The following is a 144,179-nucleotide window of genomic DNA, read 5'->3' on the forward strand; positions in this document are numbered from 1 at the left end:
TGGGTGGATACTTCATTCCTCCTTAGAATAGGGAACAAAATACCCATGGAAGGAGTTACAGAGATAAAGTTTGGAGCTAAGATGAAAAGATGGATTATCCAGAGACCACCCCACCTGGGGATCCATCCCATAATCAGCCACCAAACCCAGACACTATTGCATATGCCAGCAAGATTTTGCTGAAGGGACCCTGATATATCTGTCTCATATGAGGCTATGCCAGTGCCTGGCAAATACAGAAGTGGATGCTCACAGTCATCTATAAGATGGAACACAGGGCCCCCAATGGAGAAGCTAGAGAAAGCACACAAGGAGCTGAAGGGGTCTGCAACCCTATAGGTAGAACAACAATATTAACTAACCAGTACTCCGGAGCTCGTGTCTCTAGCTGCATATGTAGCAGAAGATGGCCTAGTCAGCCATCACTGGGAAGAGAGGCCCCTTGGTATTGCAAACTTTATATGCCCCAGTACAGGGGAATGCCAGGGCCAAGAAGCGGGAGTGGGTGGGTAGGGGAGCAGAGTGGAGGGAGGCTATACAGAACTTTCAGGATAGCATTTGAAATGGATATAAAGAAAATATCTAATAAAAATAATTTTAAAAAAGCTGCACTCTTTAAGGTGCCACCATAGAAAAGGACAAGTGGTTTAAATGTCCTCTAGCATGGTATCAACCACATGTCACCTTGTTAACAAATCTGAGGCCTCCCATATAATTCAGACATGAATTATTTATCATGCTTATGATACTTGTTACTCCCAACTGTTAATGAAAACATCAAGGGAATTAACAGTCAATGATATCAATTTTAGATTCGGAAATTGGTTCCAATGCTGAGAAGTAAATCTGTGTGTGCGTGTGCATGTGCGTGTGTGTGTGTGTGTGTGTGCATACGTGCAAGTATCCATGTGCTATCGTCTCCCCACCCCCAGTTTTTAGTTTCTCCAAGGCATTTCCGGTCAAACTTGTACATGGGAATAAGCTAAAGTTATCTCTGCTCCCCTGCTCTGATTCAGAGAGCATCAGATGAGTAAGGACAAAAAGAACGGAGCCATATTCCATGCTCTCAGGTGACCGTAGGTCTTCGGATGTAACTACTTGGGGGAAACAGAGTTTGAATGTATGAATAATAAATTTAACCAAAAAAGGGAAATTTATAGTGGATGCTGTTTGCACAAGTCTGTATATGTTTTTTCCTAATCATTACACTGCAGAGCTCACATTAGACGGAGAGACAAAATGGCATGATGGGTACCGTGCCTACTGCTTCCTGGTAACAGTCAGAGGGTAGGAGTTTGTCTGCTCCTCTGGTTTATTAGGCGTTTGCTGAGCGTCGCGTATGAAGGATCTTTTACAACCTTCTCTGATCTTTGCTGTTACGAAATGGCATTTCATTGAAAACAATCTTTGCTGCGTGATTTGGCAGGAGTCTGCTAGACTGCTTTATGAAAAATGACAGCTACTAGGAAAGTAATTAAAGATGTATTTTGCCCAAAGCAAAAGTATTTTTGGAATCAATACCAACCATCTTTAATTTCCCACTTCTTTCCACATCACTGTTCAATATGGGTTTGGGGGAGGGGTCTCAACTCTAGAGGACAGGAGTGAATGTCCCTTTCTGTTGTCATATCTTTTTGGTTCTCCACCAGTCATTGTGGGGTAAAGGAACCATGTGACCTCTCTCTGGCCAGTTGGCATCTCTGTTGGTTCTTCCCAGAGCTGTTGGACTCTTTGAAAAGTAGTGATGGAGTCAGTGGGAGTGGACTAGGTTTGGGGCAATACTTCTAGGTTTGGGTTAGAAACACAGAGACAGAATCCTCCATTTATGAAATTTTGAGCCCTCTGCCCTACATACTCTTTCTAGAAGCCATCTTTGGTGGTTGGTTGGACAGCCCCAGGAGGTCAAGTTTCATATCTATTCATAGACTTCCTTTGTGTGTGACACTGGATTGCCTGAGGACTTGGAGGCTACCTGAACCTCTGTCTCTGTCTTTGTCTCTGTCTCTCTGTATATCTCTCTGTCTCTGTCTCTGTCTCTGTCTCTCCTCTCCCTGCTGCCCGAGTCCCATTAGCCTTCCAGATGTCTTCATGGATGCCCCCTGCCTCCCTGCTACACCTTACAGCATCAGCTCCCTTCTCATGCTTGATGGTTCACACTCCTTCAAAATCATATATTTGGACAATTTTCTCACAAATTCACACTCATATTATAGTCTGGGACTTTGGATGAATAAACACTCATGGAGGTAGATGACACAGTCAGTAGTTTTCTCCTTTGCCCTTGGGTCTCTCACGAGAATCTCTAGCCTAGGGTTACCTGAGTCCAATTGGGATAGGATCTTTAAATATAAGGACAGGAGCTCGCCCCTCTTCTGGCCTCTCCCTAACTCTTCCTCCTTTTTTCTTTCTCTTTTCCTATTCTGTTTTGTTTTATTTATCAATCTTTAATATGTGTGGATGTTTTGGCTGCATGTTATCTTTGTGTACTACATACGTGTCTGGTGCCCAAAAAAGGCCAGTAAAAGACATTAGATGCCCAGGAATTTGAGTTATAGACAGTTATTGTGAGCTGTGGTGCTGGGAACTGAACCCAGGTCCTCTGGAAGAGCAGGCAGTACTTTTAATCTCTGAGCTATCTCTCCAGTCCATGATTGGTTTTAAAAACAAAAGAAATCAACAACAACAACAACAACAACCCCGAAGTTTTATGCATATGTGTATATACCATAACTATGCTGGAATCTTTTATGCATATGTGTATATACCATAACTATGCTGGAATCTGAAGAGGGTAAATCCCTTGGAACCAGAATTACAGATGGTTCTTCACTATGAGCTGCCTTGTGAATGCTTAGACTAAACCTAGGTCCTCTGTAATAGCAGCTAGTGCTCTTAACTTCAGAGCCATCTCTCCAGATCTTACTTTGCTTTTTTGCTGCATTTTCTTTAGTGTTAGGCTGGCCTGATTCTCCTGCCTAACCCTTCCACATTCTGGAATTACAAGTATGTACTGCCATGCTCAGGTGTTTTTAATTTTTATATTTTTCTGTATTAGAATTATGGACCTCCTCTCTTGGCATGATAGGGAAGCCTTGCAGGGACAGTGAACTCTACATAGCAGTCGGGAGCATTTTACCACCAGGGGAGTGAGGAAGTGATTGTTGCTTTGGGGACTGTGGTAGCTTTAAGACACTCAGCTTTGACATAGCACTGAGCCTTTACCAGGCCACAGGGGCCATGAGCTGGCCTGCCCTAGTAGGGACTTGATGGCAGTTCAAAACATGGATTCTTCTAACAAGGCCAGAGGTGTTCCTCCTGGAACTTCAGCAGGTGTCAGGTAGGAAAGAAAAAAATGGCCCCACTTGGCCTTTGCTTCTGCACAGTGAGAACAGCTTTTCATCTTCCTGTTTTGTTTCCATTGAAGTGTCTCCCCGTCCCCTTCCCCACACAACTATTAGATATATTATTATATAAATTTTGTACATTTTATACATTATATATACATTGTCTTAGCTAGGGTTTCCATTGCTGTGAACAGACACCATGACTAAGGTAACTCTTATAAAGACAACATTTAATTGGGGCTGGCTTACAGGTTCAGAGGTTCAGTCCATTATCATCAAGGTGGGAGCATGGCAGCATCCAGGCAGGCATGGTTGGGGAGGACCTTAGAGTTCTACATCTTCATCTGAAGGCCACTAGGAGAAGACTGACTTCCACATATCTAGGAAGGAGGAAGGTCTAAAAGCCTACCCTCACATTGACACTCTTCCTCCAACAAGGCCACACTTCCTAACAGAGTTATTCCCTGTGCCAAGCAAATTCAAACCACCGCATACATACCTGTGGTATAGCCAAGTGTTGCTTAATGATGGGAATGTTTTTGGAGGAATGGGTTGTTAGGCCATTTGGTCATTGAGAGAAGATCACAGAATGTATATCTGTAAGCTAACATGATTAGGGCATCATAAGGTAAAATAATTCATGGGACCATCCTCATAAATGCAGTCCAGAGACATCATTATGTAGTGCCTGACTGTGTGCTTGAGAGGGAGAGAGAGAGAGAGAGAGAGAGAGAGAGAGAGAGAGAGAGAGAGAGAGAGAGAGAGAGAGAGAGAGAGAGGATACCATATGTACACACAATTTACCGCTCATTTTTTTGTTGATAACCATTCCTACAGAGCAAATAATGTCTTGTGTCTTAACAATAAAGTGGGCCGACATTTCTCAAAGTCGTATGGACAGCTGTGCGGAGGACAAGATGTGTCCCTTGGCCCGATATTCACTATCTAGGTGTTGGGGATTTTCCTTGCTTCGGATCTTAACAAGGCATTAATTTTTCCCTCATTGATATGCATAGTCAGACATAGTTAATCTTTGGGACACTTGCTGGTCAGATGCCTGGGATAAGCCTGGATTAAGGGAATTCTGATTGCCCATCTTCCCAAAGTGCCAAACAGCTCAGGAATTCAGAGTTCAGGGGATGTGCTTGAGATCAGCAGGCTGCTCCTGGACATTACCCACAGCAATGCTGGCATGTCCAAAGGAGATTTTGATCCATGACAATACTAAGGGAGAGTATGGAGAAGTCATTGAGAAGATGGAGCCCCATATACTGGTCTTTATGCTAGGATGGTGTCTGAACCCAGCCCTACCAGGGCTCCTGCCTTTTGGCTGTGGTTTTATTGGTAGGTGTCAGGTGCGTGAAGCAGTTACTGTCCTTTCTGCATGTGGCAGTCCCTACTCTACTGGGATTTTCAGTTCTCAGCTAGATTAGAAAGGAGACGGAATTGAAATAATCACTGCTTGCCAGAAACTCTATTGTCAATCTTCCTCACTAGAATGTGAGCTTCAAGGAGTGTTTTAAAAATGCTAACGAATGTCTTCTGCTTTGTCAGGATCGCTCCAGAAGATAATCTGTGTGCCTGTCTGTCCTCAAGCCTTCCTTGTACCACTCAGGCTTCCCTCAGTATGCCAGCCCTTGGGCCCTTGGGTGGTCTAAGAAAAGCTTATAAAAGCAGTAGTTTTCCTTTTCCCAGTGTGTGCCCTGTTTTGAGTAGCATAGCTGAGCTCAGCTCCTCCACCAACTGATACATTAATGAAATTGCATGAGACTCAACCTCAACCCTTGTTCTCCAACGATGTCCCCTCCCATCCCAAACTACCCCATCTTCGCTCATATGCAGCATCAAGCATCAGCAAGACTGTCTATGTTTGAGTGGAGTGTGGTGGTTCTTGAGTTTGAGTCTAATGTCAGATCATAGGGATTGATTAAAAAGATGCTCTCACACTTTTGAGTCAAAGTGGAGACCTGCTGAGGTGTATTAGAGGGGTTGGTGGAAGCAGAGACTAAAGATAAGGACTGGGGCGGTGTCTCAATCAGTCAAGGGTTAGCTCTGCAATAATGAGGAATGGAGTTAGATCATCGCCAGAACTCTGAAGCTAGATCATTCCCAGAAAATCTGAGGATGGCAGTGCATGCTCATAATCCCAGTTTGGGGCTGTGATGACTCCTGGATTCTAGAGGCTCACTGGCCAACCGGCCATGCTCAATCAGTGATCTCCAGGCCAGTAAAACCCTGTCTCAAGAAACAAGGTTGTGCCACTTGGGATAAAGACTAGAGACTGACTTCTGGCTTTCACATTCAACTATACTCACATGTGTACCAGCACTTACACACACACACACACACACACACACACACACACACACACACACACATACACACACACACACACACATACAGAGAGAATGAGAGAGAGAGAGAGAGAGAGAGAGAGAGAGAGAGAAGAAAGAGAACAGAGAACTTGTATACAAGTGTCTTATCACAGGACTACAGTCCTATCCAGGGGTAGAAATGGGGATGATTGTAAATTTAAGGCCAGCCTAAGGCTATAGAGACTCTTAGAAATTGCTTTCCTTACATCCTAAGCTCTCTCTCTCTCTCATTTCCTTCCCTCTTCTCTCCTCCCTTCCACTAGCCCCTCCTCATTTTCTTCCCTCCCTTCTGCTCTCCTCTCCTCCTCTCCCACCCCTCCCTTCTTTCCCCCTTCCTCCTCTTTCCTCTTCTCTAATCCATCTTCCTTCTCTCTCCCTCCCTCTCTTCCTCCTTCTGCTTCCTCCTCTCCCCTCTTTCGTTTTCCTTCTGCTCTTTCTCCATTGTTCTTTACAGTAGACTAGGCTGTTGTCATTCCCTGCTTCCTCAGGCACATCCATATGTATCTCAGAGTTTTTACTCTAAAGGTTTTGAAATAGTGAAAAGCCCGTGACAGTCCCTACTGCCATGAGTACGGGAACTAATACAGCAATAGCCAACTAACCCTGGATGCAGCAATGCTAAAGAGCAGCAGGCACCATGCATGGAAAGAAGCAGTGTGGGTGCAAGACTGGGCCAAGGCATGAGCTGTGTGCTGTGTGCTGAGTGAGGCTATGTACTGTGCAGAGCTCCATTTGCCTGGTGCTTTATGTTAGAATAAATTAAAGACAAAGAGATGACTCTAGTCTCCTTAAACGCATGCCTGTTCGTGTCTTTGGGATGGTTATATGCAGTCCTGGAGGACAGCAGCAAGGCTATCCCAGAGGACACACTAAGGTGGAGAGGTTTCGAAGGGTGGGAAGAACAGGGGCCTTGGCAGTTTGGGTAACAAAAGAATCTTCTTGGGACATCAACATCCTGAAAGCACAAAAGTCCAGCTCATCTCCAGGTTCTCTTCCCATAGAATTTGTTGTCCTGTCCCTCAGAGGGTTATGACTATAAGCAACTATTTGTGCAACCTCAACCCTGAATAAATGGCTTTGCTGCGGAGGAGATGAAAGAGCCAATCTATCATTTTGACCATCGAGGTAAATAGTTGAGTGCAGGGGGTGGAGAAGCCCAGACAGGTTACTGTGGTGGAGAAGGACGCATCCTGCAGCCCAGGTTCCAAAGGCTAGACTTACCTTAGGGCTCTCTGCCTGGGGACATTTTTTTCTTGAGACCTTTCACTTTTAGAGCAAGGCTATGTCCGTTACTTTTCAATTGCTGTGACAAAACACTGTGACCAAAGTAACATATTCAAAATAGGGCTTAATTGGGCTTACTGTTGCAGAAGGTTAGAGCAAGGTATCAGGAACAAGTGAGCACATAGCCTCATCCTCGGATGCGGAGAGGCGTGATGGGAATAGTTCAAGTCTTTTGAAACCTCAAAACCAACCCCAGTGACCCACCTCCAAACAGTCCATTCTCATTCTTTCCTCCTTGGCCTGCTTCACCCTCCTGGCATCCAGAGAATGGAATAGGATGCTCTTAGCAAGGCAGGAGGTATTCTGGGGGGAAGGTTCCCAAGGCTAGCCTGAATGCTTAAGTGTATCTTTTTCTCCCAGCAGGATGGCACCATTGATAGATGCTGATAAGAACTGGGAATTCCTGTGGCTAGGGTAGACACCATGTCCATTACTAGTCTATGTTTGTGCCCTCCAAACACTCAGAAGGCTATGCACAACAGAGAATGCTAGGTATTCATGAACACGAAGAAACCCTCCTTCTTGGAACAAAGGCCTTGGGTCTTCTATGTCGACTCTTACCTCCAGGTTTCAGCCCTGCTTTGAGTTCTGTCCTGATTCCTTTCAGTGATGGCTACCATGTAGTGTGGAGGTGTGAACCAAATCGACGCTTTCTCCCAACTTACTTTTGGTCTTGGTATCTCATTATAATTATAGTAACCCCGACTATGACAAAGGGATGCAGATCTCAGGGAAGTTTGCACTTGGTGGTTGGCGTCATTTCAACGTGATATGGATAAGCTTTCCCTCGCCCTCTTTCCTGAGCTTCCTCAGTGTCTCTCTGTGCAAAATGCAGTCGTAATAAAGTCATGTGCACACGACCATAGGCGTGGTAGGCACATGATCTGTGCAAGGGGCCTAGTGCTCATAAAGATGTTTCATGTGTGATCTTTGGACATAATAAATAGGCCCGCACTTTGCTCGGGATGAATAAACATCTTGCTCTTCAATAGCCTTCCATCCTCTGAAGCCAGCTGCTAGCTCTTTGCCTCATTTTCTCCTCCTAATGAGAGGAAATCTAATGCCATCTCTGGGCTGGATATGGAGCTCTTCTCTGATGTGAGGAGGGAGAGAGGCTGTGTGGGAGGAGACTGGCTCCTGCCAAGCTGACCTTGCCTGATACTGCTGCTGGTATTGAACAAAGGTCCTGAGGCTTGGTGGGTTGCCACAGCTCTGGGAGATGCCCCCTCCCCTGACTTCTTGGTGCTGTGTAGCAGAGGTTGGGACTCCCCTCCTGGTCCTGCAGAGAAGACTCGGGTGTCTGACCCCAACTTGCCTCATGCTCAGCCAATCTCTCTCCAATTGTTTCATCAGCACTGGGACTGTCAGCTCAGTCCTGACAAGTGACAAGTCTCAGGCTCATGCTGACTAGATAATCAAAGTCTTGTCAGGGCTGTCAATACCCTGCAGATGGAGAGGACAAAGGAAGAGTTTCTACATAGCCCACTGCTGCACGCAGAGCCTGTGGAAGCCTCTTACTCCAGTCACCTGTTTTGTTCCTAAATGTCACTTGGGGCTGAACCCATGGGCTCAGCATCACAGACCCCCAAACGAACTAATATTAAATAGTGAAAATGCAAATTGTCTATTTTGCATGATATTACCTAGTCATTTTACACATAAAAGCATATATATATATATATATATATATATATATATATATATATATAAAGCCGTGACAAAAGATTTTTCTATTAAAATTATATTTTTAAAACATCTAGCTGGTTGTGATGGGACATGCCTACAATCCTCTTCATTCAGGGTGCCAAGGTAGGAGAAATGCCAGTTTGAGGCTAGCCTGGTATACACAGGGAGAGCCTCTCTCAAAACACAAGGCAAATAAAAATCTGAACTGGAAAATTCCTACACTGCATCTTTTAGCAATGCCAATGAAGAAGCCATTGACAGTGAGACGAGGTCTAAGCCATCAGAGAAGCACAACTTTCCCCTGCCCATACTTCTGGTGTCCCTTCCAGAGGATGCACGCCTGTGAGCAACCACCCTTCTATGAGAGTGGCAGCCAGTCATCTGTCTGCACTGGAGGCTCAACAGAGCCTGTCCCCACCTGCCCAATCTGTGAAGAAGAGCACTTGACACAGTACTCAGAATCCACGTCCCTGGGGAAGTCAAGGATGATGGTAAGAGCTGTTGTCTTCTCTTTTCTTCTTTGCACACCCCAGGCCAGCATCTACTCTTCACCTTCAAATCAAAGCCCAGCTGTCACCATGAAAGATCTCTTGTCCAGGGACTGTAAGGCAGTAAGCTATCTGCCTCTGTTACCAGGAGACCTCTCTCCCTTCCTTCCTACCCCTCCTCTGTTTTTTTCCCCTCTCCTTCCTCTCTTCCTGTAGGGGGCCATGTATGTATGCATGCACAAGGTCATGTGAATATGTGTGTAAGAAAGAATTGTGGGAGTGTGTGTGTATGTGTATGAGTGCATGTGTGTGTGTGTGCGTGTGGGCACATATGTGTATGAGTGAATGAGTGAGAGTATGTGTGGGAATGTGTGTGTATGAGTATGAGTGTGTGTGTATGTGTGTGTATGCAAGTGTGATGTTTAATGTGTGTGCATGTGTGCGTGTAAGTGTGTATGAGTATATGTGTATATGTGAGTGTGGTATGCAATGTATGTGTGTGTGTATCTGTGTGTGTGTGTAGTGGACATTGCTTAACGACAATAAGATGACTTGTAAGGGCTAGTCTGTCCCAGGAGACCTTTAACATCTAGCTGCCCTGCTGATGTTACATGATGTCTCTGAGGGGTGAGCATTGCAAACAGAAGCAAACATCTTTTGCTCAGACACACAATCTACTTTCTCTGTCACCTCAGCATCCTGTGACCTCGCCTCTTCTCCTCCACTCTGGCTCTGCATAGATACCTTTTGGTCTACACTGTATCCAAGTCTGGCCACTCAAGACCTTTGAACTTACTGTTGTGACTTCTTTCCCCTGTCTCCCTCTGCAGTCTCTGAAGTGTCTCTGCCCTTCTCCATCCAGGTTCCCACCAGCTCTGCTGACATATGGGCCTCCACTGGCCAATGTCACCCTCGCTCCTTCACCTCTTCAACCACACAGACTTGGATTTTCTTGATGATTATGACAATGCTCTTTTTCCTATTTTCTGCCTTGCTTGTTGTCCACCCTGCTTGACAGAGACAGACAAGTGCATGCCTGCAGGGAGCCTGGGTTTCTCCCTGTTGTTCTCTGTATTCGGGCAGTGCCTGGAGGATGGCAAATGCTGGAGGCACTGGAGCAGAAGACACCAACCATTCCTGCTCATCACACAACTTGCACGTAGCTCCTTGCTCCTGCTGGGAGCCAACAGCGTCTTGTCTTTATAAGATAGGGTAGAGCTTGTCTCTCTGTCTCTGAGGACTTCAGTCACCTCTGTTGCAGCCTAGTGCTTAATCCTCTAAGACAGTGGATGTCTTCAGTGCTCCCTGCTATATCTTCATTAAAAAACTCTAGGTAAGGAGCTTTCTGGGGAAGGACAGGTGCCTGTCACCACACAATGGCCATTGCCGACCATGTACCGCATCCTGAGTAGTTACCAATGTGAATAAGGCTAACACCTGGTTCTTGTGGCACCCAATTCAGCAAAAAAGATAAGAACAGGATTATGAGAGAGCACAATGCAGGTACAGGGGTCATAGCAAGAATGGATAGTGTGCCTCAGCCTGGAGCTGATCCTGGGCTGGTTGGATTTTTTTTTTTTTTTTTTTTTTTTTTTTTTTTGTCAACTTGATGTAAGCCTAGACTTATCTGGGAAGAGAGAATCTCAATTGAGAAAATGCTTCCATCATAATGACCTATAGGCAAGTCTCCATTAATGATTGGCATGGGTGGGTACAGATCACTGGGAGTGGTAACAACCCTGGGCAGGTGGGCCTGTGTTACACAAGAAAGCAAGCCAATAAGTAGCACTCCTCCATGGTTCCTGCTTTGTTCCTGCCTCCAATGTCCTGTTTTGAGCCTCTGCCCTGACTTCCCTCCTTGATGGCCTATGATCAGGATGTGTGAGCCTAAGAAACACTTTCTTCCCCAAGTTTTTTTTTTTTTTTTAAATCACAGCAACTGAACCAGATTAGGATAGAAGAAATGAAAAGGAAGTAAAAAATGTTTCTCCCTGGCCCTGGTGATGATAACCAAGCAGGTACTTGCAAAGGTGGTGTCTGGTGACTGATCAAACATAAGGAAGCTACTAGGGGCAAGAGCTTGGCTTGTCTGGTGTTAGATCTCATACAATGTACTCTTTCGGACTCTGGCAGTGGTGGATCCAAGAGCAGGTGACACCCTCAGGAGGTTATCTTTGTGGGCCATTTGAAAAGCAACATCTTTACCAGGTTATCTCTGTGAGCTACTTCTTCTGAGCCTTTAGAAGACTCTACCCTTCCCAGTTGCTTTGCCCTGTCCCAACAGACTCTTTAATCCCAACGCCAAAACAGACATGTCTTCTAGAAAGCCAGCTGTACCAGCAAGCACTTCTTCTGGCCCTGCTTTTATGATGCTATAGATGGTAGGAATTCTTACCGAACTGCATCTCCCCACTCCCTGGCTCCATCAACTCTCAGGCAGCCATATTTAGGAGGGAGTCACGGGGACAGGGGGGCGTGCGTGTGTGTGCAAGCCAATATTCCCCTGTCTAATTTATATTTTACATTCCTGTAAAACCATGCTTAGGGTATTTTGGTAATCTCTGCTGAGATTAAGTATAATGCTGTACATTTAATTGATATAAGTGGTTTCAATTCTCTTTAATATGACAAATCTCCAGTGTGAAATATTCTTAGTTAATGATCAACATAAAATAGAGTTCATTTTTAATATGAGTACAAGATTTGAATTAATTTGTAGCTAGAGCAGGGGTTATTAAATTGTGTGTTCACACAAGTACGCAGTTACACATGTGGCCATACATGTGGGGGACATGTGTGGTCATACATGAGGATTGGCACATTCATATGTACTTTGTATAAAAACACAAGGGGTGTGTTTCTTCTGGGCTGAGTCCAGTCTCCACCCTTCCTCTGTCCTCTGTCTTCTGCAAAGGTGTCTATTAGCATCCCATATGTCAAGAGCTGCCCACGCCCTTTCTGCAGATTCTTAGTCTATGGTGTAAATGGGGTTGCCTGGTGTCCTGGGTTGCCGGGCCTGAGTCCAGGAACAGGGTAGGTGACATATCAAAGCTGGACAGATGCTGTAAAAATTATGCCAAGGTCATCTGTTCCTCCCTACGTGGAGTCTGGCAGGCAGCAATTACTGGCTTGAAAATTAGCATATTGCCGTACATTATCAAAACCATATGATAGCTGACGTCATCCAGAGAGTTTCATGAGAGACTCAGTTTAAAGAAGTTCCTCCCAGGCCTGTCCAGGAGACGGCCTCCCAGGGCTGCCAATCAAAGCCAAGGCTGTTTGGTGCATGCCCTTGCTTCTGACATACACTGGCCTAGACAAAGGAGTATATTTCCCTAGGACATCTGAGGTAGCAAGAATTCGTGGGACACTGGGGCCTAGGTCTGTGTCAGTCACCTTCACCCATCTCAAGGAGGACACCGAAATCCAGCCACTGCTTCAACTACTTATCATCAGCAGTTGAGTAGCTATCTTACAACTGTTAAAGAGAAAGTGGAGTGGGGGTGTGGGGTGGGGGCCCGGAATGGGGGCCCGGGGAAGGGATGCAGGGTGGGGTCCCGGGGAGGGGGTATAGGGTAGGGGGTGCGAGGTAGGTGGCATAGGGTGCAGGGTGCATTGGGAATAAGTGTCAAAGAGAATTTGAATATGCTATAAACCATGTGTGGACTGGAGGCAGTGACATGCAGCAGCTATCCGTTCTGACTGGACTTTTGGTTCCCTTTGCAGCTGAGCCACATGGCGAAAGCTTGAGCTCTTTGTGATTCGAACCATTTTAGAAAAGCAGTCCCTCTTACAAGACCTCAAGTTAGCAGGCGCCTCCTTAACAATGATGGGCTTCGAATCCCACTAACAAAGAAGCCTCCCCGCCCCCTCCTGGAGACCAGGTTGGGGTACAGGAGACTGTGCACAGTCAAGTTCAATTTCTATTGGTTTATATGGCTGCAGAAAGAATCTTTAATCACATATACAATATTATTGGCAACGCTGTGCAATCAGAGGGCCGAATGCTTCGGTTTTTTAGATTTCCTTTTATATATCAAAATTGCTTTTCTTTCAAATTAGTGCATCCTATACATTTTCTTAAAAGAAAATTACTTATAGCTTCACTTCCCCCACTACCCTTTTGTTGGCTCACCATTCTCTTTAAAATCACCAGCTCACTGGGGGCTGCAGCCTTTCAAATGCTTTGCATACGGAATGAAAAGCTTGGGTGTATTCTGCTGTAATTTTTAAGAATGGCATAATTTTAATTAGAAATGTATAGATGGATAAAAATAATGCAGCTTCACGTTACTAATTAGGTATTTTATTACTCTTGGATTTAAAGAAGAAGTGAGCTGGCTTTTAACAAGGCACTGGGGATCCAGACAGGAGCTTCTACAAGGATCCCCAAGAAAAACCAGGTGTTGCAGGACCCACCTGGTACTGACTGAGGTATACTGGGGTGCTCTCTGGTAGGAAAGATTGGAGTTGAGAGAGAGAGAAAAAACCAAAACCAAAACCAAAACATAAGAAACACAAAAAACATTCCCAGCATGAAAAATGCGGAGACATCAGCCAAGAGCTGGGAAGTCTTTGAAATCTAGTATCAAGCGGCAAATACAGCAAACCCAGCCTTCCGTCTTAAGAGTCTCACCCCTCCACGAAGCAAGAATCCCAATAATGCCAGCCAAATGGAAGCTTTGTTTTTTTTCTTCCTCCTTAGCATTTCCAGATAAATAAATCCATAGCAAACTGTGTGGCACCTGCTGCATATTTCAAAAGTTCATCGTTTGGGCTTTAAGCAGAGATGCCTGTGATATGGGATGGCTGCCTTCAGGAAGCCAATCATCCTCTGGCTTTTGTTTGGGTAAGATGGCTTCCTCCAATTTGCTACAGAGGTGCAAAGCTGTAGCAGGGCTCCCCGACCCAGGATGCCTGAGGTGAAGCCAGTGTAATGTGTTGTGGCTGTAGCATTTGAGGGGTGCTTTTGATTGTTGTAACCCAAAGCTGTGGGCACAGGGTTTCCTCTGAGATGATGGTATGTTCTTTACTCTTGGCCTTTGGAGCCAAGGAACTCATGGAGAACAAAGTGGATTTGATAAAGTACTTTCACATGCTTGACACACAAAGCACACTGTTCAGATAAAAGAAGAGCTGATCTGGTCCTTTAGCCTGTAGTCTGCAAGGTCTGAGCATGGTCTCACCTGTAAGGACAGAGACTGCTTCTTACTTGCCCAGTGTCATCCATTTTATAGAGCTCAACGTTGAGTCTTCATAAGATACACTGTTGGATGATGAGTCCAACTATGTCCCAACTCCTTGCTGCTAACCCAGGACTTCATTAATTCTCTGCACCTAAAATGAGACATGCTTAAAGGAATTATGGGGTTAATGGAGACACTTCCAATATGTGAAACTTCTGCAGAGTAATGTCTTCCAAGAGAACAGAGTGGCTTCCCCCATTAGGGATGGTTTGAGGCCAGGAACCTCCAGGCTGTCACATCTAATTTTGCAGCCTACTAATCAGCACAGAACCCAGCAGCAGCCTGAGTCTGAGAAGCTAGCATCTGTTCTCAGCCCTGCCTTTGGAGCAGGAACATTGCCAAAGGCTCTAGAGAACTGCTTAGCTGGGTATAAAAGATGTTGTCAATAGGCCAAAGAAGTCCTGCTTGGGTTTGAATGAACTATTTCTTTAAGTGGGGCAGAAAAAATTTAATTGAATTACATCCCAAAAAATAATAATAAGCTCCTAGATTCTTTGAGAAAATGTAAATGAGTTGTGTCTTGTTAGAAGTATAAGTAGATATCTATTGCTTTAGTTTCTACCACCTATAACAAAATGCATGACCCCAGATCCAGCTCAGGTGGTAGTTTTTTAAAGCTTTCTTTCTTTTCTTTTCTTTTTTTTTTTTGAGACTATGCAAGGTAGATTAAACTTATTTCTAGGAACTTGGCATTTAGCCTATATTGTCAATATTTTAAAATTTTATTTTATGAGTGTAGATGTTTTGCCTGCATGTATATCTGTGTACCATGTGTGTGCAGTGCCCATAGAGGACTGAAGAGGAAATCAGATGCTTGTAATAATTCTAGTTAGAGTTGTGAGTTGCCAAGTGGATACTAGAAATTGAACTCTAATTCTCTAGAAGAGCAGTCAGTGCTCCTAACCACACTGAGCCATCTCTCCATCACTTCCTGGCAACATTTTAAATTCTTTTTATTTATTTCAATTTACCAGGAGCACAGTACTCAGAGAATGTCAGATGTCCAGTGGTTTCTCCTGGCATGCAGATTTACCTGGGTTCAGTGCCACAGTCAGCAAGAGTCAACTAACTCTCTCGTCATTTTCTCTAATTTTGGGTTGATGATTTTGTCAATGAGCTAACAAAAGTGAGTATTTATTGAATTTATTGAATGGTTAGGTCAGGACCCAGTGTAAAGAGCAGGGATTGGAAATCCAAAGTGCAAGGAATTGCTACTGCATGGATCATACATATCTTGGGCAAAACTATTTAACATGACAAAGAGCACACAAAGAGCACAGGGGTTTCTAAGCCCCCTCGACTCAGCTGCCTAGAGAAAGAGGAGAAAACCATCTGCAGGAACTTCAAAGAAGGTGAAACAGGCATGGTTGGGAGGGGCTTCAGAAACAGGATTGATTTCAAATTTCTGGTCCTTTCTTCCATCTATTTGTAAAATGTTTGATTCCGCAAGAACACAAGATGGAGGGTTTCTTGCTCTTATAAGCACAGCTGAGTACGGCTACAGACTTTTTATTTTCAATGAGATGCAAAAATGGACCAATGAAGGCTGCGTAACAAGTACTGCCTAGCTGAACTTCCAATTCTGCACACTACCCTAATATATTAGAATAGTCAAGTTTAGTAGCTACCATCTCGCAGAAGTCACTTTTGCTGAGGTATTAGTGGTTTGTTGAGTCAGTGGCCGTGGATGCCAGCCCAGCCTGTCATTACCTCTCCTCTAAGGAGATGTTGCCAGTCTACAGCAAAGCCTTTTCCCTGCTCTCTAGCACAAATGCACAAAGTCCTGGATAAGGTTGATGTTTGCTTTTAAATCCAAGCAAAAATATTTCAGATTATGAACTAGGCTGAAAGAGAAACATAGCTACTTTATTGATCTGAATCATGTCTGACATTTCTCCCATGGGCGATTATCCCTCATTCTTTCCAGCTGGGCTGATGGAGAAAAATGAAGTCTTCTTCCTATCTGAATTTATGTGTGGCCAAGTGGCTTTACTCATTAACACACCATGAATCCTCCTAGATCTCCTTGCTAGTGCCATTACACTCATGGAAATAGACACAGAGACGAAGTCTCCATCAGCCAGCATCCTCAGTGAGACCAGTAACAACATTGCTAATGACTGAGGAGTAAAACCAAGAAATATATTTCTGTTTTTCCCCCCTTCATTATTTTGGTTGTTTATTCGCTTTGCTTCTTGTGGTGGTTTGAATGAAAATGTTCCCCATAGACTCTGGGGTTCTAGTAGGTGGTCTCCAGTAGGTGTTGCTGTTTAGGAGGCGTGGCCTTATTGGAGGAAGTGCGTCACTAGAGGAGCTCCTGAGTGTTTAAAGACTTGAGCCATTTTGAGTTTGCTCTCTTTTTATGTGCTACATGCGATTCATGATGTGAGCCCTCAGTGTCTTATCTCAGCATACAGCACCTATGGCCTCTCGCCCCCTCTCCATAAGAGTAGACTTTAACCATCTGGAACCATAAACCTTTATAATCCATTTCTTCTACTAGTTGCTTGAGTCATGGTGTTTTATCACAGCAATAGAGGAGTAACTGATAGAGTGCTATAGTATATAATTTAGCCTAAAGTGACAGAAGTAAACTCTTAGTGACTGTCATGGGGCCACCTCCTGCCAATCATTTCTCTTTCTGTGTCTGAAAGCATTACTACTGTCTGCTACCCACTCCTCCCTGGAGGTACTCTCATTTACATGGCTCGCATTGAACTGTTGGTCATTTCAGACTCTCTGTTCCTCTGTCTTCCATGAAAACAGTGGTCTTTGGAAAAGGTATATGTGGATCAGATGAGAGAAGAAGTTTTATCATGTTACTAATAGCTCTACCCAATCCTGACAGTGAGGTCCTGAGACAACAGGTTCACTGGGGTCTTTCCTGGCTTTACTTATTGGTGAATTGACATCAGGTAGCGGCTCAGGAAATGAACGGTGTTCTAGCTAGAAGCTCTGTGCACACACCTCCTTCCCCAGCATTACCGTGGAGTCCTTGTCAGCCTCAGTCTTCTCTGCCCACCCTCCCTGGGAAGCTGTTAGCCTAGGTAAACACTCCCTGTCTCCACTGACTCATCCTCTCTACTTCAGGTTCAGTTCCTTTGCAAGGTAAATAACTATAAATATTAAAACATGTCAATAGTTTTATTAATAAATGACTTCTGCCTGTCTGAGAGACAGTGCACTCTGTGCCTTTGGTGGGCTTCTGGGCCATGCTTTCACACGTTTTGAACGGCTTGCCAATTATTAACAATTCTCCCCACAAGAGCATTTGCAAAACTCTCCTGATGGCACATGCATGTTTCTTTTTTTTCTAGTCCACTTGGTGTGATTGTCATATTGTTTTCCTCAAACTTCACTCTCATCTTCTGAAAGGAATTGTCTTATCACATTTTGCCAAGAAAACACGATCATGATTCTTAAGACTAAGTCTATTATCTAGATTGTGCATTCTGGAAGAAACAGAAAAAAGATCTAACTCGAGCTTGATTTCATCCTATCTAGCTTTAAATCTCATTTCAGAATAAGGGCTCCAAGGAATAGAATTTAAATCCTAGAGATTGCATTGTTTTCCTTTCCTAGGATTTCACGTGACAGATGAACCCCATACTATTAGGGCTGGTCTGTGTGGAGACAGGGAGTGTTTACCTAGGCTAGCAGCTTGCCAGGGATGATGAGCAACACGGAGCACTGCATGGAGCACTGCAGAGCAATCATCACAGAGATCTGACCCAAGCTGCCTTGGGACCATTCTGGGAACCATGCTGAGAGCCTTCTCTGTGACCTACAGTCACATTTTTGGACAAAAGAAACTGAAAATATTTAGTGTGCAAAATAATGGGTTTAATACGTGTGATGGCTATTCCTGAATGTCAACTTAAATGCACCTGGAATGAACTACAATCAGGAAATGGAGGGCACACGGGTGATCCAGATCTTAAGGCTGGAAGACACAGGTTTCTAACCCGGATCTTGACATGGAGATCTTGAGGATTAGTGGCCATGAAAAGCTTTGGCCCAGACAAAATAGTACACACCTTTAATCCCAGGAAACGGAGGCAAACAGATCTCTGAGTTCAAGGCTCATGTGGGACAAAGTCCCATATCCAGGTGTGGTGGTACACACCTTTCATCTCAGCCACACCTTCTGCTGGAGGCCTACTTCTGGACAATGGAAAAAGGCAGACCCACTCTTCTTCCCAGCTCACACTTACTTGCCAGCACATCTGTTGGAATCTACTTCTACAGAAGACCAGCGGAAACAACTAGTCTGGTGGGACTGAGCAACTGCTGGATTTTTGGACTTCCCATTCACAGCTGCCCACTGTTGGGTTAGTTGACTATAGACTGTCAGTCATTACAATAAATTCCCTTAATAGAGAGAGACATTCCATATGTTCTGTGACTCTAGAGAACCCTGACTAATGCAATAAGCATCTTTACACTTACATAAATTATTGTGTCTTGCTTATATTCACATGCCCACTCAGAGAGATAGATAGATAGATAGATAGATAGATAGATAGATAGATAGATAGAGATTAAAGAGATTAAATTTAAGTCTCACTTATAGAATACAGCACATATTTCTCCTCCTGTCCTGTTTTAAGCCGTGTGGTGATCCGAATGAGCATAGCCTCCATAGACTCATGTATTTGAATAACTAGTGCCTTGTTGGTGGAAATGTTTGGGAAGGATTAGGAGGTGTGGCCTTGTGGGAGGAGGTATGTCACTGGGGGCAGGCTTTGCGGTTTCAAAAGCTCATGCATGCCATTCTCAATTAGCTGTCTCTCTGCCTTCTGCTTGTGGATCAGATGTAAACTCTCAGCTACTACTCCAGCACCATGCCTGCCTGCCTGCTGCATTGCTCCCTGCCATGATGGTCATGGAACCATAAACACCATGTTAAATGTTGATTCTACCAGTTGCCTTGGTCAAAGTGTCTTATCTCAGCAATAGAAATGTAAGTAAGACAGACCCCTTCCTTCCCTCACTTAGTTCCCTGTTTATTTTCACAGCCTACATATTTGGCATATACATACTGCATGCATATATACAATCTAGACTCTGAATTTGAGCAGAAGCAAGTCATGTCTGTACTTGTAAGTCTGGCTTTGCTTAGCAGGATGATCCCCAGTGTCATCCATTACAAATACAAACTGCCAAATACAAAGTCACAAGCAAGAGGAGAAGAAATACAGTATAAGTGCAGACATCTTGCTTTCTGATTGTGTAAGTTTGCACAGAAATGGGTAGACAAATTGAAGCAGCAGCAGGAAGGAATGAAATATGAGGGAATCTCCCTTCCTCTCCCTTTCCCCCAGTCGCTTTCTCATCCTTCACATTCTTCCTTCTTATTCCTTCTTCTAGTTAAGAGATAACACATTCTGTGTGCTGCTCATTGGTCAAGCCTTGACATATTTGTCCCCCTTTCTGTGTTTCAAATTGGGATGGGGAGATCCGTGGCACATAGATGTTGTTGTTGTTGTTGTTTTTAACAAATCTCAAAAGTTCGATTTTACCCATGAGGACTCATTTTGGGAGCCAGATGCTGGGTCTTAAAAAAAAATTAAAAAGTGCCAGCTCAGAGAGGCACAGGAAGTACCCAGCTGACCTTCTTCCTCAACTGATGTCCCAGAAAGAATCCCTTCATCATGCTGTCTCAAAAAATCTTCACATTGAGTGTATGCCCTTCTACTTCCTGTGCATCTCTCTATCCATCCTGCCGACTCCGTTTTACAATATATATATATTTTTTCTTAATAATCCTATGTTCACTTCCTGCCAGCTGGTTGCTTACTCTGCCTCTCGACCTCTGGTTGACTTTATTTAATCCTGTTTTCAATATTCTTGCAGAAACTTCTTAGATTAAAGGTATATGTTAAGACTGAGCCACACCACAACTAAAAACAGGTTTTCCAGCAAGTAGCACAATCTCTGGATTCACAGTGTGATCAAATATCTTGTAACGCATAGTAGGTGCCATATAAATGTTTGCATGTTTAAGCAGTGATGCATACATTTCACCTGGAGTTATTTTTTTGAATAAGGAAACATGTTATGTGCCTTAGAAGAACTTAGGACATGTTAGTACATGTCAGCTGTGGCCAACGACTCTCATGGGAGGGCAACAGAGCATCTACACCCAGATCTGCTTCAATTTGACTCATAAACTAAAGGTAACAGGACTAGAGGCTCTCCCCCCTCCCTCCCTCCCTCCTTCCCACACTCCTAAGCTTTGATTATACCTGCTGACTCCCACTGTGCCTCTCATCCCCAACCTCCAGTTCATCTTTCACTCTGAGACAGGGTTTCACTAGGTTTCTCTGACTGGCTTTGAACCCATGGTTCATACAGGTAGTGAACACTTGTGATCTTCGGCCTCCTGGGTAGATGGGATTATAGTAGACCTGTGCCAGGAGGCCCAGCTAGAAAAGTGTTTCTCCAACAGGCTCTGAGCTTTGCAGCATCAACAGTGGGTGCTTTCTCTGGGATGTTTCTCCCCCCTCTCCCCCCACCCCCGTTATAAAAAGTGACCTTGCTTGCTGGCACTCTGGCCCAGGGACATACGGCAGGGAGGCTGGACCACCTTCTGGAGTGATAATGGTGACTTCAGGTGCAGGCGCAACAGAAATAGCACGACTTGCCCTGTGCCAGCTCTAACCATGGTCCCCAGGCTCCAGAGACTAAAACATAAATCGTCTTTAAACAATCGGGCCCTGCCTAGCTCCTGTTCCCATTTTTGAACAAATTTGTACATCCCATTCATTCTATGATCTTTCTATCTTTTTATTTATTTATTTATTTTAAAAAAGTGAATCTTGATAGTTCTTCTGAAGGGAGCTGGGACACTTTGGCCATTCATCACAAAATAATACAACATTCTGCCCATTTATTACAGTACACATTATGACTCCACTATTAACCATAAAAAGAACTTTCATTTCTCTAAAGTTTTCCTTTATCTTTACCAAACAGATACCCAATATGACTGAGAATTTAATGCCCTAAAGTTTAAGGCTGGTTTGTAAACACAGCCCCTGGTGGCGGCTATTGATCTTTCGCTATTTTAATGCATTTTTACTGACCGACATGTCCTGTTGTAAAGAATATTGCCTAAATTAGTTATCTGATTGGTTCTTTTGATTAATGATGGGCCTGTGCTTCATTACACATGACAACATGATCAGAATAATCACTGTGGCTCCACACGCCAGGCCTGGCATTTTTTTTTTATTCCTTCATTTTTAAAGTTCATTTATAAAATTATTTAATGTATACGTCCTAAGTTGTAATTTATTTACATGACACTTTTTTCGATGGGAACTGTTGTACTGTGTCACAAATGGCTAAGAAAACAAGGTAAACCAGATGTACAGATCAATGTCTCTTGGCTCAAGGGGAAAAAAAACATAATCAAGATTCAGGAGCTGACCTTGTACCAAAGTCCAACTTGTCACACAACAAACATTGAGAGACCTAACAAATCAGCAGGCGCGGCAGGGCGTTCTCTGCTGCAGTCGCTTCCCTCTGTCATCTTCCTCTGCCTGGAACTTTGAGCTTTCAGACTTTGACACTTCCTTCCTCCTCTACACCATATAGACCAGGTATTTTATCTCTTGGTTATACAATAGCCAATTAGCCTATGTTGATCCAGGCAGGCTCCTTGCCACTCCATACTAATTCTGCAGTCAGAAATTCTAAAACAGATGGGGAAACAGCATCTTTTTCCCCACTCTGAAAACAATGGCTTGTAGTAATTCTGGGGAAACAAAAAGTCCCAATTTAGTCTACGAAGCTATTGGTGATACCATGCCTCAGGATGCTGGCTTTAATTAAGGGTTGCCTTGATAGAACATTGACTGGATCGTCAATTTGCCATAGGCAAGTCTGCAACGCTTGGAGCCACTCAAAAAGATGGTGTGAAGGCAAATCTAGGCTGTTGACACTACTTGACAAGTATGTAAGAGATTACAACAAGTCTCTAGGTGTGTCTAAGCTGTGTTTGGAATGTGTGCCATTCCCTACAGGGTCATGTTTCAAGTACTTGTTCCTCTATTGGAGCACTGCTCTGGGAGTCTGTGGGGGCTCCTGGACCTGGACTCCCGGACATCATGAGCCACAACAAATTCTTCCTCCTACAAGTTGGTTTAATCAGGTATTTTGTTCACCACAACATAAAGTAATTAGTATCCTCTTTCAGTGTTTTGCCAGTAAGAATTAAAAGACTGTCAGCAAATGTGGGCGGTGCCATCATGGAAACTGAGGACTTGGAAGTCTGGAAAACCAAGAACTCGGGCATTGCCTTTCTCTGCTCCCTAGACACCACAATAAGGGCTACCCTACCACAGGGGGATGGACTAGCGACTCTGGAGCTGTGAATCAAAAGAAGCTCACCCACCCTTTTCATCATTTAGGCCAGGCATTTTGACTATAGAGTTGAATACAGTGACTGTGGATGGTTACCTCCCATGTCCCTGTCTCCCTCTCCTTGAGAATCCTCTAAGAGGGACTGAGGAGAAGCAGGGTTTCTTTTTTGTACGAGTCTGAATCCCTGTCACTTCCCAAATGTTTAGGGTCGAGGTCAGTGCATGTTTCGGGGATCAAGTGAGGGGCGCTGAGAGTCCATAGCAAAACTCAAAGTCAGACTCTGTAGCAGTCTTCACTGTGAGACTTTCTTGCTCGGAGACAACTGGGCAACGTTTCTAGAGACCTCTCCCCGAGAATGTACTACATGGTCAAAAGCCAGACAAGCCCAGACATGTTCTTCTTATTCTTCCTCCAATATGGTTGCCTCTGTCTCCTCCATTCCTTTCTGTTCTTCTGCTACCATCTCTCTTGAATTCTCTCCATTTCTTCTGGAAGAGGCCAGCCACCCGACTCTGGTTCCCTCCTGTCCTCATGGCTTTCTCTAGCATCCAGCTGCTGGAATATACAAGGCTACCTGTGCCCTGTGGGTTTCATATCAAGGAATGGCTCAAAATATAACCTTCCAGTTCAGCGTCTAACCCTGGCAAGATATCTGAATGATGTCAGAAGTGAGTAAGCAGAACCTCTTTTCACCTCTCTCCTCCTGGGCTACAGCCTGTTACAGGACACTGACGGAGCCTGACCACCACACAAAGCGGCCTTTGGCCAGTTCATTGTTGAGCAGAGTATGCCTGAAGCCTGCATGTTTGCACTGCATCAGAGAGGTTATGAACTGGAGAGATCCTTCCAGGGTGGTGGTCATGTTCCTTCCTCCAAACAGGCCTCTATTGTAGACTTCTCTGCCTTCTCAGCTCCTAAGGGATGAGTATTGAAAACCCCCCCTGCCCCCCAACAGAAAGCTCCTTTCTTATTTGGTGGCATCCAGTGCTCTCCCCCTCCTGGCTTCCTCTGATCCTTGTCAGTTTCTGGCACGATCAAATGCTATCATGTTTCAGAACACAAACAGACCCCTAGCACCCCTCCCAAGACATGAGAGCATTGACAGGTTCAGCCTCCTCTGTTCTGCCTAAACTTTAACCCCAGCAAAAGCACTTTAAAAGAAAACAATCAGATTTATATGATCTTTTCCAACTGGACCCTCGACCCTCAGACTTAATTGATGTAAACAATCCCTTCTATGCTCTGCATAACGATTTGCTTTCTCCTGATACTGAAGAGTCCCCTGGATGTCAGTTCACCCAGGACAATCATTTGCACAGCTGAGACACGAACTACACGTTTGTGAGCAGCCTGCACGCCAGCACCTGGCTTTGGGAGACTTTCTGGAGGAGAAGATAAACAAGGGAGTGGGATCGTGTTGCATATGCAAGTTCCATGTTCACAGGAGTAAATGACACCTGGTTCGCCCCACATAATCAGTCGGAATATTCACCAAGTTTGTGTTGGAATCGGAAGCAGCTCATACCTTGAGGCTGCCAAGCACATTTTTGCAGCTTTGCATTTGGACTAATGCGTGCCTCAGTCGCTTAGCATTTAGAGGCATATTTTTTTTTTACTGTAATAAAGCATGATGAGTCCGCTAAAGGGGTTCTCATTAGAACTGGAGGGAGGGCCGATCTACAGAGCACCTGGGTGGTGGTAGCACCTACTCTTCCATCCCCCTGCCCCCTATTCTCCCCTCTTCTTTTCTTCCCTGCGAAGGGACTCAGAGCTGGGTTTCTCACGGAGAAGCACACTGTTCTAACCATTCTTACTAATTTATCATTGAATGATTTGCCTTCACTCTCAAAATCCTACAAAATGATTTAGTCCCTCTATGTGATTTACTTGTATTTTAAAACTCCACACGATCCCATCGCGGCCACGGGGATGTAAATGTGTCTTCTCTCCCTCAGAACAAGCACAGCTAAAACAAATAAAATCAAAGATGCATATTCCTTTGCTCTGGCTTTGCAAGGCATACGTGATGGGAGGAAGGTAGCCGCCGCTCTGTTCTATTATTGACAACGGCAGAAGAAAAAAATTAGAAAACAAATCCCCCTTTAAATGAAATGAAGTAGAAAGGCCTCCCTCACTCAGAGGAAATACTAATTGGAACTACCTTGCTAATGCTAGCGAGTCACAGGAAGGAAACATTAAGTTATTATTTTTAATAATGTTTACAAGTACATCCAGCCATTTCCAGCTGGTGAAAGATGTCAGCCTTGGACAATCGTGGCAGACCTACTTTTCACCAAAGATGCCGCTCGTCGTCTCGCTGATAGCAATCATTAATTTTGTTTTTTAACCCAGTCCTCAAATGAAGACGGATGAGCTGGGGAGTTTTAAATGCAGCCTGCTTATGTTCAGAAAAAATGGCAGTGAAGGAACAGATCGTGCCATCTGAGCGGAGGCTGGTGACTGTCGGGAAAGAAAAGCAAACCAAGGAGTGAGCACTGGAGACAGCTCAGGGTAGTGCTGAGAGGGAGGGGGGCAAGTGAGGAGGCCCAAGTGTTCCGCTTGGGGTCTGAGTCACTCCTAATTGCTTTGGGGACTTAGTGATGTGATAGCGGTTAATTGCTCCCGATGGTTTGAGGATTGCCTTGGAATACTTGCTTCTTATGGATTTCTGCCTTGGGGTTGGAGATCAAAACGTCCTGTGGGGATTTACATCATTTGATTACATCATATACCATTCCAAAGAGATGAAGAAGAAGAAGAAGAAGAAGAAGAAGAAGAAGAAGAAGAAGAAGAAGAAGAAGAAGAAGAAGAGGAGGAGGAGGAGGAGGAGGAGGAGGAGGAGGAGGAGGAAGAAGAGAAGAAGAAGAACAACAACAACGACAACAACAACGACAACGACAACAACAAGGAGTGTTTCTCACATATGTAATTTTACCAAAGCTATATTTTACTCAAATACCAACTAACCTTTGCTTTATTGCTGGAGTCAAGGATTTTGATCTGACCTCACTGGAAGACATTGCAGGAAGGTTTCCAGCTACCCTCATCTGGAGGCTGCGCAGAGCACATCTGACCTGCCCTCGGAGAATATCTGAATTAGGTGAGGGTATTGACAAGTTTGGAGAAGGAGGAAGGAAGGGGCAGTCAGAGGAGTAACAAACAGCTGTACAGTCCGGGCTGCTCAAAATCTTCCTCCAGAAAAGTCAGGAGAACAGGGGTAAAGGCTCATGTCAACCTTAGCATGACTCTGAGTACCAATCAAGGACCTCTATCCAGCAAAGGGAGGGAAAACAACTGAGTCCGGGGGAGGAGAAAGAAAGCTAAAGGGACTTGAACTTGTCTTGCCCTGTCCTCTCCTCAGTTCTTCAAAGCACCAACCTCACAGACAGTGCAGGTGTGGAAAACACAAGGTTCACTAAAGCTCCCCACTCCTGAAAGTAGGTGAAATTTTCTCCAAAGCCCTGTTTATAAGGCATGTGGTTTTGAGTAGAAGCTCCCTCAGTGGGAAAGGTTTGTCCCTGGTCATTGTGGAAGGCAACACTTGGTGACTGGTGAATAATGCAGTGGTCTGAGGTAGCAATAAATAAATAAATAAATAAATAAATAAATAAATAAATAAAGTATTTGTGAAAGTGATATCCACAGAGGCTGTTGGAAGCCAGTGTTCTTAGATCACAGTCTAGGGCACGTTCAGGGTGGTATGGGTGTAGACTGAGTATGATAGTGTATGCATGCATGCCTTTAATCCCAGCATTCTAGAGGCAGAGGCCAATAGATGTCTGACTTCAAGGTCAGCCTAATCTAAATAGCAATTCCAGGAAAGCTGGGGCTACGCAGTGAGACCTTGTCTCAAAAACCCAAAGTAATAAAATAAAAGAAAGAAAAACCCCAGCATTTCTTAATGAGCATATAGATGACCTGCTACAGTGTTCAAAAATCCCTTAACATTCTACATAAGGTCCTAGAACAGGGAAATGGAATAAGAAAAAGAGGGGCCGTAAGATGGTACAAAAGTTAAGAACTCTTCTCTTACAGAAAACCAGGTGTGTTTCTCAGAAGCCCCATGGTGGATCACAGCCACCTGATACTCTAGTTCCAGGGGATCCAATGTCCTCTTCTGACCTCTGAGGGCACCTTCAGGAATGTGCTATTACTGTATATATCACGTAGAGGCAAACATACATACAAGCAAAATAAAGTTGAAATAAGAGAAAAATAACTAGAAGATATCCAGTTAAAAAGAAAAAGAATGTCCCTTGAGTTAAAATTTCCTAAAACTTTTCATGTATTGAAAATTTATTAGAATGAATAAATTCGGTATAGGCTTTTAAGGCTCATGTACAAAACCATTGTGTATTTCCACACATTTACACTGAACTAAGAAAAAGTAAAACCAGCAACATTTGTGTACAGAAGAAATAAGAGCTACTTTGAGTTCTTAGGATAATTTAGTAAACATCTGGAAGGCTTAATGAAAACTACAAAACGTGCTTAAAAAACAACCAAGGCCAATACAAACACATGGAAGATGATCATGGGTAGATATGACACCAGGCTAGGCCATACTTCTCTTGTAGAACTATGGCTTACTGTAGCTTCTATTCAAATCCAAATTGCCTTTGGCTGACGTTTTAAGCTGACCATATAATTCATATGTAAATGGAAGCAACCAGCACAAAGAGGTGACCCTGGAAAGAGAAGAATCAAGTTGGACTCTTCATATGCCACACTGCCGAAATTTACTAAATGCTCTAGTAGTCAATACAGTGTGGGAGAGGCAGAGGGTGGAGATGAACACACATGTCCATGTGATGGGGTCAAAAGAAATAAACACGTATTTACAATTCATAATCCACTCATTGTCAACAAAATTGCCAAGACGAGTCAAGAAAGAGAGTGGTGATTTCATCAGACTGAGCTGACTGCTTATCCACAGGCAGATAAACATCTTGGCCCTACCTCATACTATATACAAGATCTAATTCCAAAATGATGGTAGTCATGATGCTAGAGTTATAACGAATAAGGAAGCATACTGGATTAATTATCCACTAAGGGTTAACAAGTGGCAGTGGAAACAATAGGTATATCGGACGTTATCCACACTAGAACCTTCAAAAGACACCATAATGGAATGAAACTATGGGGCTGGAGGGATAACTCAGTGGTTACTAACACTTGCTGCTCTGGAATACCTGCTGCTCTTACAGAGACCCAGATTCTCTTCTCAGCACCCACATCAGGCAGCTCACACAAACACACACACACACACACACACACACGCACACACACACATTCACATATGAAAACAGAGATCATGCAACAACTTGCGTGCAACAGATAGTTATTATAGCTTAGATGCAAAAATAACCAAATATAAAGTAATAGAAAGATAAACCAAATACAGTATACCTACATACTGAAAGTACGAAAAAAATAATAATCCCAGGAAATAAAATAAGAATATAAAATCCAAAGATGGAACTCTGATTGAAATTATACTAATTAAAAGGAAGACAAATTCAAAAAGACTTGATTTGTATAATTTAATTTATATGAAATGCCCATAAGTGACAGCCATAAGGCCAGGAAGAGAATTCCGGCTTGGGAGGCTGCACTAAGAGGGTGAAGCATGAGAGCTAACAGGTAGATAAGTCATCGGCGGGCTGATAGAGTTGTTCCGAATAGGGATAACGAAGTCAGTCAGCCAGCGGGACCAAAGTCCACTTAAGCACACACCTAAAAAGGTGAAATTTTAAAGTGTGTGAGTTATAAATCAATAAAGCATTTATAAAATACCCTGGCTCTGAAGAAGGAAAGATTATCCTCAAATGATTCGCTTTTTATATCATCATCTGCTTTGGAGAAAGTTGAAAAACCTCCAGACATAGTATCTTTGGCATATCCACAAGAGTAAAGAAATCCCGAAAATTTCAAGGATTGGAGAAAAGTAAACACTTCTACATTGTTAGTGAGGATGCGAATCAGTGCAGCTGCTATGGAAATCAACACGGACATTACTCAGAAAAAAAAAATTATCCATAACAATGAGTAGATGTGACACCAGGTGGCCAGAGCAAGAAGCCGAGAGTTCACAGACTCAAACCCAGGCAGAATGCAGGGGAGTAAGTAAGAGGTGGGGGTGAGGCTCTAAATTCTCAGTACTTATACCCAGTGATGCCATTCCTCCAGCAAAGCTCCAACCCCTAATGGCTCCACCTCTTTTCCAGCCAGCACCACCAACCGGGGACCAGGTTCAAATACATGAGCCTCTGGGGCACATTTCTCACATTTCTCATTCACACTACTGTAATGGCAGAAGGATTATGCCACCAAACAGTAACACTGTCCCTTGCTTTCCATGACACTTTTACCATAGCCAAGCAATGGGCTCAGTCTAGATGTTCATCAACAGATGAATGGATCTCTCTCTCTCTCTCTCTCTCTCTCTCTCTCTCTCTCTCTCTCTCTCTCTCTCTCTCTCTCATCTCTATCTCTATACCTATACCTATATCTATATATTATTGTATTATTAACTTGATAGGACCTGAAATTATCTTGAAGCCAAGTCCTCCAGCACACCTGTGAGGGATTATCTGGTTTAGATAAAGAAACCTAGGCTTGTCCATGAGGGATTATCTTGATTAAGTTAAGTGAGGTGGGAAAAGTCAGCCTAATGGATGGTAGGACTATTCCCTAGATTTGGGTCCTGAATTATATAACAAGGGGAAGCAAACTAACATGAACATTCACTCAACTCTGTTTCCTGACTTTGGATTCAGTGTGACAGGTTGCTTCAATTCCCTGCTGCCGTGATCTCCCCACTATAACAGACTGCACTCTGGATCTGTGGGCTCAGATAAACCCTTTCTTCAGCTATTTATATGAAGTTATTTTATTACAGCCAAAGGAAGATTAACACACACACACACACAGAGAGAGAGAGAGAGAGAGAGAGAGAGAGAGAGAGAGAGGAGACAGAGAGACAGAGAGACATACATATATACATACACTCATACCCATTACTACCTCAGTAATTTTCAGACATAAAGAAGAATGAAATTATGTCATTTGCAGAAATGCGAGAGGAATGAAGGAGCAAATAAGCCAAAGCGAAACAAGAAACAGAATAAACCATACTCAGAAAGGCACGTACCACATACTTCCTTTAAGTGGAAACTGAAAGAATAGATGGTCTAAAAGTAGAAGAGAGACTTATTAGGGAACAGGAAGGTGGCAGGGGAGGGAAAATGAGAGAGGGGAGAGGTACAGGGGAGCGTGGGCATAATCCACACAAGATTTTTGCATGTATGACAATATCACAGTGAATTACTTTAACTTGTGCAATTAATAGATGTTGGTGAACTAAAAAGTAGAAAAATCTGTCTTTGTTAGCCTCATAAGATAGTGGTCTCTAGCTCAGCAAATTCTCTATCCCCTGAGCCTGCCACAAGGCCTGGAAAAGATGAAGACCGCAACAAATAACAGGTGAATATATTGGCTACCCAGCAAATGAATATACCTCTCAAAAGCCAATTTTGGAGTGGTGATGGTGGTGGTGGTGGTGATGATGATGATGATGATCATGATGACAAAGGCGATCATGGTGGTGGGTATTATTTCAGGATAGGCTGGCAAAATTAGCTTGAAGGAACTCTCCAAAGATAAATTCAAGAAATCACTTCTGCAATGGATAAATTGCTGGAATCAGTGTGCAGCTTCCCAAGGGGTCCACTTGTGAAGTTCAGCTGCTTCATGGTTGCCTGTGTAGGTTTTTAAGTGCTTGTTAATACTTTCCCAGCTGATATGTAGGACTTGGCAAAGAAGGTGAGTACACAAAGCAATTTTAAAGCTGTTCCCAAGTGGTACCTCTTCTGGATATTTATGCACGTGTCTTCCTTCCCTTAACATTTGCCTATGTATTTTGGAGGAGAAAGCTCATCTGAGGACCACGGTTAGTTTTTCTGCATCACTCACCTAACTTCCCTCTTGAAGGCTGGTGTGTAGTGATTTCCTCCCAGTTGATGCATTTCATCCTGTAGAAAATCTGGTTAAGATGCTGGTTATTCTAAAAAGAGGTAAAACATTTCATTCTCCCTGGAGCTTGTTAGGTTAAGACCCAGGGTGTTCTAAAGGGCAACTAATTAAAAGGAATGAAATAAACAACACAAAAGCTTCAGGAAGTTCCTGAAACTGACCAGTCGCACCAGGCCGATCACTTCCCAGGCTTTTATGAGCAATGAGGACTGCTAAGAGACAGTTTGAGACAGCTGAGCTGCCTGGAAAAGGTTCAGACCAGCTGAGCTGCAGAGAAGACATATTCTCAGACCTGTTGAGATACCTTCAAGATGTGCATTAACTCCAGGTCTTCAGGGTTCATGAGCTGTCACCCATGTTGAGCTAAGCTTTGGTAATGCAGCTACTTTCAAGCCATTTCTGCTCCATTCACCCACTGTCTTAGGGTTTCTTATTTCTATGATCCAACACCATGACCAAAAACAACTTGGGGAGCAGAGCATATATTTTGCTTCCACTTCCACGTTATAGCCCAGTCATGGAGGGAAGTCAGAGCAGGAACTCAAGTAGAGGCCATAAATGTGTGCTCTTTCCTGGCTTGCTCCCTATGGCTTGCTCAGCTGGCTTCCTTATAGAACTTGAAACCACCTGTCCAGGAGAGGCACTGCCACAGTAAGATCAACCCTCCCCATATCAACTGCCAATCTCAGTTGAGGTTTCCTCTTCTAGAGTGTCTCCAGCTTGTGTCAAGTTGTCATAAAACATAGCCAGCACACCCAAACTTCTGTAAATAACCTCAACAAAAGTCAATATTCGCCAAGTTGGACTTTCGGTCTGATGCTGGTTCCCTCCCTGGGGTCAGTTAATGTTTGTTCCTGTCTTCCCAGAAATGGTGTCAGATGACAGTTTCCAGGGAGAAGACCTCTGTGACTGACAGATTTCTAATGTGCCTTTCTCCTTTTCCCATCCCACTATTGTTTCAGAAATAGTGAAGAGGATACCTCGGCAGCTGCTTCTCTTTCCACAAAGGGCCCTTTTCCCCATACCCCTCACTTCAGAGTTGTGCCCCATTCCCCCATTGCCTTCTACCACATTGTCTTTCTTTTAGAAAAGAAGCAGATGACAAGAGAAATCAGTATCTGTGCCTGGCTGGAGGAAGGAAGCTTGTCAAGATATGCAGAGAGTTTTTACAGGAACACAGGTAATGGTTTGTATATGCTCTGCCCAGGGAGTGGCACTATTTGGAGGTGTGGCCCTGTTGAAGTAGGTGTGTCACTGTTGGCTTTAATACCCTAGTCTTAGCTGCCTGGAAGTCAGTATTTTGCTAGCAGCCTTCAGATGAAGATGTAGAACTCTCAGCTTCTCCTGTACCATGCCAGCCTGGATGCTGCCATGCTCCTGCCTTGATGATATTGGACTGAACCTCTGAACCTGTAAGCCAGCGCCAATTAAATGTTGTCCTTATAAGAGTTGTGTTGGTCATGGTGTCTGTTCACAGCAGTAAGCCCTAACTAATACAGTGGGGTAGCTGGGAAAAAGTGGTCTAAATGGGAAAGGAGATAAACTCTGCCCATTAATGTTTAGTGGATATGATATACTATTGTTTGACACTGTCTTTAGGGGTTTCTTTACATTCTCAGTGATGGGAACAGAACCAGAATGGGGGAAGTTGCTGGGGAGAAGGACTACAAAGGTTAAACAGGTTGAGTTGTCTGGCAGCTCCAAGAACAGGTGAGAAATATGGCCCCAGAGGGCAGTAAATTGAACCTTTTAGCAGGTTTATTGTTTTCTGTGGTTTTTGTTTAAGAAGACTTCCATTATATATCACCTTGAGTTTGGGTTTTTTTTTTTTTGGTTGTTGTTGTTTTCTTTTTTTTTTTTTTTTGCATAGCAGATTTATTCAACAGGTTTATTCTTTTACCAGGTCTCATAGTATTTCAGAACTTGTTATGTGGGGTCTTATTTATCAAGAGACTTTATGACTTGATCAGTTATGAATTTTAAAATGTTTTACTAATACCATAAGATGTGTTATGATTTATAGGCCTTGTGTTGATTTCATTAGGAGTTTTCTTTGGGAACTAAGACTCACTGGAGGTAGCTGAATGCAAGCAAATTGCCTGGCTTGTTTGTAATGAACAAACGTGGTACCTGTGGGATCCCTTTGAGGGGTATGGACATTTTTTTTTCTTTATTCATCTTATTCTGGCCCAGGATACAAGGGTGATTTCCATGAGCCTGGTTATCAGTGGGTCTAAATGTCAGAATAACATGTCACACTTCTCTTTCTCCTTAATGTGGCTAATTTTACCTACTGGTACAATCACAGCTACTTTAAAACGTTTTTATTTTTCATTGCTAGGGATCAAAGGCAGTGTATCACAAATGCCAGGCAAGTGCTCTGTGGTTGAGCTACACCCCAGCCTTGGTGAAGATTAATTCAGGTGTTTCATCATCTAGACATAGGTGAACCCCTGTGTTGGTCACCAGCAGCCTGTTGGCATCTGCAGCCTGCCTCACTCTAGGGTCCATGACGAGTTATTGAAAGCATTTGCTACAATCAGCATCTCTTCCTGATTTTCCACAATTTTCCCCCCAGGGTCACTGGACTTATACTTCATTCATTATAATTTCCTTGGGAAATACACACTCCTCACAATATCACCTGAGCAGACAGGTGAACTCCATCCCACCAGAGCACCACCTGGTCCAGTCACTTGCTTAAACTCTGTTGACAATGGTTCAGCATTCTAGTGGAAGTAAGCCTAGCCTTGAAGTGACTCCAAATGGGACACCTGTATTCTTCTCTTCTCTGGCGGGAGAAACCTGTGGTTTCTGGAGGTGAGCTTGGAAGTCAGTTCTCTCTGGTCCTGATTTGATAGACGACCATCCATACATTGAGATTTTTGATTCCTTGACTTGGAATGTTATGGCTTGAATATGAACTATCCTGGACGGGCTCACATTTTGAATACTGGATTCCAGCAAGTGTAACTCTTTTTGGGGGGTGAGTGATAGTAATTATAGGAGATGGGGCTAGCTGGAGGAAGGAAGTCGCTGGCGGGAGTGCCTCAGGTGTTATACCTGGTACTTGGGCCCTTGTCCTTTTGCTTCTCACTTGTCACCTGTGCAGACTTTGCCACATGGACTACCACTGTGAAGTTCTGTCTGGCCACAGGACCATAATCAACAGAACTAAGACTGTGAACTGGTATCGCTGTAACCATAAGCTAAAATAAAGTCACTGTTCCTTACATTGCTTTTGTCTGGTGTTTTGTTACAGAGATGAAAAGTCTAACTAATAACAGTAGCCAAACGTGTTGAACTGGCTCAGCTTCAAGGGTCCTGTGTTATATCCCAGACTGATGCTTTGGCTACTGACTCCAGGAACATCCTTTCTACTGGGGTCCACTCTGGCCCCTCCATTCTTCTGTTTGACATTTATTTATTTATTTATTTATTTATTTATTTATTTATTTATTTATGTTTAAGCAAGGAACTTGAGAGGAACCAATTCTAATCAATTGTGTGATGGGGCATATGGCTTTCTTGGGCTCATCCTTGCTTAGTGCTCTTGGCTTTGCTGTCCCCTCCTGTCTTTTGAGTCCCACAGTGAAGGCTGTGGTCCAGTCTACCCACAACTTCACCAGGTTAGTGAAGAAGCATGGCAAGGAGCTGTGCAGCCCTGTTTCCACATGCGACAGTCCTGTTCTGCAGTCCTTCTAACATTTCCCTCACAATGACTCTTGCACATTCTTGATAAATTTTCTGCCTATATGAATATGCAAATTTCATCATATCAATTATCCTGTTTAAATTCATTAGTAGTTTCCTATTTCTGTAAGTACAACATTAAAAAGCTTTTTACCTGGCCAGGTAGGTTCTGTATGGTCTAGCCTAGGTACTTACTTCATTACAAGGTCTTCTCTCCTGCCCCTGCCTGATTTCTGTCTCTCCTAACATTCTCTCCTTTAACTCTTCATCTTGCAGTCTCCCCTGAACTGTATGCAACTGTGTTTCCTCAAGCAAACTCCCTGTGTCCCCAAGACTGGGTACCACAGCCAGATATTGATAATAATCCTATATGTTCTCTTCAGAGTTGTTGCTGAATGTTCTATTCAAACAGTTGCCACTACCTGCATATTTCCTCCGTATTGATGGAGGGATGAATGGGTCGTGTTTAATTCACATCAGTGTTGTCTTAGTGGTACCAGGCAAGCATTTCTCAATGATTGAATGAGTGCATGGCCTTCCTGCTTAAATTTCAGGATCCAATCCTGCTTGGGTTGTGTCCTGACATTTTCATTTCTATGCACGGCATCTTCTCTAGGCCACTGGACTTAGGGATCAAATTCATGACTTTAGTCTCATAAGTACTACCCTAGAAAGCTTCAAGTTTTAGAAATACATAGAGAGACAGAGGGAGAGAGAGGAGGAAAGGGGAAGGAGGAGAGAGAAGAACGAAGAGGAGAGACCTGAGCATGTCCACTTAAGGAGCTCTTGCTTTCTCTACAGAGCCCTATGTGGTAGTAACATGAAAACCACCTTGTATGGTCCAATCAATGGTGATTCCTCACCTCTGTTCACAGTGTGCTTGGGCGTGAAGTTACCCTAATATGATTTCTAAGAGAGTGAATTTTTTCTGTCTATAGAGCAAAACTCCAAGGTGTCTAAACCAATGCTTCTCGGACTGTGATCTGCAAAATTCTGGGATTTCTAGAGATCCTTATAAGAAATACTTTTTTGTTTGTTTGTTTGTTTGTTTTTGTTTTTCGAGACAGTTTTTCTCTGTATATCCCTGGCTATCCTGGAACTCACTCTGTAGACCAGGCTGGCCTCGAACTCAGAAATCTACCTGCATCTGCCTCCTAAGTGCTGGGATTAAAGGCGTGCGCCACCACTGCCCGGCATGAGAAATTCTTGATGCTGACAAAACACAATGACGATTAACATTTCTGAAACCTCAGCATCCATCAAGGCAGTGACACCAGGAAAGACTAGAAAGCTTTTAATTCTTCATCACTACTTTCATAGCTAAAATTCTATGATAACGTTGATAAACTGGTAGCACTTGTGACTTTTTAAAATTTTTCAGCTCTTGATGCGTGCTTTTTGTGTGTTTTTTTTAATATATAAAAGAAAATAGGTGCAGATTGTTTCTGATGCCTGGCAACATATAGTGAGCATTTCAAGGAAAAACTAATGGGTAACAAAAATGATTCAATCTGTAAAATAGAAGCCATTGGTCTTCACAATGGAGCATTACTTTCATCTCATTGGTTGGTTATCTATTCGTTTAAATTTTATCTGTTTATTTTCATGTCTGTTGGATATATATATATATATATATATATATATGTATGTATGTATGTATAGTGGACCATGTGCATATGTGGTGCCCACAGAAGTCAGAAAAGGGTTTCAGAGTCTGTAGAACTGGAATGTTACAGGCAGCTATGAACTACCATAGAAACTGAACTCAGGTTCCCTGGAAGAGCTGCCAGTGCTCTTCACTGCTGAGCTGTCTCTCCAGCCTTTATTGTTCTCTTTTAATTAAAAAAAATCCTTATTACAAAATAACCTTTCAAATAAAATAACATGCAGCCCAGTTTAACCAGACTCAAACTCTATCCAACTCAATGAATGTCTAGACAGTTCGTATTAATGTTCAAAATGAAGCTATGAAGCTTCATATTAAAATTTACACTTTCAGCATCGCATGCTTTTATGCACTTGCCTACCACCAAACCCCCAAATACCCATGGCAGAGTTAGAACTGGAATAATAATTACCTTTGTATCCTCCTTCATGTCTCTTGTCCTTTGCCTGCATTCAGTCTTTCCACATGTAGGCTACTTATTTAGACAGGTGTTCATTGCAGACATTTAAAAACAAAATGAAACAAAACAAACAAACAAAAAACCAAACCAAACCAAAAAAAAAAAAAGAAAGAAAAACAGAAAGAAAAGTGTGAGGAGCCGCCCTCACATTTGCCATTACAAGATGGTGCCGACATCCTGTGTTCTAAGTAGTAAACAAATAATCTGTGCATGTGTCGGGGTAGTTTTTCACTCCATGTGCTCTGCCTTCCCCGTGGCGACAACTCAGTCGATGGGCTGCAGCCAATCAGGGAGCGACACGTCCGAGGCAGAGGACAATCCTCCATAAAAGGGACAGGGTTTTGCCATTCGCCCCTCTTCGCTCTCTGCCTCCTAAAGAAGTAAGCAATAAAGCTTTTGCCGCAGAAGATTCCGGTTGTCCTGAGCGTGTTCTTGCCGGTGGGGACAAGAAAGAAAAGAAAGCCAAAAGCCAAAACCAAAACAAAGTAGCTGATGCTTATCACCAAGGATGAAATTTAAGCTTTTGAGGAAAATTATATTTGTAAGAATAGTTATGTTTGACCCCTAAGTTTACCGTTATCCCCATATTTCAATACTATTCTGTTAGGGTCAGTAACAGTCAGGAAGGACAGTGTTCAGCACCGGAGAACAAGATGTCTTTAATCCGGGAAGAGCCAGATGATTCAATGAACCAATACTTTCTGAAGGATCGAAGCATTAAGCCTGCTCGGGGAACGAGAAGCTGAAAGAGTAAGAAAGATCAATGGATGGTGATTTAAGGCAAGACAAATGTTCCTTTGATGGGTTTTCAGATGCTACACTGTGCCTAATATTTAAACAGTTCTGACTTGGTGTGTTTCAGTGTAGTATCAAAAGAGAATATCCTTAATCCACTAAAGGAGTTATTAAAGTATCGCTTCATAGCCTATCTATGGCCTGAAGTCACATATTTTGGTATATTCCAACCATGCGACACATCACAATAGACTGAAAACAAAAGCAGATAAGAAAAGGCACCTCTCTTGAACTGAGCATGGTCCCGTAAGACTGTTGTTCCAGCCTTCAGTAGACAGAGGTTGGAGGTAGCGAGGGTTCGGGGGCATTCGCTGCTACACAGTGAGTTCTAGGCCAGCCTGAGTTACATGAGACCTTGTCTGAAAAACAAAAGCAAATGAAACAACAAAACCCAAACATATACCAGCTGTGTGTAGTGGATCAGCAACAGGAATATGATAAAGGACAGATATCATGTTAGTTTTCATACTTGAAAATAAAATTATTTTTCACAACTGCATGCCGTTTTTACTGGCTTGATTCATTTCAGACTAATGAATACAGGATTTTAAAATGCTTAATTTTAGTTTCTACTAAAAACTAATCGTCAGAGTTGTCAATTTGACAGGACCTATAATCAGGTAGGAGACAAACCTCCAGGCACACCCATGAGGATTACTTAGAATAGGTTAGCTTCTGGGCATGCCTATGAGAGATTGTCTTAAATAAGTCAACTGAGCTACCCTCGCAGAGGGCAAAACCATTCCCTAGGCTTGGTTCCTAAATTTCTTACAAAGATGGGCTCTAGCAGAGTACAAATATTCATTGCTTTCTTCTCTCTGGCTAGGGAGGAAATGGAGCAGTTGCTTCAGATTTCTTGTCTTTCCTACCATAATGGAATCTACCCTTAAACTCTGAGCTTATACAATTTCTCCCTTTCTCAAATTGTTTTGTCTGGGTTGTTTATCATGGCACAAGATAAGTCGATAGGATAGAGGGTGTATACAGATGAATACAATATGCAAAATAAGAGGTAGATGATATTGGATCAGAACCAATTCGCGGTCATATTTCTCTGACTGGTGATTGACTTAGCTGCAGGATAGCCACGGAATGAGGAAGGATGAAAGTAGGAAATTATTTTAAAGTCACTCAAAAGAAGGCCTAGGCTCTTTGCCTTGGGTGACTGTTGCTAGAATGGCAGGTGACATTAGGAAATGTGCCCATAAACAGAAGCAAGGAAGGTAATGACCAACTTTATTTCAGGTCCCATAGACAGCATTGAACTGTAGGACTGTCTCTGGGGCTGTCTTTCCACAGAGACTCTGTTCCTGAAAATGATGAGGCTGTTTCTTTGCTTGAGTGGGACTGCCCTTCACTGACAGCGGACAGTATTCCCAGGCAGGAATTTGTCTCCAAGCTTCAAACTTACAAAACGTGTCACTGATCGGAGACAGTGTCTTTCCCCCATTTTGACTTCTTTTAGTACAGAGCTCAGATTCATACCAGCCTCAAAGATCATTAGCAGGCGATGCCCACCTCGAGGTTTTATGCACGTAGTTCATATTTGGGTGGATGATTTCTTCTCCTCGTAGCCCTCCCTACCATCCAAAGCAGCAGAAAATAAATAGCCATATAAAAGAGGTGAATGTTGCAGACAACAAAAAAACAGCCAAGACTGCGCGGCACTTCCCCCAAAGACTCATTCCAGTCTATTAGTTGCATAATGCATGTTTTAAAAAAGAACCCGTTGTAAATACATATTTGTTTAGATGGACTGCACTACAACGGGAGAATCTCCTGGGGAGAGAGTATGTATTTTACAACCTGATCAAAAAAAAAAAAAATCTTGGGAAAGGTAAAGTAGAGATAAGCAGGGAGGTATCAGGACCTTCTGCACTAAAGCCAAAAGAGAGCTCACCTCTCTGCACTCCTGGTGACCCCCTGATCTCTGAGAAGTTTCTGGCAGCCTCCTCTCTCCTTGATGCCTAGAAGCCACTCAGGCTTCATGTGGAATCTAAGGAGAGATGAGAAGAATGGTCTTCAGGTACATGGGGGCTCCGGATCTTGTCCTTGACCACTCATCGGAGCTGGCTAGTAGTACAGGTGAATCTGGAGGTTTCACCTGTGAGACCACGAGCATGAAGTAAGCACCCCCAAATTGTGTGATTGCTTCCAAAGGATCCCATCAAACTCAAAGTCACTCAGGACCTGCCTTGGGATCAGAATGAGCCATTTCTTCCTCTAGTGCTCATTATCATAAATTAAAATACATCCCTACTGTGTTAACCAATGCCCAGAGAGACAGCATCAGCTTCCTCCTCGATAATTTTCAGAACGTCTCTCACCCAGGCCTGTAATGAGAAGGAGTCTGAGGTGGGAAGGTCACGAGTTCCAGGCTGGCCTAGGCTAAATAGTGAGACCCAAGACAATGGAACCAAGAACAGAAGAGTGAATCTTGGGGAGGGAAGCAGACACGGAAGGTGACTCGGAGTTGAATTTTCAGCTGTGTGAAGGACGAGGGAGCCCTCCTCGCCAACCTTTGCCTTCACATGTAAGCCGTTCCCTTCTGTGTTCTGCCAGCCTGCTTCTTTTCAGCTCTGGGGTGCACGCAGAGTGGAAGAGTAATTAATTACTTGGGTGATGATGGGCATTTCCCATGGTGCTGCATCAGAAGCAGCATGATGTCAATTTGTCCCCCTGGCTGGCAATGCTAAGGCCATCCACCTGGTGAAAGCAGTGGCTGCCCCCTCTTCTGTCCCCGTATCCTGAGCTGTTTGTAATGACTGTGTAAATATCTTCCTGAGGAGTTTTCCAGGCAGGGGTTTATTAGGATAATCTGTGAGTAGCTCAGTGATTCATTTACATTTGGAAAAATGGTAGATTTTCTTATTGGACCATTACTTTGCATGAAGATTAGCTGGTGTTGATACGTTACTAGGAATCTGACCTACAGACTGCAGTTCAATCTTCACTCAGTGTCCTGTAGACTGAAACCATTATTTTATCCACATTCGAAGTGTCTCTGGCTTGCCCAGGAGGACCTACTGAGTTTGCTCATCAGCATTTGATCCGGTCATGAGTTGGTCCCAGGTCAGCTCATCTTTTCTGGCACATGCATGGGATCAGCCACTTACTCAAGGGGTACCATTTCCTTTTAAAAATAAATGACTCCTACCAAATGGGGCCCAGGTTCAGGATATGCTGCACCCTACCTGAGGTACACGCTACTCAGGTCAGCAATGGTCAGAGCCAGTAGGTGGAAGAGTTCCCTTGAGATTCCTTCTGTCTTTAACAAAGTCTTCAGCGCCTCATAATTATCCCACATCTATTCTGGGACCATGGGGGGACATTTGTCACTTTTCCCCTTTCTACATGTGTGACCCCTTTCTCAGGGAGAATTCTGGTTCCTCCAAATGTTAATGTATGACCACACATTTGAATCTGGGCTCCAAGTTAATAGGTTTAAACAACCTCAATAGAAAACACTTAGAAAGACAAATTGATGTATACTGAGCATGCACAGACTTTACCCTTTGCCAATACTCCCTAAATAGTATAACAGCTACTTACCTAACAACTCTTGTTCTTGTTCTTCTTCTTGTTCTTCTTCTTGTTCTTCTTCTTGTTCTTGTTCTTCTTGTTCTTGTTCTTGTTCTTCTTGTTCTTGTTCTTGTTCTTGTTCTTCTTCTTCTTCTTCTTCTTCTTGTTCTTCTTGTTCTTCTTGTTCTTGTTCTTCTTGTTCTTCTTGTTCTTGTTCTTGTTCTTCTTCTTCTTCTTCTTCTTCTTCTTCTTCTTCTTCTTCTTCTTCTTCTTCTTCTTCTTCTTCTTCTTCTTTTTCTTCTTCTTTTTCAAAGTATGTTTATGTGTGCACCTGCATGATTTTTATGTGTATCACATGTGTGCAGGTGCCAATGGAAGCCAGGGCATCTCCTGGGGCAGAAGTTACAGATAATTGTGAGTCACCTGATATGGATGATGTGAATCAAACCCAGGTCTTCTACAAGAGCAGTATGATTCTTCAAATGAAAAATGTCCCCTGTAGACTTGCTTATTAGAATACTTGGTCTCTAGTTGGCAGTACTCTTGGGGGGAAGCTGGGGAACATTTAGACTTTGGAATGTTGCTGGGGGTGGGTGTGTCACTGGACGACTGGATTTGAGAGTTTATAACCTCACCCCATTTCTAGCTCACTCTCTTAGCTTCCTGTATGGGATTGAGATGTGATCTCTCAGCTTCCTGCTCCAGCCACCTGTTGTCATGCCTCCTTACCATGATAGACTCTACCTGGAGAACTGTAAGTCAATACAGACTTTCCTCCATAACTCATTCTTGTCCATGTTGTTTTATCATAGTCATAGTAAGCAATGTTAACCCACGAGCCATCTCTCCAGCACTTTACCTAACTTTTTTTCCCCATAGTAGGTAGCATAACCACCTGGAAATTATTTTTGTGGATATGAAAGGATGTGGGTAGATTACTTATAATGACCATGCCATGTGTGTGAATATAGGAGCAGCTGCAGATTCTGGAACTAAATCATCATGGATACCAAAGGGTGGGTATACTGTGTAGGCAGACAGCAATCTCAGTGCCAAGAATTACTAAAACCACAGCCAACACAGGCGTGCTAAGTAAATTCTAAGGAGCACTTGAAGTCATCTTGTGATCTTTGTAGCAGTTTTATTAGTATGCTTAAGCTAAAGCCAGTCATGGGGAAATATTAGAAAAATTAAGATGTGACTATGTTTTATAGGACAGCTGCCCTGCCTATGTGCGTTCTCTCTCTCTCTCTCTCTCTCTCTCTCTCTCTCTCTCTCTCTGTGTGTGTGTGTGTGTGTTTGTGTGTCCGTGTATATATGTATTTATCTGTCTGTATGTCTATCTTTCTGAGTAGGGAACTAGTCTCAGCCGTGTGATTGGGGGAAAATTCCACAGGAGAACCTTCTAGGATAAAAGAGTAAACATAAACATGGATCATATATTCTATAACACTGGTGCAATGATATTAAGCATCTTGGGTGTGATAATGGCTCTATGCTACTGGACACATTTATTTATGGGAGAAAACTTCAATTAGTAGGCATTTCTGAGTCATAAATAATGATTATTGTTTTTCTTATTTTCCTTTTAAAGACAGAGATGCTGAGGAAGGAAATATAACTTCAGGCTTATTAATGGCTCCTGGTAGGTACCTACTTCTGACGTCTGATCATTAGCTATCTGTTTCTTAATCTATATTCAGCTTAATGACTGAGATTTTCATTTCTAGAGCTCTGCCAACTTATTTCTTTTTGAAATACGCATTTCTACAGTCTTGTTTCATGCCTACTTCAGAAATTTAATTCTTTTCCTTTAAAAAATGCCTGAGTTATTAAAAAAAAATTTCCCCTAAAATGCTTACTGTGTAGAAAGGTCTTTCAAGCTGATGTTTCAGAGTCTCAGTCGGGCTCTAATTTACTTGCTTGCCCTTTTTATGGAGTCAGATTGCAGATCTGCTTCTTTCTTACCTGCTGGGAGATGTGTTTGATTTGGCCCATTCTCTCTGTGGGTATGTTCTGCTTTTGACCCAGTTACAGGGCCATTGTGGGTTGTTTAAATGAGAATGGTCACCATAGGCTCATATGTTTGAACGCTTAATACCAGTGTGGTGAACTGTTTGGGAAGGATTAGGAGGTGTGGTCTTGTTGGAGCAGGTGTGTCACTGGGGGTGGGCTCTGAGGTTTCAAAAGTCTATTCGAGGCCCAGTATCTCTCTCTGCCTGGTGTCTGCAGATCAGGACATAAGCTCTCAGCTTCTACTGCAGTCCCGTGCTCCCCACTATGATGATCATAGACTAGCTCTCTAAAACTATAAGCAAGCTTCAAGCAAGCTTTCTTATGTAAGCATTGCCTAGGTCATGGTGTCTTTTCAAGGCAGTAGAGTGGCAACTAAGACAGTCATAGAAGTAATTTGCTTCTTCATGCTAAAGATTAATATCATCCCAAAGAAAACTTAATTTTCTTATTTTCTGTGGTGTTTTAGTAGCTCTATATACTTTGATGTATCAGATTTTTTTTTTAAATTTGGGAAAGACATTATCTTATGTAGCCCAGGCTGGCCCAAAGTCATTATGCAGCTGACAGTAACCTTGAATTTTTGATCTTCCGGCTTTTGCAGCCTGAATGCTAGGGTTACAAGAATATGCTATCATGCCCGAGTTTTGTGGGTTTGGGAATGAACCTAGGACTTCATGCATATTAGTCATGGACCCTGCAAATAGGATACAGTCTCATCTTCCCAGGACACAGTTTATATTTATTTTGAGGCCCTCAAGTTGTAAGGATTCTCTGGGGCTTGGAAAATCAAACCCTCAATGGTTTTCAGCAGGGTTTTTAATTCTCAAGGAATCACAGGTGTACTAAAGTAACCAGCAAGCATCCTTTAACTGTGGCTGTTTCCCACCAAGCTGTGGCAGCCTCACTCACAGTCAGGAGCAAAGGCATGTTCTCCTGAAGTTGCCACGAAAGACATAAGGCAAGCAACACAGAACAACCACGGCAGAGTACAGAACACCTGGCTTGTTTATAATTATACCTGGATTTCAATGCACAAGGTCTTCTTTTCTGGTTCTAAGGCCTCCCAGTGTCACTTTCTTCTTAATTCACAGGTAGGATTGTTATGCAAATATCATGCTTGTAGGCAAGGCAGAAACTTGATGAGTGGGGCGTGGCCATCTTTCCAGCCTCAGTCACTCTTGGTCACTAAGGCAAATATTATCAGACCTCTGTATTTTTCAAACCAAAACAGGGTTTTGTGGGGGGTTTTTTCTTTCTTTTTTCTTTTTCTTTTACTTTTACTTTTTCTTTTTCTTTTTCTAGCTACGCAATTTCAGAATGTTGACAGCAAGAAAGAATTTGAAAATGGGAAAAAAAAAGACAATTTAAAGAATTTGGAAACGCCTTCCCCTCGAATCTAATATATTTATACTTTTGCTGTACCAGGTTGCTAATAGCACAATTCGCCAACAGCCTTTTGAAATTACTAATTCTCATAACGTTTGTGAGAAAGAAAACTGCTCTGTGAAATTACAGTAGATGCTTGCTTGTCTCTGTATTCATCTTTGTAACAGTTTATACGTTGTTCTGGGTCGTGTCATTTATACAAATTCTACATGCAAAATTGCAAAACTGCAAGTGGAGGCACTTTTCTCTCAGGCTATTTATTCCTCTAAGTATGGTGATGTCTTTGATCCTATAGGCAGGTTTTCTTTTAAGGGAAACCATTAAGAAAAATATAATCAAAAACAGACATCAGTGGACCCTCAAGTATTACTAATAGAATACTCACGGTCATCAGTGAATTGCCTACATTTAATTTCTTCTATTTCTTTTCTTCCTCTATTTCCCTCTTCCCAAAAGAATCCGCACTTTGCTAACTTTTGAGGGAGAGATGTAGCTTCATCCTAACCTGCCTCTTTGAGAGAAAGATGTGGTATGATTCTAAGCCATGATGGGTCTGCGTGGGCAATGTCTGAACATGTTTCCCCACAGAAGAAAGGACTGAAGAAGGAGAGACCAATAACTAGTATCTGAGATCAGGGAGCCTCTGGGAAGACATATATTCCGTGGAACCTCAGTGTTTGCTTTGATTGTGCTTGGCCTAGGCTCACCTTCCTGTCCTTTGCTTAAGGAGCTAGAAAAGGCAACAATAACATGAACAGCCTACCTATGTCACCACTGGGCCATTTCCACTTCTCTTGGGTCAACGAAGACTGAGAGACCAAGCCAGAGGTCCATTTGTCCTAACCAGTCCACATGAGGTGATGTCAACTTGCTGGCCTTTATCAGTGCCCAAGTCCAGCCAGCATCTGTGATCTACTTTGATCAGTCTGGTTTATGCCTAAGGGACTAGTGAAAGAAGTACACTTTTAGATGTGTTTGCAAGGGTGTTTCTAGGGAGGGTTAGGTAATAAGGAATTCTACCTAACCAATGGACTACCTAACCAAGCATCTGTGATCTACTTTGATCAGTCTGGTTTATGCCTAAGGGACTAGTGAAAGAAGTACATTTTTAGATGTGTTTGCAAGGGTGTTTCTAGGGAGGGTTAGGTAATAAGGAATTCTACCTAACCAATGGACTAGTTGTTTGATGGGTTTATACTGTAATGGTATTATTAAGCAGGATTAATTTCAAGGTGTGGGGTCTTAGAGGAAGTGACTAAGGGGGTATCTTAAAGAGATGGTGTCTTACCCTGGCCCTTCTTGTATTCCTTTCTGTCTGTTTCTTGTCTACCAAGCAGTGAAGAGCAGTCTCTGACATGGTTCTGTCAATGTGATGTTCCCATGATTTCCATAGGAACAAGCAACCACAGGCTGAGTCCTCTGAAACCATGAGGCAAGATCAAGCAAAGCCTTCTTCCTTACATTGTGTGTATCAGTGCATCTAGCTATGGCATCAGCCAGCTAAAAAGTGGTTCATGCCATGTCTGTCACATGTTGTCTCTCCTCATCACCCAGTGTCAGTTCATCAGGGAGAACCTCACATCATTTTCAGTTGCCCTGAGTTTCAGTGTGTGTTGGGATCTATCCAGCTTGGGGACTTCATAGTTCTCTTTATTGTAGGTGAATTTTTAATGACAGAATGCTCAGAGCCTTTCCATATGATTCCTGCAGACTCCATGGCCAGTGAGCTACAGGGTCCACAATGCTGTGAAAGTCCTGTTAGATGCTGTATGACTTCAGAGTATGGCTTCTTTAAAACAATTCTTTCACACTTGTTCTGTATACCCTCTATTCTGGCTTTTTTTAGAGCCTATGTGCCTCTCCATTGCTGTCTGTTCTTGTTACTCCATCATCCTTACAGTGCATTTGGAGTGATCATTCTAAAACAAAATCTTACCTTATCATTACCGAAGTTAGGTTAGAATAGTTGATATCTCTCCTTGCATAGAGAACAAAAGCCTATCTAGAGAGAACATCACTGAAGGGCCTTCACAACCTCTTCCTAACCTCACTCCCTCTTTCTGCTGGCATATTTTCCAGCACACTGTCAAAAACTGTTTGCTGTGTCCCAGGAAAATGCAGCATTTTGGATAGAAGGCTTTATTTAGTTAATGTGTAACAATTACTATGCACGCAACCGACAACTCTGCTTCAAAAATCCATAAAGCAAGCAGCCATGGAAGTGCATTATAAACATCTATAGGGATGTTCTTTAAGTCTTTCTCAAATTAAAAATTAAAAAAAACTTAACTTAAAATTTTTAACTGAAAAAAAAAACTTTGTTAGGTTGTATTTAATGGTGTTGGCTATTCTTGTATTGGACCTGAGTTTGGTACCTAGCTCTTACATCAAGAGATTCACAGCTGTTCACAGCTGTCTGTTATTCCAGCTCCTGAATGTCTGACACCTTCTTTAAGCCTCCAAGGACATGAACTGCACTGCAGTCATGTTCTTCTAAATACAAACACACAGAGTCTCTCTCTCTCTCTCTCTCTCTCTCTCTCTCTCTCTCTCTCTCTCTCTCAAATCTCTATATTTTCTAAATTTTAGAAAATCATTCTTAAATTGTCATCCATTATAGACCACTTCCAACTAAGTTGCACAAATATAAAAAATATTTTAATAGATATATCTTATATTCAAGGTCCCAGGAATGTACAGAGACCTTTCAAATTTGTTCTTCATTTTTCTTCTAATAAAAGAAGCAAAAAGGAAACAAAAAGAATATAATATCAGAAGTTTCGTGTACAAACAGAGAAAAGTCTCTAAATAAAGTCTAATCATGTTGAGTTTATCTTAGGGAAGAAACAGTATAAAGAAATCTAAAGAAACCTATTACTGTAATTAATATATTTTACAGAATAAAATAGAAATGCTGATTAAACATCAAGTGGGAATTAGATAAAATTAATCTCTCAATAATGGATTTTTAAATCCAAGTAAGTTATGAAAGGAAGAAAAATTCTTAATTCAATAAAAATACACAAAGACATTTAGATTTGTGATGTAAAGCCAGAAATACAGTACTATCCTCTTATCCTCTGGGCTGTGTCCCAAGACTACAGACGTGCCTTCAACTCAGATGCTTGCTATATGCTTTCCTTGCTCTGTACACAAAGGCTTATTTTATAAATTCGGCATATGAATGGTTGATACCAAATGCACAATAAAATAGAACAAAAATTATATGACTATTCTCCCTCTTTCTGTCTCTCTGTCTCTCTCTGTCGCTCTGTCTCTGTCTCTGTCTCTGTCTCTCTCTCACACATACACACACTACATTTTTGTGGAGCTAAAGTAATGACTCAGTAGTAGAGTACTTGCTTCCCTTTGCAGAGGACCCAAGTTTGGTTTCCAGCAGCCATGCTGTGTGGCTCACAGTCAACTGTTAACCCCAGCTAGGGGATTTGACATACCTGGCTATAACTCCAACTTCACAGGTTCTGGCATTCTCTTTTGGTCTTCATGGACACCGGGCATGCATGTGACTTGTATAAGTACATTCATATGTGCGTGCAGACAAATACGCAGACAAATAAAAGAAAAACAAATCTTTTTGAAAAATCTAGAAAGTCAATTCTAAAATCATATAGGAGAAAAACTGCAGAGAACACTGAGGTGGGAGGAATAATTTTTCTGTGGAAGTCTCACATTTTATTTAAAGGCATATCAGTTAAAACTGTGGGTCCCAAGAAAGCAATCAAGCCATAGACCAGGCTAAAGAGAGAAGTATAACTGTAGAAATAAGTTTAAGATAAAGAATTGAAGGGAACTAAAGGACAGGGATTGATCTCATCAGCTAGTGGTGAATGTATTTGGTTACTGGATTGGAATCCATAATATAAAACCATGAGGCTGATTGAAGAAAGCAGTGATAAAGACCACTAGGAGGAAAGAGCCTTGGGATGTAGAGAGTACTCTTAAATAAGATATGATGCCCAGAAGCTGTGAAGAATAGGTTGATATCTTTGACTATGCTGAAGCAAACACCAGGGCTGATGGAGAGGCCCAGCAGCTCTAGGCTTTTGCTTCCAAGCCTGATGACTTGAGTTTAGTTCCTTGGAGCCAAATGATAGAGGGGAAAGTAGTTTTTGAAAGTTATTCCATCCTCTCATTTCCACTTACATATCATGGTGCATGTATAGTCCATATTCTCTCACCCATCCCAGGAAGGAAGGAAGGAAGGAAGAAATAAATAAAAAAGTATAAATTTAAAATGAAGCAAACATAGTCATCTGAACAAAGACAAATGGAGAAATAGTTATTATATATATATTATATATACACCAAAAATTCTCATCTAGAATGTATGAGATATTCCTAAAAATCAGCAAAACAAACAAACAAACAAACAAAAAACCCTTTATAGATAAAGAAAATGATTTGACAATTCAGGAAATACAAATGTACATCTTTATGTACTTAAAACATCATTTTCTCCTATATCAGAACATTAAGTTAAAACAAGATTGTTTCTTTACATTGAATTTTAATTTAACTTTAGTTGTGTATGTGTGCATGGGTCCAGAAGGGGGCATCGTATCCTGTGGAGCTGGAGTTTCAGGCAGATCTAAATTGCTCTACCTGGGTGCTGAGAATACTTGGATCCTCTGGAAGAGCAGCATATATGCTTAACCTCTGAGCTATCTTTCCAGTCCCCAAATAATTTTTTTTTTAATGCTAAGATTTTAAATGACTGCCTGATAAATCCTGAGCAGGTGAGGGCATAGGAAAATATGTCATTTACCATGGGTGAGACATCAATTAGCCCTTCAAAATGGCAATTAGACAGAAGACCATGATAAAGCCATACCCTTTACAACTTAGAGCACACATATCTATAAACAAAGTCACTTCAGCTCTAGAAAGGATGATAGACTTCTGAAAGCTTCAAAGACTTATGTGCAAAACTGTATACCAGTCTTCTCCTCCAAAGATTTATTTGTATGCATGTATGTGCTTGTTGGTGTGCCCTTGAGGGGAAGTGTCTGATCCCTTGGAATAGGACTTACAAGCTGTGAGGCACCCTTTGTGGGTGCTGGGAACCAAACCCCAGTCCTCTGGAAGAGCAGGGATTCATCTGAACTGCTCGATCATCTCTGCAGTCTCTTGGCCACTGGTCTGTTTGTAATGATGAAAACATGAGAATCATTTTAGGTAGTAAGCTCCCAGAGATCACAGCACTCCTTACTGTGGAACACTAGGACACAGTACAGGAAGACCAACAGAGTCAACTAACCTAAACCCTTGGGGCTCTCAGAGTCTGAACCACCAACCAAAGAACACACATGGACTGAACCTAAGCCTCCCCACACATGTGCAGCTTGGTCTTCATGTGGGTCCTGCACACCTGGAGCAGGGGCAGTCCCAAAAGTTGTTGCCTGTTTGTGGATTATGTTCTTCTAGCTGGGCTGCCTTGTTTGGTCTCAGTGGGAAAGGAAGCACCTAGCCTCACAGTGACTTGAAGTGCCAGGGTTGGGGGATACATGGGAACGGGTGGGGGTGGGGGTGTCTGCCCACTCCGAGGAGAAGGGGAGGGGGTGGAAGGATTGTGGGAAGGGGTGACAGGAGGGGGCATTAAGAAGGATTAAAGTGAATAAGTAAAAAGTAAATTAAAGGAGAAGAAGGAGAAGAAGGAGAGGAAGAGGAAGAGGAAGAGGAAGAGGAAGAAGAAGAAGAAGAAGAAGAAGAAGAAGAAGAAGAAGAAGAAGAAGAAGAAGAAGAAGAAGAAGAAGAAGAAGAAGAAGAAGAAGAAGCAGCAGCAGCAGAGGGGGAGAAATCAAGAGATCATCTCACTTGTATGCTAATTTAATTTTGTTTAAGGACACATGGAAACAGGGTGATGAAAACTTACTGGGAAGATAGACCTCTGATGATTTTGTAGTACTCGTATATCTAACGAGAAGCAAGAGAACAGGGTTCTGTTTACACTTTGGTAGACAGGAAACACCTTAAGGACTTCTACCACTCTGTGCATTTCAGAGATATTTAAATTGTTTACTGTTTATGGTGACTTACCTTTGAAGTGAAATCTCAAGAACAAACATGTGTAATTTTATTTCCGAATCGAATGTCTTCCCATCTTCTCCAAATAAATATATTTCAATATGAGTTTGAAGGAACCCCTTTGACTGCACAGGGCACTGCATTTTTTCACCTACCTGGCTCACCTCACAACACCCCTGAGTCGGAATGAGAGAACTGTGAGAAGAAAGGCCAGAGCTTCTCAAGGACAAGTGGGTTTCTGTAGACTTGCAGAGTCACATAGGCTCATACAGACTCACAGGACACACCACACACGCACACACACACACATACACACACAGACAGACAGAGACAGAGAGAGACAGAAACAGAGACAGAGGGAAAGAGAGAGAGAGATCAAAGGTGGGAAACACAGAAAGACACTGTCATGGAAAACACTGGTTAATTCAAGACAAGAGGATATTTCCAAAAGTTGCACAGGAGTCTCTGGCTGGGAGCTCCTTGGTAGGCACAGGGAATCAAAGGCAGTTTGGAGCTGCACCCTAGGAAGCCTCTTGCTTCATAGGTTCCCTGTTCCATCCATAAGACCACTGGCCAAGCAGTCTGATGCAGCTGAAGGCCACTGGCTAGGCTTTGCACTTTATGTCCTAAAAAGTTCTAGAATGCAGCTGCTCTATTGAGCATGAAGGAGCACATCACGTTTTCTGAAAGTGTTAAGCACCATCTTTATACAAAAACCGAACTCTATGTCCCAGGTCTGATGCGTGAGCATTGGGTGATCTCAGAAACTTCAATAATGGTGTCGTGTCTTGGGACCTTGGCAACCTTGGTGGCCGTATCTTATGAAGAGCTTAGTCAAGAGAAGGAATGAGATCTTATTTCCAACCTCAGCACCTGTGTCAGTCAACTTTCCATCATGGTGACAAAATGTCCGAAGCAAACAACTTCTTAGGAGGAAAGATTTATCTGGACTTACTGTTCTCGAGATTTCAGTTCACGCTTGGTTGGTCTGTTGCTCTGGGGGCTGTGGTACATAGTTCATCATGGCTGGAGCTCACGACAGAGAAAGCTTATCATTTCATGGCAGCCAGGAAGCAAAGAGGAAGAGAGGGGCTGGGGGGATCCCCATCAAGGAGTCACTTCCAAAGACTTAACTTCCTGCTACTAGGCTCCACCTTCAAGAGGTTCTCTCACCTCCCAGGAGTATCACAAGCTGGTGACTAACCTTTCATCTTTAGATGTTTGGAGGCCATGTCTGACTCAAATAATAGAAGCTTCTGCTTCAGTATTCTTTCAGTTTTATTTTCCATCTATGGAGCCACAAGCCTCTTATCTCATATCTCATTATAAACATAATTATTCCTTGATATGCAGAAACCTCCTGCCAACATTCCTTAGTATGACATTTAGCAAAGAGAGTTGCCCTTGTGACCAGCTCCAGATAGCCATGCATGCATGAATCCTGCCTGTTGCTGGTGTTGCACATGAAGGGACAGATGGAAACTCCAAGACCAGAAATGCAATCTAGTTCTGCTACTCACAAAGGGCACTGAATGGTCATGAACTTCTTAAAAGAGTGGCATTCTCTGCATGGCTGGTGTTGAGATGATAAACAAGGTTAGGAGGTTCCCTCCCCCATGCTGGATAAATGACATCTCTTTCCATTACTATACCCAGGCCTGGAAGGACTATTTCCTTCCACAGAAATAGTCAAGGCTCTAGGAAGGAAGAACCCACCACAACCTGAGAAAGCACACCTTTTCTCCCAAGAGACATTGAAAGGAACGTCTCAAGGCAGAGACATGTTTCAACCCATTGAACTTCTCTCGCTAGAACTCTACTCTGGGACACAGCATCAGTGGCTTTTCTGTTACTGTGGTGAAATACCCAAGGCTGCATTCTTTAGAAGAAGCGGGGCTTACTAAATTGACAGTTTTGAAGACTGATCGTCCGAACAGCACAATTCTGGATGTAATGAAGACCTGTGAGCTGCATGATATCATGGCCAGAGTACTTGCAAGAGAAGCCGCATGGGCGGGGCATTGGGGTCCAGAAAGGAGAGTTCCATGATGATCTTATTAAAACATTTTACACCTTTATTTTGTGTGGGGTAGTTTTGGGTGGAGGGCGCATGCGCATATGTTTTCCATGACACATAGGGTGGTCGGAGGACATCATTTCAGAGTTAGGTTTGTCCTTCCATCATGTGGATTTTGGGGGGTCAGATTCAGATAACAAAGTTTGGTTGGCAGCAAGCACCTTTACCTGCCAAACCATCTCGCTGGCCTCTCCTGATTACCTTTATACCTTCCAAGGGCAGACCCACCATGACCTGTAACCGTCAACTAGGCACCAATTCTTAAAAGTCCCAACATCTTTTAATTTCCTCATATTGGAACCTAAGCTGTGTGTGTGTGCGTGTGTGCAGTTGTGTGTGTGTGTGAATATGTATAGTTGTGTGCATGTGATTCTATGTGTGTGCACACCACAGAAGGACATCTGGTGTCTCACCCTACCACACTACCACACTTTGCCTTATTCCCTTGAGACAGTCTCCGCCTGGTCCTGGAGCTAGGCTGCCAGCCAGCAAGCTCCAGAGATCTTCTAGTTTTTGGCACCCACAGTTACCTGATGAGCCATCTCCCTAACTCCCTTGAGGAACATACTTAAGTCGTAGCTAAACCCCATTAGCTGATCGTCTTCCAACAAACACCCCAGGACAATCTTTCCTTAGAACCTTTTTTCTTGTATCAGCTACTTTTCTGTTGCTACCACAACCCACTGGGACAATGAATTTACCTGGGCTTATGGCTCCAGAGGGAGTGTCCATAACGCTAGGAGACATGGCATGAAACGGGAATGGAGAGCTGAGATCACATCTTCAGCCATCAACATGAAGCAGAGAGTGAACTAGAAATAGGGTGAGGCTATACACTCAAAGCCCATCACGGGTGATGTCCTTCCTCCAGCGAAGCTGAACCTCCTGTAACCTCTCCAAACAGCACCACTAGCTAAGGATCAAAGGCATGAGCCTGTGGGGACACTTCTCATTCAAATGTCCTGTCCTGTTGAGAATGAGAGTTTTCATTTATAAGCTAGAAGCCACAGGGACTTGACCAATGTGTTCTGGTTTTTCCTCCCAAATTCCTAAGGAAAAAATAACAGCTGAAAAGTCCATTGTGTCCCCTGACGGATCTATGAGTCAGATGACCTCTCAAGTCTATCCACCCAGCCCATGCTCACAGTGGGGAACAACATGTCTCTGATTCTTCAATCATTAAAATCCTTAGAAGCCAAGGTGCCATCTATACACTTGGCTTCCTACACTGTAAGTGCTTTGTACAATTGATTGATTGATTGATTGATTGATGTTTGAAATATAGTGTGCATCCAACGTCAAGATCCTTACGGTGTGATTGTAGCATTCAAATTGTCACTTGTCTTTTCTAAGAATAAACGTCAGATGATGTAAAATGAATAGTGTTGGATTCATTTATTTTACTTTCCACAGACCTTCTGGCTGAAAGGCAGGCTCATAAAACATGTGTATGAGCTGGAAAACCTGGGGTCCTCGCAAGGATGGAAGGGAAAGTGGAATTTAACAACATCACATATCATATTCAGAGTCCAGGTACCAAGCTGCTGTGTGTCGGGGGCTGCGGTAATTAGAATTCTTTTGTGAGTCACTATTTCTTTGTCAGATAGGATTTTGAGACAGGAGAAAAAGCAAACGCTTTTCTTACTTATCAGAACTGACCACTAATTCCTAACCTGACCCACTGACCCACTTTCTCATTCATGAGAACTTTGAGCTCTGTGGAAAAAGCAAGAGGAGAGCTCTCTCTGTCTCTGTCTCTGTCTCTGTCTCTGTCTCATCTTTCTGCCTGTCTCTCTGTTTCTGTCTGTCTGTCTGTCTGTCTGTCTGTCTCTCCTTGGAAGTACCCTCAGAAGGATAGGTTTACAGCCAACACCTGTCTCCATCTTGGGAGGCTGGGATCTTATACTCCCAGCCTTGGCTTTCATAGGACCCCAGCCCATGGCACTTTGTGTCCCTCTAGCCGGTGTTTCCATGGTCCCTGCTCAACTCAACCACTAGCCCAGATAAATAGAGTCCTGCCTTGGTGGCATATAAGGGCTTCTTAGATTAATGGTGTTCTTGCTTTCCTTTTGGAAGCCCCAGAGGGAATATCTGCAGATTTAATTCCCAGTTAAAGGTGGAAGTGTGGGCTTGAATCTTGTATCAGGTATCGCTCCCTACCTGCTCAGCATCTTTAGAAAGGTCAACTCCGGGGAAGATTGGAGCATCAGATCTTCTCCCCAGTGCTGTGGAGAGACTTCTGACCTTTCCTTGGTCCTAATTCCTCCCCATCTCAAGGTTCTCCTCCTGACGTGTTTTTTTCAAGCACTATTTTTATTGAGGTATAATTAATCTTGAGTATACACACACACACACACACACACACAATCTAAATTTAAAAAGAGAATATTTAATTAAAAAATGGCATATTCCTCAAAACAACTAGGTAAAAACAACAAAGAAAGTCTGAGGAGCTGCTACATCCAAGAGTCTAAAGGACACTTAGTCGCCAGGCATGCTAGGCGGGTCCTGCCTAAAAACAAAGACATGAAGAAGGAAATTTGAATACAAGGTGGAGTTTTGTCCATGATGATGTACCTCATAGACTCAGTAACTGTAAAAGTGTGCTGTGCTAATTTAATATGGTAAAAGAAGGAGGTAGTGGACCTGAGACTCTATACTCTCGTTTTAGTGTCATCGTATGATTACAATTATTCTAACACAGGATGCCTGCTTTAACGAAGGGAAGTGTGACATGATGCCTGGTAACATCTCAGCCAAACTGGACCCTTAGGAAGCCTTTAGGTTGCATTCAGGGGCTGAAATGGCCAGGGCGAGGTCAGGAGAAGCTCGCCAAGATGGTCTTCCTTGGTAACCAAGGGTAACCAAGCAATGAGCTCATTACACACACATTTCAGGGATTGCTTGAAAAGCTAGAAATTAACCGGAGAAGATGACTCCATATGCTTGGTTTCTTTAACCTATTACATTCCAGACAGAATGAATGCCGGGCAGAAAGGAAGCCTAGAAGTAAGAAACTTGAGATCCCCAGGAAAGGAGGGGTGGCTGATATCCGGAGGATGCTGTAGCTCTCTAGAAATGAGCCACGCTGCTACAGAAGCTAGCCATTTGGAGCCCTCAATTTCCCAGCCAGTGTCAGGTAGATAGCTCAGATAGGCTTGGGTGGCCCCAGGCATCTGAACTATCCAATTTAATTTTATGCATTTGCGATACCAAAGAGGGTCACCCAGGTAGTTGCTCTTATTTATTGTCTTTGAATGTTGTGTTTGAATACCTCACTGACCACCAGAAATGAACAGGGTTTCATTTATTTACTTATCCGTTTGTTTATTAGTTCTTTCTCCTGTGAGTGTGTGTGTGTGTGTGTGTGTGTGTGTGCGCGCGCGCGCGCGCGTGTCTTCCCTTAGTTTCCTCCCTGATTTCTTCAATGTCTTCAGAACTGAGTCCCGGTTCTAACTCAGTGGAACAATCCCATGAATCCCTGCTGCTCAGGTCGCTCGAAGTGGACTTCTGAACTTCCGCCCTTCGTGCCTTTTCTTTCTTATTGACGTCTCAGCCCTTGAAACAAGGTCTTGGCTCCTTTCTCATTTCAGGATTTCTTTTTGGGTGTGCACGTTTCGGGAGGGAATGGGGGTGGGGGCTAGAACACCTGTCCGCTGATCGCCTGCCACTCCGCATCTGGGCCCCGGCTGACAGGCTTGTCTGCTTTGACTAATGATGTGATTGATGGACAAAATAAGGAAGAACATACAAAAAAACATTTCTGTCTGGGCTGGTGTGTCAGCAAGCCTTCATCAAGTGGCTGCTGAAGGTATATTTTGCCGCACGCCTCATTACACAGTAATGGCATTCCCAGGCAAAGCTGTTTCTTTTCATGACACAAGACAGCAGGCAGCTTTATGGGCGCTGGGCCCACCGAGCCCGGAGGAAGGAGAGGCACACTAAAGAGCGGTCATTTCTAAAAGTGCCTCAAGTTGCTTTTTTGTTGTCATGAATTTAATATGAATCAACACAATATGAAACGGGCATGAGGGATTTTAGTGACTAGTGATTTTTTAAGACTGCTGTCTAAACAGCCATCAAGGAAGAAAGGGGAAAGGGGGGGGGGACGACAAAATCACGATATTTTCTTCCTCCAAACCTGTTGCAAAAAAAGGAGTCATCTGTCAATTTTATTGCATTTAAAAAAGTACACAGAAGCATACAGTCCAAACAAATGTCTTCTTTCAGGCTAAACATGTGGGAAACGCCACATCGCTAATGCCAGAATCATCCCAGTCAGCAAACGGAGTATTCATAACCCCATTCCGACGGCCTGCCTGCTGTGGATGGGGTGACATTCATGAGAATTACAAATGTGGCCTCTTTGTGCGCATAACGATGATCTGAATGTCGGTTCTGGCTGGAACGTGAGGGGTACAGGGAACAAACAGCTTCACATAGCTAACAAGGTACCCACTAGCTTCAGTGCAGGGCTGCGGATGAAAGGGGCTCATGGCTAAATCTCAGAAGCAGGGAAGGCAAATGCTTAGCCTACTCCCCTCTTTCTTCTTTAGGGTACCCTCAGATTTGGTCATAAGTTCCTGCTTCAGATTTTGCAAAGGATTTTAGATTCCTCCATCTTTCTTTCTTTCTTTCTTTCTTTCTTTCTTTCTTTCTTTCTTTCTTTCTTTCTTTCTTTCCTTCTCTCTCTCTTTCCCCTTCTCCTTCTCCTTCTCCTCCTCCTTCTCCTCCTCCTTCTTCTCTTCTCCTTCTCTTCTCTTCTCTTCTCTTCTCTTCTCTTCTCTTCTCTTCTCTTCTCTTCTCTTCTTTCTCTCTCCCTCCCTCTCTCTCTCTCCCTCTCTCTCTCTCTCTCTCTCTGTCTGTCTGTCTCTGTCTTTCCCTCCCTCCCTGCCTCCATCCACTTCCTTCCTTTTTTCTTCTTTCTTTATCTCTCTCATTCTCTCTCTCTCTCTTTCTCTCTCTTCTTTCTTTCTTCTTTTCTTCTTTTCCTGTAGTAAATTTTCTTCACTAAGACATTTGACTACACGTGTTATACTCTTTCCCCTGCACACACATTGGACTGTTTCCAGAGAGAAATGCTTCAAATGAAGTTTCATTTGAAAAACGCTTTTTATTCCTTCCTGCTAACGGTGATGAGTCTTCAGCGGTAGATTGTCGAGAATAATATTCGATTTTAATGAGTTGTGATTAGGAATAAAAAGACTCTCTTCCCATAATAAATACTCGATAACAAATTAGAGGATGTATACAGGATCCTTATCTTTAGTTAAAAAATACGCAAATGCAAAATCTTGTTATGACAAATTTGAGAAAAATCTCCTCGTGTGTATTTTAATTGACTGTTTCGGGAGGCCAAATGATTGACATGTACGTCAATTTTGACACCATGGTGCACACGTTCATGCAAGCTGATGATGGAGAAGACAATAACCGTGTCAATGTGGTAATTAGTCCTCAAGTCCCTGGGGCTGGGGACAACCATGTAGCAGCTTAGAAAGATTCTAAAGGTGCTCAAAGCGAGGCAGCTTGTGACTTATCTGTACAGCAATGAGCTTACAAAGGGAACGAAGGAGGGTGGGCGGTTCTATTTTTCTTCCCTCCTCTTGTCCTCCTCCTGTTTCTTCTTTGAACAAAAGCAGACATTATTGACAGCCTTTGTTAATGTCCCACATCTGTTTGTTATTAGTTCTTAAATTTTGACATCAAGGCAAGTAGTTTTGGGTCAAAAGAGCCAGGGGACTATACCTCCCTGAGAGTTAATGCAGGGCCGAGTTGCTCTCAGAGCAGGAGAACACAGAGTGAGCTGGCCAGCACACACAGCTGCTAAGGTGATGGTAGGCTGGCAAGGGACCCTTGTGGAATCTGGAAGTAGGTGGTTCTCGTCAAGACACCCGGGTTTATCAGTGCAGGGTTTCCAGAGCTGGGCTCACCTTGGAAGGGAGGCATGGTGTCAGAGAGGGGTCAGCTGTGTCTCCTCATGTTCTGCAAGCCTTCTACCCTGCACTGGCTCCTTGGTCTGCAAGCCTAGAGGTACTCTCCTTGTGATTGACAACTTCAAACCTAAGCCATGTTTTATAGCTGTGCCTTCATCAGTGCTAGAATTGCTTTCTGAGGGACTAATCTCCATGCAACGTCGCCACTGTGCAAACAATGTAGAATGTTCTTATAAATACCCAGGAGGGGTAGGTCAGTTGCTGGGATGTAGACTCTTGATGGCATCAAGAGAAAAAGTGAACTCAGGGCCAGATGCCACACTGGCTCTAATGTGGTAGATTCTGTCACAGAAAACATACCAATGTAGGTAAAATAATGAGATGAAGTATAGCCTAGTCATATATTACCTTATCAGGCATTATACACTGTATATAATGATATGTGCTATGTCGCCGTTGTCATCAACACCATGTGATCACAAACACCAGGATGGTTACAGCATCACTGGGCAATAGGGACTTCCAGCTCCATTGTCATAGTAGAGATCATGAGTGTCTTTCATAGTAGACTGTGTCCATCATTGTCGACCAAAACACATGTGAGCTGTGACTCTAAGTTGATATAAATATTCCCTAGCTCTGCTTGGACCAAAAGCGTAACTCTGTAGAAGAGAATCTAAGTCATTCACTGTCAATCACTCATTGTTGAGGGGCAGAAAATCGTGAACCTCTCCCCACTCACAGAAGTATATAGATAACATACATCAGCGTGTATAGGTTAGTACTTTTTATAAGAGAACATGATGTTAAGCAGAGAGGGAGATGGGCGTTGGCCTGGGAGAGGTTAAGGGGAGGAGTTAGTTAAGGGGAGGAGTTAGTTAAGGGGAGGAGTTAGTTAAGGGGAGGAGTTAGTTAAGGGGAAGAGTTAGTTAAGGGGAGGAGTTAGTTAAGGGGAGGAGTTAGTTAAGGGGAGGAGTTAGTTAAGGGGAAGAGTTAGTTAAGGGGAGGAGTTAAGGGGGGAGTTGAGGATGAATGTAATCAAAATGCATTCTATGAAATTCTTAAAGAATGAAAATAAAAGAATTAATAACTAAATTAAATAAAATAAAGACCTAACAAAAGAATCTCAGAGGCTCCCAGGATCCTATTTATTTATTCTTGGCCAGACTGTGAGAACTGGTACTCTTTCAAAGTCCAGGAGCAGGTAATAGGTATAATATAGTTTCCCTATGTGGTGTCCTGTACCCCAGGGCTGCAATCTCTCCATTCTCCCAGAAGGTCGTTAGTCTCAGAGGCGATGGCTGTAAGACCCACTAAGGAGCCAAATCGTTTAGCAACGGAGATACTGTTCCTCAGCAGAAGGCTAGAGGCCAGGGGGAAGAAGCCTCCAGGTGGATGATGCTAAGCACAGGAAGAGAAAGGGAGAGACCCTCACCTCTGGTGATTTTCTTTAGTCCTCCGGGAAGCAGTCCCCGGGTCACAGGTGGCCCTATGTATTACAGCAGCCCACTACCCCTTCAAGTTTGTCTGTCTGTCTTGACTGATTTTTCACTCACAAAACTTAACATCTGTGAAGATGTCTCCTGCCTTTTGTTCTCTCAACTGCCAGGCACTGAGAAAAGCCTGACGGAAGCGTCACACTGGAAGCCAAGTTCCACCCAAAGCCCTGGTTCCTGGCACAAAGCTTAACTTATTTAGTTATCATGCCATTTCTGCTATTGTTTTCTTCTTCCTTCCTTCCTTCCTTCCTTCCTTCCTTCCTTCCTTCCTTCCTTCCTTCCTTCCTTCCTTTCTTTCTTTCTTTCTTTCTTTCTTTCTTTCTTTCTTTCTTTCTTTCTTTCTTTCTTTCTTTCTTTTTTCAAGACAGGGTTTCTCTGTATAGCCCTGGCTGTCCTGGAACTCTCTGTAAGCCAGGCTGGCCTTGAACTCAGAAATCTGCCTGCCTCTGCCTCCCAAGTGCTGGAATTAAAGGCGTGTGCCACCACTGCCTGACTTCTCATTTCTGCTATTTTTAATTGAATCAGTTGGCTTACTCAGTCTTGCAAAGATCCTTTTCAAGTCCATTTGGTCCACATGCCCAAAACATTAAAGATGATTTGTTTGTTTGTTTTTGTAGATAATTTTTATTTTTTAGAAGAGGTGTTCATTATGTAGTCCGGGCCAGCAGTGAAGTCCTTTTGTAGACCAGGCTATCCTTGAATTGGATAGCCTCCTGCCTTGGTCACCAATGCTAGGATCACAAGCCTGTGCTAGCACTCCTAGCAAGCAAGCATTTAGATGGGCTCGGAGTTTTTAAACCCACGGATGGCAGAGCAAAGGCAGCAGCATTGAGAGGCTGCACCTTGATCTGAGGGCAGGAGGTAGAGAGAGCACCACTAGAAATGGAAGAAGTCTTTCTGGAACCCCAGAGCCCATCCCAATGACACACCTCCTCTAAGGCCACACCCCCTGAACCTGACCAGCTATTCAAATAGGTGACCCTATGAGGTCATTCTCATTCAAATAGCCACAGCTTGCATTCTAAATACAGGTGGCTATGGGGGCCAGAGGGCCTTCAGAGGACTCTTCTACTCCCAGCAACCTGGCAACAGCAGGCTTCAGAGAGCTGTTCCCAAATCTTGACATTAGCCCACCTGTAGGGTAGGGTGACTGCAGAGGGAGGAGTAACATCCACTGGAAGCCACAGGTGGAGGGTTGTTAGGAAGGGGTTGAGGTGGGTTTAGAACTACTACATCTTGTCTGGGCAGTGAGTGGATGCAAGAAGTGAGTGAATCACAGACCTGAAGTCAAGGTAGACATTCACTTTCCACATCCTTCCTAATTACATGTTGCTTCAGTGGCTTCACTTCGTATAGATTCACGGGCATCAGCTCACGGTTTCCCCCACCTCCAATGCTTATTCCATTACTCCCTACAGTCTGGAACCTGTCAAAGGCCTGTGAGTCTGTCTGCACTTGGGCACAGCCCATGGAGGGAGGGCAGGGGTGGGTGGGCTTCCCTTTGCAGGAAATCAAACCTAAAACCTATCTCCTCACTTTGACTCCTCCCTTCCTCTCTGTCGTCCCTATCTCCTCCTTCTGAGGGACCCCCTTGAGAAGAAGTCTTGTATAACTTTTCAGATGTGTGAGATGGAACAGTTAGCTAGGCTCCGAGGAGACCAGTGTGAATCCCCTGGTTTGTGCCAAGATATAAACCTAAAGCCTGCCTGGATCAGACATGAGCCTTTGTCTCTCTCCGTGCTACGCTAGATGGCTGGTGGGTAGGTCTGAGTACCAGGAGCCCCCTTTCTGCTGCAGCTGTACACATCTGCTCTCCACCTTGGGAATCACCATTCTCGTGGCCGACGTCTTTGAACTTCGATGAGGTGTGTGAAACACCCCATCGACACATCCTATCAGATATCTTTTGAAATGAAAATCTCTTAGATCAGTTTCAACTCATTCCAAATGTCACAAGCACCCTCCAGGCTGAAAAACCAATCTTCCCTCCACCCTTGATTTGTTTGAAATGCGTTATGGGTCTATGGGCAGGAAAGCTGGCACGTGTGGAGCTGAGGATTTAGGGTAGGGATCAGTTCTTCTGGGGGGCTGTGCAGACTGGGCAGTACCTCCTGACGTGCAGTCGTTCACCATCCTCTGAGCTGCTTCACGATGAAGCCTAGGACTTTAGGCTTGATGTTGCCCCATCTTTTCTGTTTCTCCCAGTTCCTGTGCTGTTCAGAGACCAAGCCAAGTCTGCCCTTCTGCACCTCTTACACCATATTGTTATCACTTACCGATCCATGGGTAGTGTTGAGAAAAAGAGGGGTACTCTAGTGTATTCTCCTGCTCCTCCATTTCATACAGTTGCTCTCCTTACCCCCGTGTGTGTGTGTGTGTGTGTGTGTGTGCGCGCGCGTGCGCAGATTTATGCAGACACGCCCCCTGACCCTAGCTATGGTAGTATCAGCTTCATTGCAGGAAGATTTGGTTAATCGCCTGATATTGCTCCAAAGGAGCCTGAAATAAAACTGAAGCACAACAACGCACAAATCATGTCATATACATGACAAAAACAAACGCTATAAAAGGGGAGAAAAGAATTCGAGATACCGTGACTACTAACTTTTATCTATAAATATGACCAGGGCTCTTTTCTGACTCTATTTTGAAATGAAGAGCTATTGTAAAATGGAGAAAGGGAACTTAAAATAATAGGAATTTAAGGCCAAGTGTGTGTTATTAAAAGTTCGTGATGTTGAAGAGCCAAACTCCTATCCCACTACTGAGATTTAATATGTACTTCACACAAAAGTAAATCATGTAATATTTTCATGGCAGGCATAGAATTTTATGGCTTTTATGACTATCATGGAATTGGGATTCATATTTTATAGACAGCTCTAATAACATCAAGAAACTGCTCTGGGAAAAATGGGGGCTTAGAGGAAGACGAATGATCATTCAGCAGAAGCTAAAATCAAGCATAATTAAAGCCCAGAGGTAAAGATGTTTCTGTGGTCTACGGACTCCAGGCGGGCCTAGGTATTCAGCAGGGACCATGGAGTGAAGGGTCATTTTAACAAAATAAGACCCTTACCACCATGGATTATTCCTTCTTACAAATGTCCATCACCAGGGTGGGAGGACAAGCAGACTAGCCCATGCCAACCAGGAAATATCTTGGGAAGGATACTCCGAGGTTTGATGCCCTGCACGTCTCCGTATCTCCTCCTCGGGGAGCAGTCTCTGGTTTTTATAGGGAGCAGATGCAGCTGTAGAGGAAGACTCTTGGGACTTTCCACCTCGCTCACCCTTCCTTGTAGCAAACTACAGTCTCTGCAGCCAGAGCATCTGAGAAGTTAGGAGATAGATCGGAAGTCATCTCACAGCACCTATCCCTTACCGTGTGTGCTTTGCTGAGTTTAGCAAAGATTTCTATCCATGAGGGATGGAGCTGGTGGGCATGTTTCTGTTTTCCTCCTCAGGTACAAGGTTCCCTAGTGCTGTACCAGGTTGGTAACTACAGCCAGGACCATTCAGCCTTGGTGAGTTAAAGCTGAGATTTGATTCTTCATTTAATTCTCCTCCCTGTGCTTCAGAGTATACCATAGCACTCAATTTTGGCACAAGCTGACACACAGACTGTCCCTCCAAATGGCTCCTGTGTTCCTGTCATCCATCTCATGCCTCTTCCGCAATCACATGGTGACCCCAAGTCTCCTCAAACTCACCCCTCTCCTCCAGACACGATGTAAAGCATTGGGCAGTCCATTGATGACCTATGCATGACCACCCTGCATCCATTTACATCAGAGGTCATTTTCTGGCCATTCTCAGGATATACTCCAGACTGTCTGATGACAATGAGTTTTTTTCTAGGTATATCTTGTACTAACCTTGACCTAGCTCTCTTACCATGTGACCTTAGGCTGCTCCTTCTGAGCTCTGCCGGGTTACGTGTCAGGGGAAGGAAGACATCAAGTTTTCCTTCTCTGAAAAATTATGAGCACCGAAGTTTAGCAAAAAAAACCCCATGCTTCGTGTAAGTTGTAAAGTGCTGTGTGCAAGAGGAGCCCAAACACAATGCCTGGGTTAACAGCCCCTCCTCCCCAGTCACATGAACAGACAGTGAGATGGAAGCAGAGCTTCACCTGGCATTTCAGCCTCCCAACGCAGTGTGAAATGTGAGTCCCACGAGCTCTGCTCTGTATCGCTGAATGGTATTTTGAGGCAGTATTTCTGTTCTGTTCTCAGAACTGTCTGAGCCCTGCCTCTAACAGCCTTGGTAGAGAGATGCTCACACGGAAGAATCCCCTCTGAGGGGTTGACAGCAACGGTCCTTCTTCCCCAAGTTACATCTTGGTCCTGCTTCCCTTGTGGCATGCTGGTGAAGCCTGACCTCCCCATAACCCTGGTATGAGGCCGTGATGAATGGGAGGAAGCTCTCTCGGCAGAAATGGTACACAAAAGACAGAGATAGCCCATGTTCTCAGGGGTCCAAGGATTACTCATTCCTGTCAATCAGACCCCAGGAGAATAGAATCCTGGCTGGAACTAACTTAGGGTGAGCAGAGAGGGACTGTAGTCCCCCTGTCCTTGCGGGCAGAAACCCCTCTGGAGATCACACCCCTGGGCCTCTGCCTCTCCCAGTCTTGCTTCTTTAGTTTGCAATGTTGGGGATGGAACCTGGGTCTTGTCCACTTCCAGGCAAATGCTCTACCTCTGAGCCATCTCCTCCTAACCCTTGACTCTTTTTGTATGACAGAGCTGGCTGCAAATCCTGCCCTGAAGGTGGTGGCCCTTGAGAATCCTCTCCAAACTTCTCTTCAAAACCTTAAGGTAATTTCCATTCTCATCAAATGGCTTTGATAAAAATATTCAGCCACCGTCTCCTTTCCATTTGACTCTTAACTTGATAAGACATAATTTGCAATTGATTATTGCTCAGACATTCCTGGCACTGCATGGTGACCTGGTCATACATCTCACTCACTCTCTGCAAATTCAGAATGGGGGTGGAGGTGTTCTTTGACCTTTGACCTTTCTAAGGGGCAACTGTGAGGTCATTTGGGCTATTAAGAATCACGAGATCCTATTCTGCAGCTGACAAGGATGTACCTAGACGCATGAAGTCCTGAATTAACTTTTTTTTTCCTACTCTTGGTAAGACACAGGTATTTTTCAGAGTTGGAAAATGTCTTGAATGAATGAGCTTCGTATATATATGTTTTTAATGTGATTTTCCTGTATTTATTTGGGTGATCACAATTTATGCCAAGTGAAAAGGTTATGTGTCCTGGAAACTGAATTACCTCATTTATTTGTAGACATGATACAGTGCAGAACAGCAGAGGGCTCATCCTCTTTGCTCTGCCCCTGACCTCACCCTGAGCCTGGAGGTGGACATCTCACTGTCAGCCACCTCCTTGGGACCAAAGTAACCACTGCCTTCATAGGCAGGTTCTGAAACCAGTCAGTCTTTGGGGGCTAGTGTGGGTGTCCATTTCTCAATAGTTACCTCAATAGATGCTTTATTACTGTTGATGTTGTTTGAGACAGGATATCTCTATGTACCCAGGCTGCCCTCCAGCTCATGACTGTCCTGAGTCTGGGATTGATGGCTTGTAAGCTTGTGCAACCACCTATTTTCATAAGTAACATCCAGATGCAATCTCCTGTCCTTTCCCAGAAGCCATCCTGCCAGGCTTGGGCTCTGGTCTGTTCCTTTGGAGGGCTCAGCAGAGGTAGTACACCTTGGTTGTCTTTCCATTGCTACACTTCAACCTGAAGACATTTTTAATGGAGTTATTTCCTTCCGGCCTCTCACCAGCCCTGACAGGCCCACTGCATAAAAGAGGGAGGCAGGAGCCCAGAGGATAATGTCCTGGTTTGCTGGTGGCAGGGCCTGCTGAGTGTGGCATGGCCTGTACCGGTCACTTTCCAAGCCTGTGACTGGCCTGTTTACCTAGGACTTCTGGTTGACACTGAATCATCTTCCAGTCCAAGGAAAGGCTCTGCTGGAGGAGAAACAGCTCCGGAGATGCTTGGCTGAGGGTGGGATTTCCCCGTGCCCTCCAAGTCGTACTCTGTCCCTTCTTTGTGACCATGAATCCCATGAATCGGAGCTGTGCCAAGCCTCCATTTGATCGGCTGTTCTCAGGCTTGGCCCTTTTGGCTTGCCTCGCCATCACTTTCATATTACCCGGGAGTAATTGGATATTGGCAACCAATTATGGGATTTTTCACGTCAGCTTCATCAGTGCCTCTTAGACAACTGAGCCAGAGTCTCTTTTAGATGAAGATGAAAATTATAAAAATTTGCATTAATGTCCTTTGAGACATGAAAGCCCTGGACCTGATGGGATGAGAAAAAGGAGACAGTGGCTTGGCCCCTAGTTCCAGGGCGCCAGCCTCCTTGACGCCTGCTTACAGCTGACCCCCGGTATCCTCTGCCTCTCCTTTGCCTGTCCTTTGTTCCTATTAAAATGAAGGTGGCTCTGATTCTGGGGACTGAAGGGAACTTTCTGAAGTGACTACATAGATACATAGAAGACTATGGCTCCAAGGAAGATCTTACAGGCTGCAGAGGAAAGGAGGGGTGGGAACTGAGGGAGAAGGAAGAGTTAGGAGCTGAGGACACAGCTGGAGCCAACATTACCATACTGACCTTGCTGTCCCTAAATGAACCTTGGAGGTCACTACAGGTATTAACCACTTCCCTCCTCACTGGGACAAAACCAACAGAAGCAACTGGAGCAAGGAGGGGGTTATTTTGTTATTTTGGCTCGTGGCTTCAGGGGGACAGTCTGCCCTGGTGTGAAGTGAGGCTTCTCTGACAGTGAGTGTTTTCAGCCTGCCTTGTTCACGGTTTCAAGCCCAGGAAACTGTGAGTAAGACTGGTGGTGGCACCTGGTACTAACCCTTATGGTCTAAACCTAGTGGCCTACATCAGCCAGCTAGGTCCCTTGACTACCAGAACCTCCCAATACAACATAACGGGCTGGGGACCAAGTGCTCACCCACAGGGGCTTTTGCATCCAGACTGTACTGCTGCAGAGTTTCTCATGCCTTTGGCTTTATTGTTTCTCTTCTCTGGGGTGTTCTGTGTTCAGGAAAGGGTGTCAGCCTAGCAACAAAAGCCAGGAGTTATTAGACTGCTTGCTCCTCTCAGTGACACAGTCCCAAGACCTGCTCTTCATGGCCACTGAAAGGATGCCCCATGAGTGAGACTGGTCCAGCTTCTCACTGTGGCATCCTGTTCCTCTTTGAGTGACAATTTCTGGATGGACACAAGCCTTTAGCTCAGTTCCTTATCCAATCAACTAGTGTCTTCCCTGGATCAAGTTTACTTAGAAGTCCTTCCCATGCATGTCTCTGAGGGCTTAGTCTTGAGAAACCACAAGAAGGCAGCCCCAAATGCCAGGTGCGTGATATCCAAAACACGAGGCAGAAGTGGACAGACGGATTGTTCTGGACTCCATCTTCCTTGTTTATCAGCCTTGCAACCACAGGGCAGCTTCAGCTCTGAAGGATGTGGACACTGTGCCGATCTCCTGCCACAAGGCCTGTGAGCTCTGCTCTCTTGGAGCCCTCTGCACGAGCCCACCTGTGCCGGGTGGTGGTGGGCAATCTGATTGATCTGGCATGTCTGGGCTGAGGAGGGGAGTTGAACACTTCTCTCTGGGAGGGATTTTCAGCTCATTTCACAGATGAAATCAATCAGACCTAAACCTCATTCACAGTGGCCATGAGAAGCAAACCGGAACAGTAGGGGGTCAAACGGGAGACTTCCTTGCTCCCTGCCCGTCTGGCTCTACTTTGGCAGTGGGGGCCAGTGGTCCTTGGGCCGTGAGGAAGCATGGTTGCCTTCAAAGCAGGTGCTGCTGCGGAGACGGGTCCACTTGCCAGAGAAATCTGCACCAAACTGGCTCACTGAAGGAAGTCAGGCCTGGAAGATGGCTTCTCCAGCAAAGGCAGACCCTAAATCACGCTACTATAAATTTTCTTTGTCCTCTAGCTATTGTTTGGCTAACTGTGCGGACAAGAGAAAGGGCTCAAGAATGCCTAACAACGATGTATATAGGTTTCTTTTGCTTTCCTAGGGGACATGAGTGGTAAAAATCTGTACCAGGGATTGCATAGCTTTTTTTTGCTGGAGGCAGCTTTGATGAGTAGGCTAAAGCTGTTGACCTTTGAGTGGTAGGGGTGTCTCAGTTTGCTTTCTGATGCTGTAATAAATACCAGGGTCAAAAGCAACTTGGGAAGGAAAGGGTTTGTCTGGCTTCTACATCCCAGGTGCCAGTCTATCATGAAGGGAAGTCAGGGTAGACACCTGGAGGCAGGTGCTGAAGCAGAGACCGTGGAGGAACGCTGCTTACTGGCTTGCTGTCTGTGACTTGCTTAGTCCTCCTTATACAGCTTAGAACCACTTGCCAAAGGGTGGCACTGCCCACCGTGGGTAGGCCGGGCCTTCATCCCAGATGACTCTAGCCTGTGTCAACTTGACAAAAGATATTCAGCACAGAGATGGTTTCTCTGTCTTCCGGTCATCCTCCATAAGCAGACATTGGGATGTTAATGTTAGTCCTTTTCCAGGATGCTAGGGCTCAGCCCTGCAGAACGAAGATGGCGTAAACAACAAATGTAGGCCCTGTGTTGACAATTGCCTCTAGATCCCTGCCTCCTCTCTCAGCCGTAACCAGCCTAGAGCTCACATGGGTGGATGGCATCTCTTTCCCCACAGCTCTGTAACTCTGGGGCCCAGACTGAGAAGCTGATGTGAGAAATGGGTGTCCAAGGTCCCTGCTAACATGAAGAAGATGATCACCTACTTAGATTTGTTGACTGCAGGTTGGCAGGGGGGACCCCTGCCACCACTTCCGTACAAATTGGCTGCTCCTTATGGTTCCAGCTAGGCTAAATGGAAAGGCTTCTTCCACAAGGAAACAACAGTACGAGAGGCCAAAGTTAGTTTTCTTGAGAGAAGCAGGAAAATATCTTCAAGGTACAACTGGACCAGATGAAGTGCAGGTCACATGACCTAAGTCCAGCCAATCACAGTGAACAAATCTGTATGGGCAAAAGGGAAAATCTGCTTCTCCAGTTGCTGGGGAAGTTGCTTGCCTGAAGCTTCTGGCAGCTATCTTAGCACCATGAGGGAGAGGGAAGGGCTGCCTGAGAGCAGAGCCACCACAAAACAAGGAGAGGCAGAGATAGCAAGGGTGGGATGACATTGTTTAGAATCAGGATTCTGGCAGATTTAAGTGTAGACATGGTTCCTTCTTCCTTCCTTCCATCCTTCCGTCCTTCTGTCCTTCCCTCCTTCCTTTCTCCCTTCCTTCCCTCCCTCCCTCCCTCCTTTCTTTCTTTCTTTCTTTCTTTCTTTCTTTCTTTCTTTCTCTCTCTCTCTCTCTCTCTCTCTCTCTCTTTCTCTCTCTCTCTCTCTTTCTTTCTTTCTTTCTTTCTTCCATTCTCTCCTTTCTTTTTAAATAAACTTTATTATTAAAAATAACTTGCAAACAAATAAAAAACATCACACAAGAAAATCAACCTGACTTCAAATCTGTACAACCCATCGAAACAATACACACAGAGCACGCACACAGAACGGAAGTCAGGGAGTGCTGCGTTAACATTTTATACTTTAAACATGTCTTATGCACTTATCTATCACAAAAACCAAATGACCTACGGCCAGATTATAACTAGGTAATAGTCAGCTTCACATCCTCTTTCATAACCCCAGTCCAACATTAACTTCAGTGTCTCTTCACCCCCTGGTATTTAGCCCTTCTTCCTCCCTTTACACCATGTGGCTCTGTACTTACATATAGGTTTGTTTACACACGTGTTATTGGCCAAGTTCCTTATATAAGAGAGAACATGTGAATCTTTTTCTTTCTGAGACTGTACGCCCTCACTTAGTATTTGTACATTCTAAGTCCATCCTTTTTTTTTTTCTGTACAAGTTTAAGTTCATTTTTCTTTGGAACTGAATATTATCTCTATATAATATGTATGCATAGAGAATATGCACACACATACCAAATTATTTTCATTATCCATCTGTTGATGGGCAACTAGGTTGATTCATAAGAGCTTATAAACCTCTCTTTTGGTGTAAATCAATGTTAGTTCCTTTTCTCAATGCTGAGACAAGCTCCCTGGCAAAATCAACTTAAGGGAGGAAGTGTTGCCTGCAGACTGTGGTTTTAGGGGTTTAAATCTACCACAGAGATAAGGACACTGTGGCACAGTCTGTGGTGAGAGGTGTGGTTAGGAACAAATAACCTGGGAGGTGACAAGGAAGCAGAGACAGAGAGCAAAGCCAGGGCAGGCTCTAACCTTCAAAAGCCCACCCCTAGCAACACATTTCTGTCCCTGGGTCCCCCCTCCCACCCCAAGCACACAGCCATCTAGGGACCAAGTGCTCAAAACAGGAGACTGTGGTATATTTCATATTCAAACCATACAGGTAGCTGGCTTTTAAATATGCTTATCTTTGTAACTGACTTGGGGGCAGATATTAAAAGCTCAAAGGAAGCCCATGATATTGCAGATGTACCTTCAGGAAAATTCATCGAAGTCTGTCCACTCTAACATCATCTTCTTCTTCAATTCCTTTCAACCTTTGTCCTGAGTGCTAAGGAGACAAATCAGGTCTGTAGTTTAAGGAATTTAGAGGAGAGAGGAAAACACACCCTAGGAGGCACCTCCCAGCTAAGGTTTCAAATATATTGTTAAAGGAGTGCGTGCAAATGTACACATTAATTAATCCATGCTAATTGGATGTTGGAAGCAATATGGTGTGGGAACACCGAGAGGCAAGAGATTAATTCTGACTGAAGATACCTGGGAAGGATTCAGAAGAGGCGGGGGTATTGAGTGTAGGCTTTGTGAGAATGAAGGAATCAATGAATTAACACAGTGTCACGCATATTTATATTATCTATTATGTGCTCGAGTTCCCTGTACAACACTGGTAATGAAAAACAGAGAGGACCATAGACATAGGGACCGTGTCTTTTCTTGGCTTCCGATTCTCATCTAGTTGGGGAGATGATGTCTGCTGATAACTTATAATGGGGATGTCACCTAAGGAAGACTGCTTTGCATTTGGGCGTTGTGGTTTGAATGGGAATACCCCACATAGGCACTGGCATGGAAATGTGGCCTGGCTTAGGAGGAGTGCATCCCTACCAGTGAGACTTAAGGTTCCAAAGCCTACAGCCATTCGTTCTCAGTTCACGTTCTTTGCTTCTTGCTCACAGTTCAAGCTGTGGACACTCAGCTTCCCGTTGGGGTGGCATGCCGCCGCCATGGACTCTCATCCTCTGGAACTGTCAGCCCCAATATACCCCTCCTTCTATAAGACATCTTGATCATGGGGTCTTATTAAAGGAAACTGACTACCTGGCTTAATTAAAAAAAAAAAACAAGTTATAATTGCAGAGAGATGCAAGAGGGGAGTCAGAGAAGCAGGTTCTTCTAAGAATGAAGAAGAGCCTTAGGGGGTCTTTAGAACTGGCGAAACAAAGCACCACCTTCAGCCAAGAGCTCGTTCAGTGCGGAGGGAGGTGTGGGCTAAGGCCTGGAGAGGCTTTGACGTTGGGTTTGTGATGCTATGTGATATGTGATGGAAACCCACCGAAGGTTGTGACCATGACCATGGTGTGACTTCTGCTTTGAGAGGATGAATCTTACCAGAGGAGGAGGACTTACTAAGAGGAAGGACATGGTTTTGCCAGCAGTTCCAGGACTAGGGATTTGCCACAATGCCAGTCTTGCTTTTGACTGGTGGCAGCCAGCTCTCGAATGGTGGGTGGTGAATGGGGACAGCGCTTCTCAGTGTTTCTGGTCCCCTATCCTACAAGAGTAGAAAGGATTATTTTCTTCTATTTGAGATCACTCTGGAGAAGAATGCCCGTCTGGTCTAACTTGAGTCTCGAGTCTATCTGATAAGCAATAGGTATCAGGATGGATTGTTGTCGGAACTACCCTCAGCAAGTACCAGCAACTGGAGATGGAGGCAGTTTATTACCAGGGAAAAGGCATCCTTCCCTCTGAGTAACACATTCTGCTCTTTGCTAGGAGAGAGATTTTTATGTATCTGAATCCTCTCCGGTGTGAGTGTTTCATAGCCCTGGGCATGGCCTGGAGGGACCACCTGGGTCCTGAAGAAGGTTGTTAGAGGAAGAATAAAGAGAGACAGGGAGGTGTGGGGAAGGCCGCAATAGTGACCAAGAACATGAGGTATGCTGTAGCCTTGGCCATTCTCACACAACACCCAGGCTATGCCAAAGTTCCTGCCACTGCTGGAACTGGGCATCTGAGTTCCGCAGCAGTCCCTCTTTGGTTGGCTCGTTCAAAGCCTGAATGCCCTATTAATTCTGCCTTCTGCTCATAGCCTTCAGAACACCACTGACAGGTTGAGGATGGACTGACATACTCTTGCTCCTCTCTGTTCAATACTTTATAATATGACCGGGATGTTATCTATTCTGTTTACAATGTGCATGCTGGGGTTGGGGCAGGGAATTGAGATTAAACAGGCCAATGTCTATCTTATCCCCCACGAGGCAAGTGGCCGTGGAGAAAATAACACTGTTTAAGAAGTGGAAAATGTTTACTCACTTGGATCGCTGGGCTAAGAATCTTACCACACACCAGCTGGAATTATCCCCTCACTGTGAGGTAACAGCAATTAGACCTGCACCCCCAGCTCTGGTCCCGCAGCTGGGCTGACAGACACGTCAGATTAATACATCACCAGGTATGGAAGCGCAGTTAGAATTTGACTGAGGTACTTCTAGCCTGAGAAAGGGAACGATTTATCAATGCAAACTTAATAACATCTATTTGAATCTAACTAAAAATCAATATTTCATTACCAAATTGTTAGTGAGAATGAAGAAAAATTGCGGAAGTCGGGCAGTTTGGAGCTGGGGAAGCGTCAGGAGTTCAATGTGAAGACGGGATGATTCATGAGGCCATACCAGAGGAAGGGTGAGGGAGGACGAGTGGAGGAAACTCAGAGGGGGCCCCTCGCTCATGACCTTGGCCGTGAGGAGGGGGGGGGGGCACAAGAAAATGAGAGTGACTGTCAGTTCCCTTCAGGGATGGAGCCCTCCATAAATCACAGGAAGCCAGCCCTGGGAGAGAAGAGGAGGGCTGAGCTGGAGGAGGAGATGAGGGCTGGGCATGATGAGGAGGAAACAAATTAACTCTTTGCATTCTGGCAACAAAGTGCGTCTTGACTTTGGACCACATGAAACTCCACCAGAGCGGACTAGATGGATTCCTCGTGGACAGTTCTTGCTAAATCAGGAATCAAGTAGAAAGGGTGAGAAAGGCTGTTTCTAAGCCCATATAACTAAGTTCACACCTCTACTCCCATCAGAAACCAGTAATGGGTCTTTAGTGACTCAGATAAATCAGCTGTTTGGGAGATGAGATGCGGGAGAGGTTGGGACAAAGAGTTCAAAACTGCATTTGAACTGTATTGTAGACTCGGATTTGTCTTTGCTTTTACTGTAGGTCCAGTTCTTCCTTGTGTTTGGCTTCATGGGCCCGGCCATCCTCTGTTAGAGAAGGAATACGCTTGTGTCCTTCAGCAGGGACTAAAGGTGAATCACATGAGATGGGACTCCTCTCTGTAGGCACCCCATCAAATAACTTATGGCCTCTGCTTCTTGGTTCACCAAAGAGCAAGCAAGGTATGACTACTCACAGCTCTTTGGGTCAAGACTGCATTTAGGGAATAGAGAAAACCAATGTGTTTGGCCTTAGCGGCTTAAGTAGTAGCCACCATTTTAGAGTCACTTTCTTTAAAAAGTTAGGGTTTGTTTCTTGGTTCCAAAAGAAAATGTAATCTTTGAACAAAATGTGGGGGATGCATTTTTTTTAACTTAATCGTCTATCTGTAGCAACACTTGTCTACAAGGGAACTAAGGAGGGGTGAATGGACCAAAACCAGTATACAAAGGACAGGGGATTCTTCCACGTCAGCTCTTTTGTTATTTATTTATTTATTTATTTATTTATTTATTTATTTATTTATTTCACATTAGCTCCTGATGAGATTAAATGCACGCTAGTCTACTGCCATCCCAACTTCTGGAGCAAACTTAGCTGTGTACCCCACTCTTCTACCCAGACACTGCTGATGTTCCAGGCATATCAATTCCACTGGCCGTTCTTCTAAGCTGTCTCATGAATGTCCTCATTTACAGCCCTGGGAAGGATGTACTGTTAATTCCTAGGATTAACAATGTAACAGGAAAGGAGCCAGGATCACAAGAGTCAGGTGACTTGCTCCAGCTCACATAGGAAATGACATAACAACACTGAACCAGAACATCAGTTCATCCTGACGCTAATTGTCCTCCTGGCTCCATCTGCAAGGCTGTTATAGAGTCTGTTGGTTCTTCTGTAGCAGTAAGTACCCTTGCTGCATAGAGTCCTCCCTCGGTACTGTCCTGAGTCAGCACGCCTTTGTTATGTCAGCTGGCAGCCCAGGTGCTACCATAAGCTCACATTGTTGAAAGTCTACACTTAACTTGCTCCAAAATCACAGGGAACCAGGTTACAGATTGTTCTTGAAAGCCTTTAGAGTTTTGTTAATATTTTCCCCCATATATGCACTTTAGTCATGAGAAAGGGACAGAGAACAGAGAATTCAATCCCCGTGGGTACTATGGTGCCACTTTGGGTATACCTTAACAAATCAATCACCTGCTCACTTCAGAAGTCCCAAGAAATGTTCTGTTTAAAGTGTGTGTCCAGGGGCATTGAGCAGAAACGAACTTCCAGGACCTCTTCCCAAAGATCGACCATTGGGAAACTTTCCATGCTTGTGGCTGATGTCTCTGGGTTGTCTGCACTTGCATGCTTGACAGAGTCTGAGCATGTGAGTTGGTGCCATACCCACTAGTTAAGAGAAGCAGGTTGTTGTCACTGTGAGTCTTTTGCCCAAATCTCCAGGACCTAATACATTTTCAACATGGCAGTCGTTCCCTGTCTAGGCCTGTACAATGAGGCCAACATGGGGAGCCGCTTCCCCACAAGGAGCACTGCTATGGGGCGAGCACAGGGAAAGGTAACGACTGCTCTTGTTGCTGAGAACTGGCCCTGAGGTGCCCCTTGTGAAGATCAGCTGCAGAACTTTTATCTGCAATGGTGTCCCAGTTTGCTGGCTGTACACTATTTCACAGCGGACAAAAGGAGGTGCTGAAATAGACCTTAGTCACACACGCTATCTGCCATCTGTCTCATGTGTAAGATGGGCCACATTGATACCCAGGGGCTCTAATCAAAGCATGTGTATGAGGTCATATTGTATACCCCAAGGATCAGACTGCAGCTCATCAATGCTGGCCTGGGTGTTGAGGGAAGGGAGCTTAGGAGGAAACTTGACCTTGACCAGGCTATGAACACCTGTTTGTCAATGACACACTTTGTCACTCATCACTCACCCAGGGCCATCTGGGTTAAGTGCTTTCTGTTAGAAATTTTCATGGTTCCTGGATTTTTCCAAGACTGCAGAGAAAATTCTGAGTATGTGTCTGTGGGCCTGGGTGTCTAACTGCTGGTCAAATCGCAGCTTAGAATTCTCTAAATAAATACATAGACATGCTTGGGCAAGTTTAGTGCTTTGAGTATTGCAGAGGAAAAGAACACTTGAACTTGGAACTCACCCAGGGTTGTCATGACAAGAATTTCATGTGGAAGAAGATGACTTTCCTGTAACCACTTCATACATTGTGAAGTTATCAGGAATTAAAGCAAATAAACTACACAAAGGAAAGTTCTTATCCCAGTTCCTGGAACAAATGTGTGACCACGGTAGAATGGTAGAATGGTAGAATGGCCATAATCATTTCTTTATCTCTATCAAAATCCACACCTACAAATCATCATTTCTCCTATACTCATTACTTCAGTTCAGTTCATGTATATATATATATATATATATATATATATATATATATATATATATATGGCCCACACAACCAAAAGTACATACTTCAATGCCTCTCTTTGTGGTTTGTAATCTTTCCTTCCCAACAGCTCTCTTGTTTAAGAAGTGGCTTAGTTTCCAGTTACTATTCTTAGTGGCTGAGATAAGTCATCTTACAAAAGGGGAAGGTTTACTTGAGCTCACAGGGTTGGAGGTCCCAGCTGTGCTCCATTGGTCTCCCACTGATTTTGAACCACTTTAAGGCAACAACACATCATGGTGATGACATATATGGATTAAATTGCTTACCTCATTATGTGGAGTCAATGAATAGAGGAGGATGAAGTAGAGTCTCACAGTCACATTTGAGGTCATGTTTCCAATGACCTGAACACCTCCCACTAGGCCACACCTTTTAAATATCTCACCATCTCCTGAAAGTACATGGAGGGGACCAAGTTGTCAACACAGGAGGCTTAGGGGACACTACAATGAAACTAAAGCAGGAGGATCCCATAGCAGAATAGTTTGTAGTTATGTGAGAGAGGACAGTGTTTCTTCTCATAACATGACAAAAGGATCTCTGGTATGTTGTTCTATAAAATAAAGCAGGATATAAAGAGAAGAAGATAGTATATGTCCTGGTAATTGTTCTATTCCTATTACTAAGGATCTTTTAGAAGAAAGCATTTAACTGGGACCTCGCTTACAGTCTCACAGGGTTCATCCACAATCATCATGGCAGGAAGCATGGTGTCAGACAGGCACACCACTAAAGAAGAAGCAGAGTTTACAACTGATCTGCAGGATGGAGGCTAGGGCAGAGGCCTGCTTTGAGTATTTGAAATCTCAAAACTCTTTCTCAGTGACACATCATCAACACAGCCACACCTTCTAATCCTTCCCAAAACAGTTCTACCAATGAGGAACCAAACATTCAAATATATGTGCCCATGGTGACCGGTCTCATTCAAACTGCCACAGCATGTCATTATTAAAGAAAATGTGAGACCAGCTGTGCTAGCTAGCACATGCCTTTAGACCTGGCCCTGGAAGGGGAGACAGAGACAAGTGGATCTCTGTATGTTTGAGGCCAGCCTTGTCTACATAGTGAGATCCTGTCAAAACCAAACCAAACCAAACCAAACCAAACCAAACCAAATCAAACCTGGGTGCCAAATATATAGTGAAATGCTAAGTCCTAAGTGTAATAATAAGAAGAGGGAAGAAAAAGAGTGGAAGGGGGCAGATAAAAGAAAAATGTATGTACCTCAGTATACTTATGAAGAATTGGTTCTAGAATAGATGGATAGTTTAGATCACTATTGAATATTACTAATTCAAAGTTTAAAAAGAAACTGTTCATTGAAATCCAAGGTTAAAATAAAAAGATGTAACTAAATGTGAGCTGATCTGGGTGTATAACCCACAGAGAGAATTTACTTTTAGTGGATTTAAAACAGATTTTTCAAGTGGGTTATAATGTAAAAGCACGAACTACCTGCAGCTGTGCTGTGTGGTACCGTATTGTCAGTGACAACGTCATTCAGAAACTCCCTCTTACATCCACCCGAAATAGGAAGACACCCTGAAACAGCCATGTTAATGTCATTAGAAGATTACCAGCATGAGAAAAGAGAGGCAAATCAAAATTCAATCTAAACTAAAATTGAAAATGTCAATTTGAATTTGTGATGTATTTTCTCTTGAGGATTTAGGGGGGTGTTTTGTTTGTTGTTTGTTTGTTTGTTTGTTTTGTTTTGTTTTTAATGTGTTCATTCAAAGGGCTTGCCGGGAGACAATGGCCAACTTCCTCGTGCTGAGAATCCCTAGTGAATGACTGGTCTCTAAACGTCCTTTTCCACCACACGGAAGCTGGGCTTCCTGGAAACATGATGCAGGTCAGATACATGATAGGGACTTTACAATAGCTTATCACATTAGAAAGTTTTCAGAGATGATTGGCATGTTGGCAATAGAGTGTAAGAACCAACTCAAGTTGAGGGTGTGGCTCAGTGTTAGAGCACCTGCTCAGAATCTTCCAGTGAGGAGTTATGGGTAAGGCTCAGTGGCAGAGCACCTGCCTAGAATACACCAGTGAGGGACTGGGGGCATGGCTGAGTGGTAGAGCCCCTGCCTAGAATCCTCAAGTGATGGGCTGGGGGCATGGGTCAGTGGTAGATGGTATTCTGTACCTTTAGGATAATAGTGGCTAACCTGCTTCACAGTTAAATTTACATATGATCTAGCCTTTGTCTTGAGGTTGCTCATAAACTATAAGCCTGTGGGGAAGCCTAATAGGGAGGATATTAGTCATCCAGCCATGTTTGGCCAAAGTAAATATCTTCCTCTGCCTATTTCCAAGCCATTATCTATTGTGGAACATTGGGAAACCGAGGCAGTAAGTAAAGATCTACATGTCCTGTGACAGTATGAGCCTTACTTCTCAGACTTCTGTGGGCTACAGTTTGCCTGAGCTAATCCTGTCCTCTAAGGATTCATGCAAGTCAAGAAGAGAGGAGATAGACAGGGAACAAAGAAAGAAGAGGTATACTGGAGTGTGAAGGAGACCTGCCACTTGACTTGTCCCAACATATGTGTTTCTCTGAGTGACCTGACTCAGGAGTAGCCCCTCCTGAGTGTCCCACAGTCACAGAATGAATTGAAACTTTAGGGTATTCTTTCTTCTTTTTCATGTGTAAGCATGTGAGTATGTGTGTGTGCATGTGTCTGTAAGCCAAGGTTAAGGCTGGGAACCTCTTCCACCACTCTTCCTCCTTCTTTGAGCCAGGGTCTCTCAGTCAAATCCAGAACCTAGCATTGCAGTTAGTCTTGATAGCGAGCCTGCTCCTGGAATATCCCATCTGCCTTCTGATATTGGGATTACAGGAGAGATTTAGGGGATCCAGTGAACTCTGATTCAGATCCTCTCACTTATGTGGCAAGTGGTTTAACTGCTAAGTTATCCTCAGAGCTTGGGGGTTCTCTCTCTGCCTCCGTTTTTCTCTCCTTTTAAAGAATATTTTTGAGAAGTTGTATTGAGAATTTCATAATTCCTATAATGTTTTTATCAAAGCATCCCCAGTACTCTTCCCTTGTGATGGTTTGTATATTCTTGGTCCAGGGAGTGGCACTATTAGGAAGTGTAGCCTTGTTGGAGTAGGTGTGTCACTGTGCATGTGAGTTTAATACCCCTGTCCTAGCTGCCTGGAAGTCAGTATCTGCTAGCAGCCTTCAGATGAAGATGTAGAACTCTCAGCTCCTCCTCCACCATGCCTGTCTGGATGCTGCCATGCTCCTGCCTTGATGATAATGGATTGAACCTCTGAACCTGTAAGCCAGCCCCAGTTAAATGTTGTCCTTATAAGAGGTCCTTATAAGCCTTGGTCATGGTATCTGTTCACAGCAGGAAAACCCTAACACATCCCTTCATTTTTCCCATTAACCCCAGTGTTCCTTTCAACTGCATATGCTCTTTAGTTATTTTTATTTTATGTGTCTGAATGGTTTGCCTGCATGTATGTCTACAAGCGATTGTGCATGCAGTGTCCAATGGGGGTCAAAAGAGAGCATCTGATTCTCTAGAACTGTGAGCTAACAAGTGGGTAATGGGAAACAAACTTGCATCCTCTGCAAGAACTGCAAGTGTTCTAACTCACCAAGCCATCCCTCCATCCCCTGTGCTCTCTTCAAAACAAAACAAAACCCACTGAATCCCCTTAGAGATGCTTATGCATACGTGTGGGACCACCTGCTGGAGTGTGGGTAGCTTTTCAGGGGCTGCATCCCTGAAGAACACTGACTCTCTCCCTGTTAGCAGTCATCGACTGGGGATGGGAATTCATGAGTCCTTCTGAAGCCCATGCTGAGACTTTGGCTGGCTTGCTCTTATGTTTGTTTTGTGGATTCAGTCACAGATGATCTACATGTAATCCCCCTGTTATGATCGGCAAATATTGTTTGCTACAGATGTCCACTGCTTCTGGCTCTAACTGACAATCTTTCAGTCTTCCTCTTCCTTCTTCTATAATAATCTCTGAGTTTTGGTGGAAGGGATGTGATATGGGATTTTAAAGTTGGTGCAGGAGATACAACTCAGCCTCTTTTGCGTGTAGCTGGGGAGGTGAGTAGAGAGGAGTTTGCTTATGTAATGGGATGCTTGCGTGGGTAGTCTTGGTAATTCTGGCTCAGAAAGTTATCCTTGGAATAGGAGTTGAGCCTTGGGTACAGGTCAATGGTAGAGTGCTTGGCAAGCATGCAGGAGCCTCTGGCTTCCTTGCCAGTACTGGCAGAGGGGAGAGGACCGCTTAGATCTCTGCATCTACTGCATGAAAAGTTCTCACCCCACAGGGACACTTTAATCCAATTAAGGTCCCTGTAGCTCTTTGTCTTAGTGTCTGACTATAAGTTTATGTTGCTATATTTAGGGTAAGTGCAACTTAAAGTCTGGTCCTCTCCAAAGGGAAGTTCACAGCCTACTATAAGACTACTAAGAAGAAGGTCTACATGTAGCAGATTCCCAGATGGCTGGTATCGGCAGCTAATGCACTGCACATTGAGAAGAATCTAGTAGGATCATAGCAGGTGTGTGGAAGCAGTGGTGTGGTGAGTTTACAAGCAGCCACACACCCCGCACTACCTCCTGTAAGCTTTGTTTGTTCCCAGCCACCAGCTTAGCCAAGGACATCATTCTGTGGCTTGTGATGTGTACGATGGCTATGGTCTCCATTTCCTCTTGCTTGTGGGTTGTGGTTAAAACATTCCACAATGATCAATAAAGAGCTATGTGCGTGTTTGCTCCTTGGTTCTCAAGGACACACTTTTTAAACCTCACCTGTTTTTAGAGGAATCTCTGCTGGGAAATGGGAAATAAAATGCCCTAGCAACAGATGGGTTTTGCAGAGGTTTACCATGCCCTTGCTTACTGTAGCTAAATGTGGGGTCTGTTGTCACTGTGTAGTGGTGGCATCAGTCTGGATCCTAGATTCCCACTACAAAAGGTGTCCCATTGCCTTTTGCCTTTGGGATGGATCCCATGTCCAGAAATGGCTTAGAATAGAGACAACATATTGTATCCTTTTCCTTCACCTTAGTAGAACTCCTGGGCCTGAGAAACACTTTAAAGTTATATTTTGGCTCATTGTTCTGGAGGCTGAGAACAGGTGCTGAGAAGGTTTTATGTTGCTTCCACAGGATTTTGGAGAGAAAGCTCAGTTTCCTAAAGGTAACACGTTAATCTATTCATAAGGGATCCATCCCTAAAGCTCAAACACTTCTCAGCCCTACAGCCTGGGACAAAGCCTTGGCATGAGCTTTGATGGAGAACAACCCTGTTTTGCCTGTCATGTCAGGTAAGGTGGCAGTCGGAGCAATAGAGGGCCCTGTTCTTTCTCAGAACACAGGCCTACCTTTGAAGATGCAAAAAGCTGAACCGGGTGTCCGCAAACAAAACTTAGAAGTGTGGATCAGCTTGGAGACGTGGGTAGGGCAGAAGTTAGAGGCCAGCTCTTTTCTTGGAAGCAGAAGTGTGGGAAAGCTTGAGCCCACAGTCTGCTTGCTATGCAGACCTGGGTCCTTCATCTGTCCAGATTAGAGCCTACTGCCACTCATTGCTCAGACCACAGCAGAGTTTAAACAGTTCCCCTTCAGTCCACCTTCCAAATTCTCCCTTCCCAACCACTCAGGGTCAGCACTGAAATGACTTTGAATGTGATACTGTAGAGTTGGAGCTTGGTTTTACATAATAGAAGTGTAATAAGGGGGGAAAATCCATTGAGAAAGGAAATTAAGATCCAGGGAGCCTGTGCTTGGCAGCTTTTATCTTCTTTTTTGACCTCTGGTTAAAACAGGAATTTGCTGGGAAATGGGAAACTGAGGAGTCTTCCCTGTTTGTCTTCTTCTCTGGGACCTTTCCAGACAAGGAAAGGGATTTTGCTGACACGATGGTTCTTTTCTCTATCTTGCTGTATGTGAATCACAGTAACTCTCTTGGTGTCCGTTCCTTCTTACAACACTCACTGTCAAAGGTGTCACAGGTTGTCACGGGTCACTTCAATGTCCTCAAAGAGTGCACAACGGTTTTTGTTTTTATAAACAGGCCAAAGAATGAACAGCAGGCAGTGGTGGACTGAATGTTGTCTCTGCGTTGTATAGAACACATTGGGTTATTTAGAATACAGATGTGTGTGTGTGTGTGTGTGTGTGTGTGTATGTGTGTGTGTGTTTGTGTGTACAGAGTGGACCTATTTTGTGTTCAAAGAAGACCCCTGGGTATGAGGGAATCTCAGTACATTCTTGTCTTTCATTAAAGCTTTATGATCATCGGTGTGTATCTTGTACCAAATGTATCCAGAACTTTGTTTCTGACTAAAAGCTTCCTCTCTTAGCTGACTTAATTTGCTTTTATATTACAGAACCACAGGAGCTGTGATATCAAATTTCAGAATTATTTGCAAATTTCAGCCCATGCCTGATTTTTGCCTTCTTAAATCTGTGCAGTTAGGCAACAATATGAAAAAAAAGCCCCACTTAATCATGATGAGATTAAAGGATTTTTAAAAGGCGGTTTGCGGTCACATTTACATTCCCCGATAATTTCTTAATTTTCTCTTAAATCACCTTTCATCTTCATAAAATGAACTGTAAAAAAAAATCCTTCTGAATTCTATAATGTGCCAAGAAAAATGGGGGAGAAATTAAGGAGGCCCCTACCTTTTAATCATTTCGTTCATAAAGTACTTTAACTGCCCGCCAGGAAAAAGATGGAGGCTCTGGTGTCTGAGGTATTCTGTGCCATAAAGTCCCATAATAGAAACAGATGGTAGAATTGCCTTGGAAGTGGAAAAAAAAAGGAGTGTACACGCCGCTCACCCTAACATATGAAGAGATTCAGGGCTGACACATGAAGGGATGCGCTTGGCGTGGGGCCAGAGGAACACTCTCAGCAGCCAGTGCTCAAGCTGGGGACTGGGAGACCCACAATTTCAGGATCTGGAATGCCCAGGCTTCAGGATTTAGAACTCACTGGAAGCATTCTTCTGAGGCTCCTGTCCTATAGTAGATAGTGCTTTCTGGGTGTGTTGGGTGGTTGTGGGGACTCCAGTGACGAGCCCCTCCCGGCTTTTACAAATACTTCCTCAAAACGATAGCTGATGAGTGCCAGCTCATCTGGAGGCTCCTTATAAGTAAGGAGTGGCTTGTCACCTAGTCCAGCACTGTTGAACAAAAGGCAGGCTCCCACCCAGAGGCAACCTTGTGAAATGGCATTGCATAGGAGGGACACCAGACACCAGCTTAGCCTGTCTTCCTGGTTGGCCAGATAACCTAATGGTTTCAGAGATATCTCTCATGGATACTGGGTTTTCCAAAGTGAAATCTGATGTGAATTCCATATCGTACTCCAATAGCATCGATGCACACACCATCATTCCTTTGTATCTTGAAGCATGGAATTCATTTTCTTTTGTTTTAGTCTTTGGTGTTAGTCTAGTCTCCTGAATGGTGATTGGGTGTCAGGTGCTAGTTAATCAAATGCAAACTGTTACACAGTAATCATCGCAGACATGTCAAGTATTTACTGGGAAACTTGACCAATTCTGTAGACCCCAAGTTCAAGGAAGGACTCAAAAAACAGCTGAAGGAGATGAGTAAGACTTCATCAGGCAAAGGACCAGAGGGTGGTTTGGCATGCAAGTTTCCAGAAAACCCGAATCATTGACATGCAAAAGGATAGTTAGTGATTGCCACAGAAGGCATTTCACAGAAAGAGAAATCAGCACAGGCAAAGGCCCTGTGTGCATGTGTGTTGGAAGTATGGGGGTTTGGGGTTTTCGGGAAAATGCATTAAAAGAGATACCATTTGAACAGAGAAGACAGAAGGAAGCTGGATAGCAGATAAGGAGGAAGAGTCACATCAGGCAAACCCATAGAGATCACATCTGATGGCCCCCATATGGATTCTAAGAATAATTCAATAGTGATGTGATCACTGCCGTGTCAGGAACAGATTCTGTTACAAACAGGCCCCCAAATATAATGACATTCACATGGAAGTTTGTCACATAGACAAGTTCAGGTCTGGGAACTTGCTTTGATGTACTTATGTGAAGACCCAGGCTCCACCCACCTCCTTGCTCCATCATCCAATGGCATTATCTTCTCATTCTTTGCATCTTCTGGTGGTAAGGGATTGTATATCTAGAAGGCCCACCCAGTGTGCAAAGCTGTATGCAATGAGACATGTTCCAGATGCCCAGTTGTGCAAAGAATAGTTAGGAGTGCTTATCTGCATGGCACGTAAATATGAGAGCCCATGGCCTTCACCTTGGAGAGAGTCACACATCCCTTGGTAATACAGGCCTTGTTAAACATAGATGCTTTCTCTTCTCTCCCAGGATGCATGGTATCTTTTGATCATCCATCTCTACAGAGGTGCCAGCCAAATTCAGATCAGATGTGACAGGCTATTCCTTTCTCATAGGGCTCTCTACCTGATGCCAGGGTGGGAAGAGGGGACTTCAACTGGGGAATTGCATCCATCAGACTGTCCTGTGGGCATGTCTGTGCATTTTCTTGGTTAATGTGTGATGTTGGAGGAACCAGCCCACTGCGGGCAGTGCTACTCCTTAGGGAGGTAGACCAAGGCTGTGTAAAATAGCAGTTTGAGCAAGCCAAGGAAAGTAAGCCAGTGAACAGAGTTCCTCTGTGGTCTTTTCTTCCAGTCTTATGCCTGAATGCATAGGGATGAGATCTTCTAAGGCATCTTTAGAGTCCGGTTCCGCCTGGCTTTGTAGGGAATGGATAGGTTGAGTGTGTATGTGGCATGCACCTGCCAGTGAACATGACAGCAACAGAAATCTCAAGGAGAAAAGGAGGGTCTCCCAGAAAATAGGTTCCAACCTGCTTTGTGACAGGGATAAAAGGCTGACTATGTGTGGATGCTGACTCCAGAGAGCTGACTAGGAATGCCTGTACCTGCTGTGGGAGAAGGGAAAAGGGCAAGGCAGCTGGAATACCAATTTCTGCAAGCTTTTTCTGATGTGCCCTACCCCTGGACACTCTTTCCTGGAATCTCAAATCTTTTCTTCGACTGGGATTATAACTAGCTTCTAGTTGGACTCTCAGCTTCCACCAGGCTGTGGCAATCTCAATGTGGTCCTGGTCTTCCTGGAGATTCTTCCAGTTTGTCTCTACTTCCTGTCCTTGGGCTGTGCCTGGCTTCACCTCTACACTGTGAAAGTTGGAAAGTAGGCTGGATAGATGATCAGATGAAAGATCTTTGTAATCAGATGTAAGATCTTTGTCTTACTTAGGAAAAGGGACAACTAACTGGCCCAACTCATTTCCTGGGTGTGGGTATTTTTTTTTACTGAGAGCCCTTCCTTCTGGACCATTGCTAGCTCCCGAGAGCAGACCATGTATTGGACTCATCATTATTAGCTTCCTAGCTCAGGTCAGAGGGCTAAACATCCAGAAGTGAGGATGACCACGCCCATGGATAAACACTCCTCTGCCTGTGAAACAGCAGCAGCCTCTGCATACACAGAGAGGATGGATGCCTCTGGGGGCGGAGTCTCTCCAGTGGGCTAAGAGGTTCATTCCTTGTGGACCCTTTCATGTTCCAGTTATTTCTAGGGGTGCCAGACAAGAGTACCTGGAGGTTAATCTCCATTATGTTAATGCCCTTCTTACCTTCCTCCACGGACCCAGATTTCCCAAAGCCCCATTGAGGATTCACTAACTCACAGATTCCTTTGTCCTGTTTGTAGGGTCAAGGTTGGAGGCTGAGGGCCCGAGGGAGCAGAGCCGATGGGACTCTAGGACCCCAACATGCTCTCTCCTCACTGATTCCTAGGCCCCTGAGCAGATGTACCCCGCCCCCTGCAGCCCCAAGGGCTTCTGCTCTGTGTCTAGGGAAAGGAAAAGCCCGGCTGGTTGAATCCCAGTGAGAATGTTGCCGGCGTTGATTTGCGGTTTGACAGTCAAAAATAATCCAAGCATTGCTTTGCATGTGATTTATACAAGTGTCTTAATTGGCATCTTGATTATATGATTGCGTGAAGGGCTGTTTTCAAGGTGTGCCTCTAAATAGAAAAAAGAAGAAACATACAGCTGGGAAATGCGGGACCAGCCACTGAATCTCTGCTTTATCCCTGGATTTTAAAATTATTATTACTATTATTTTGAACCAAGCCAACACTACATTTTCCGGTTTCTGCCCCTCTGCTGGACCTTCAATGGCAAACATTTTCCCCCAAATTACATAAATCTTTCCTGCAGACATGCTGCTTGGTCTGCAGTTTCTCTACAGGACCCACTGCTGCTTTTTTTTCCCCCTCTGCCGAACAAACTCAGAGACGTGGTCTCTCCTAGCCTGATTACAGCTAATTATTTTAGAAATCCATTTTAAAGGCAAGTTATCTTAGCTTTATAGCTAACCCGACAGAGGAGATCTAAGGAAAAACCTGAAAATCATAAAGCGTTCCAGAACATTCTATTTTATGCAGTCCAGAATGTGACACATGGGGTCTTTAATAATTCACTGCTTGTTAACATTAAACAACTGTTAACATGCTCAAATAATTAGTTATGCTTGCTTGACATGTTTGCATCTTTAATAATTGATGCATTTATCTTAATTACTAACAGTATTATGGTCGTAATATGCATCTTTTTTCTATCTTAAAATTTTAACAAAAACTGACTTTTTGCCAAAAATGATTATGCTCTAAGTTTTAATTACTCATTGTAATTAAATTGCAAGCTGCAGTATTTTACTAAAATATCTTTTGCAAAAAAAAATATTTAATGGGAGAGAGGTGCTTTGCTGTTTATGCAGCCAAGTTAGTAAATGTTTCATGAGTTTGATATTACCCTTTCAGAGTGGATATAAAATAACATCGCGTTCAAGATATGAGTCAATTTAAAAGTCTACCATGACTGAGGGCGTCTCTATGATTTCTACCCAAAATTTCATCCCCTTCCCATTATCCACTAGGCTTGGGGGATCAGAAATGTCTCCTTCACAGACTAGGTGGCTCTGTTGTAGGATCTGGTCAGAAAAAAAAAGAGGGGTCATGGCCACACTCTCTATATCTCTTGGGCTAACCCTGTTGGAAGAAATGTTGAAGAATGGCACTGGGTGGCCTTTCGACTTGATCTCTCCTGCAGAAGACAAAGCTGCATCAAATGTTTGGAAGTGAGAGGAAGGTCAGCAAGATGGTTAGTTAGCTCCACAGGAAGCTTGGGAGACCAGAGGAAGCAAGCAATAGGGAAACTGAGGCACATACACACACACACACAAAGAACCCAGGTGTTTAGAAGGCATGTCTGGGGTCCTGAGGACCCCACCTGAGGGTCTTCTCTGTCATCTACAGGTGTCTCTTTTTGAGACTTGCCCAGCCACTGATCTTAGACGACATGTTGCCACCACAACAACCAGGGAAGGCCACACCTTGATACCACAGATTACCTAGGTGTGCCACTTGCTGGAGTGCTCAAGTGTTCTATATGGCTCTGCTCTCCCTGCCCTGGAGGACATCTATGCTGGGAGCACCAATCAGCACAAACTGCCAGAAGGAGCCTGGGTAGTCTACACTGACTGGTCAGCCATGGATGCATAGCCTTAAAAGTTTTTAAGATGCAGATCAGGCCATTGCTGGGATTTTAGGAAATACAAGCAGACAGAGGAAACTGGAGCACCAGGCACAGAGAAGTTGAGCCTGCTGGGGACCTAGGTCTCCTCCACAAGCTTGCTCATCTTAAACTCAGGAAATCCTGGTTTTTTGTCTTTTGTTGTTTTTCTTAATGAAGTTTCACCACCACCTGAAGAAGAAGAAGAAGAAGAAGAAGAAGAAGAAGAAGAAGAGAGAGAGAGAGAGAGAGAGAGAGAGAGAGAGAGAGAGAGAGAGAGAGAGAGAGAGAGAGAGAGAGGGCTAGAGTCTCTGATTCAGTGGTGCACAGGTTTAGTTAAGAGGCATTCAGTCGAAAGTACACAAAATAGCTGCATCTCCCCCTCAGTCAGAAACTGCATCGAGTGGAAGGAAGTGGAAGATGATGGCTCTCCTTCTCTGTAAGAACCCAGCAGATCCACACCCACACCTCCTTGCTGAATCTGCTGCCACCAGAAGGTGGGATAACAAAAATGGCCAGACTGGGCTCAAGCCTGTCACAGGCCTCGGTGGGCTTGATGACATGTCCTGTGTTTGCTCAGTCTGTCTCCTCCCCCGCCCCCAGCAGTCATTTTCTGAGCATATTCGTCAGGCGACACACACCGTTGAGCGCCCCAGGGATCAGGAGATGAATAGACATCAACTCTGACCTCAGAGAGTTTCAGAGCAGGGTGCCCGAGAGAGCCACATGGTCAGAGAAGAGAGCTAAGTGGAGAGCAAGAGCAACGGTTTAAGCTAACAAACGCCTGGCTCAGCACAATGCATCAGGCATCTCCCCTCTCCCCAGATCTACACACACACACACACACACACACACACACACACACACATGGTTAAGGTGTTGTTTAGGAAATGAAGCGCATAAAAAATACATTCTTCCCGTTAAACAGCTTAGTTAAAGACACCAGATATGCATTCGAGGGACTGCCTGTGTCTTTCCCTCACTCCAGGCAGAGATGCAGATGTCCCGTGGCTAGTTTAAAGGAGTATTTATGAAGAGTCATTTCAAAGCTTCTTGCTGGGCCTTTGCATAGCTTAAGAGAGTGGCCATTAAGATGTGTCTGTCAGATGAGAAAGCTTTTCACTCTAAGTAACAGAAAACCAGATTAACTGTGTCTTAAACATCAAGGGTGTTTATTGTTAAGATGTCTCCTCCAGCCTTGCCGTCAGCTCAGCCGTGGAACCAAGTTTTGGGGATTTTCCTCTTCTTCCCTCAGTAACTTGCTTGATTTCCATTTATACACATTTTGCCTCATGGTGGCAAAATGGCCATTGAAGCTCCCGGCGTTAAAGTTAAATCTGTCTTCTGAGCAGGAAGAAAGAAAAGGCATCCAGGTGCCCTGCTGACAAACTTTCCCTCTGTGATAGTCTTTTTTGTTTGTTTGTTTTCTTTCTTAAATTAGGAAATATCCTGTATAAGACATTTACTATCAACTCTCCCTTCTTAATACCTAACAGTTCAGAGCTAGACCCCTGACACTTCTATACTCGAGGGAGTTAGAAATCACTGCTGAGGGACAGAAAGAGGCTGGAGCTTGGGAAAGACTCCTGGTTGGCCAGGCAAAGATGCCTCCCATAGGAAGCACAGTGGCTTTCATTGCTGTGACAAAGTGACAACAAAAGCAACTTCAAAGGTAATAGTGCTGGTTAGATTAATTTTCTTTAGCACTTCCAGTTGCAATCAAGGCCAGTTTCACATTTTTGGGGGGTCTGTGGTGAGGCAGAGTATCATGGTGGAAGGCCACAGTGGAGAAGAACGCCATTTTCAGTGGTAGTAGGAAATTAACAGAAGCAGACCAGAGAAGAGATTGGCGTAAGATATTTTCTTTAAAGAGTTAGAGTCTGCCTCCCAAAGCCTCCACCAGCTTCCTGTCCTTCACGTATGAGGAAAGGAACTTCATGACCCAGTCACTTCCCAAGGTGCCCCCAGTCCCCCCAATCCCCTGCACTAAGCATTGCCTTGGGGACAAAGTCTTTACATATACTGTTCATGGACTTATCCAAACACAAGCAAGGCACATAGCCTTTTTCTGTAACTGGCAGGAAGGCTTGGGGGTGGTGATGGTGCAGGGTGACATCAAAAAGATGGATCAATGGAAAGTCACTGAATTGGGGGACAGATGAGTTATTCATTAACCGAAAAGAGCTTCTGTCCAAATTATGGAGCAGTTGGGCAAATATTTCTTTTTCTCCCTTCTATGCCAGGCTGAACTCTTTTGACTTGATTTTGGCGGGGCTTAGTTGCCTGGTGTGTGTGTGTGTGTGTGTGTGCGCGCGCGCGCGCGCGCGCGTGTAGGCATGCACGCAAAGATATGTCTCCTCCTGCCAGGTTTGTAAATGATTATGCTTCTCTGTGTGTGTATGAATTTATTCACAAGACAACCAGAAAAATAAACCCAAAACATTGTCGAGGACAGAAATCCTTCTCTATATCCCCGAGGGTCAGGATTTGAGTCCACGAAATGCACGAAGAGGAGAAAGATGAACAGAAGAGGTGAATCTCTAATGCTCACATGCCCACTTCACAAGAGAGCGAAGCAGTAGACTGCAGCAACAGAGAGAGACTAAGCAGAGGGTGACCGACCGGCGAAGCCTGGGACAGCTCTTTGCTGATGTTCAGGTATAAAACAACTCAACATGTCCTATGCAACCTCGTAGCTCAGCACTATGATCCCTCTGGCTTCTCAAACTGCCCCACCACTCCCAGAGATGAGGACAGCTCTCCTTTCCATTCTGCCCTCGTCCCAGGTCCTTAAGTACCTTCACACCTCCTCCTGGTCCTATCCTTTCCTGGGTTCATAGCTCTCTTCTGCTCTTTAGCCTCATGGAAAGAAAGAGTGAGCGCTTCTCACTGAACTCCAGCTCTCTGGACTCCTGCCGTTACCACTCATTCAACAATGTCTCAGCAGCCTGGAGCCAGGCTTCCTTTCCCAAGGGCTGGTCCCTGTGTGGCTGCCTGGGTAGATCTGTTCTTTTCATGTGTCAGTAAGTGTCTATGTAAGTGTACTAGTGACATAGAACAACATTATTTTGTCACAGGTCAAAAGAGACCAAAGACAGGTATGCAAACAGATGCTGGACCAGAGTACCAGGAGCTGAAGATTGGCCCTGCCAGCCCTAGGATGCGTGATCTAGGACAGAATTTTGAACCTTTCTGAGCATATATTTTCTCCTTCCTAAACTGGTATAACAATAGCTCTTAATGATGCTTCTGTACGGATTAAATGACAGTGTTAGCAGCACATACATTACTCTATTTCATACAAAGGATTTGAGCATCCTCAGATTTGGGTATCCACCAGGATTCTGGGGCCAATCCCCCACAGACACTGAGAGATGGTTGCAAATGATCAGCTCTTAGAAGAGGCTCTAAAAATTAATCCTCGTTAGAGAATTATTGTTTTCCTTTTCCGAGGATCTCTACCAGCATGGAGTGAGGACAGCCACTTTCTCTTTATAGAGAGTCACTTCATATCCCTTTTAAGCCAGGAATTCAGGGGCTTCCTCCAGAGCACTCCCCCATCCTGGTCATGTTGCTGCCATACCTCAGTTCTGCCTCTGATGTTGGCACTGCATAAGCTGGCTAAGGCTTGCTTCTGAGGGAGAAAGAGAAGAATGTAATTCCTGTGCAGGCTTCTTCCTCCTTGTCGCAGGTCTGTAACACAATATTAATTTTCTGGGGGTTTGCTATGTCCCCTTTTACCCCTCTATAGGAGGTCTCTGGCCCACATTTGGTCAAATCGTTCTCAAGTAATGGACACAGAAGCACTGTAAATTTATTTACAAGCTGTAAGCCTAGACTGGGCAGGTTCTGAGCTTTTCTTTTTTTTTCTTTTAAATATTTTTTATTAGGTATTTTCCTCATTTACATTTCCAATGCTATCCCAAAGGTCCCCCATACCTTCCCCCCCACTCCCCTACTCACCACTCCCACTTTTTGGCCCTGGCGTTCCCCTGTACTGGGGCATATAAAGTTTGCACGACCAATGGGCCTCTCTCCACTGATGGCTGATTAGGCCATCTTCAGATATATATGCAGCTAGAGACACGAGCTCCGGGGGGGTACTGGTTAGTTCATATTGTTGTTCCACCTATAGGGTTGCAGATCCCTTTAGCTCCTTGGGTACTTTCTCTAGCTCCTCCATTGGGGGCCCTGTGATTCATCCAATAGCTGACTGTGAGCATCCACTTCTGTGTTTGCTAGGCCCCGGCATTGTCTCACAAGAGACAGCTATATCTGGGTCCTTTAAGCAAAATCTTGTTAGTGTATTTCAAATCACAAGCCCTGTGTCACCCTGGTGCTCAAGCCCTCCCTGTAAGGGATGTGGGAGCATTCCTGGGCATGCTATACCCCAAAGGAACAGAGTAGGGTTGCGGCAGCCATTGGAGAAAAGTGCTCCCCAGAGGAGGTGCTAGCAGGGGCTAGTGAAGAGGGGTACCGAGCAGGAAATGAGTGGACGGAGTCACCAAAGAGGTTTGATGTTTCTATAGGCAGGAGGGAGGAAGAGGGCTCAGGGTCTGACAGAGGGTCTGGAGCCAGAGGGACACCAGGTTGCCTCCGTTTCCTGTGGCCCCTAGGTCTGCAGAGCATGGAGGGAGGCGGCCAGCAAGTGAAAGCAGAACCCCTTGTGCAGATGAGGTTTGCGCCCCTGCAGAGCACTTTTCCATGGATCTGTTTTTCTTTCCGACTTTATAGTTAATTTATTTATCTGACCACTCGGGAAAGGAAAGGAAGTACTGTTTTATGAGTCCAGGACAAAATAAAAAACAATAGCACATTTACGTGCCTTAATTTTTTCTGCTCACGGAGATTTATTTCTTTTTATTATGTTTGACAGCAGCCAACAAACAGCAAATACACCGCAGAGTGCAGCTCTCTCAGCACAAAATGGTTTGTATTCTCTGTGCTCGGGGTCAAGAGTTTTTAGTAGATACATCATTTGAGGCGTTCTGCGTTGATCCCACAGAGTAACACGCACCATCCTCCTGACGCAGATGAAGAGATGCAGCCAAACTATGGCTGGGGAGGGTGGCCCCACCATGAGGGTGTGGCTCCCCTTGGTAGGAGGAGGTATCAGAGAGTGTAATGGTGGTGGGCCCTTAGTGGAGGCGCTAGGATTTGAGTTAGTGAGATGTGTGTGCTTCGGGGCAAGTTGTATGCATGTTCACATGTGTGACACACTGGTGGGTCTCAGCGGCAAGGAGTTACATGGTGTAACTGTCTTTCCTAGCAGCTTCATGAGAAGTTATAGGCCTGTGGAATCCTTGTCCTAGGATGTTGTCCTCTGCAGAACCTGGACAAATAGTCTTCTCGGGTCTCTGGTTCAGCTGGAAGCAGCCAAAGTGTTACAGCTCTCAGAAGGGAAACCTGTACAGGACAGATAGCAGGGGTCCCAGGCCTTGAGCACTTCTGTGGCAGCGCCAATGCCAGCAACAGGCAGTGGTGGGCGGTGGTGGGCAGCAGTGGTGGCAGCAGTAGAGGTGGCAGGGTGTGAACTTGATCTGTCAGGCGGGTCCAAGGTCCAGCTATGAATGCTTCAGGAGAGAGAACTCTTCTTCAAAAGTGTTAGGGCTCAGTAAATAGCCAGATAATTCTCAGTGGGAAAAAATAATACCTGTGCACTTTATTCCATGTGGACAGGGGCTTTTCAAACATTGTGGGGTAGGGTGGGATCCAGGGATAGATGCTTCCCATTGGCTCAATTTCAGATGCTAGTGATGCTCCATTTGTATGGGGAAGGACTTCAGGTGTTTGCCCTATGTGGCTGATTGTCATGGTCCTCTCAGTGGGGTGTCATAGTTACATGTTTGGCAGGTGGTGGGCCCCACTCCTACCATTCTCAATTCTGAGATTCACAGGGTGTGAACTCACTCAACCTTACCATTTCTTCTGTCTGGTGGCACCCTGTGAATCTCAGAATTCCACCTGCCCCACATTAGGGTGATTCAAACACTAATTCTGGGAAGTGTACAACACTGTCAAACTAGGAAGGGTTCTGGCATTGTGGGAGTGGGCATTGGATGCACTGTTTATCTAAGATTAGTCAAGAAGACTCACAGATGCTCTACCTATATTCAGAATTTAAATCCTTCTTGTTCCGGTGCCTCTGGTAGCTCATACTTCTAGTCTCCCACCTTCAACTTCAGCTAGTTATTTGAGCCAGTTTCCAAAGCTTTCTTGGGGTGTGGGCGGGTGCCTTTCACTTTGTTTGGATGCATGGGAGTATTCTACTCGACACATACTCTCTTCACACAGCAAATGCTGTGCCACCAGGTAGGAGATGGGACAGGTGCCTCACGGACTGTCTGCTTAGAGTATACAGTGGAGAGCAGGCTGTAACCTTTGCAGGTTTTCACTGAAGGCTTGGGCACAGCACCAGGACACGTAGGTGCAGATGGGCAAATAGATATGGCTGTCCACAGTCGACAAGCATGGCCTCTGCCTTGCAAGATGTTCCAAGAGCTTTGTAGCCTTCCACCCCACCAGCATTCTGCCAGATGCCAGCTCTGTCCTCTTCTCCACGAGCTGTGATCCACTAGTGATGGTTAGTCCTTAAATGCTCAGTTCTTTGTTGGCATCCCCGTGTCTATAAAGGCTAGCATCTGAGAGCAATAAAGTCATTCAAGATCCTCTTCCCCCATCCATTCTGAACACTGATTTGCTTGCCTCCAGTGTGCCCTCGGCTCCTGACTACAGTGAACCCCGAATTTCCCAAGACCTTTGTAGGAATAATCTCATCCATGTATGTTATGTTCATGTCCCACAGGTGTGTGGACCTGGAAGACGACAGCTTTCTGCAAAGGCATTTTCAAATTTCCTTTCCTTTGAGGAGAGAAACTTCTGGAAACATTGTGAGCAAGTTATTCCAGTGTTCGTTTTCCCCCCACTTAAATCCTACCATCTGAATCTTATTCCGTGAAGCCTATAGCAACTGTATGGATGTAGTCAGGAATTCAATTTTATAATGACATTAGCAGACACAATATGCTCTGCAGTGGGCCTGGCTGGCCCTTGCAGTTGCAGAGACAAAGAGGGCACAGACTCATCCTACCAGGATGAATTACTCAGAGTATTAGAGACACGGGCATATCTTCACAGAGTCCTTTAACAGCTGTAGCAAATGACTAATGTTAGGACAGAAGTCCCAGAAGGGACAAGGAAATGGGAGGAGAGATTGCCCTGGGTGGGGAGGAAGTTATTTCGTACTTGTTGGGTTCTACTTTGGGGAAAAAATGGGGTGCCTGCACATCCCTGAAATGTTAGACACTAGATGTTTCCTGGGGTCTACAAGAGAAGGAAACAGGTTCTGGATACTTATTGTCCTATTTTTTTTTCATTTGAAAATAAAAACAGAGATATGGCCAGATCCTGGGAATATGACTCCTTTCTGTCCTGCCTCTGCCACTGGAAGTCCTGCATTAAAGGCTGCACCCTTGGAAGGCTCCAATAGGTTTTCCCCTTCCCCCAGATACTACCCTCCCAGTGACGGCAGAAAAACAGAGAAACCACCAGAGCCTCAGTGTAGCCCTGTCATATGTTCCAAGTCCCATATACATGGTGAGAACCAGAGACCTCCTGCGAGGATCTCTGAGCTATGTGTTATACTTGCTTAACACGGGTTCAGAAACTTCCCGATATGAGCCAGTATGTGCAGAGGGAGACGAGCTGTACAGCAATCTCTTCCCTAGCATTCTCTCTCTCTCTCTCTCTCTCTCTCTCTCTCTCTCTCTCTCTCTCTCTCTCTCTCTCTCTCTCTCTCTGTGGACTTTCCCTCTGGACCAGCGTGGTGTAGGGGGGCAGTGAGAAGACAAGCACCTAGGTGGAGACTGGTGCTGGGAACTCTATGTGCTTGGCTGTGGGAAACGAGTGGCCCCCAAGAGTGTGTGCTTCACAGGGAGCCTGCAGGTGACTTACAAGAGAAACATCATTTCCTCAGAGCTCTTAACCCCAGGCTCAGCCCCCATCCCTGGGATAGCATGATTCAGAAAGGATGCTGAGGACTGGGCTGATTCAGGCAGAGAGAATACACACACACACACACACACACACACAGAGAGAGAGAGAGAGAGAGAGAGAGAGAGAGAGAGACACTGAGCACAAGCGCTGGAGTCAATCTGCATGGCTGGCCCAAGCTGTCTACTGTCATTACTTGTAATTGAAGGCAAAATGCCACCCACAGGCTCATTCATTTGAAAACTCAGTCTTCAGCTAGTATAACTGATTTAGAAAGTTGTAGAATTATTAAAAGGTGGGACATGGCTGGTGGAAATGGATCACTTAGGGTGGGCGTGAAATGTGAGAGTTCTTTCCTCTTCTGGCCCAGGTCCCTCTCTGTCTTGATCCACAGAGATGGAAGCAATCTGTGTTATGCTCTTACGGCAACAACCAGAAGCCTCTCTGGCTTCCATGCCTTCCCCACCATGGCGGACTGTACCCCTCCAGAATCTGAGCCTAAATACACCCCCTTCCCTTGAGTTGCTTCTTTCAGATATTTTAGCACTTTTCCAAATCAACTAATAATAATAAAAATAAATATAATAATAATAATAAATATAATAATAAAAGTAATAATAAAATCACAGCCTCACCTCTTGATCTCAACACAGAAAGAGGAAGCACCAAGGCAGAGGAGTCAGGGCACATGGCTAAGGTAAGCTACAGCTCTTGTTACATGTCCCAATTTTTCCCAGGCAAAATAGTGCGGGGATAACTCACAGCAAAATAGTTAGGGTTGTGGGACATTCGGAAGCATCTTTAGGTACCCGTGGGACATTTTCAGTTAGGGCACACACAATAATATTTACCTAGTTGTCCTGAAGTACTTCATGGAAGCCCCAGATCTAGGTTAGGTACTCTTCATGAATCCCACACTTTCTACTGTATCCCATTTTCAAAGGCAGAGGGGGAAAGCCTAGCAGGAAGGGGTGATCCAAGTTCCTCCACCTTCCTGTGTGGCCCCAGTGTGAGGCCTTTGAGGCCAGTCAAACTGAAGCTCAGTCATAAGAACATGTTACCTGGGCTGGATCCGAGCTTTTCTGGGTCATATCAAAGAGGGTGTTCTACGTTCACACGTAAGAGCCCTTAGAAGAGTATACCACTTCTCTTTTCAAAAGGACATTCCAAGTTTCTGTGCTGCGGGGCTTCTGAGGACAGACTTTTAGGACCTGGTTCTGAGTCTGGTATTCATGAAGACTGAGACACTAAAGGTGTGCCTTTAATGGTCTCCACTAACTCATGGTCTTCCTTTATGCACTTAAAAAGAGAACCCTTCCTTCACTTGACACCTCCATTTATTCAGAATTAGCATGTAAAATCTTAAATTAGGCATTCCGCACTTGGGTTCTGACAGATCCATTACTTTTTATGCTGAGAGAGTTGAGTTAATTTTAAATTATTGAGGCCTAGCACCTGAGCGAAACGAACATCTTCAAACAGCCTGGGCATCTGTGGGCTTCACTAATGCAGAAACACAAACTGGATTAAAATCCATTTCTACTCCGCTGGCCAGATACATATATATGACAGACCCAGGGAGAGAAGTCTGGTGTGGCTGTTCATTTTGCCAGAGTGCTTCTGGGCTAGGAAGATTCCAGGCTGTGTACCCTAGCAGTAACTACGAGATCAACCTGTAGATATCACCTGCCTAATGGCCCAGCTGCAGAGTGGCTTTGTGCTTTGGAGGCTATATTTACTCTAGTCTCTGCCTACTACAGTGTGTGTCACCAAGACTGTGTCCCTAACAGCAGAGGTGTCTGGAACAGAGAAAGAAATGCACCATGATTAAAAGTGCTCCAGCTTCCATTCTTCCCTATGGCCTTTTCCCAGTCCCTGCTTCTTACTGGGTACTAGCCAGTTTGAGAAACGACTTCAGACACTGGCTTCCAGATCTGACCAGACTCCCTCTGCACTGTGCATGAACAATACCCTTAAAAGGTACTCACTACACTAGACCTCTAATTCTGTAAGCTTTCTATGTCCCTCATTACCACCTTGGAGTAGAGTGTCCCATGTCCCCCTTGTTAGATTGCTTTAAGATATGACATCAGTCAGTTATGCAAACAGAGTCAATTGAATGGGGATAGCTGCCTCTCATCTACAAGAATGATTCTAAGACAGCTAGGTTACTTCATGGCCAGCCAACAGATCACAGAGACCCCCACCCCCTCAGTGTGGCCCAGGCCCCAAGGACCCACGCTCTACAGGGATATCTATGTTCTCTGGGGAACCCCTCTTCTTGACAGTGACCCAAGATTTTCACAGGATTTATTTCTTCTCGACTACTGTCCACCTTTTCATCCCCAACACAGACTTCCAAGGCAGCCATATCTTCCAGGTGTCTGCCCACCCTGTCCATAATGCTATTTAGGGTGACAAATCTGATGAGTTAGTTTGGGGTTGGTGGATAATATCACTTAGATATGAATTGGTTTTGTTTTGTCTGCAAAAGTTTAAGTTGCTTCCCAAGCCAATGACAAATACATTGACTCTGCCAATCCAGCCCTTAATGTGCTGCATGAGAAGGCAATGAAGTATTGGGAGGCCCTGTACTATTTTAATCAGGACCCTTTGGGTCACAGCAGAGATGCCAGAGTTTGAGAAGGTGAGCTGTAGCTAGGTGTGATCTTCTACAGACTGTGGACATCTTAGAGAGGGACCGGAAGTATCTGCATTGGAGTCTGAGGGAGTCCAGTTTGGGGCCGTGGGAACAGTAAAGGCACGAAGGATTAGAACTGAGCAGACGGCAGGAAGTTTTGCTGAGCCTCCAGTAAGGCTAACTTGATAAGCTTACAAGTTGATCTTTGACTTTGACCTCAGTCCACTAGAAGGTGGCTTGGGGCAAGAAACAGCAGACAGCCTGGGAACTATAGGGTGCAGAACCTGAGGGATGAAGGGTCAGAAACTTTGAAAGGTATGACTTAGCTTTGCCTTGTTGCAAAACCCACAAGACTGGCTGGCTGATGCATCCTGCCAAAGACTTCAGTGGGTCTTTTCTCTTGACCTTGGCATTAGGAGAAACCCAAGTTTCCCATCAGATCCATCCCAGGCCAACCACAGCCCAGCAATCCAGCCCAGACTCCAGAGACCCATTGGTCTCCTTGGCTTCCCAGGCGGCCCAGCCACTCACATCCATCTGCTGGGAAACAGGCGGCGTGGCACTGAGGACTGTCGTGTTCCGTTTTAAAATGCCACAAATAACAGATTTATAGATTTTTCTAAATACATTATTTTAGCTTGACAGCATTAATCATTCATGCTTCCTTCTTTCATTTTTCTACCTGCAATGGATTATTGAAACAGAAAATAACAACGGGAAAGGCTAGCAGCAGTATCAAAATGTCAAGTTTGTACTTACAGTTGTATGGGCCCAGACAGGGTCAAGAGCCCCAATTATTTGTGTATGTACACAGTGGTACGACACGAAAGGTTATGTCACCTGCAGCTATTTTCTTGCAGATTTAAATAGGGCTGATATTCAGCTGTACTGTGAGCTGCTGACATGGAATAGAGAATTGTAAAATACTGCAAACTCCAGTGTCAGAACCTAAAATATGAATGGGGTGATTTCGAGGTCTTGCTGTGGGCAGCTCCACATGTCAGGGTACAAATCTGCTCAGCTACGTTGGGTAATTTCTGACCTGCTTTGTTGGTTGTTTCTTCACTTAAACATAAGGCAGGAGTAAAATCTCAGGACTGGGATTGGGGGTAAACATGGACCTGTGTCCTCTGCAAGATTGTAGGCAGAGCCCCAAAGAAGACACACCTAAGACAGACTGACCAACTAAGTATGGCCAAATCAATATTTGTGTGTGGATCTTCAAGAGTGTCATGAAGGTGCTTTTGTTGGTGACAGTCCATCAACTGAATACAGACGGCCTGCCCTGAATTTATTTTTGGATTGCTATTATTTAGAATAACTTTATTGTATGGAAAGGTCTGTGCAGTCTTCCATTTGGTCAATATGTATGGAACTGAATTTCTTTCTCATTTTTTTTCATCAATGAATCATAGCCCCGAGCTTTCTTCATAAATATTCGACAAGTTCCTACAGTCAAAATATGAACAACATGGTACCTAAGAATAGTAGAATATTCTGTAACCTCCATAACCAGACCAGCTGAGTTCTATATGATCTCCACTATCACTCTGTTCCAAACAGACCAATGAAGAAACTGAAGAATTGCCCAACTTTAAAGAAAACTAAACTGTCTGCTCTCTCTCTCTCTCTCTCTCTCTCTCTCTCTCTCTCTCTCTCTCTCTCTCTGTGTGTGTGTGTGTGTGTGTGTGTGTGTAGGGGACACCACCACTGAGATTGCTGCACTTCGAGTGTCATGGTTGCCCCTTCTGACCCCATCTCCAAGAGCGGCTGGCCTGGGTAGGTTCTATAGCAGTGGAGATGCATTAGCATGTATGCTGTTCCTGGTTTTCCTACTCTTTCAGACACTGGGATGCAACTAGCTAAATTAAGTCAAGGTTGTATAGGCAGAAGAGAAAGCTGATGCTGTCTGTTTCCAATTTCAATGTATTTTGACCTGCTACAGAAATGCTGTCTACAGAGACATAGAGAGAAGTTGGTCTTCAGCTCTCAGCCTACCCAAAGGCAGCATCTCATTTTCCATGTATATTGCTTCTGTTGTCAAATACCCCAAACTTCAGCCCAACCACGTCTTTCCAGTGCTTCAGGATAGTCTCGACATCCTTGCTAATTCTTTATCAGCTGTCTTCAGTGGCTTTCCTTTCCACTTCTAATCCATTCTCTTTCAATTGCAAAGACTTTCTCCCTTCCCTGGCCCTGCCCTGGCCTCACCTCCTGCAGGAATCCTCATCAAACAATGTCTCATAAATAAGTTAGAATCAATGGAAGAAACTGAGTGGACGGCTATGAATCTAGGTCCAAAGGAGAACTTACATCAGGGTGAGAAGCATGTGTGTAATCTCGAAGTAAGAAGGGGAAAAGATGGTTCTACATATCAGCTCTTGATAGAATGTACGGAAACTAAGGAGGGGGGTTATGGCATGGGCAGTGTAGGTGGGGATTAAAGATAGCATGCAAAATGAGAGGAGTCAGTCACAAAAGAACATATTGCATTATTTCCTTTACACATACCTTTGGTAGGCAAATCTATGGAGACAGAGAGTGGATGTCAAGGCTCAGGGACAGAAAAGAACGGAGAGTGACTACTCGGGAAGCTGAATTTTCTCTTAAGGGTGCAAGAAATATTCTGAAATTAGTGGTAATGGTTGCCCAACCCAGTGACTACACTTAGACCAAGTAAATCTCAAAGGGTGTATGGCCTGAAAATTATGTCCAAAGAAAGGATGGAGAAAAAAATAAAGAAATATTATGAACCAAGGACAGCAGGGTCTCAGGCAGCCCCTTCTCCTCTCTGTCACCTGTAGCCTTCCTTTTGTTGAATGGCTGTTTTCTTACTGGTTTCTCCATCCAAACATGAGCAAGTTTTCCCCAAGGCTACTGATATTATGGTGACTTGCACAAGAGATCAAGCACAATGAGACTGGGATTTCAGCCTTAATTGCAGACATACAGGAAAGATACTTATTGGACTAGTCCAAATTATATCTTGTTCCCACTTCTGAGGCACTCTACTGTCACTGGGTGTGACGGTTTATACATGCTTGCCCCAGGGAGTGGCACTATTAGAAGGTCTGGCCCTGTTGGAGTAGGTATGGCCTTGTTGGAGTAGGTGTGTCACTGTGCATGACTTTAAGACCCTCATCCTAGATGGCTGGAAGTCAGTATTCTGCTAGCAGATCTTCAGATGAAGATGTAGAACTCTCAGCTCCTCCCAAGCCATGCCTGCCTGGATGCTGCCATGTTTCCACCTTGATGATTATGGATTAAACCTCTGAACTTTTAAGCCAGCCCCAATGAAATTTTATCCTTATAAAAGTTGCCTTGGTCATGGTGTCTGTTCACAGCAGTAAAACCCTAACTAAGACACGGGGGAGGAAGATTAGAAGGCTAAACAATCCAGAGTCTTAAAATAATCATAAGGAATGAAAGGAGAAACGTCTTAGTGACTTAGTTACTTTTCTATTGCTATGATACAGCACCATGGCCAAAGGCAACTCATAGCAGAAAGGATTTGTTTATCCTTACAACTTGTAGGTCACAAGTCCATCACTGAGGGAAGTCACAACATCTAGACAGGAACCTGGAGGCAGGAATTGAAGCAGAGACTACGGAAGAATGCTTCTTACTGGGTTGCTGCCCATGGCTTGCTCATCCTGCATTCCTATTTATCCTAGGGCTTCCTGGCCAGGAATGGCACCATCTACAATAGGATGGACTCTTCCATTTACATCACTAAGTAAGAAAATGCTACAGACATTTTGTCTACAGGCAAAAAATACTCAGATGGCAGCACAATTTTGTCAATTATGTTTCCATCGTCTTAAATGACTCTACCTTGTGTTAAGTTGGCCTGAAACTCAACCAGGACAAGGGGCTTTTAGAAAAGGAATGGAGGAGGGTCTGACTGCTCCTGGACCACCTGCTACTGATCTTCCAAAGTGCAGGTGACATAGAGAAACCTGTTGTATAGGCAGAGAACTCTTGTCCTGGAAAGTTCTCTCATCATACTTTGAACTTGGCACTTCCTGAGTCTTTCTATGACTTCTTTGTTTCTACAGATCTTATCTTCTCGATTAATTAAACAATTTTAACATCTCTGAGTTATTGTCTTTCTTTTGTATTATATTTCTGACACCTCAGATAAGGCTGTAGAGCAGTGGTTCTCAACTTTCCTGATGCTGTGTCCCTTTAATATATTTTCTCATGTTGTGCTGACTCCCAGCCATAAAATTACTTTCATTGCTACTTCACAACTGTAATTTTACTGCTTTTATGAATTGTAAGCATCTTTGTTTCTGGTGGTCTTAGACATTCTATGTGAAAGGGTTATTTGACTCCCAAAGGGATTGTAACCCACATGTTGAGAGACACTGCTGTAGAGGCTGATAGGAGATTTATATAGGGTGGAGGTCCAGCAGGAGATGGACCCAGATTTTACAAACCCATATGGTATTGGTATTTGGATGGTGTCTTTTAAAAGGTACATGCAAAATTAACACTGGAAACAAATATTTACATAGACTAAGAAATTAAAAATTATGCAGTGTCAAAGATCAGAAAATATCACATACATCTCAAAAATCATATTTCATTAATAATTTTTTCATTAATCAGCATTCTGACATATTACTCTAGTTCATCTTTAAACTATCCTTTATTTGGTCTTCATTCTCTTTGATCAACAATTTCATAATTCTATCCTTTACAGTGGGAATGAAGATCCCTCCGCATGCATGCATACAACATGAAGATTCACACCCTGATGAATTTTCTGGGTGGTGGGTCACTACAGCTTTGAGACATACAAATGTGAATTCTTGTACTTTTTGATTTTCTTATTCTTCACTGAAAAAGGAAAAAGCAAGATGGATGTGTGTAACTGTATGAATGAATTTCATACTGACTGGGAATCCATCATACTATACTAGGCCTTCATCAATTTGTACATTTCTGATGGCAGAATGAAGTTTCACAGACTAGCATCTGGCTTCATATGTTTTAAACCCTTTTAACCCTCCACAGTTTTGTGACAGTGCCAATGGATCTATTTGTATTTCACCAGAAGTTCTGATCCTGTGCGAGTTCCTGAGCCTGCTGCATGTTTAGGCTAAGATTCAATAAGAAGCAGAAGTAGCCTGCCTGGCAGGAGTGTGGCCAAGAGGCAGATAGGAGTAATGGACATGCATAGAGTCCCTCCAAACCCCCACATTAGTTTATCTGCACTCTACTTCTCCAAACACTGCAGTCAGTTCAGCTCCAGCAAGGGAAAAGGCAGGTGCTCCCACCAGTAATCGATAGAACCTTAACTAACAGTCTTCAAAAACTCATGACCACAAGCTCACAGCTCTCAGGCCCATCTGAAGGATTGAAAGGAGTCTGTGGAAGGAAGGGGCCTGAATATTCAAGCTGCGTCAGCTTCAAGGAAAACGAGCACCTTTGTTGGGAGTCTAGGCACGTTGGGGCATTATGGAGCTGGTGCATACATCGGAAGGACTATAGTAGAGTCACTCTTACTATTGTCTTCTCAAATGGTACTGAAAGCTAGGGGTTGACATCAGACAGTTCTTGTCAAATTTCTTGAAACATGGTGTCTTACGTAATTACGGGAGAAGAGATCTAAGTCTGTCCAGTCATTACCCAACCCCTACCCAAACCTCAAGGCAACCATAGAAATTAGCCAACCAAATATTGGTTCAGTCTGCTGAGGATGGGCTAATTGAGAAGGGACATAGCTCTTGCTGTGAGGATCAAACAAGATGATGGATGTAAACATCTTTTACAAATAGAAAGTTGATTACCAGAAAGTCTAACAAAGGGTTCACAAGGTTGAGAGGCCTCCTTAGACTAACTTCCAAGGATCACTGTTTGCCTCTTTGGAAGGCACGAGTACCACCAAACAAACAGAAAGCAGTTGATTGAGAAGAACAAAGGGGACCTATTCTTTTGTGAGGAAGCTCGATTCCAGCCTTTACACAATGACATCACCATCACAGGTATATCTGCTGCAAACTCATATACATCTTGAATATCCCATTTAATAGCAGAAGCTAACACACTTGGATTTCATTTAAGGCTCACTTGAGGCCCCACCCTGACCAATCAGCTACCTTCTACTGCTCCAATTTTTTTTTATTTTGGCCAAGATTTTAAGTTATTTAGGGATGAGTTTGTAAGCAGACCACAGAGAAGCAACAAGTGTGCTACATGTGCACCTGCCTCCCGAGATGCCGTGGAGGCAGCTTCACACAGAAGCTGGCCTCAGGAAGAAGACATGCTTTCTGGTCATATAAGTGACAATTCCAGAGTCCAAGGTGAGACAATTCGAATACAAAGTATCCCGCACAGGCCTGGGTGTGGAAGGCTTAAAGATAAGCTGGTGTTGATAAGTGTATATCCTTAACCTCTTCCCAGGTGTCCCTCTCTGCTTTCTGACCAGCATGCGGTAGGATGCTCAGCCACACCACTGGCCCAGAGCTGTGGAAGCAGCCATTCATAAGGCAGACTAGTTCTTTCCTCTTTGTGTTTTTCTCCAGTACTTTTCATAGCAATAGATTGGACTAACAGGTGGCCGTGGGCTTAGGTGGATTTGGTAGCACAGGGGAAGCTAGAGCTCATTCTGTCTTCCACAGTCTCAATCTTTGTGGCAGGAATGAGGCAGCTTTTGGTTCTAGGTGTCCATCTTCTTGGTTTGAGTTCATAGGGAAGCAAGAGCCACCTGTCCTCGAGACAACTGATTTCAAATGTCAGCTCGCCACTACAGCGAAACAGCTGAGCGCTTAGCATTGAGACTCCGCTGAGGGATTTTCCACATAGGGTTGGGCTATCCTCAGGTCTAGCAGGTAGGAGTGATGTGCTCTCGATTGCCTTAATTGATGTGAGGAGACCCATCCTAAAAGTGGGCAGCACTCTCTGGTATCAGCACAGGTGTGAAGGTATGGAAGAAGAGAGAAAATTCTCTTTGCTTTCTTGGCTTTCCCTCTGGCTGCCAAGTTAATGTGCCTTGCTGCTGATGCTGATTTCTTCAGTGATACAAGAACCGGCATTCCTGAACTTTCAAGATGGACTGAGAGCCAGCTGCTCTCCTGGAACCCTTCAGGCCTTTGATGCCAGCCTGGGGCTGCTGAGGCCCAGCCTCCTGAGTTGAGCAATTACCTGGTTCTCAGCCTTTCAGGTGTGATAGAGATTCTGTTTCTCCAGAGGAAACAGAGTAATACAGTCCTCAAAAGCCACACCAAAGTTACCACTGTGACTTTTGACCTCTGATGAGATAATGCAACATTCTCGAATAAACCTGCCTCCAGCAAACTATAAAATTCGTCAGTTGGGACTGAGGCATGAACCGATGCCAACAGGAAGAGGAAGGCCACCCCCTCTTACAAGGCTTACAGTGGAAAAGGGAGATCTTCCAAAACCCTTACTCAGGGAAGGGAAACCCAGAGAACAACTGACCACACAACAGTGACTCTCCCCTCCCACTTCTTTGAAACAGTTCTTTCAGGACTTTGGTCCAGAAAGATGAGGCTCCACTGTCTATCAGAGATACATTTGACCTATATTGGAGGGAAGCAGGCTGAAAAATGGAAACATCACCCCAACACAGGTTTATCTTAACCAGTCAAGCACAACAATGATGCTGGCGCTGTACCCCTAACTCCTCGGTGTCTGTGTAGTAACATGAAATACATTAATCACAGACAGCTGTTAATTGTGACTCTTGAGAAAGGTGACATAAACAGATTCCTGCCAATTGAAAGTTTTAATTAGATTTATTAATTCCAGAATGCAGTGGAAACCGTGGTGAATATTGATTGTAATGGCCTCTATTTTAAATATAATTAATTCATGATCTGCATAATTGCTCATTACCTGTACCTTAATTATGGGGCATAAAACATTGTTTATCACTAACATAGTACTAATGGGAAGACAGGCTTTCCCCGATAACTTAGGATTCTTGATATTTTGTTGTCGTTGAAGAGAGCAACAAGACATTTCATTTTCTTCAGCAGCAGCAGAGAGGGAGAGAAAGCAGGAGCCTGTATCTCCAATGACAACCGGTATGCAGAGACAGCCTGATAAACACGGGGTCTCTATGATTCTCTCAAGACTATGTTCTCTGACAAGATAAAGTAAACGCTCTTCTGTAGGACTTTACAACCGCACAAGGCTAGAGCTACTGTCCAAGGAAACTGGAACAAACCGCGAGGATAAATACTCTGCGTTGGAGGCTGCTCGTGGGCCATGGGGGTATCCTAGCAGCATGACAATTTTCACATAATAACATGAAGAATTTCATGAGTTTTCTTCATCTTATTGCTAGTACCGGCACAATACATCTTTCTTAGGGGAAAAAAATTGGACAAATCTATGGAACTTTGTGTTTGTTTCTCATATCTCATAAATTCTAAAGATAGTTCGTGGGCTTATTACTGTTGGCATTCTTTTAAAAGCTCAAGCAAAAATCTGAAGATGATGTGTGTACGTGTGCATGTGTACATGTGTGTGCATATCTGTGTGTCTGGAGAGAGAGAGAGAGAGAGAGAGAGAGAGAGAGAGAGAGAGAGTTTCATGTTATCGAGATTTTACTGACTTTGGATTCTGGAGTCGTTTTTGTAACCCTCTCATAGAGACTATAATGAAAGATGAGGGAGGGCTGGTCTGTGGACATCTGCTCGGGTCTGTGCAGAGTCTAGCATGTCCAGTGGGGGCTGTGCACCTGTTTCATGGAGTCTGTGAATGTCGACTGTAATGACTGACTTCATCTGGCCATAGCAGCAAAGCAAAATTATGGGAGGGCCAGGGAAGCAGCAACCAGGACCGTCTTCCCTGGATGCTGCCTAGCTTCTGGGAGGACAGTTCTGGAGGAGACTTCATTCTCATGGGCATCTTTACAAAGTGGGGAAAACTTCAGAAACTATAAGTGAGCGTACGGATGTGTACGTGTGCTACTGTCTGTGTGTGTAAAGGCACTTGGCTATGTGTCTACGTACATGTGTACATGAATATGTGTGTGTGTGCTTGTGTATGTGTGTGTGCAAATGCAATTGACTGTGTGTATTTTTGTATGTGTGCAGTGCTTGTGTGTGTGTGTGTGTGTCTGTTGTGTCTCTGTCTGTCTGTCTGTCTGTCTGTCTGTTGTGTCTATGTCTGTCTGTGTGTGGAGGCCAGACATTGGCTTTGTGTTTCCTCTTCTGCTTGTCTCCACCTTAGTTTTGAAGATGAGGATTCACACTGAGCTTGGAGCTCTTCATCTAGGCCAGGTGGATGGTGTGCAAGCCCCTTACCCAGAATCTACTCATCTTGTCCATCTAGAGCTGGGGTAGCAGGCACATGCTGCCATGCCTGACGTTTACATTGTGCTGTGGATCCAACTCAAATCTTTGCATCTTTCTAGCCCCAGCATCTAATTAATGCATTAAAAATGCATGTTTTAAATTTTTTGAGGTAGGGTTTTGCTGTGTAGCCCAGGCTAGCCTTGAACTTAACATCTTCCTCCCTTAGCCCCAAGGGTGCGGGTTGAGTATGTGACCCACAGGTTACTCTTATTTTCTGTACTGGGGATGGAACTTTCAGCCTAGAATCCTAGGTCATCATTCTACTGCTGAGCTCCAGGCCCCGGCAATGCATTCAGATTCATACTTTCTGAGCTATGCATGTAATCTTTATGGTGGCTCTATGTGTCCTTCATCCTTAACCCAGCTGGCTACCAGCCAGTCCCTGATATTCTTGATGCATCACAAACATGATACGCCAAGTAATGCATAGTGCTATGCTATTTACCGGGAGCAAATGACTTATTTTATCTAAATGTTCAATTCTGTATGAAGTCTTATGATGCTGTGAAAACTGAAACAAACAAACAAAAAAAAAGAGGAGGAAGCAGACAATCATGAACAAGCATTTAAGAGTATGTCATGATCTCACCTGTGTATGTTCCCTCTGTCGCCAAGAAGCACACAAAGTGGATGTTCGTCTGTGACAAAAATCTACCACCGCCAAAAGCCAATAAAGTACAAGAAAATTCCTGGTAGATAAAACTTTCACACTCAAAGCAAGTATCCTTCGCTATTGATACTGATCCCAGAGGTGAGGGCATCTTGACCCTCTGTGATAGTGACTCTTCTGGATCATCTTCATCAGATTGACAGTCTCTGGTTGTATAGTTCTAGAAAGATTTCTGAATGTGGGAAGGAACCACCCGATGGGCTAGGGGATCTGGACTGAACAAGAAGGAAAAGAGAAGAAGCCAGCTGAGTCCCAGTATTCATCTCTCCACACGTGCTGACTGTAGATGCCATGTGCCTAGCCATGCCAAATTCCTGCTGCTGTGTCTTCCCCTGTATCCTCAGACCCCAAACCCAAACACTCTCCTCCCTCCCTCCCCTCCTTTCCTTCCCATCTTCCTTCTTTCCTTCCTTCCTTGAGTTGCTGCCAGGTATTTTGTTACTGTGGAGAAAAAAAACAAAACCAAGCTTAACATGGCCCCATCCCATGGGGGCGGAGTGCACCTTGCTGGGCTCCTCCAGAAAGTGTCCTTAGGTATGCAGAGCCTGGGTAGCATCAATGCAGACATTTCTCACTATTCTGAGGGTGGTGGGAAGTTTGATGCCCTAGTGTCAGTTGCTGCTAGACTGGTTTCTTAGGAGGACTGTGTTCTGGTCTTTCAGCTGGCTGCCTTCTACATTTGTCTTCATCTTTGTGGCTCTCTGATCCCTAATGTTCTTTCTACAGAGACATTGGCCATATTAAATCAGATCCAAACATGGCCCTATTTTAACTCCATTTCCTCTTTTGGTCATGTTTGAAGGGAGGTGGAGTCAAGAGCTCTACATACATACTGGGTGGAGAGGCTTACATCTGTCCTATACAAACAGTAACAGGAAAAAAAATTGTTCAGAAGGGAGAATACTGTTTCATGGGTTGTAAACCATTAAAAACATTTATAAAAAGCATCCATTCCGGAGACAAGCAAAATGGCTCGGCTAGTAAAGACATTTACTGTTGAGCCTGAAGACCTGAGTTCAATCCCAGGACCCTATCGGAGAGAAGAAGAGAAATGACTCCCAAAAGTGATCTAGTTGCCTTCTGACCTTCTGCACAGGCACTGTGGCCTACATGAGATAAAGAAAACAAATGCAATTGAAGTAAAATAATAATTCCACGTGTCTACCTAGACCCTATGCAAAGAACACATTTCCAGCAGAGGGTTTCATCTGAGGAGCAGAGTGGCCCCCGAACACATTTGGTAAAATCTGGAGGGTAGGTATGGCAGTTTGAATATTCTTGCCCCAGGGAGTGGCACTATTTGGAGCTGTGGCCTTGTTGGAGGAAGTGTGTCACTGTGGGGTGAGTTTTGAGAGAGCTTCCTTCCTAGCTGCCTGCAAGCCTGTCTTCCCCTAGGTGCCTTCAGAACAATAGGTAGGACTCTCAGCTCCTCCTGCACCATGCCTTCCTGGATGCTGCCATGCTCCTGCCTTGATAATAATGGACTGAACCTCTGAACCTGTAAGCCAGCCCCAATTAAACGTTGTCCTTATAAGACTTGCCTTGGTCATGGTGTCTGTTCACAGCAGGAAAACCCTAACTAAGACAAGTAGTAAATGGGATGGGTGAGGAAGTGGCAGGCAAGAAGATGCACACAGGGGTCCCCAGTGTTTGACAGACAGAGTCTCAGAGAGGAGAGGCAGGTCTTGCCACTTCAGGGTTATCAGAAGCTTTATCAGGAACCAAGTGCCTTTTCCTACAAGGCCCTATTCAGTCTGGTGACCCTTCTTCACCCTGAACCCTTTATAAAGATTGTCAGCCCAGTGATATTCTGAATTTCCCTTCCTGGCCTGATATGCGTGCTAGTCCTGTCTTGAGAAGCCCGCTGTCCTCCTTTTGGCATTGCTGAAGGTGCCTAAGTATGCTGCATGTACCTCAGGTGAGGTTCTCCAGGACTGAGGAGCAGGCTGAAGGGGTCCTGGGACAACCATCTCCTTCTCCGAGCAATTAAGCGGGCAGGAGTTGGTGTAGAGGGAACCCTCTCCAATGCCTCCACAGAGGCTCCACAGGTCCTCTGTGCTTTTTGGGGCCATCTGATCTGTGCCAGGTGGGAAGAAGGTAGGCAGCTGTGTTTCTTGGAAATGGGCAAAAGCAGGTAGACGCTGATTTCAGTGGAGCTGTGTACACACTCTGAGCTGAGAAATATAACTCCACTGGTGGTTATAGACTCTTGAATGAGGGTCATCTCCTAAGATCAGAGTAATGGATTTACACCTCAATTTACACTCAGGAAGTCAGTTTATCTCCCCAGCACCACTGATAAGCAAACACCTTAAGAGAAAGATATTTTTTTCTATGCTGAGAGGTGTCAGGTCAAAGCACCTGGCATAGACTGCTGGTATGTACTGGAGGCTCAGAAAGCCAATCCCTGCCTCCTGCCGAGGGGACGGCCACATCAGCCAGGTGGTCTTTGATAGACATTGAAACAAAGACGCAACCATCCCAGGACCACTGGATTTCTGAGTTCTATGGGATTCCTTGGGTCAAATGGGTTCTGTGGGAATCGTCCTGAGGGGCAATAGAGAAGGCAGTAAATATTCAGCGAATGAACCCTGCACTCCCTGTACACACAGTCTGCCCTGGTCACCTTCTCTTCCACCCAGTCACTGATTCTCATTGTTTCACACAGACTAAACACAGCTGTCGACATCTCTAAGCTTCCACTTCGTTCATAAAATGGGGCCAATGGCCAAGCGACTCTCCTACTAAGAGGAGGATCTGCACTGTAGCTGTGAGCAGTGGCTGAGATTCACATTGGGAAGAGAAGGGTTAAGGAGAGCAATGCCTCTGTGGGATGGTAGAGCATATGTGCAATCCCAGATCTCCAGAGGCTGACGCAGGAGGATCATGAGTTTGAAGCTAACCTGAGCTACAAGGCAAGATACCATTTCAAAATGAACCAGTCCATCGGTCAGTCAGTGGAGGGTAGCATAGGAAACTGCAGTAAGAGAGCTTAACTCACCAATAGGGATGCTTCGGGTTACCATTATCTGCCTGCACTTGAAGTAGCTGTCCAATTTTGTAAGCCAGGAAACAGGCTCAGGGAGTTGTCAAAATCATGGTGGGTGGGAATCCAGGTCCCAAAGTGTCTGAGGAAATCTGTGTTAGCCACACCAAGCAGTAACATCTGTCCATCTCTTGAAGGTTGTTGAATGAATAACAGTCCAGGCTTCATTTATTGTTAAAGCACTGCCCAGGAACACAATAGTATCTTCCATTCATATTTCCCAATTCCAAGACAGAGAGGGGATCTGGAAAATACGTCCAGATTTGGGAAACTGAGGCACAGAAAGGGAGGAACATAAGTCCAAGGCCATGAGACTGGCTACAGCTGAGCTAAGATTAGGTCTCAGCATTTCAACTGCCGAGTATCAACTTCTGAAGCAAATGGTTTCAAGGGCTGAGAAACAAGGGAGGGGACTGCATGATTATCAGTGAAATCGATCAACAAAGTCACCGTTTAATTAAAAAATATATCAAAACCTTTCTTGATAATGATCGACCTGCTACACTGGAGCAATTAAAGCCGTGATTTTATTTACTGAGTTACTGCCAACTCCGTTGATTTTTTTTCAATACCCCTGTGATAACTCAATTGGAAATATGTTGTGAGATGTAGTCATATGAAGCCCTTCCTTAAGATAACTTGTGTCACAGCCAACCAGGGAGTTCATGTGATGGGCCCACTGCATCTGCTAAGTCTCCTCTGTACCATTCAGGCTCCAATGGCTCTAGAGGGGCCTGTCAGGAGTTTTAGCTGGGGCCCATATTTGAACGGGTGAAGTGTGCATCCCCCATCTTCAACAGCTCTGAGGCTGCTGCACATTTGAGGTAATTAGGGATGGATGCTTTTTAGGGTTTAATATTAACTTTTGCAAATTAAACTTACATTGGAAAGTTTTTATTTTATTTTATTTTATTTTATTTTATTTTATTTTATTTTATTTTTGGACTGAGGTACATTGCTATGGGCATGAATGGTTTGTACCCTTCAAAATTAGGTTGAGATTTGAACACGCATTGTGGTGACATTCGGAAATGGAACATTTTGGGGGTGGCTAGGTTGTGGGGTTGGCCCCTAGCATGAGAGCGGTGCCTTTATAATAAGCTCCTTCTGTTCTTTCTCCTTAGGGTGACACAGAGAGAAGTCACCATCTATGAACCAGTAACCAGCCCTCACCAGATACTGAACCTGCTGGTGCAGTGATCTTAGGCTTTCCAGACTTGAAAACTGTGAGAGATAAATTTCTGTTGTTTATAAATCACACAGTTTGCGGTACTTTGTTATAGCAGCCCAGATGGACTAAGATGGCAACATCCCTCCCACTCCCACGTGCCACTTTGTGGATGATATTGAGGAGGAGCGAAAGCCGAGGATTCTCCAAGCAGACAAGCTTTTATGCTTGGGAGTCATGGTGGAGTACTTATAAACTCTGGCATAGAAACTCCCAAAGTCAGGGGAATGCTGGACTTTGAAAATCAGAAAGGCAAGCCTGCCTTTGTTGAACGCTCTCACGGACACACATGTCTCTTGTTATATGCCTAATATGCTCATATCCCAAGAAAGGATCCCACCATTAATTAAAATAGGGACATGTCACACATGTCACTTGCCTTTGTGGAGTACCATGCTCAAAGTCCTGGAATGTCAGGATCAATACATTAGCTTACTTCTTGGCTTTTCATTTTTCCAGTTTGCTTGACTGCAAAATGCTATCCTATGTCATTCCTCTATTAAAAAAAAAGCAAAAGCTGAACAACAACAACAACAACAACAAAAACTGTGCAGAACCCATTTGAAGAAGTTGTGCTGAACCAGGCAGAAACTGATTATTAATCAAAAGAGGCACAGGCAATAGAATGAACCATCTGCCAGGGGTCAAGAGACCTGGATTTTGGTCTAGACTCTTCCGTTAATTAGCTATGTGACTTTGGGGGAAATCCCATTCCTCTGGGCCTTGGTTTACTTGCCTGTAAAATGAGGGTCTCTAATTAGGTCATTCCTAAGGCCTCTTCTGGCTCTAATGTATGGTGTTTTCTGATTTGAGAGATTTATCTACTGGTGGGCTGTCTCTCTGTCCGTTAGCTGTCGTAGCTTAGGTTGGCAGTTGCAGGGTCTGTAAAGCACCTGGAATCTCTCCCAGAGAAGGCAAAGTGAGCTGCAGTCCCCCAAAGCCATCTGGACAGTACTGCCACCTGTGTGTTCCTGGACCACCGTAGGATGTTGGTTATGCCCCCCCCCACACCCCCCTCTTTTTCTTCCCTCTCCCTCTCTGCCTCTTTCAGAGACCCCCCTTTTCCTACACTGCCCTAAGATAAGAGTTTTTGGCTTTTTTGTTTTAAGATGATTCTCACGATGCATCTCAGGGTGCCTTCAAACTCACATCCTCCCTCCTCTATGTCCCAAGTGCTAAAGCCATTACCTGGATACTATTATCAGGTTTAAGAGTGCTTGGTGGGAAAAAAAGCCATTCCAAGTCTGTGACTATGATCCCACTCACCAGTATGTCAACAGGGCCACGTTCAGAAAGATCCTTCGTGGGACTCTCTCACTGGCTGGATAGTCATGGGAACCCCACTGGAAAAATGCCTAGAAGGTTGTAGGATTGAGATACCCAAGTAGAAATAAGGACAGTCTGAGTGGCATGTGTCTATGATGCATTGGTTGGGGAGGGGTGAATCTCTACATCTGTATAAGAGGACAGAAAATGAAGAGTCATATGACACCACAGGCCACAGAAGAAACTCTTGCCTGCCGATGTGTCAGGATGTCTCCATGGTCAAACAGGCAGTGGAGAGACACTGATGCTTTTTCAGGAACATGGTGAGCTGGGCAGTACCCATGGGCTTCACACATGGCCCTATAGTGCCGAGCTCCAGGTGAGCTCTAGCCACGTTCCAGCAGGTAGGACAGCAAAGACAGAGACACCCTTAAGGGCACATAAGGAAAAAGGAGTCAGGGGCCCTTAAAAGGGACCAGTGGAAGAGGGGACCCCAGTTCTCCAAGCTCAAGCAGGGAAACAGAAATATTCTCAGGGATATAGAGGCATGAGGAGGGCCCTGAAAACTCTCCTCAGAGCAGACAGTCTCTGCCTGCTCATTCTAGTGCATCAGTCTGTGCCTCAGGTCTGAGTAGAGATGGCATACTGTTACACAGTGTTGGTAATTCTGGGATCTCATGTGTGTGATGTCCTACTATGTGTGGTAGTGAATAGAAGGAGGAATGAGAGGCATAGGTAAGAAGTGGAACAGAGCCCTGGGGCAGAGCCTAGAGTAGTAGGTCATTTCCTTTCACTGTCATGAAGTAGGTGACTGAGGGAAGGCACTATTATGGTGGGAAGTATTTAAGTATTGACAAACATCTTACCTTAGCAGGAATACCACTGCATGACAACTCCAGAGATCAGAGGACCTCCAACTGTTCAGGAGTCCAGGGAATCATGCTACAGTAGACCTAAGACTCTAGAGAGCCTCATGGCTCTTATTGGAAGTGGAAGCTGGCCTACAAAGGCAGTCTGCACTTCCCTAAACTGAGCAAGAATTCTCCAGATTGGAAAAGACTAACTTAGATACCCCCATTCCAGTCTTCCTTTCTTTACTGTATATGTGGTTAACATATATCCCCTAGGATGTTAAAGGCCCTTATCCTGCTTTGTTGTTGTTGTTGCCGTTGTCATTGTCATTGTCGTTGTTGTTGTCGTTGTTGTTTTCCAACTTGACAAAATCCAGAGGTATCTGAGAAGAGGAGCACTATTTGAGAATATGCCCCATCAGACTGGTCTATAGGCCAGTCTGGGACATTTTCTTGATTAAGATCATTGTGGGAGGGTGCTATCTTTGGCAGCTTGCCCTGGGTGAGGAAAGCAGGCTGAACAAGCCATGAGGGACAAGCCAGTAAGCAGTGCCCCTCCATGGCTTCTGCTTTAGCTCCTGCCTCCAGGTTCCTATTTTGAGTTCTTGTCCTAGCTTTCCTTCATGATGAACTGTGATGAAATAAAAACCTCCCAGCTCCAAGATGCTTCTAGTCATGGTGTTTACAGTGGCTATAGAAAGCAAGCTAGGACAAGCCTGTGTGGGTCTGGTGGTGATAGTTGGTATGGTTACCAGGGTGTGAAATAGCAGACCTGGGTATCATAGAACAATCCCAAAACACCTTTGGAAGCTCTCTCTTCCCTCTCCCTCCCCCTCCCCTCCCCCTCCCCTCCCCCTCCCTTCCCCCTCCCCCTCCCCTCCCCCCTCCCCTCCCTCCCCTTCTCCCTCCCCCTCCCCCTCCCACTCCCACTCCCTCTCCCTCTCTCATTCCTCCCTGCCCTCCTGCCTTCCCTCCCTCTCCTTCCCTCTCTCATTTTGTGTTATGTTATAATGCCTTTGTTTCCTAACATTAGGAACTACAACCTAATCGGAAGAACAATAAAAAGAGTCTGTTGGCTGGTGTAATTAGGGGTCTGGACTGATGGGTTCCTGAGTTGGCTGCCATCTTTAGTTCCTCCCCACTTTGTTTCCAGTGTCCCAATTTCATCCAACAGTTATTGACATTGAAGGTTGCTAGAAAATACTGAGAAAATATGTCTTCCACATTGTTCCCCAAACCAAGGAAGGGGAGAGAGGAGAGAAATATGGAGTAGGAGGAAAGACACACACACACAGAGAGAGAGAGAGAGAGAGAGAGAGAGAGAGAGAGAGAGAGAGAGAGAGAGACAGAGAGACAGAGAGAGACAGAGAGAGACAGAGACAGAGAGAGACAGAGAGACAGAGACAGAGAGACAGAGAGAGAGAGACAGAGACACAGAGACAGAGACACAGAGACACAGAGAGACACAGAGACACAGAGACAGAAAATGTTAACAAGCATTCTCATGATCCCACAGGAGCTGCCCATTGCCAGACTTTGACCTCACGTTGAATCCTGCCAACCCATGCATCATTTCATACAACAGCACGGCTGGACCTTGTCTCTATCTATACATCAGCAGAGACTTTTCTGGCTGCATCTCCATTGGTTGCAAAGATTGGGGGAGATAATTCTCTCGTTCAGTAAACTTTGTGTCCTCCATCTGTCTGGCTAGCTACCTAGGAGCCACTGACTGCCAGATTGCCCCCAGTTTCCTTTTACCCAAAGCTCAGCTTTCAGTTCATCAAGGCTGGATCCTCTCAAATTTCCAGGTAGTTGGCTTAGCTCTGCCCATGACCAGAGGAACAAAACAAGAAGATGCCATGTATTTAGGCTTTCTCTTAGAGAGAGAGTTTCCCACAAAGCATCACTGGACCCCAGATCCCCAGCTCACTATGCGTTGTAAACAACCAGTTTCTCAGCCACTTACAATGTCAGTGGTATCACCTGTAGCCAAAGCAACCAAAGTTATTGTTATCATAAAAGATGGAGACTGTCAGTGATCCATGCAAAGCATTCAGCACTATTGCTGGAATACTGGGTTTCTTAAAAATGACTAGCTCGGCCTTCCTAGCAATGCCTCACAAGTTCATGGGGTCTGAATGTTCTCAGCAATCAGTGCTGGGAAGAGTTGGGAGCAGGGTTCTTCCTTCCATGATAATCTTGGGAGAGGCACTTTGCTCTGTCATCTTTGTAGAAAGACTCCCCAGTATACATTTCCCTGCCTGCAAAGAAACAGAAGCTGATAACCCACGTCTCAGGACCTATTTTTAGTGCTTTGCAAGTCAGATCTTCCCTCCATGCCTTCTGCAGTCCCTTAGGACTTTTAGATATACCATTTAAATATTTATAAACTGTTACAATTATTTATTAAAGGTTTATGTTGTTATTATATTTAGTGTGGTGTATTCATTTCTCCTTCCAAAAATAACAGGACTTTCCATTAAACGACATGTGTTAATGATGCAGTAAATTGTCTTTTAGAGCAATAGAGAAAGTTTCTCTCTCCTTTGACAATCCTAACTATACTTATTTAAAAGTAGGGGTCCTACTTCACTGGAGAATGCATTGCTCCTAATTCCACGAATGTGTTCCATGCAGACCTACCTAGGAAATTTTTAGTGCTTATGCAGAGATATGTTAACCTCAGAAATCATTGTCCAGTTGAAAGCAATAGATGCTTTTGGAGTTGGTAAATTCTGTCCAAGAGTGCTGCTTGGATGTGCCTCCAGATGAACACACGTGTAGCTTTTCAAGAGTGTCTCAGAATAGATCGTCTACCCTTCCTGCCTTCCCTCCTTTCTGCCCTCCTTCTTTCCTTTATTCCAATTTAACCCACTCTGTACTAATCTTGTGTTTGATCTTAAATACAAAGGAAACCACAAACAAACAAATAAAAAAACGATGAGAAATTCTACCTTGGAGAGTTGAGTAATGACAAAAACTTGCTCTTCCAGATCACCCAGCATCAGTTCATAACACCCACATCAGCAGCTCCTATAGAATCTAGAGTTCTAGCTCCGGTGGAACTAACAAACTCCTCTGAGGCCAACTGGCACATACACTCATGTGCATATCCCTGGACACACACACAGAGACATAGAGACAGAGACAGAGAGACACACACACACATAGAGATAGAGACAGAAAGATACACACACACACACACACACACACACAGACACATGCATGCACAGACATACACACACAGACACAGAGATACATGCATGCACAGACATACACACACAGAAACAGACACAGACAGACATATAGATACACACACACACACGCACACACACACACACACACACACTTTAAATCATTCTTAAAAATAAAAAGAAATTCTGCCCTGAAAAGTTTACAGGACCCAATTGAAGATGAAAATTAAGAAAAACAACAGCACGAGGTGAGCAGAAGCAATCTAAAGGAACACACAGAAAGCCACAGGAGCAAGGGAGACAGGTTCCTATTGCAGAAGACATGGTCTGTATACCCTGCAGGAGGCTAGATTTAGAGAAAGCCAGCTGGCTTTTTCTTGGGGTGAAGTGTCTCCTTCCTCACTAGGTTGTCACTCCACCAGTGTGTTTTCACTGTTCAAATCAGCTCAGCGCAGCTTCCACCTGGAGAGACGGTTTTCATAAGGACACATGGTCAACACTGCAGACATTTTGGGGTGTGACAAAAGAATAAGATGCCATTGGCATTTAGTGAACTGAGCAGCATGCTGTCAACCACCCTAAGATGGCCAGTATAACCCTGCAGCCCTGAGGGTCCATAGTGCCGAGACTGGTGTTGGGAGGGTCTCTGGGACTGTCAAGAAATCCTTGGAGGAAGCATTACAATGGCGAGTGCCTAAGATGTGGCCGATGGGTCTGGAGGTAGTGCCTTTTGAATGTTTATCTCAGTTTTTCTATGTTACTTAAGTTCTCAAAAGTGAACACAATTAATATTAACACAATCTTTTCTTCTCTTTGTTTTCAAGGTTATTTTTAATGCTGATTTATCTCCCCCCCCCAAGAAGTGTTGAAACTGAGAGATCAGAATTCTAGGTTAGACTCATCCATCAATCAATGCTATGATTTGGGGTAACCTATATCCTATCCTTTGTGGACTCATTTCTACTGTATGCCCTGGGAGGACTCAGGGAACTGGGACTTCCTGGTGTGTGTGTGTGTGTGCGTGTGTGTGTGCGTGTGTGTGTGTGTGACTCAGAGAAGCCCTTGGAATTGCCCACAGGGAAATAAAAGGCCAAAGAAATGCCGTGTTTCAAGGCTATCCATAAAGCAGGAGGAATTCAATAAATGCCTAATGGACCTGGACAGTATTGGTTGTCCTCTTGTTGCTGGCAGGTCCCAAGGCACCCAAGAGGCACCATGGGACTTTGTACCTTGTAGATGTATGCGTGCACCATGAAAGGAGAAAGCATGATGCCCCTGGTTATTCAGTCACTGAGGATTTAAAGCCATGGGTGGTCCCCAGAGTCTCTGTCGGTGGGTGGAAGCTGAGGGTTACACTCCCTCACCCTCTGCTGAAGCATGGAAACATGCTCACTGTAAAAGTCCTAAGAAAGACGTGCTAGGATTTCCAGCCACTGGCTGTCCTTCCTCTCTAATCATCAGATGGAAGAGCCGATCTCTTCCTTGGAATCTAGTTCCCTCCATTTGCTGCTGAGGGTCCCACTACATACTGCTATGGGCCCGCTTGTCACGTCCTGGAAGCAGAGGGTGTTTGCTCGGTAGCCCGAAGGAATCCATCTTCGGAAGTCAGCCATCTTCTTTTACTCTGCCTTTTAAAGTTCAGGACTCCACCTGCTTTATCTTAAAGGGATTGCTTGTAAAGGAGGCAGTCTGAAGGCCATATATAAATTCATAAATTTCTAGAATTTGGCTTAGAGGACCCAGAGGGGCTCCTGGAGGCACAGACCGATTTAAGACCTGCTTCAGTGCCCCAGAGAGTCAACTGGCTGCCAGTCCATTCTTCCCACTCAGAGAGTTGGGGCACCTACTACATAATTGAAGCATTAGTAACAGTTTCTTTCCCCCTTCTGCAGGCATTCCCAGAGGTCTGCCATTTGCTTTGCAGGAATGGTTGGCATTAAATACGCTGGGTGTCAGTACAGCAGTGAGGTGGTTAATTTTGACTGGATATTATGCTATATAACCACTTGGCATTTAACTTGAAAAATGGCTTTCTGCTTCACCTGTCAGCATACCAGTTCTCATCAAATAAGTGAGTGAGAAAAATTTTTAAATTTCAATTTCCTGATGCTATTAGACACTACTTCTTCCATACTTAAACAGTTTAGCAGGGCATGGACGGGTTTTGGTATGCACAGTGTGCTTTCCACCACATGCCATTACAATAGCTATTTTTTGTTTAAAGGGTAAAGAGATGCATGGATCTTTATCTCGAGGTTAGGAAAATGTATTGCAGGAACATGGCCAATCAGGCTCTGGATAACTTTGAACCATGGTGCCGTCCCAGCGCCCACCGTAGACGAGCAGAGATGTCAGAAGACGCTTAGAAATAAAGTAACTGCAGAGAGTAACCTTGCTCGGTACTTCAGGGGGAAATTGATCACTCATGTTAGCATTAATCTATTTTTACTGTTCCTTTGGTCAATTATAATTCAGTAAACCATGCCAGAGCCTTGCGTTCATGAACTCTCTCTATGTTTAAGATTAAAACCCCAGGCTCCTCTGCTTCGGTGAATTAGAGATCTCCCACGCTTCATAGTTCAAACAGCTTCGTTAGCGTCACCTCATTTTGTTTAGACATCCTTGAAATGAAAAGCCTGTAGAGAGATGACAGCGTTTGATTTCTGCATTGCGGAGCCACTTTCTAATAACTCCTCATTTATACACCTTGACCCAGATGGAAAATGTACGGGTCATTAAGTGGGTTCAGATGACTACATCATGGGGTGGTACCCAGGCCCCACAAGTCTGCCAGCTCACCTGCTTTCTTCTGCTTTCAATCCATCTATCCATTCGTCCATCCATCTATCCATCTATTTTTGAAATGACATTTAGCTATGAAGTTCAAGTTGAACTAACTCTGTAGCCCAGGCTGAATCTTATGATTCTCCTCCCTCAGCTTCCAGAGAGCTGGGAGATTCCAGGGGTGTGTCACCAATCATGGGCACGATCTGCTTCTCTACAGGAAATGACACTGAGCTGACCCTCTCACTTCTATCTTTGGCAGCAGTCGGCTCTGTAGAGAAGTTGTATGGCTGTCCTGGAGCCCCTGCAGCTCAAGCAGCCTGCGCTGCAGCCTGACCCTTTGCAGACAGAGTTGGTCCACTTTGTAATTTAATCTCCCAGACTTTGATTTTCTGATCTCTTTGTTCCTAGCTTTAACTTTTCTGTATACTTATGGAGATGCTTCTAGAAGGAATAAATCATTTAAGATGTTAGACACTTGGGATAATATTACATTCCTTTACTTTGTCTGTAAGGTGTGTGTGTGTGTGTGTGTGAGTGTATACAAGTGTGTGCATATATGTGTGTGTTTATATGCAAGTGTGTATAAACATGTGTGTGCATATGTGTGTGTATGTATTATGTATGTATTATATATGTATTATGTGTATATGTATGTATGTATGTATGAAGTCACTCCTGTTGTATAGACGAGAACACCCAAGCTGAGTGGTCTTACCTGACCTACGGAGGCCTGGAGCTGGAAAAGGAAACACAGACTCTATTTTATACAGGAGCTAGAGAGATTAACTAAGCCAGCAAATGCAACTGGAAGGGCTTCAGCACAGGGCAAATCTTCTTGTTGTCTGACTGTTCTCTATCCTTGTTTTGTTACTTCACGACCCTCCCATAAAAGCACCAGGTGACTAGCAACAAGGGACAAGGGATACCTACTGCTGTCAGCCCACACCAGCAACCCAGAGACCCGGCCGTCAGCCCGAGGGAGGCTATTTGTCTTCATCGGAAACATGAACCAGATTTCCCTGTAATGGGCTCCATATTTTGGCCAAGCCGCCTCAGATGTCTGGCCAATAGAAAAGCTGTGTCCTTCCTGCACAATTTCAGCCCTAAGAATCTGTGACTCTCACTCCCTGGAGGCCCAGAGAACAGGAGGAGGGCGGGCTTGAAATCAATAAATGGATTGCACACCTTCAGGGCCCTGCCATTTGTCATCTCTGACCTACACAGGCATTCTGGGATCAGACTAACCCGTGCTACGTGCGTTCCCACCATCTCTCTTATCCTCTACTCTGACCCTTCAAAATATTGCTTCAAGTTCTAGGAGGCTGGGTGGTAAGAGATGGGGTGGGAGGGAAACAGGGATCTAGCAGAAGATGGAGGGACAGAAAGCATCCTGAGAGCTCATGCCAGCTGAATGGCGCCAATGTCATCCTGGCACCCCTGACCTCAACTAGGAGCCTGACTCCCTCCCTTCACTGACTATAGTTCAGCCAAGAAAGTGGACTTCATATAGCCCTCTGTTCTTCCTAGAAAGCCAAAGAAGAGGAAAAGAAGCGGATTAACAGATATTCAGAGTGTGATCCCCAGTGAGATATGCAAACTCAGCAAGTGCTTCCTTAAAGCCATCCATCCATCCATCCATCCATCCATCCATCCATCCAAAATATATTTTTGAGTTACCCATGGTGTGTCCAGCTTCTGCTCTGAGGTACGCAGCATCCTCCAATCCTGCACCCAGGAAAAGGTTTCTAGTTGGAAAAATAAGTAGAGGTTAATAGGGGGCTGAAGTGTCGGGGACTCAAGGAGAATGTCTGTACCCCTAGAACTTGTGGGACACTAGGAAGAGGCATTACTTCAGGGGGTCCTAAAAGCTTGGACCATGGAAGAAGGGATTGCCTAGGGGCTGGGGAGCCAAATGACAGTGCAGGTCCCCTCAAACCCAGTTTCTTAGGGACACCACAGGAGGCTGTCAGGGCTCACCATCTAAAATTGGAGACTATGGCAAGGAGAGTGGGGAGAGTGGAGGACAAGCAAAAAGATCTAGCTAGGAAGAGAGTGCCCAGATGTCCCCAGAGGGGACTCTCAAGACAGTGGATGACCTTTGAGGCACCGTGGAGTTCATCAAGAATCTATCAGGAAGGGGCTGTCATTCCAGGACTGTCATTTGACAAACAAGGGTTGCCTCTCAGTGCCTGCTTCTGGAACACAAGACAATCAAGCTATCGGGAAGGAGCTACCAGTAGACTACACCATAAGGAGCCATTTTAAAACTCAGCAGAGCTTTAGCCAAACAGCATCACTGTGGTGGCTCTGGAGGGTTGTGTTCAGTAAGTTGTACTCAGTAGGACCAGCATGGCAGTCAGACACTAGAGACCCGAGGACTGAGAGAAGACACTGGGTAGCATACTAACACCAGTGTGTGAATGATGATTGCTGTGTATGAAAACACACACATAGGCTAACCAAGGGAATGCAATGGCCACTGCAGGCACAGACTCCACCTTGGGAGTGGAACTGGGCCATCCTGTGCCAGAAGGTCCATTGCCAACTCTTACTCTCCTTTCTCAGTTCTCATCCCCAGCCTGTCATTAAGAGAGCCCGACCATTGCTGATCGGTAAGTGCCCCTCGAGGTGCGTCCACCTGTGTCACAGGGCCCCACCCCTCGAGGTTGATCCCTCATGCTATACCTCCTGTTGGCTGTTGGGCACAAATGTCCGTCGTCCTTCATATCCTTCTTTAATCACGAGAGAGTAATTGCAGATATTTAAACACCCGAGTTTCCTGCAGGAATTTCTATACTGGGTTTTATAGGCCTTTTATAACAGAACAAATCACAGTTTGGATGAAATTCTGGGAATTCTCTTGCAGGATAATCGTGCCTAGATTGCCTCCCCACTGCTAGCTTAATGTGCCTGTCCAAGTTTGGGATTTACTAGGGAGCCAATTTGTTTTAAGAAATTAACAAAAGCACTACCTAAGTACCACATTGAACATAAAGTTGCTTTTGTTTTTTATTCATTTTGGCGAAAGGGGGAAAAAATCCCCCACATTCTACAACTCACAAAACAGCCCTTGAAAATCATTTTTATGAAATTGAATTTCTCTCCCCAAATGACTCCCCCATGCTGAAAGGGCCGCAGCGTGGCCTCCCCATAACCCCTTGCTCACATTTGTCTCTTCAGCAGTTTGGGTTCAAACTTTGCAGACTTTGGCTGGCACCAAGGGCTCCTGGAATCTTCCTTTTTCGTTTTTGTCAATTTTTATTTATTGGTAGTTTTGAAGAAACACGGGGAGTTGCTAAGATGACAGAATTCTCAGATGGGGAAAGCAATATGAACTGAGATTTAGACAAGAGAGGACTAAATTCCCCACAGCCTAACCCCACACGTACACAAATTAGGTTTTTCCTTTCTTCAGAATAGGGCCTGGAAATGCAGGAAGGAAAGACCATTCATTTGCAGCACTGGGTCCTTGGGAACCTCTTTGGAAAGAGCAACTGCAGCTATTTCCTCTGGGGGAACTCTGTCTCCCTTGCACTGCCCTCCTCTGTCTCTGCCACTTGGGAAAAAAATCTTGCCTAAAGTATAACATATTTCTTGCCTGTGTGTGGTGGCAAAACCACAAAGAGCTACAAACCGTGTCTCTATTAATCTCCCTTGTGGGGCAGCAGGCCTGCAGAGGTGTAATCTTTGCACCTAAGAGGGGAACCATGCCTGCCCCTGGTCTCCCTGTTGGATATGTGTGGACAGCATATCCCCACTGAGGTGTATGCAGGTGCTCTTAGGCTGAAAGGCTATAGGGGCAGGGAGGACCCAAGATGGTAATTTCCCAAAGGGTTTCAGAACTCCTTGTCATTTTTAGGTCTGATTATGGTGTATTGGATCTAGAGTCATTGTGGGGAACAAAGACCATTAGGACAGAGCAGAAAAATTTTTTCTGGCCTGAACCAAGGTAAACCACAAGGCTATGGAAGGAGCTGGAAGCCAGGGCCTCCTTTGAGTGGGCTGAGGTACAGGTACCTCAGAATGAGAGGGACCAGAATGTTCAGAGAACAATGTTTAGGTACCTGCTTGGTGGTTGTGGTGCTAGGCTCCTGTGGGTGGCAATTTAGTTGGACATTAACATCGCAATACAGGCGTATTATACGTTCTCAGGACATGCATGGCTTGACTCCCATCCTGGAAGCAAAGACACAAATATATTCTTAACCAAATGTCACTGCCCAATCCAGTCACCAGAATAAGAAAGACTGGGAGATAGCACTGTCTTGCTGTGTGTTCCAGGCCTAGGCCAAGTATCTCCTATATGTGCCAGGCTCCCGTAGTCTTTCTTCTTTGGTGTCTAGTCCTCCTTACACTAGGTATAATCCCTTTGTATATATTCTACTGTGTCTTCTGCTGTCCTGGGGGTCCCTGAAATGCCCACCTGCAAAGCAACTTCCCAAGGTGGGAGACCTGGACCAGCACGAACCCTGTAGGTCTTGGGAAAGATCATGTGTGTGCCAGACTCAGTGTCAGGTGCCATGCATCCAGTCCCAAAAGAATCATTTACAACCTAAGTGTCAGGGTCAGATGTCCCTGTGACCCTGATTCTGAGCTTCAGTCATATCTGCTCTGGTCCTGCCCTGGCTTGTGGGCCTCACCTCCCCAGGTGGTTAAGGCTCACTGCTTATGTGACAGCCTTCCCTCCTTTGGGCTTCTGCCTTAGAACTTAGAACTTTGCAGGCACTAGAATAATCGGAAGGAGGTGAACCAGGCAGCAGGACAGGGATGTTCTCTTTGTGGACATGCAGTTGGCTCCAGCTGATGCCTCTCACTGCAGGTATCAATCTCTCCCAGCTGCCTGCCTCCCGAGTGCCCTGTATTGGCCCAGTCTTGAACTGCAGTCTTTGAGCTTTGAGCTGCAGAGAGACCTAAGCATCCTCATTAACTTACAAGTGCAAGGCCAACCAACTAGAGAGAGTGCTGCTAACCCTTTTTTCACCCACACACTTTCCAGTATCTCAACAAGAAAGAACTGAACATCTACTGAGTACCAGTCATAGGTTAACAGGTGGGAGCACAGAAAAAAACAGAATATCTTTGTTCTCTTGGAGAGTATCTTGCTGGAGGTGACATAGTACCTAGGGGAAAAAAATAAAAGATCTCTTTAGATAGCAAGAGGGTCAGGTTGGAGACCAGGCAAGGTGACAGGAACCAGACAGCACTGTAATATAGCTGGAAGGAATCTCTTTGAGGAGGTAGCATTTGGGGGGGGGGTGTATCTGAAGCAAGGCCAGTGGCCAGGGTTAAAGCTAGGAGGTGGGACTGTGTGTGGCTAGAGTAGCTGGGGCCTGGGAAGAGCTTTTCCCTGGATGCTGGTAGGTGGGCATGAGTTAGGGCACAGCTGGGAGTCTTTGTCTCAAGGACCAAGCCTAGAGAAGCTGTGTGACCTAAGTCATATTTTCTATCCCCCACTGATCTGAGTTGGCCCATCCTATGGAAGCCATGCATTTGGTACACGTACTTGGGGCAACAGGGGTGCAGCCAACATTGTTTTCCCCAAGGATTACATTTTTAATTAACAGGTTTTATTTACCACAACCAAGTTCACTGACGTTCACACAGTCACCTTTAAGAACATTTTAAATTATCAGGTTTTACTCATCACAGGAAAATTTCCCTGGCAGAGTTGAGGGTGGGGGCTCCCTGGGAAGGCAGAAGGAAGGAAGAGAGAGCATTCCCACTCCCTATACGTGGACACCCTCGCCCCACAGCTTGCTATCTCCTTTCACAGTAGGATACACACACATAGCTGATGCCCCACAGGTTTCCTCTCTCTTTCCTGCTGTCTACAGGGTAAGGAACTACCACCCTTTCTGATGTGGCTTGCCAAAGCAGGGACTGATTTTCCTCTAGCCAATGCAATTGCACCTTGTGCCTCATGTGCAGCAAGAGGAAGGGTCCCTGGCTCTATTAATTCCACAGCACAGCCTTCACCGTCCCTCCAGTTGAAGTCCCTGCTGGAAAGTCTTGAAGGATCACTGGTTTTATTCACTGTCAATCTAACCATTCCTTTGGTAAAGAAGACCCTAGCATGGGCCAGGTCTGGAAGCAACAATCTCATAAATGGGATGTCTACCTTTGGCAGGGACAAAGACTCGCCCTGCCTTTCCTTGGCAAATGTGTATATTAAAAAATTTATCGAGTTCAGTTTAATATCCTTCAATTAATGGGGGATCTTTAAGACCTTTCTAAGTATAGAAATATTAAACACTGCTTCGGACACCACACAAATAAACAATATAAAAGTACCTTTGGTTGAGGCAGGAGAATGACCAATGAAGCCCATAGATGCCGTTTTGGTAACCCAGGTTCCTCGTGATGGTGATGACAAACCACATTGTGGCAATCAGAGTTCTAATGAGCCTCTAACTCACTTTCTACCTTTATCCCAAAGGTACAGAAAATAGCACTGATTTTTTTTTTTAAATATCAAGAAAACATCATTTGCTCTAAAATGTCCCTAAAAGCGGGTCTAAATTGCCAATAAAGGCTGAGTAATTGTATCAGCATGGATCAGAAAGCATTTCTCAGGCCCCATGAAAGAGTTTGCAGGGCTGAAGGGCTCCAGCCTGCTCTTCCCTGGCCCTCATAAAATCCTCCCACCCTTGGGTGGCAGAGAGAGGCAGGTTTTCAACACAATGCAAGCTCCCCATGAAAGTCAAGCGGCACCCCCCCACAATTCTAATTCGATAAGCATAATTTCTTAGCCGGGCGTGGTGGCGCACGCCTTTAATCCCAGCACTCGGGAGGCAGAGGCAGGCGGATTTCTGAGTTCGAGGCCAGCCTGGTCTACAAAGTGAGTGCCAGGACAGCCAGGGCTACACAGAGAAACCCTGTCTCGAAAAAACCAAAAAAAAAAAGCATAATTTCTTCTGAGAAGTCTCTCTTAAAAACTCAGGTTGAATCAAAGCAACCTGGTGGCTATTTGCTTTGGAGAAGTGCACCTTTCTCAGTATGGGTCCTTTCAGCCCTTGGGTCTGAGGCACTTAATTATTCTCCTCATGCAGCTTAACAAGGTGGGGGGCGCTAAGCTCTCTGCTGGTTCTGCTTCCTAACAGGACCAGACTCTCCTCTACCTTAGCTATAATCACTCGACTAGCAAACACACATACAGTATAAATATTTAAGAAAAAGTAAATTCCATTAAGCTGCGGTGTGATAGATGTAGTGGTAGGTGCTTATCTTTGAAATATTAAACTCTAGACATTTATATCCATACAAAAAAGAGTTTCCTGCCATTTGATGAGAATTATGTGCCTGGCACTAATAAAATATTAAACTCCAATTTAAAAGATAAGTATCTTATCTACTTTTTTCATAATAAAACATTTTACGATGCTCAGGGAGGCCAATATGCATTGGAATTTCCATACAATACCATATTTACAAACTTTCATAAAAGTTTTGTGTCTGCATTTGTCAGCGGCTGGTTTTGCGCTGGCATCCTGATTATTCTCCCTAATGACCTGGTCTGCTTCAATAATGCATGATGGGAGGTGTACAAACAGACTTTGCTTTGTGCAGGGTGATTCTGTACTTTTGGGTTCGTGGCTCTCCCTGTCAGCTAATGAAATGGAGGGGGTCACTAAGGCTGCATTATCCTTTTCGGTCCCCATTATATAAATTAATGTCAAGCCGATGCGATGTTCCGTGTTTAAAATAACGGATACAAGTGTTAGAAATTACAGCCTGCAGTTTTCCTACTTGACAATGCATTATTTTTCAGCTGGAAATGTCAGTGTCTAACCCCTGCCAAGAATACTGTGGAGAGGGCAATGAGTAATAAGGGTTAGTTATCAAATTTAGTGTCTTTTGAAACCAGCCCAGGGTTGTCAGGGTGTGGGAGGAGAAACAGCCCATAAGGATGTGTGAATTGATAGAAGCTGAAATCTAGGGGACCCCAGACAAGATCGAGAGATGCTCCTGGGATGCTGTGGCCTGAAGGACCTGAATAAAGATGGAGAAGGCAAGCCTTGGGAGAAACTCTGGGAGTCTCTCACCTAGGGGCCAGGTTGGGAGTTACATCCACCGCTAAACCTGCAAGAATTCCTTTATACAGAATTCTCGTCTCATTGGACCAGTGGTGTCTGTGCTCCCAATCTTTGTTAGGATGTAGCCACTGAGGTTGCTGCTTTGAAATCTCGGCTTGGCCTTAGAAATTGCTGTACTGGTTTTCAGTCACATCTAGAATGTTCCTGAGTCCTTCTGTCTGTTTGGACCTTCGATAGTGGGAGAGGTCCTCTGCCCCCATGGAGTCAGCCGTGATGAGGAGATTTTTTTTTATCAGCAACTCTTTCATCTTCCTTCTTTGTTTTGATAGATGCCAAAAGACAGGATGTCTTAAGAAATGTAATTACTGAAGAGGGTGAAAAACCACGAGGCATTCAAAAATAACAAACAACAACAAAAAAATTGCTATGGTAGGGGGGAATCTTCCATACTTTCTCCCTCAGGGTGAGAATAGAAATGAACCCTACATCCCAATGCTATGTCAATCAAGTCATGAGCAAACACAATATTTAGCTTGGGGGATCTGTGTGTGGTAAGACAAGTTAAATGCTTTTCACATCCGGAGACATTTTCTATTCTCAAAGTGACATTGGGTCCCCTGAAGCGGTGTTCTGGTGGATGAGACCCACACTTACTGTGAGCCTAGGAGTTTTTACTCATCAGAGAACTGTCGTGATGCGGACATGCCTGCTTCTCCTACAGACCACCGAGTGCTTGGCCAATAGTGGCCAGAGTGTCCTGTGAACAGTTCAACACTTCAGAGGAGAGTGCTGACAGGGTGCTGCAGAGAGAGCAGAGGTGGTGATCCAAGGAGATCATAAAATAATAAACACCCAGCAGACAGAAAAGACAGCAGGCAAGCAGGTACGCTTCCCTGTGGGTGTGTGTCCCGAACATATAGGTAGATATCCATTTTCCTTTCTCATTAGCACACAGGGTCATCCGTGCTGGTCAGAGGTCCTGTTAGCTGGCGGCCGACTGCTGTGTCCCTTTGGCAAGCTACAGATGCTGACTAATTCCTAACCAGGACCTCTCTCTCTCCTTGCCTTCCATGTAATGAGAGGTGTGGAGTTCTGTATATTTTCTTTGGTAGATTGCTGCAGAGACAACAATGTATCCTGCATCCACTAATGACGATCAGGATAAACCCCCACTTTGTAGCTACAATGCCCATTAAGAGCAAAACAGTCACGTGCTCACTTCTTTATCTCCTGACATTTGCAAGGCATATCTCCCTGTGAGGAGTCTCTTCAAGCCTGTCTTTCCAGGATGTTTCCTAACCAGCCAGCTCTTCCACAGGCTGTGGTCTGAGACGGTAGCTTGCCTTAGGATCTGTCTAGATATGTACAGTTGCTGTGGTAAAGCACTCTGACCAACGACAGCCTGGGACAGGGAGAAGTTTGCTCTATCTTACACTTCCAGGTCACAGTCCATCATGGAGGGGAAGTCTGAGCAGGAGGGTACGACAGCAACCTGAGCAGACCTGCTTACTAGCTACATAGAGTAAGGTGCCTCTGACCAAGGAACTCGCTCACGGCCAGAGAAACACAGCAGTGGCCATGGAGGACACTGCTCACTGGTGAGCTTGCCCATGGGTTTGTGCTTGCCTAGCTTTTGTAGGTAGCCTAGGACCGCCTGCCTAGAGATGGCACAGCCTACAGTGTGCTGGGTCCTCCTGCATCAGTTAATAATCAATGGACGAGGCACAGCTGCTCACTAGCTGTGTGAGGTCAGGTGAACGGCCTAACTTCTCTGAGCTACTGTTTCTTTTACCTGCAGATGGAGATCATCCTGTAGACTAATCCACGCTCAGCGAGACAAAGCTCCCAGGGTCTCTCTCCTATGCAGTGGGTCAGAGGAGGGAGAATGAGGAAGGGAGGTGGATGGCTTGCAATCTCTACTAAAGTGCGTCATATGCTTATTATATATGAAGTGCCCTAACAAGATGTGTTATCCTGTACATTGGGTCTGAGCTGATGAAAATACAGAGTCAATCATCCTGGCACATGCCAGTCAGAGGTGACCAGCACTCTGGTGGGTAAGGCAGTAAGATCACTAATCCAATGCCATCCTTGGCTACATAGGGAGTCCCAGGCTAGCCTGGGTTATAAGAGACCAGAACATCTGAAACTTCTGACTACTGATGTAGCTATATTAGGCTCTGGAAAGCTCCCATATAGCATGCCTCTGTGGAGTGATATTGTCAGGCGAAGGCAGTGTCCTTTGGGGTGGTGTAGGCGTGGGGACACATTTCTTAACAAAGGTTGGTCTACTTTTTGGTTGAGAGTGAGTCGGTGGCTTAAAGGACTTGGTTTTGGAGTTAGCTGTTAGAAGGAGGGATGGAAAAGGAGCACATACGCATACACACACACACACACACACACACACACACACACACACACACACAGCACCCCGAAGGAAGCAAAGCACACAGAGAGAGGCTTCAGAAAGTGACCTGGAAGAAGAGCAAACATCCACAGCAGTGGCAGTGACAAGCCATCAAAGCATCGACATTGCCTTGTGGCTCAGTGACACATGTTTCCCAGCATTGGCAGCTGTCCTTGGTATCCTGAGAGAGGAGGAAGAGGAGGAGAAAAAGCAAGAGAGGAGAAGAAGAGGAGGAGGAAAAAGCAAGAGAAGAGAGGAAGAGGAGGAGAAACAGGAGGAGGAAGAGGAGGACGGAGAGGAAGAGGAGGAAAGGGCCTCTGTCCTCACCCCCAGCCACTTCACCTGTATGAACTATTTTCCCTTTGTGTTCCAGCTGCCCAGAAACTTGTGTGGTGCCCAGCATGTGCCTTGGTCGTCCAGCCCTGCACTGCAAGGCATTCGGCAGTTACAGACAGAGACTCACGCTAGACTCCTCAGTTTCAAAGCGGTGTGACTGTGGGCAAGCTGCTCAACCTCTCTGAGACACGTGTGTCATTTCAATAATAAGGAGTACCCATCCTGTAGCACCACGACGAGGGTTAATTTAGTATGCGCTGTAGAGAAATGGTTCTCAACTGTGGGTCTCGACCCATCTGGAGTCAAACAACCCTTTCACGCGAGTGGCATATCAGACATGCTGTGTATCGGATGTATTATGATTCATAGTAGTCTTGAAATTACACTTATGAAGTAGTGATGAAAATAATTTTATCGCAGGGGTGTGGGCACCACTACAGGAGGAACTGTATTAAAGGGTTGCAGCATTAGGAAGGCTGAGAGCCACTGGTGTAGAGGTTTTGTGTGATTTTTTTTCCCTCTGGGCTATAGATCATAGGAAAGTGCAGATCCTGAGCACAGTCTTGGAAGATCTGTTTTCTGAGGTGGGAAAGAAAGGACTCCTCTCCCTTCTGCCCATGGAGAACTGAAGGCTTAGTCTTTTTCTCCATTTCCCTGGAAAGCCCCACATTTCATGTTATGCCAGTCAGACTTCAGACTTGCTTGGCAACCCCAGAGATGAGAGGGAGAGGATCTTAAGCCCACTCCTCCCCCAGGACACCTGCCCCACCAGGCTCCTGCTTAAGGTGGACTTCTACCCCACCAGGCTCCTGCTTAAGGTGGACTTCTGCCCCACCAGGCTCCTGCTTAAGGTGGACCTCTGCTCCACCAGGCTCCTGCTTAAGGTGAACTTCTACCCCACCAGGCTCCTGCTTAAGGTGGACTTCTACCCCACCAGGCTCCTGCTTAAGGTGGACTTCTACCCCACCAGGCTCCTGCTTAAGGTGGACCTCTGCCCCACCAGGCTCCTGCTTAAGGTGGACTTCTGCCCCACCAGGCACCTGCTTTAAGGTTGCGTGCAGAATGCCCTGCCTGGATGCTCTTCACACTTTTTACATTTTTAGGCTTCTTTGTTCCCTCAGCCCAAGCTGAAAGTCAAGAGATGAGGACAGGTTGCACAGTACACACACACACACACACACACACACACACACACACACACACAAACACACACACACACACAGAGAAGTCTAACTTGGGCTTCCCATGTGAGCATTTCCTCGGGTGATTGGAGCAGAAATTTAGAAGGCAGAGGCCACATGCTCTGAAGCATCCTGGCTCTTTGAGTCACAGTCCTGCCACAGTGGTCACTGTCAGGACCTGCTGCCCTGCAGGGCAGTGTTTTTAGCAGTCTTCTGGTCTTCTCCCCTGGGATCCTTCTGTCCTGCAAAATTCAAGGAGAGAAGCTTAATCCTCTACATCAAGATTTTCAGTTAAGAAGTTCCCTGGAAGGGGAGCCAGACATGATGGTTCACAGCTATGGTCTTGCTGCTCAGGAAGCTGAAGGAGGAGAGCCACAAGCTTATGGCCAGACAAGAAGGAGAGTCACAAGCTTATGACCAGACAAGGCTACAGAGTGTTACCTGTAGAGGAGTTAGAAAGAACCTGTCTCAAAACAACAACAACAACAACAACAAAACAGAGAGCCAGGGCTATAGCTCAGTGATAGAGTGTTTTCCTAGCAAGTAAGGGAATTTTATTCCCTGTAGTTTGGAAGGATTAAAAATATAGGAAAGACTGGTGAACGGAGGGAAGAGGGGAGAATAAAAGGAGAGATTTAAAAGGAAGGGAATGAGGGATGAAGGAAATACAATGGAAGAAGGAGACTAGGCATCGGGAGAGTAAGAGGGAAGGAATAACAGGAGTGGAGAGGGGGAAAGAGAAGGGAGAGAAGGGAAAAGAAGGGGGAAGCCAATGAAAGGGAGAGAGATGGCTGATTGATGATTGATTGGTTGATTGATTGATTGAGACCTGTACCTATGGCCCCTGTGCTAGGGGCAAGCCTTTGTTCACTCTGCCTTCTAAGCTAAACCAAGTCTTCTCATGAATCTGAGCCCTCCTTTCTGTGTGACAGGGGCAGGGTGGGTGGCTTCTGCCTCTAATCTAAGGTAAAATTAACGCATATGCTCCTTGGGTATTTTCACAGTGTGCGACTCCCAGCCAACGTGAGTGTTTCCACACACTGCCTGCTTGAGAAGAAGATTTGCATATGCATTAAGGCCACTTTATCAGGAGGCACACACAGAGGAATGACACATCTCACTGACAGTGCCTGGGTGACGGATAACTCCACACAAAACATACAATTGAGAGGCAAAGAGGAGGAGGAGGAGGAGGAGGAGGAGGAGGAGGAGGAGGAGGAGGAATAGAATTAAGGGCTGGAGCAGCAGCAACATGCTCCGAGCAGGAGGCTCAGATTAACTGTTGAACCCACTTCCTCATGCTGCTCGAGTCAGGTGGTGACAGGTGTTTGTGTGTGTGTGAGTGTGTGTGTGTGTGTGTGTGTGTGTGTGTACGCATGTCCGTGTGTCTGCTCATGTATGTGTAAGTGAGAGGGTGCAGTACCACTACACCATTGACAGCCTCAGTGCTGGGACCATGTGCTCTCACCATGAAGATGTCTCTACCCAGAATGTTGTCCCAGCAGATGGTCCCATGGGGCACCCAAAAGATAACACTGGTACCTCATACAATTGAACTTCTGGGATTTTTTTTTTGTCTTTTGGGCCTTGTGAGTGAGCAAATAGAGAGATGGGGAGAAGTCACAGGTGGGGATGAAGGCCAGAGTGTCATCAGGAACCAAGAACTCTCAGGAGGACCTGAGTCCCTAAGGTCTTGGTTATGGAGTAGGGTGTCTCTATTCACTACCAACACACATTCATTTTCTTTCTCTCAGAATCTCCTCCTTGAGACTCATAAAGGCTTAGATCTTCTTCTCAACAGTTCAATGTTCAACAGAGTGTACACTTCCCAAGAAGGCATGTTGTGAAGGGACCCTCACCCGCAAACATACCGTACGTACTTTAGTCTCATTTACAGAACTTAACCGTTCTTACATTTACCCTCCTCTTCTGTCCATCACTTATCCAGCTCCACACGCATCCTTCCATCCACGCAAGGATCCACCCTCATTTTAATTATTGCTCTGTTCCATGTCTAGAGTGTCCATGAACACAGGGATGTGGTTTGCCCATCACCATCCCATCCTCACACTTAGAAATCTATAACAACCTGTGTGGGGGAGATGGCCAAGTGAGAGAATGCCAGTCCAGGCTGCTCATGGCTCTTCTGACCCTCTGTGTATGTCACTTACACCTCTGAAATGACAAGCCATTGTTCAGCTTGTGTGTCCCAGTCTCACCTCTGTAAGAGCAGGATGTGTTGTTCAACCACCGAGCCATCTCTCTAGTCCCCTTATAAATGCATGACTGTATAACAGTGGGATATGCTAGTGGGACATCATGTGACGTTTTGATAGGTTTATACATTGGGCTCTGTTTTGGTTGATGTAAATATCTCTGTCTTCTCCAAAAAGTGATCACTTCTTCATTCAGAAAGCAAACATTCTAAATCCTCTCTTCCCACTTTTTGAGCCTCTCAGTACATGACGGGTCCCTACAGTTTTGTTCTATGCACAACAGACTGGAGTTCCAGTACTTCCAAGTGGGTCTATCCTATCCCTCTGCTGCCTACTCTATCAAGCCTTTGGCAACATCAGCTACTCCCAACCCCTGAGATCAGTGTGCTAAAGGCCATTATCTGAGAGAAGCCACACGGAGTTTAGCTTTCTGTATCTAGTTTACTTCACTGAGCATAATGATGGCCAGCTCTACCATGTGGTCAGGTGTAACAGAACTTCGGTCCTCTTTATGACAGGATAGAATTACTGCCTACACAGAGGAATGACACATCTCACTGACAGTGCCTGGGTGACGGATAACTCCACACAAACATACAATTGAGAGGCAAAGGCAAACTGTCTCTCTACTATATAGAGACAGTTCGGCAGGCCGTCTGTCTGTCTTCTTATTCTTGAGTCTGTAGGCGTGGCTTCTTTGGGGGTGGGAAATCTTAGGCACATGCTGGCAACCTTTCCCCTCAAAGCCCTAACACCTGCACGACTCCAGTGCTGGCCCTGTATTGATGAAGTTGCTAGCCAGCAATCCACCCCCCTGACTGATCCTTGAGTGCTCTTTGTGGGACTTTCCAATGCTATTGTGAAAAAGCACTTTCCAGACCCATGTGTGCCCTGTCCCCAAGTTACCCTCTATGGGACAAACAATGCAGTATGCATTGTGTGTGTTTGGTGTGTGTGTGTGAGAGAGAGAGCGAATTATATGCAATTAACTGAATTAGGCTTGTAATTAATCACATCAGTCAGTAATGTCTGTTTATATCACCCAAACTTGCCGGCTCTTTTCCAGTGTGCTTCAGGAGAGTTATTCAGCCAGCCCGAGGGTGTATCGGGGTTCCTTGAGTGTCTTATATTTGGTCTGTATCCTGCTCTTTAAGCCAATGCCCAGCTGAAGATACACACTCCCTCAGATTACAGGGACAAGGCAAGTGGCTGACTGCAGCTAACCCTACTGTCAGTATTTAAGGTTCCTGGGGTCCCTGGTGTATGCATATTTTAGAGATTATTTGCTAAATGCCCATCCTAGAACTCCATTGTTTTGCTAAAAGTGATTGCTTCGTCACAAACCTCCCTGGCTACTGTGTCCATCTCTGGTGAGATGTATTTTCCTCCCACTGTGGGCGCTGAGGAGGGTGGGTTGTCTACACACTCTCTAACCTGGGAGCTCTCCTCTGTCTCAGATGGGAGTCCATAATAGTTGGATACTCTTGGCCATCCTTCACTTGGAATTTATGGGGTAATTTCAGCCAACCGGAGACCTTGTGCAGCAGTTTTCATCTTTCTCAAGGCTGCCTCTCTTTCTTGATGCTGGAGAATGGCCAATTATTCCTTCTGGTCTCTTTGGATGTGAATTGTAACAGATCAGCCGAGAGTCGCAGTTCAACATTGTTAAGCTTATCAATATAAATATAATGTTAAACCCCTTTTAGATAATTGGAGCTATGTGTGAAAATGTGACCAATTTGTGCATAAATTGGTCCTACACGTCTTCCTGGCAGAAGCAAAGGGAGAAAGAGAAAAAGGGAGAGAGAGAGAGAGAGAGACCAACCATATGCGAGACTGGATCGCTTCTGCTCAGGGATTCTTTCCACACCTTGAATTAGAGATCTGGTTTCCTGGCTGCTGGCAGTTGGAAACCTGCACAGGTTCTGCAAAGGCACGAGGTCCTCTGCCCCCTTGAAACCAAGCCCTACCATGCTAGAGGCTCCGAGGGAGTATCAACAAGGCACTCGAGCATCACACCAGTGGGGAACTTGCCGACAGTCTTGAGAATTAGACATCTCGGCTTGGCCCAATACCAAATTCAAACAACCAACTGGAGAGGCTGACGCCCAAGGAGAGAGGAGAGGGTGCAGAGGGGAATCCTGGAATCAGTTCATCAGGCTTGGAAATCTTGCTACCACATCGGGATGCTGGGAAAATCATCCTGGCTTCTTGTCGTGGGAGTATGCGTGGGTCTGTGTTTCTGTGTGCCTGTGTGTGTGCACGAGCGCACAAGAGAAAGTGTTTGTAGGGGTTGGTAAGGGAGGTAGGAGAGAGCACTAGTTCATTTCTCTAGGGGCAAATCCTCTGGAGCAAGTTAAGGGACCAGAAGTTATTACAAAATGGCTCCTAGCATTCTGCAGCTTACGAAATGTGTTTAGCAAAAATCAATCCTTCTAACAATACCAAGTGAAATATTGTTCTCCAAACTCTACCAGTCAAGAAGTTCAGGTTCTCAGGAGATTACAAATCAACACAAAACCACCACAGATACAAAAGAGGGGAGACGGGCATCTGCAGTCTAAAGCTTAAGTGTGGTGTTTCAAGCCCTCAGATTACAGGGACAAGGCAAGTGGCTGACTGCAGCTAACCCTACTGTCAGTATTTAAGGTTCCTGGGGTCCCTGGTGTATGCATATTTTAGAGATTATTTGCTAAATGCCCATCCTAGAACTCCATTGTTTTGCTAAAAGTGATTGCTTCGTCACAAACCTCCCTGGCTACTGTGTCCATCTCTGGTGAGATGTATTTTCCTCCCACTGTGGGCGCTGAGGAGGGTGGGTTCCTACCTGCGGGCTATAGTAAGAATTCCTAAAGGGAATGAAGGGGCTCATGGTTCCTGTACCATCACACTGGTTATGAGGTAGTGTGGTGGCTCTGAGTTGCCAGGTCAATACGTCCCTGGCCTGGGACGGCTTCAAGCCATGTCTATGATCTTGAGATAGCACACCTGCCTTTGAAAAATGAAAGAGCTGCCTGGCTGTTGGGCACAGCTTAGCTTTGCTAGAAAGTAGACCTCTTGTTGGGTCCATCCCAGCTAACTGAAAATACAAAGGCTTGCTACCTGCCAAGCCCCAGCCTCCATGCTTGACCTTTGACTTCTAAGGGGTGCTTTGGGTAGGTGTTCAAAGGAGCTTTCTGAAACCAAACACAGCTACCTAAGACCTTTGCCCTTGAAAACAGAGTTGCTTCCAAGGAATTCAAGAAGGCTGGCCAAATGTCTGTGTATGTTTCCGGCCCCCAATTCAGTGACCAGAGAATCCTCAGCTCTCTGCCTCTTCCCTACACGCTAGGGAATGGAGCGCAGAAAGAGGCATCTTGGACATCAAATGCTCCGTTCCAGCATTGAGACGAGTTAAACAGACATGAATCAGAAAACATATGGATCCAATTTTGGTTTAAAAATTAATGGGAAAACACATTCCCATCAAACTCAAAACAATGAAAAATATTTTTTAAGCAGGCAAAAAATCCAAAATACAGCTGGGTTTGCCCAGCTCTGCATGGATTCCTGACGCCCATGATCTCCTTGCTGGGTTTTTTTTTTAGAGTGGCACACGGAGTGGAAGGATGCGTGGGATAAATTAGGGCTGTGATGGTTAGATGCAGGTTTCAAATGGGATGGGCCACCCAGCCCAGGACAGACCTCTTAAATGTATTGTTGGCTGGGTGGAGTGGTAAACACTTGCAATCCTAATGTTCTGGAGGCTTTGGCAGAGGGATAACAAGTTCAAGGCTAGCCTGAACTGTGTAGTGAGACCCTGTACCAAAAAGGGGAGGGTGAAGAGATGGCTCCGGGTGAATAGTGCTTGCTGCTCTAGCGGCAGAGCTGAGTTCAGTTCTTAGCACCAACGGGAGGTGGTTCTCACTCATCTGCAACTTCAGCTCCAAGGGATCCTACACTCTTTTCTGGCCTCCACAGACAAACACACATATGTGACGTATACTCATTCAAACATAGACCCATGCGTAAGAGTAAAATTAAATCTTAAAATACATAAAGGCAAGAACCAGACCTTGTCTGACAGTTGAATCTTTGCCGACAGATGCTCAGGTTGAGACATGTCCCTAAAGAGAGTATACCTGGTATGTGCCACCGTGAAGAGGGCACAGACATGCCTCTGGAGGAGAAGCTGGGTTCCTTCACTACCCCAAATGCCTCATGCACTGAGAAAGAGAACAGCAAGTTCCTTGGCTGCCAGTTTCAGTCTGGGACCCCATGCCACAGGAGAATAGTTTTTCCCAGCCTGCCTTGCCCTGGTGAAACCATCCTCTCCCTTCCTACAGCCCCCTAGATCTTTGCAATGCCAGTCACTCCGAGCTGCCAGCTGAGACGACTTCACTGAACCAAAGCCATTGCCTGGCATCCCAGCAAGCCCGGCTTAAGGATCAGGGGTGAGGCCATCTGTTGACAGGAGTAAAGACAATGGGAAGGGAAGGCTGCAGCCACCTCAGTGGTCTTCAGCCAGCCAGTCTGGAGCCTCTAAATTGCTCTGAGTCTCCCTAGGATTTTCTGGTGGATGTGTCTCTGGCCAGTCCCTGAAACCCTCTGTACCTTGCTCTCCTCAGAAGATGGCGTTGCTTCTTTAAGGACAAAATAAAAAAAATGATATCCATCAACGATAGCCATTGCTAGTATTCTTTAACCAGATCTCTCTTTTGGCTTCTCTGGGACATTGACAGCCATTCTCTGCACATTGTTTTGCTTTCCTATCTTGTCTTAAGACAGGGTCTTGCTGCAATGTCTAAGCTGAAAAGTCTATCATGGGGGCTCTGGAGAGATCCTGAGGCATTTTTTTGGAGGGTATAAGAAGTTTATTAAAAGAGTTATTACTGTTGTGGATAGACAGATAGGCAACAGCCTGTCTCTAAGGACCTTAGCACCAGATACAGTCAACACTGTGGCCTCTGAAGGAAGGAAATCAGGGCCCACATTGTGGAAGTCGAGTCTTTCTGTACCTGGCTGAGAATAGGGGAGGTTTCACAGCACAGGCCTCCAGCCAGGATCTGTGTTTCCGCCACAGGAGGAAGGGAAATAAGGATCAGGGTATGTGACCTCTACCCCTTTGATGTAAACTCACTTCTCTGGTGCCTGGAGGGCTCATGGCTAGTGTCATAGGAGGGTGCCCATCCTTACCTGTGAGAGGGAGTGGCTTCTGCAAATGCTGTGGCCAAAGAAGCAGCTGGGCTCTTACAGAGCAGGCCAACCATGAGCTTGGGCTCCTCCTGCCTCAGCCTCCAGTGTTTGGAGATTTCAGGTGTGCACCGCTCTGTTTTAGGCTGCTCACTGCCACACACAGGCGTGTGTATGTGTGTGTGTGTGTGTGTTGGGGAGGGGTGTATTTGTGGGCTCCAGCATGGTACTTAAAAGCACCAGTTTCCAGTCAGCCTTGTCACCTTCATGCATCCCTCCCCCTACCCATGCCTGGTGTCTGGGAAATGAGGTGATAACGGTTTCCAACCAACGGACTTGTTTTAAAGATTAAAAAAAAAGTTAATACACAGAAAACATGTCACTGGGCTGCTAGCACATCCTAAGCGTGAAATAAAAGTAGGTTATCTTATTGCTTCCACTTCCTTCCTGGCAGTGTTCAGATATGCCCAAGCCTCTCCTCTTGATGAAGGAATTTCTTATCAACCTCCCTGCTCCAGTCCATTAACAGTTACGATGAAACAACTCCCCCTGCCCCTCTCTCTTTCTCATGTGTGTGTGTGTGTGTGTGTGTGTGTGTGTGTGTGTGTGTGTGTGTGTGGTGTAACTAACCAACACAGAACAGGGATATCATTTTTGTGAGTTCACACTCATGTGTCAAGCGCCTCCTCTGCTTCAGCTGCTGGCAGAGGAGGGCACTTGGTGGCCATGTGCTTTTCTCTCAGGATAGCCCCATCCCACAAAAGCAAAGAATCACTCTTCCCTGCAAGAAGGCACTCATCTCTTCTTCAGAGTTAGACCCATATCCCAGACTCCTCCAAAAGGGCAACCTGGGTGCGTTTGGAAGGAAACACACCCAATCCACCCCTCAAATAACTGCCTTCCTTCCCAGTTACCCTTGCTTTCAGGTCTACTTTATCTTGGTTGTTTAAGAAAGGGAAATTATGGATAGGTCTTTCTCCTGCTGAAATTCTCTCTCTTAACTGTACGCTCTTTCAGCTCTGTCCATTTCCCTCCATCAAAGCTTCTTGCATTGTTCCCTCCCTGGCACTGGGCCCCATACAAGTTTCACTCATACAACCACATTTTGGGGGTGCTTATAACCAACTTGGGTTGCATTCTTGCCCTCTTTCACTTCCACCCCACCCTGGGGAGTATCTCCTGAGTCCTCTTCCTCTGTAGATGGAATTGATGCAAATGTGTGGACACTCTAGGACTTTGACCTTACCCACTGCTGGCTACTGACTTGGGCTCTCCATCTCCAGCCCAGCTCTTCAACTCCATGTCTCTCAGGCTGCCAACTAAGTATCTCCTTTACATCTTTCAAGCTGTTAACCCTGCCCCCAGGAGTCCTTATATCCCTGTAGTGAGAAAAAAGTCCTGTGGTCACTCGTAACTCTTTCCTCCCCATCAAGTTTCCTCCCCATCTGTTGCTATTATAAATGACTCTCAACATCTCTCTAGCTTTACTTCCATCACTTTGGTCCTAACCACTTTACTCCTTCAGCTGGTTCACTACAGTTACGTACCTTCTTTTAGGAGTCTTCCTGCTCCACTGAAAACCTGCAACTCCTTTCCCATACCCTGAGGATAATGTTCAAACCCAATCTTTAATCTCTAATGACCTTGACTTCAGCATCTTATAAAATCACCCATGGGTGTTCTCTATCTCTATTATCCTCTATGATACAGCTGTTGAGGGCTCACTGAACTTCTGTTGTCTTAGTATCCAACTTGAATTTTTTTATGTGAACTTTGGAAAGCTTGTAATCATACCTAAAGAGTCATAGCTATGATCACTCCATATCTACTGGCACCTAAGACCAGATAATGCAACTCTGATTTAACCTGGTAGGTGTCCACTGATGACATGATCAACCCGAGGATCCTCATAATCCTTTCATAGGGCAAGACTTTGTTTCTACTGGGCCCTGACTTCCACTGTCTCTTCGGCCATCCTGGTTGGTTCCTGTCAAGTTTTCCCACTGTACTTAACTAGAGTCTATCAAATGTGATAGTGAAAGGCTCTTGACATTTAGATGGGCTATCTTAATGGCCCATGGAACACACAATGTGTGCACAACCCTCAGTGTGCATACTCCAGTGGGATAACCTGTTCTCCTTCTTAACACCTCGATTTAGTGAGTCCTTCTTTGATTACATCCTTTCCCCATCTTTCTCACTTATATCTAAAGACCCTAGGGAAGGTCTTTGCTCATTTCTTTACCATAGCGTTCAACAGCCTTAATTGTGTTTGCTCGATGGATGTTGGGTGTGTTAGTTTTTATCACTGACAAACACCTATGAATATCTACTTAAAGAGAAAACCCCACTAATTCATTCATTTATTTATTCATTCATTCATGTATTTATTTATTTAAGAAAATTATTTTTTATTCCTGCGTATGAAGTACCTTTTGGATTCTCCTTTTAACTAATCAGTTAAAAGTGTGTGTGTGTGTGTGTGTGTGTGTGTGTGTGTGTGTGTGTGTAAAACCCTTGTTTAAATGGCTCACCCAGTTCATGTCAGAGTCCATGTCAACCTGCTCTCTTTAGAAGCAGCTCACAACAACAGCCACCCCCAAACCTGGATTCTGTCCTGGAAGGAGCAGATCTGTGATATGCCATTTTGTGGAATTCTCTGAAAAGGTGCCACAGAGGCAGTTGACGGAGATTCAGCTAGCAGTGAGCATCCTGCCAGAGGCACTGGAAGAAAAACACTGTGTGGGGATGATAAGAACAAGAGAGCTAAAAGCAACAAGGATGTGAAGGTGTCTGTCAGTCTGTCCTAGCAGAATGTCAGCTATGAAGGTGTCAGTCTGTCCCAGCAGACTGTCAGCTTTGAGTAAAACCAGGTCCTTCTATCTTCTGGAATCTCTAGGCCTAGGCCAGTGCTTAGCCTTGGATGTATTGGTTCAATATGTATTTACTGTTTAACTGATTGATGATTGACTGATTGATTGCCTATTACTTACTTGTATATTACTTAAAGAAAGCAAAATAAAATGAATAAGCCAACATCTTTTTACTTCAAATCTATGAAAACCAGGAAGAAAAAAAATAGAGAGGATAAAATGGGAACACCTCAAGATGCTACTGGCTGGAAATGGACAGTGCAGAATTGTCAGGATTTCAGCTGTTGGTGTGACATAAACCTTGAGTCATCTGGGGAGGAGGGAACGTCAACTGAAGAACTGCTGTTCCTCTCTGTGGGCAATACCGTCCTTAGGCAGATGGTCCCAGGCCATGTAAGAAGCCAGTGAAGCCAGTCAAGTGGAGCAAGCAGCATCCTGCCTATTCTCTTCCTTAGTTACTGCCTCCAAGTTTCTGCTTTGACATCCCCTTGATGATGGACTGTAACTTATAAACCAAACAAACCCTTGTCTTTACCAAGTTGCCTTGGCCAGCGTGGAGGTTTAAGTGGGATGCCACTCATAAATCTCCAGCTTTTGAACAGTTGGTGCCTAATCGGTGGTTGTTTGGGGAGGATCTGGGGGTGTGGCTTTGTTGGATGAAGTGTGTCATGTGGGTAGGCTTGGAACTTTCAAAAGACTCCCAGTGCTCTCTCTGCCTCCTCCGTCTGGTTTTGAGCTGTGTACTCCCAGCTCTTCCTACTACCATGCCATTGTTCTGCCATCATGGACTCTAAGCCTCTGAAACTGTAAGCCTGATTAAATGTCTTCTTTTATAGTTGCCTTAGTCATGGCATTTTATCACAGCAATAGAAAAGCAACTAAGACAGCCAATACTTTATCATAGCAACAGAAAAGCAAACTAGACCACATGGTTTGAGGTCATCTATAGTATTCCTTAAGCAACCCTAGTTCCTTTTGCACCAGGGTTCATTAATCTGTTGCTCTGAAATTCTCTCGATGTAATTTTTGGAGTCACATCCTACAGATTGAGGGTACAGTCTTGTCTTTTCCCCTCCACTGTCTATGGCCCCCTCATCCTTAAGCCCTCTCCACTATCACTTCCTGCTTTCTTACTTCCCACAGTCTTCTGACTTTCTTCTAATCTGTGATGTCTAAGACCCACCCTCATGTTTGACGCCCTTTGTGCAATTTCTCTACATCACCACAACTCCTCTTCTCCCACTTACCACCAAGTCTTTGCAAAATCCAATTCTAATGGTTGCCTGTAGATTGATAATGCTTCATGTCATATGAGGGCTAAGTCTAAGACATAACAAAAAACCAATAAAAGCTTAATATTCTATGTGTTCTTAAATATAAAAGAAGATAACCCACACACCACTTTTGTTTGACCAAGGTTCAGAGGTGTTAAAGAGATGAGTAGATTTTGGA

The 144,179-nt window shown here is 44.6% G+C and overlaps 2 long non-coding RNA genes across 8 annotated transcripts; one reads left to right on the forward strand and one right to left on the reverse strand.

The window, feature by feature from the left end:
* Positions 1–30,321: 30,321 nt before the first annotated feature.
* On the reverse strand, positions 30,322–31,538 carry LOC147003327 (uncharacterized). Its single transcript, XR_015047755.1, has 3 exons — positions 31,135–31,538; positions 30,771–30,861; positions 30,322–30,556 (listed from the first exon to the last, which is right to left on the reverse strand). It is a non-coding gene; the product is annotated as an uncharacterized LOC147003327 (long non-coding RNA).
* Positions 31,539–31,671: 133 nt separating this feature from the next.
* LOC110299368 (uncharacterized) lies at positions 31,672–94,901 on the forward strand. 7 transcript variants are annotated; one of them, XR_015047973.1, is made up of 10 exons: positions 31,674–32,010; positions 32,106–32,242; positions 41,613–41,720; positions 42,561–42,611; positions 63,393–63,452; positions 64,162–64,321; positions 64,673–64,746; positions 89,975–90,154; positions 92,373–92,425; positions 94,302–94,901. It is a non-coding gene; the product is annotated as an uncharacterized LOC110299368 (long non-coding RNA). The 7 variants fall into 7 exon arrangements; XR_003837126.2 differs by having other exon boundaries at positions 31,672–32,010; positions 63,393–64,321; XR_015047974.1 differs by lacking the exon at positions 64,162–64,321 and having other exon boundaries at positions 31,675–32,010.
* The last annotated feature ends 49,278 nt before the right edge of the window (positions 94,902–144,179 follow it).

This window comes from Mus caroli, unplaced genomic scaffold (assembly GCF_978045245.1).
Source record: "Mus caroli unplaced genomic scaffold, Mus_caroli_1 scaffold_8, whole genome shotgun sequence".
NCBI classification, from domain to species: domain Eukaryota; kingdom Metazoa; phylum Chordata; class Mammalia; order Rodentia; family Muridae; genus Mus; species Mus caroli.